The 144,179-nt window shown below is 38.0% G+C and overlaps 5 protein-coding genes and 1 pseudogene across 7 annotated transcripts; 2 read left to right on the top strand and 4 right to left on the bottom strand.

The window, feature by feature from the left end:
• The first annotated feature begins 40,891 nt into the window (after positions 1–40,891).
• LOC143551989 (uncharacterized) lies at positions 40,892–45,568 on the top strand (annotated as a pseudogene). The gene is made up of 12 exons (XR_013138575.1): positions 40,892–41,429; positions 42,380–42,576; positions 42,655–42,852; positions 42,959–43,030; positions 43,113–43,208; positions 43,288–43,367; positions 43,546–43,621; positions 43,699–43,910; positions 44,027–44,223; positions 44,313–44,412; positions 44,618–44,707; positions 44,816–45,568. The product of XR_013138575.1 is annotated as an uncharacterized LOC143551989 (transcript).
• An 11,552-nt stretch (positions 45,569–57,120) lies between these two features.
• LOC143551973 (polyadenylate-binding protein RBP47B'-like) lies at positions 57,121–61,732 on the bottom strand. The gene is made up of 8 exons (XM_077042300.1): positions 61,552–61,732; positions 60,101–60,581; positions 58,971–59,023; positions 58,767–58,897; positions 57,917–58,004; positions 57,659–57,820; positions 57,446–57,546; positions 57,121–57,342 (listed from the first exon to the last, which is right to left on the bottom strand). Exons 1-8 carry the CDS (start codon positions 61,726–61,728, stop codon positions 57,252–57,254), a joined length of 1,284 nt encoding a protein of 427 aa, XP_076898415.1. The 5' UTR covers positions 61,729–61,732; the 3' UTR covers positions 57,121–57,251.
• Positions 61,733–63,228: 1,496 nt separating this feature from the next.
• On the bottom strand, positions 63,229–64,273 carry LOC143551982 (uncharacterized). The gene has a single exon (XM_077042307.1). It carries the CDS (start codon positions 64,271–64,273, stop codon positions 63,272–63,274), a length of 1,002 nt encoding a protein of 333 aa, XP_076898422.1. The 3' UTR covers positions 63,229–63,271.
• A 3,417-nt stretch (positions 64,274–67,690) lies between these two features.
• On the bottom strand, positions 67,691–74,733 carry LOC143551987 (copper-transporting ATPase HMA4-like). Of its 2 annotated transcripts, XM_077042313.1 has the most exons (9): positions 74,697–74,733; positions 73,190–73,425; positions 72,362–73,095; positions 71,821–72,292; positions 71,560–71,727; positions 70,415–70,669; positions 70,212–70,334; positions 69,349–69,834; positions 67,691–68,371 (listed from the first exon to the last, which is right to left on the bottom strand). In XM_077042313.1, the coding sequence occupies exons 2-9, from the start codon at positions 73,421–73,423 to the stop codon at positions 67,979–67,981; spliced, it is 2,865 nt and encodes a 954-aa protein (XP_076898428.1). In that variant the 5' UTR covers positions 73,424–73,425; positions 74,697–74,733; the 3' UTR covers positions 67,691–67,978. The 2 variants fall into 2 exon arrangements, with proteins under 2 accessions (XP_076898428.1, XP_076898427.1); XM_077042312.1 differs by lacking the exon at positions 74,697–74,733 and having other exon boundaries at positions 73,190–73,918.
• Positions 74,734–77,899: 3,166 nt separating this feature from the next.
• On the top strand, positions 77,900–92,321 carry LOC143551981 (uncharacterized). Its single transcript, XM_077042306.1, has 3 exons — positions 77,900–77,957; positions 78,689–78,793; positions 91,465–92,321. Exons 1-3 carry the CDS (start codon positions 77,900–77,902, stop codon positions 92,319–92,321), a joined length of 1,020 nt encoding a protein of 339 aa, XP_076898421.1.
• Positions 92,322–136,398: 44,077 nt separating this feature from the next.
• On the bottom strand, positions 136,399–137,938 carry LOC143551972 (pentatricopeptide repeat-containing protein At2g03880, mitochondrial-like). Its single transcript, XM_077042299.1, has one exon. The coding sequence runs from the start codon at positions 137,935–137,937 to the stop codon at positions 136,450–136,452; it is 1,488 nt and encodes a 495-aa protein (XP_076898414.1). The 5' UTR covers position 137,938; the 3' UTR covers positions 136,399–136,449.
• Positions 137,939–144,179: the final 6,241 nt, after the last annotated feature.

Raw genomic sequence — 144,179 nt, 5'->3', positions numbered from 1 at the left:
CAACACACTGCTGATACACATGCTGACTGTGAGTTCTTTATTTGGATGTGTTTCTTCAACTCTAAGTTAATATGCTCATTTGTGTTAGGTCTACATTGAAATGCTCAGCTGTGTATATGCATAATTGACTTTCAAATGTCAATATGAGGGGATTTGGGTTGGGTGATGTTATGTTGAAGAAAACACGTGCGTGTGTGTGTGTGTGTTTTCCTAACTTTATAGGTTATTTCTGGTTACATCTACTGGGCGGATACAAATTTCTGCTCACGTATGAACCGACAAATTTCAGACATTTAACACCCTATTACAATGATCGTATGTGTGTTTACTTTTTTTATTTTGAGGCTCAAACCCTGCTAGGGGGATACACCTAGGTCACGAATACCACTAGGGCATTCCCCTTTGGTAGATATGTTTACTACCCATGTTTGATGCTAATAAGAATGTAGATGAATCTACTTTCGATGTTTCTTATGTTTTAATAAACATCATATGTATAAAAAAAGCATCTTAGTAAACTAATATAATGATTGATTTGTTGATTTGTATTTTTCTTCTGTTGATAAGCTTTTAATTTTAAATTAAAATTAGCATTTTTAGATTGACATTAATATACATGCAGTTATGTAATGTAGTAAATTTTTATTTAAAAGCGTGTTAAATAGTATAGTAAGCACCTTATGCATTAATATTCTTGAGCATTTGAGTGATCTTTATTGTATTTTCAATAATAATGTTTAATATTACATTTTTTTCTTACGAGTAGGCGTTTGATACAATAGACATGGTACTTAAAAGAAGGTGGAATGGATCCAACCAACTTCGAAGGGGCGGCGCACCATGATGGATTTTAGCTAGAAAAAACACTGTGGAAGCTGGAATTGCAGTTATGGGACATGTATGGTAAACCCCTCAAGCCATTAGTGTTCTTGGTGAGTCTAGACCTTAAGGAAAAGGGACTTTGAGGTCAAACTGATGGTTTCTTTGGTTTAAAAATTGACTTAGACCCGCCGTGTTGCGGCGGGTGGCGTAAAGTTGGAAAAGAATCTCTGCATTGCCCAAGTAATGCTCCGAATAGTTTCACTACTTGCCATGATCTTTGACCACTCCCTTTCGTACCCAACTCACATCCATTTCAGCGAATGTTCTCGTAAGATGGTAATTTACAAACATCGATCTATTACTTAGTAGTTTGCCCACATCTTAAAGAGTCAAATTTGAACTTGTGAAACTCAACAGATCAAACTATATTTCATTGATTATATTTGTTGCAACTGAGTTGCTATATGATGCTGTAGTTTACAAAACAAATTTGTGGCTAGAAAGATGTCACACACACATAGCATCACCATTAGAAAATCACCAAAAAATAAAGTAGCCAATCAAATGGCTTCCTTACTAATGATTCTAGTGAAAACCACCACCAAACAAACTGCACCTATGTCATCTCGTCAGAACTCGTCCTCCTAGTCCACGTAATTGCTGCCTTGTCCCCGTCCCCTCCACCACCAATCTCGAAAAAGTGAAGGGAGTTAACTTTTGATAAGTTAAATAACCAAATACAAAAGAAACTTGAAAATGTGACTTCAAGAAAACTTAACAAATACCTGCAACTTTCCCTTTCCTACCTTATTTTATTTCAAGTTCCCATCCGAAACATAAAAATTTAAAGGACTTCATCTTGATGTGTTCACTAAACAATAAAGTTTTGTATAAAAACGCAGATAATTTCAAAAGAAAATTGTTACTTGTACGCCTGTGCTTTTTGTCTTTAAAGTAGCAAAAACACCCCAGGATCTCCATAAAAGCAAGAAAGATCCATTCGAAAACCCACATACAAAACTTAAAAATTTGCCCACTGTACACAACCAAATCATCTCAAAATAGGTAGCACAACAACAATCATAGCTGATGCCATAAATACGCGACGCTACTATAACTCATGGCTATAAAACATCGATAAAAAGGATCAACAAAAGTTACTTTAAAAGAGTCAAAGAGCCAAAACCAAGATAATTGCGTTTTAAGATTGTAATAGGCATGACAATCCAACTTGGAACGCTAACTTCCACCACCTGTAACCACCCAATATTATCAAGTTATGAGATTACCTCAATATTATATTTTGTTATATCAAACATAGTTAAATATGAATTATGTTGTAAATGACAAACGCCCACAGAGTACAAACATAACCTCTACCTCTGAATGTTCGGCATTGCGGATGGCCTCCTGGACTGATCCTTTATTGACAACTGAATGCATTAAGTCTCACTCTACAACTAAGAAACACAATATAAATTTCAATGGTGAATAGCTGCATATGGTAGTAAGATCACATTATATGAATGGTAAAATTATACATAACAGTATACACATGAATAAGTAAAAGAACTGAACCAAATGAGTGTCAAAGACTTGCATCTATTCATAATACCAAAACAGTAATGATGTTTAACTGTAGCCCAAAGAAGCCCAAGTTCCTCACTCGGTTCAAATTTGGCAAATAATTTACAAATCAACAAAGCACAGTTTTAAACACTTACATTGATGATGATTAAGTACCATTACAACGACATATAAAAAACCTCCAACTTAGACACATGCTCCAGGGTTTGCCATTGCAACTTCTGACACAGCAAGAAGAAAAGTAATAGACAAACTCCCTAAACTTCAACCCACGTTTATGGCCAGAGTTGTATAAACGATTTAAGAAAAAACGTAAAATCATCTTACAGTTTGTGTCTAATGCAATTGAAATATGTAACATCCCGAAATTTCAAAGGTAATATTAATTATATTACTTATTAATAGATGGGAAGTTTACTCGGGTTATCAGGAAATAAATAAAAGAATAGGAGTTGGTATGGGTCGGGCTAGTGTCGGGTAATGGAAGTGGGTTATGGACTTGGGTTAATTGAGATAGGTTAAATGAGAATGGGATTTCAGGGATATAAATACCCCCAAAATCCCAAAATATCTCATTTCTCACCAAACTCCCTAACACACACTCCTTACACCCTCAAAACACACACATTCTAACCGATCTAGATTCGAAGCCGAGACCCGAGATTTGTTGATAGATCTGAGTTGGTAAGGTAAGAACTAATCTAACAAAGCTATTATTACTGAAAATGGTTAGGATTGGATGGGTTAACCGGACCCGAAACCCAACTGCCCAAATCGGACCCCTAAAACGTCGATTTTAGGCCGATTTGATGGTTGGGGTTTGTAGGCGCCGATCATACGGTTCCGTGGGTACCAAAATCGAGTTATTTGGCTAAGAAACGAAGGAGTTATGGGCAAACAGATCTGCAGCGCGACAACTTCGCCTGCAAGATTAAGTTCGCCTGATGAACTTCGCCTTCAAGCGTAACTTCGCCTTCAAGCGTAACTTCGCCTAAGGATAACTTCGCCTACGCCCAAGTTCGCCTAAGGATAACTTCGCCTGAAGCCAAGTTCGCCTAAGGATAACTTCGCCTGAAGCCAAGTTCGCCTAAGGTTTAACTTCGCCTGAAGCCAAGTTCGCCTAAGGTTTAACTTCGCCTGAAGCCAAGTTCGCCTAAGGTTTAACTTCGCCTGAAGCCAAGTTCGCCTAAGGATAACTTCGCCTGAAGCCAAGTTCGCCTAAGGTTTAACTTCGCCTGAAGCCAAGTTCGCCTAAGGTTTAACTTCGCCTGAAGTGAGATTCGTTTAGAAAATAAATTAAAAACCTAATGGAAAATGTGGTAAGGCAGTTATCGAAAATAAAATTTTTCCAAGCTGACCTGGCAGCTTAACCCCAGCCAGGGGCTCTGCCCCTTGGACCCCGCTAGGGGCTGCCGCCCCTAGAACCCCGCTGCCAGGGGCGCTGCCCCCGGACCCCCGTTCGTTGTGGGTCATATATAGATAGAAATACAAAACGAGTAGTAGTAGTTAATTGATACGTGTAAATAGTATACAGTTAGCCGTGCACAGCTCAAGAGGGGAATAACTATTAACGGAGAGCGTAACAGTATTCAGGTGAGTTTCTAGCCCCATTTATGTGTTATGTTTTCGGGGCTGTGTGCATACTCGATGTGTTGTTAATACATTTATCCTAAGTGATAAGTGTATGCCATATGTGATATATGTGATGGATATGAATGGTTGCTTGTCGGTACGCGAACGATCTTCGGATATTGCGCGTACTGTCAGGTCAAAAATAAAGGTACGAATATTATACATCGAAGATGTATGAACATTACAAATGAATACTTGTCGGGGCGTGAACGATCTTCGGATATTGCACGTATCGACAAGAGGTATGGTTGTTAAATGAATGATGTAAAGAACGCCTAGGGTGTTCTTATGCTATGATGTAATTATTGTATATGTGAAGTAGGTGTATACAGGTACACGAATGGTATGTGAGTTCTACGTTCGACATAGTAAGTTAGGATGGCAAATCCCTCTAGCTTTTGTCGGACATAGACTCGGCTGGTGATGGCGTAGTTAAGGACTGCGGGCCTTATACGTAAAGTAGATGATAGATGTAAACGTAGTTAAGGACTGCGGGCCTTATACGTAAAGTAGATGATAGATGTAAACGTAGATAGGGACGGTGGGCCTTATACGTGTTACAGATAATAGACGACAACGTAGTTAAGGACTGCGGACCTTATACGTATTATAGATAGGCATCAGCATAGGTAAGGACTGTGGACCTTATACGTGCTGTAGTTGTATTGTGGTAGCATAGGGGAGGACTGCGGACCTCGTACGTGCTATGGTTTAGGTTGCAACATAGGGAAGGACTGTGGACCTTGTACGTGTTGTGGATGTAGGATGGTATAGGGAAGGACTGCGGACCTTGCACGTACCACAAATGGTGAACATAGGTAAGGACTGCGGACCTTTGTACGTGTTCACGACCTTGAGTACAGGTATAGACGGTGAACTATGAACGTACTCTACGTAGACTGAGGTTAGTGATTGTAGATATGTATGTATGTATGGTAGCAAGTATGTAAGTAGAACAGAAGGGTAACTAGTGAAGTATGGATATGTATCTACGGACATGTATGTATGTGTATGTATTGTATGGCGTTCGATTAACTAGAACTCACTCAGCGTAGCTGACTTTTAGTATGCACGCAGGTGAGTAGGATGAGACAGCTGGCTTGAGTGGAGGACACATGGCAGAAGACTAAAGCCTGGCATCTGAAGATCTGATATGTTTTATAAGTTATGTTTTGATTTTGAAAGACAAGAGGAATGTTTTATGACATGGTTATGAATTGATATGTAATGTTTTATGAAAGTTTTATATTCCGCGTAAAGTTTTTAATTAACTCTGATATTTAGAACTGTGTTTATGAGTAAATCCAACACGAAAGTAGGGTTACCGGTGACGGGGCCTTACAAAATATCGGTACCGAACTGAACATTTTGGTACCAGTACCGGTACCAAAATTTTGTGATTTTTGGTACCAGTACAATACCGATCTCATCCCGATGTGCTCCAACATCTTTCAACCTATAAAGACCCACAAACCACCATTAAAATGAGTACAGTCTCTATCACTTATATAAGTTCAAACCTCAGGCAATCATCAATATTCATCATAACCTCAATCCCCACACGTTTCAAATCCGCAATTGCCACACACGACCCAAAGTCGCCGGCAACATAGCAACCACGAAGATGGCCAAACCAAACATCACCAACAATGAACAACAACCGATGGACTAAAGCCCACAGGAACATACCAACAATTGTTGCAAAAAGTAACAATTTCAAGTACAACACATGAACCACAATGTACACTTAGATGAATCCATTTCAAAAATCATGACATAACAAATTATGCCAATAGATAACAACAACGGATGACACATGCAAGGGTGAAGATGAAGTTTCAACACCATTCAAGCCATAACACCCAAAAAATTTCACTAAATGAGAATAATCTCATCATCTGAACCCATAATAATCTAAAAGGGCTCACCACCGCTACCTAGGGTATTAAAACGGAAGCAGGCAACGGCAGAGATCAGGAGAGAAAGCAGATTTTACCTCCGCCACCAAGGGTATTAAAACGGAAGCCGTGATCAGAGTTACTAAGAAGATGAAAGCTTTGAAGATGGAGAGAGAAAATTTTTTTGAAAGAGGAGTTAAAGAAGAGACAAGGAATTGAAGGCAGACAAAATCAGGTGCAAGCTACACGTGTAACTCAAACAATGCAGACAATACAATTTTGAAGAAACAGTGAAAATGTGTGTTGTCAAGAAGTTACAAATTAATATATATAATAATATTAGTAAAAACTTGGCATTTATAGCAAATGTTCTATAGATTAGTGTATAGTGTACTTGTCATTTCTTTTTGTCAAATTTCTAAGGTGATAAAGTAAGAGTCACAATTTAACTGAAAAGTCAAAATACACCATCTTTCTAGAGGTTTTTTTTCTTGCCATTTTGAGTTTAATTTACTGTTTGTAAATACAATTGTTATACATTCATAACGAAACCATAATCGTGATAGCACCTATATCATATAACATTGGCCATTGATGTCTGGTGGGGACTAAAACTCGGGTGCAATATGGGCAAATGAAGGTTATAATCATAGCCTTTCTGTTTAATTATGAATAAAATTTTTGTTGGGTTGGTTAGTTGGACGTAGGGTTGGTAAATTAGTTGGAAACTACATACTATAGTGAATGACGGTACCGTAACGAAACAACAAATCTAACTACGCAATTATTACTCATATTATACAATTTTTTAAGCTACACAAGTAATGTCGTATTAAAATTACATATTTCGTTATTTGTTGATTTTCTCATCATCTACATATATAATAAGCTTAAACACAACCAAAATGAATCTAACGTAGTTGTGATGCTCGATCCACTCACCCATTTTTAAACATCATAGAGTTATGTCTTATTCAAGTTAAATCATTAGATCAAACTCTAATCAAAATCCTTTTGTTTATTATTCAAAATGTCCGTCGTGTCCCCGCCGCAACGCCCGGGCACTTCTACTAGTTATAAGAAAAAGGTTGAGAAATAGGAGTGCCTTGAATTCTAAATGTAGTAGATAGAATTGATTTATATGGTTAGGGTAGGGTTGCATGCTTATAAGGCGACCTCCAACATGGGGATAATTCATCTAACCGAACAGTGAACCAGATGGGTAGCCGGTTCAACCAGTCGAACAACTTTCGTCTAAAAAGTGGTGGTTAGGGTTAATAATAAAGTTTAAAAAATATATTTTTTTATAATAAAGTCGGTTCAACCGGTCCTGTTTTCCGGTATGATCGGTTCAGACCTGCCGGTTTTCTGGGAATTGAGCGAACTACATAAAACCGGACCAGTCAATGGACCGAATCCCGGTCAGACTGGTTCGACCGACCGTTCCGGTCCCGTCTCAACAACATTGTGTGGAATTGTTGTGTCCAATTTAAAACTATTATCAATTAATAAATGCAATTATTGTACAGGGTCAATAAAGCAGAGGCCAAGCTATATATTTTATAAAAGAACTAGAGTTTTATTCGGCGTGTTGCACCTGGCAAGCCGGTAAAACCCGAGCAGTGGTAAAACTCAAGAGTTGATGCGGTAAGTCAACGCGAATTCGGTTGGTTTCGATTACATGTGCTATTGCACCTAAATTACAACAAAAAATAAAGCAATCTATATATATATATATTGATGTATACCAATGGGGTGGTGTCCATCACACCCCGACTTAGGGCCTAGGTGTGACACCCATAGTTGGTACCTGTTTTGAAAATATACCAGAGTTGCAGGTTATTAGCGGAAGTCTTTAATTATAATAAAATATTAATTTATTTTGAAAATTCTTTTGGATAATAAATATCTAAGTATTTGGTTACAAACCTTGTTTATACTTGTTATAATATTTTATTTATTTAAAATTGAGCCATCACCATCTGCGAGCATCTAACTCCATAAATGACTCTTATGCCTTGCTATCTGTACTATGCTTGCTTTCCTGTAATGTGGGGAAAAATACATCAGCTACATGCTGGTAAATCGTTGACTCTAAAAGCATTTTAAATAACAATTATAATACAAATATAGTTTTCTTGACATTGCTCAGCAGAAATATTTCTATTTCTGGTATTGTGACACTGCCCTACACACACACAAGTCACCGAGCCACGTAGCCCATACTGGAGAAACTATATATGACCATTAGCCCGCGGCCACGTAGACTTTGACTGTTTAGGCTTAACGGTTATGTTTGGATCCAGACACATGTGTATTCGGTCTGAGTTGTTTTATTCTCTACTTTGTATTATAAAGTTTTAGAGATCACGTAATCTCATGTAAATGTTTCACTGACTCTATAAGACAACAACCTGTCTATCTTATAGAGTATAAATCTGTTTGACTGTTTGTAAAGGTTTAACGTATTCACGTTATAAAAAGGTTGAACGTATTCACCTGAATCGATGATGTGATTGTGTGAAATCCTTTCTTGATTGCGACTGATTGTTAACCTATAAACAAATAGGTTTGAATGATCACCTTGATGGTGTTTCTTGATTATACTGCAGACTTTAAGTCTGGTTTTAACCTTGATTAGGTTTGTGAATTTATTTTGAAATCATGATTGTATGAAGCGTTTGGTATAGCATGCTTTGGCCTAATAGAGTTTATCACGTTGGCAAACTTCTCCAGGTAAGTAAACGGGTCCCGCGGTTGATTGGGATGTGTACGAATTACTTACCTTAGATAGGAAGAGTCTACTAATGATATCCTCCTTCCAGTTACTACATGCCCGTCAAAATATAGTTTTGTATAACATTATATTTATAAAAATATTGTTTGATTGAAATCTGTTTGTGAATGCTTTTGAAAATACTTTCAAGGTTAAAGGCTAAAGCCTTGACTGAGTCTAAGCTTAATATAATATAATTGACAATAACTTAGACTTACATTCTACCTTAGTGGATGCTTGAAATACTTATGCTAAGGCCGCAGAACGGTTGCTTAGTTGGCAGAACTTCGTTCCTAACTCGCTTAACTGCTCTACGGCTCGTTAACACTTCAATACTTGCACAAACTTTACGAAAACGGACCTCAGTACTTCTCGGCAAAGCTAACACGCTTCCCTAGGTCAACTATGTGAGAATGAGTGTGAAAATTGGATGAAATGGGATGAACCCGTAGCTGCCTATTTATAGCCTTGATTTATGCATCTTCGCGTATCGCGAAGATGCATGCTATGGTGGTTCGCGATACGCGAAGATGTATGACGGCGCCGCAATCTTGCATGTCAACCCCGTGTTCACATGTAACTGGATAAGCTTTGAAATGTGTGCCAGCATCTTCGCGATACGCGAAGTTGTTCAGCCTTGCATCTTCGCGTGTATCGCGAAGATGCATAAAGTTTAGAATTTTCATTTTCAGTCCCTCTACTTCCAGATTTGGCATTTTTAGCCTTTTAACTTTCAGAATTTGCATTTTTAGCCCAAAATTGATCAGGGTGATCCTGAGATGTTACAGTGTCGGTTGGTAAAACTCGAGCGTTGGTAAAACCCGGACGTCGTTGATCCCGGGCGTTGAGGTAGCGAGTCTAAGCAAATTTGGTCGGCTTCCATCACGTTCGTTACGGTACCAGAACTAAGAAAAACAAAATCAGCATTTGGTCGGTTTGCATTATGTTCATTACGGTACAGGAACTAAAACAAAACGCAGTGAGTCTATGTGAATTCGCTCGGTTTCCGTCACGTTTATTATGGTACCAGAACTAAAACAAAACAAAAAAATAATACAAAACAAAAACGAAATTGGCATTTGGTCGATTTTCGTTACGTTCGTTATAGAACAGAACTAAAACAAAACAAAACAAAAAATGCATTACACCAATAAGATGTTGCCAAGTGTCCCAATAAAGTAGTAGCTACAACAAAACACTTATTTATATTAGCATATTTAAACAAAAAACACAAATAAAATAAGTAAGAAAATTAAAAAAAAAAACCTAAATAAATCTGTTCAAAGAAAGGAGGTTTTATATTAGCGTATTTAAATAAAACACAAATAAAATTAAAAAAGAAAAAGAAAAACCAAAATAAATCTATTCAAGGAGGTCTCCACAACCAAAAGTAACAAGAAATTTACACCATTTATGTGTGTCGAACTTGCATTGCATAGTTTTCTAAATTCCTAAGTATTAACAAACCAAACAACAACTAACACACCAAGACTTAATAATTTGTTTAACATCAAAATGATTTACATAAATACAAAACAAAACTAATAATATTCAAAATAAAATTTTGTAGCACCAAACCTCTTATCTGATGTAATATTATTTATAAAAAAATGTAAATACTCTATAAAATAGTAATAAAGTTTCAATATGTAGGTTGTTTAGTGTCGATTCTGTTAATTTTATTCACTTAGACTATCCGCAATACTCCAACCTGCTCTTCTCACATACAAGCCTAATCAACAGCACGCACATTAGTTTTTTACCCGAATACATTTTTTTCGTCCAACACTGCTATACCTATTGTTCCAATATGCATCTTATTTTTTACTATTTAATTATATATGATGTTAGACAGGAAAAAAAAACAGTGAAGTAGGAATTCCACACGTAGCCAAGAACATACCCGACGCTACATGTGTGAAGAGCGGAGGGCCGCATCATCCCGGGCGGGTGAAATCTCCCCACATTGGAGGCCGCCTTATAAACATACAACCCTAACCTAACCATACAAATCGATTACAAAACAATTATAAACGAACAATTGATTTCTCAACCGTTTTTGATTATTTCGATTATCGTTCCATTATCCGGGTTTTAAAACTCTTAATATTTTTAACTTATAATCTAAGTGGTCCATTCTAAGGATGAGCATTTGGTATTTGGTATTTGGTACCGGTACCGAAATCGGTACCGATTTGGTACCATCGGTACCGAATCAGTACCAAAGTTTTGAGTTTTGGGATCGGTACGGTACCGGTATTTCCCAAATTTTTACCTTCAATACCAGTACCGTCCCGGTCCCGTACCGGTACCGGTACCGGTACCGAACCGAATATTTCGGTACCGGTACCAAGATTTGGCGATTTTCGGGATCGGTATTTTCGGTACCGGTACCAGTACGGTACCGAACTCATCCCTAGTCCTTACTCCTGTTTTCTCTAACTCTTATATATTCTGGAGTGTATATTTTTATAAAAACTTTTTGGTTTATTAAATCACTTTAACTAAACAATGATAAAGACATAATAAAAAAGTAGACATCGTTATTTTAAACTGATTAATATATTTTCTTTTGTTTTTATGAAAGGATGTTTTTGTATATTTCACTAAAAGTTAATAGTTTTCAAATTCCTTATATTTTGTTTTTATTGATACTGTTAAGAGATAGGTATAGTTTATCACGTTTATTTATAGACAATGAATGCTTCTAGTGTAACTTTGCACGTTAGATGTATTTATAAATACTTAAATCATGTTTTCATTGACTTTAATTAAAAATTACTTTGTAAGTTATACGTTCCTACTAGGGTTTGAACTTTGAATACGCAACCCTTAACACTACAAGAAAAATGAGTAATAGCGGCGACACGTAAAATGTCGCCGCTAATAGTAGGAGTCGCCGCTAAAGATGTCGCTGCTAAAGCTTGATCCGCGTGAACCCTTCATATACCACTCCTAGCCATTGATTAAACTTTGATCCAATGGCTCAATAAACCCATATCCTTCTCAATAATACCAATCTTCTTCAACACATTACACAACCCACATTCTTATCCAGCCACCACCACTTAACCACACACCCACCACACACCCACAGATCTTCTTCTTCTTCAACCCCATACTTGAAGCCATCTCCACAGGAAGCTCAAAGTAAACTGACCGTCAAGCTCCGCCACCATCAATCGAAGCCACCGTCAACCACCAACCCATCTTCTTCAACACCATACATGCCATCGTCAAAGCTCCACCACCATCAAGCTCAAGCTCCGCCATCGAGTTTTCAAGCTCCGTCTACAGTCAACTTCAGCCACCGTTTTTTCTTCATTCCGGCCACCGGCCACTGATTGTAGTTTTATGTAATATATTTTGTAGAAATCTTGTAACTTAACCATTTTTAATGAGAAATTACGCGTATTATGTTACATTTTCGAGTTCAATTTCATTAATAATCATGTTTTGTGGTGTCAAAAGTGTGCTCTGGCCACCTGCAACTTCTTCTCCGGCAAACTTTCTGGCGTAGTCTCCGGTGACGTATTAGCGGCGACGCCTTACCTTTTAGCGACAAATCTTCAGCGGCGACGCCTTACCTTTTAGCGACAAATCTTCAGCGGCGACGCCTTACCTTTTAGCGACAAATCTTCAGCGGCGACGCCTTACCTTTTAGCGACAAATCTTCAGCGGCGACATGTCGCCGCTAATAGCATTACTCACTTTTCTTGTAGTGTAATTAAGAGAAAACAAGCAAACACTCCATTTTCACTTTATCCTGCCGTAGGGTTTCACCACCGGAAAAACCCTGTCGCCACCGTAGGGCCTCACCACCGTAATTCTCACGACCCAACCCTGCCACCGCCGTAGGGTTTCACCACCGTAACACTCACGACCCAACCCCTGCCACCGCCGTAGGGTTTCACTGCTATACCACCGGGTTTCTTTATGGACCGTCAGAAGCCTATACCGGAGGCGATTCAATGGAGGACAACTAAGTTTTTTGTAACAAATCTCCCTGATCGGTGCAGTGGCAATGATTTAGCGGGGTTTGTTAGAGAATATGGTAACATTTTCGACATTTACATTGCTAAGAAAAGAGATAGACTCGGAAATAGGTTCGGGTTTGTTTCATTGTTGGACGTCAAAAATAAGGAAGAAACAGGGAGGATGTTAAGCAAGATTAAGATGGGAGACTTTGCGTTAAAGTTAAACGTTGCGAGATTTATTCTTGAAGACGGTGAGGTTAAACTAAGAAGCCGGAAGAAAGAAGGCAGCCGGAGGAGCGTGTGAATGTGGATTCTGAGGGTAATACTCAAAACCAAAGTACAGGCTGGTCGGTCGATTTCGGTAGGCGTACATTCTATGATGCTTTGTTGGGGAGGAACCATTTTGTCAATCAGAAAAGCTCGGTTTCAGTGGACGACGATGTGAATAGTTTTTCTGATTTGCATGGGAAGGCTTTGGTGGTCAAGCTGATGGATATGGATGCTTTGAAGAATGTTCGTATGATCTTGAAGAAGATTTGTCCGGGTGGAGGTAAAATTCAATATTTGGGTGGTCTATCGGTTTTACTGTCTTTTTCCGATAACAAGATGGCGACAGAGGCTCTTCAGGCGGGTAAAAATATTGTAGGGATGTTGTCTAATATTGAGATGTGGGAGGGGCAACCATTAATTTTTGATCGATTGGCGTGGGTCAAAATATTCGGTATTCCTCTACATCTTCGATCAAATGTGGTAGTTGAAGCTGTGGGGGGTATGATTGGTAAAGTAGTTCATAAACCTATCTTATCGGAGGAGAAGGAGGATCTATCCTTTGAATCCGTGACAGTGTTGGTTGAAGGCAGTAGGAGGTTGTGCGAGGAGATGGATATTCGGTGGATGGGAAGATCTTTTTGTGTATCGGTGTTGGAAGTTACAGTTGATTGGACTCAGGAGTTCATCTCCGATGGTGGGTCCGATGATGATGAGAGTCTGGCTAATAAAGACGAGGTGGATCGTATAATTGAAGAGGATGTCATTAGTAAGGATGAAAGAACGGAGCCGGTGATCACCGCCGGAAATGTTGTCAATGTTGTCGGAGAGGATTTGGTCAGTGAGGATTTTGTGCCAGGTCCCACGTTTAATTTTGACCATTTTGTTAATTTAGAAGGTGGATTTAAGGCTGGTAATAGTAATATTAACAAAAGAAAAAAATTCAAAAGTTCTCTTCTGTGGGCCAGGCCAGCGATGTGGGGTCTAGTGGATCAGGGAATTTGAAAAAAGGGAAAAGGGCCCGTACCAATGACCCTTTTGGGCTAAATGAATTTTTGGGTATAAAGGATGAATCGGTGTCCAATTTGGCTTGCACGAAGTGGAGGTGGACTTGCAGGAAGCGGATGGGGTTTCCAAGGGGACCTTATCTGGAGTGGATGGTAATATTGTTAACGTGACTGAGGAGGAAATCTTAGATCTGAACAATCATCCACGGGAGGGATCGACTAATATAGACAGTGGCGGTTTTCATGGACTGGCAAATTCTAACGAAATGGATTCAGGGGATTTAAGGTCTCCTTTGAAAGTGTACAATGGGGACACCGAGGTCTCGACGACCATTATGTTTGGGGGAAAACTTGGAGCTCGGCTGTCTAAATTTAACGAGATGGTGAAAGAATCAATTGTTCAAGAAGGGGTACAAACGGGTAACCGATGAATTTCTTATCTAATAATATTTGAGGGATTGGGGCGATTGGTAAATCGGGTTGGATAAAAAAGTTAAAGGAGGATTGTGGGGTTTCGTTTTTAGCTATGCAGGAGACTATGTGTTCGGATACACAGATGTCTTCGTTTTGTAATTTTTGGGGTGGGCAGGGTTTTGAGGTGGATTGGGTTAACTCTAATGGACGATCTGGTGGTATTGCAAGTTTGTGGGACCCAAAAGTTTTCCGAAAAGATAGCACAATTTTGAATGATAATTTTGTTGCAACCTCTGGTTTTCTGGTGGATGGGAATCAACGACTTAATGTAGTTAATGTGTACGCCCCTCAAAATAATGTAGATAAGAGAGTTGTTTGACAGGAGATTCTTAGGCTTATTCAGTGTGGGCAAGGGTGGTGGGTTGTGTTAGGTGATTTTAATGCAGTTAGATGTCATGAGGAAAGGAAGAATTCTACCTTTGATCAAGTGTGTGCCAGGGATTTTAATGAATTTATTGATGAAGCGGATCTTAAAGAATATAATATGAAAGGTAAGAAGTATACGTTTATGGCTAGTAGAGGTGATGTTGTTAAACTCAGCAAGATTGACAGGGTTTTGGTGTGCTCTAACTTATATCTAAGTGGCCGAACGCGTGCTTGAGGGCTTTCCCTAGAGAGTGATCGTATCACACCCCGTTGGTTTTGTCTTTAGTAGATACCAATTTTGGTCCAAAGCCTTTTCGTTGGTTTAATTCGTGGGGGGATAGGGCCGATTGTGAGGATGTGGTGGGGAAGATTCTTAGAAATTGTGATGTTTCAGGTCCTCCAGATGTGATTTTAATGTAAAAATTCAGGTTGTTAAGAGACGAACTAAAAAAATGGGTCAAGGATTATAAAATTAAGGAAGGTGAAAACTTAAAAATTTTTAAATCAGAAAAAGGAGATTTTGCGTTACTTATGGAGGAAAGGGATCTTGAGGAGGATGAGGTGTGGGTGTGGGAACAATGTAAAAAGGGTATAGAGGATATTGAGGCTTTAGGGGCTAAAGATTTAAAACAAAAATCCAGAGTTAATTGGGCGTCCTTCGGTGATGATAACACGGCCTTTTTTCATAGTATGGTTAACGGGAGGAAAGTTCAAAACGTATTCCAGGTTTGGAGATTGACGGGGAGTGGATATCTAAACCCACTTTGGTTAAGAAACATGTTTACAAGTTTTTTAGAGAGCACTTTCGAGAAAAATTCAAAATTCTGCCAGAGTTGGAATGTGAAGGGATTAGAACCGTCCCTGTGGACCTTAAAGATAGTTTGGTGGCTCCTTTTCCTAAAGAGGAAATCAAGTCCACGGTGTTTGATTGCGGGTCGGATAAAGCTCCTGGACCAGATGGTTTTAATTTTAAGTTTGTAAAGAAGTTTTGGGGTTTGTTGGAGAATGACTTTTACAATATTCTTGTAGCCTTTCATGAGTCCGGGGTTATTAGTTCTGGCTGTGGATCTTCTTTTATCACTTTGATTCCTTAAAGTAAAAATCCTTTGGGTCTCAAGGATTACAAACCTATCACGCTCATTGGGATTATTAGTAAAGTGATTTCTAAACTCCTTGCTAATCGTCTCAAAAAGGTTTTGGGGGTGTTGATTTCTGAGTCTCAGTCGGCGTTTCTCAAAGACAGGTTTATTTTGGATGGGCCTCTCATTGTTTCTGAGCTGGTGGATTGGTTGAAGAAAAACAATAAGAAGGCATTCCTTTTGAAGATAGATTTTGAGAAGGCGTATGACAACGTTAATTGGAATTTTTTGATTAATATTATGCTACAGATGGGTTTTTCGAACCAGTGGTGTTTGTAGGTTAAAAGGATTTTGGATTCGGCTAGGTCGGCGGTTCTAGTGAATGGGTCACCGACTTTCGAATTTAAATGTGAAAAGGGGCTCAGACAAGGAGATCCTTTGTCCCCTTTTTTTATTTCTGATCGTGATGGAGACTCTTTCTTGGATTTTGAATAAAGCTAAAGAGATAGGGGAATTGCCAGGGATTCGCATTTCGGACGTGGATATCACTCATCTTTTTTATGCTGACGAGGCTCTTATAGTTGGCGAGTGGTCTCGAGAGAATTTGGAAAAAATAGCTTGGGTCCTTCGGTGCTTTTACTTGTGTTCAGGTCTTAAAATTAATTTACATAAGTCTAACTTGTTCGGAATTAAAGTCGAAGACGACGAAGTGGATGACATGCGGGCTATGGTGGGGGTGTAGAAGGGGATTGTTTCCTTTTGATTATTTAGGGATCAAATTGGGGGCAAACATGAATCGTATTGGCAATTGGTCTTCTGTTATTAATGTGGTGGAGAAGCGGCTCGCCTCGTGGAAGTCTAAACTTCTTTCTATTAGAGGAAGATTAATGTAACATTTCGGGTTTTATCGTATTCGTTTATCATTATTGGAACGTTATTCGGATCCTAAACTCTATTGATACTTTACATTTATGAATTATTAAGTTTCATTATATTCACTTTAGGCCCTCAAAGTTTTATATAGTAGTCTATTCATTAGTTATAATAAACAAGTTCTTAAAACGATCAAATTATCAAACTTGAGGAACCGATCTTGCACAAAATGGAAGGCACCACCACCCATGGCCGGAGCGCCGCGTGGCGGTGGCCATGGGGCTGGTCGCGTGACGCATGGAGGTATCTGCACAGTCAGTTCGTCTATATTTGGTTCGTTTACTCGTTTAAGGCATGAAATCGTGTATTTTTGGCATATTAGCAAGAAGTAAGGACCAAGAAATCTCCATATAACTGAAATATATGTAATACCTTGTTTCTTAACCATCAAAACCCAATCTTTATGATATAATCAGTGATTCTTTCATTAATTACGAGATTAGTTGCTTAACGGGCCAAAAAGCCTTTAATTAGTTCGTTTAGGTTTTTCTTATATAAACAAGCCTTAAATCACCTGCCACAACTTTACCTAAACCCTAATCTTCAATTCTCTTCGGTTTTTGGTGTTTCGTTGAAGAACCGTTCATTAAAAGGTTGACTTTGCATGCTTAAACGACCTTTGACTCGTTATAACTCCTCATTCATGCACATTCCGGGTAAGTTGTAAACTGAGTTTTCGTTCATAAATATTCCCTAGTCGATAACCCTCAATCAATTTCTGGGATTGACGGTTATTGACTGGTCAGTTGCTTTAAAACCCGATAAAGGGTAAAACAGTCAACATCTTTGACTTCTCGTTTTCTCATACTTCTGGTCAGATTCAATATTCAGTCCAGAAGACTTTTCTTCTCGTAATTAAATTTTAAGGGTTTTGACCAAAACCCGATTCTCGACTCGAAGTTTGGATTCTGGTCATACTCGACTCGTTTAAACGTTAAAATTGACATAACTTGAGTTCTACTCATCCGTTTGGATTGATTCCAGCGGCGTTAGGTTCGTTTTTTACTTATACTTTCATAATACTAAGTTTCAGGTTCTGTTGGATATTCTCGTTCGGCACGTTAATCGAAAGACTTCTATTTAATTCTTAATATTTTAACTAACTCGCTTATTATTAAGGTGAGTTTTGTCATTCCCCCGTTTTCACATATTTTCAAACGTTTTGGGAGCGTATACGTACTTATAGTATTTCATATTATACATATTTCAATCATTAGCAAACGTTATATTGTGTTTGAATTGCTAGACATAAATGCTATTTGATTACTTGTTAAATTTGCGCATTCGGAGAGGTCCACCGTATTCTCATTATAGTATGATCATACGACCGTCTAGTTTTAATCGGCGCCCGATTCGCTTGGCAATGGTTCGCTTGACACTTATTTGCTCATTGGTTTGGTTATTTTACCACTTTATTTACGTTTTGCTACCTTTCATATTATATATTATTGCAAAACTTAATGACTTGCTCACTCAATATTATTGTTGACAAAACCTATTGTATTTTTTACGTATATGCAGGTTATCGTTTAAACTGAAGACTTGGAGTTTTGGAATGCTAAATGAGACTATAGACTTTATCAAGAAGGATTTTATTTAAGTTTAAATGATGGATTATTTCTTTTATTGTTATGGATTCTTGTTTGAATTGCTAAATTTGGATATTTTTGTTTTTATTTGGAATAAAATAAATTATTAGATATTGTCACTATTATTGCATGATAGTTACCTCGAGCTATGAGCAATCATGCTCACGCCCCGGCATTTCCGCCTTAGGTTGGGGTGTGACAAGTAACTCTTATAAGATCGGTTTTTAGAGAATCTTCCCATTTATTATTTCTCGGCGGTGATTGAAAAGCTAGAAGGTATTATGCGACGTTTTTATGGGGAGGATCTAGTGAAGAAAAAAAGATCAATTGGGTTGATTGGGAGAAAGTGGCGAGGCCGAGGAAAACTGGTGGGTTGGGTTTAAGTCGATTAAAAGATACTAATGAAGCTCTTCTTCTTAAATGGAGTTGGCGGTTCAAAAAGGATGGGAATTGTTTATGGAAGAGATTCATTGCGGTTTGTCATGGTGGTACTCGAAGTTGGTCCTTCTTACCGCTAAGGTCGGCGGCTAATGGATGTTGGAGAGAGATAGTGAAGATCGGGGAGCGTTCGATTGGTAATGGTAAAAAACTTAGGGTATGTTTGGTTGGAGGTAATGGAATGAAGTGGGAATGGACAAGGGAATGAAATTGATCATTCCATTCCTTTGTCTTGTTTGGTTAACCTATGGGAATGAAATAAATTATTACTTTATGTTGTTTGGTATCCTAAAAAAATGTATGATTGAAATAAAAATAATAAAAACACTCATATCTCAAAATGGTGGTGGCAGTGGCGATGGTGGAAATGTGGGTGGCGGTGGTCAACCGGTGGTAGCATTGGTAGTGATGGCGATGGTAGGGTGGCGGTGATGGTCAGGCGGCGGCGGTGACGGTCAGGCGGCGGCGGTGACAATGTTTTCGATGGTTACAGCGACGATGGTGGCGACGATGGTTGCGCTGGTGGTGGCGATGGTGTCGGTGATAGCGATGGTAGTGGTAGTTGTTGTTGTTAGGTGGTGATGGTGTTGTTGAGAAAGTAGGGTGAAGGAGGAATGGAATGAAAATAAAAAAGGGGTAGGAAGGAATGGTTTTGATGGAATGGGATTCCATGTATAATGGATGATTCCATTCAATTGATGTAAGGCCCCGTTACCGGTAGCCCTACTTTCGTGTTTGATTTACTCATAAACACAGTTCTAAATATCAGAGTTAATTATAACATTTACGCGGAATATAAAACTTTCATAAAACATTACATAATTCATAACTTGTCTCAAAACATCCTTTGTCTTTCAACATTAAAGCATTAAAATTAAAACATCATAAGTCTTCAGATGCCAAACTCTTGTTCAGTGCCACGTGTCTCCTCAAGCGAGCTGCCTCATCCTACTCACCTGCGTGCATACTAAAAGTCAGATACACTGAGTGAGTTCTAGTTAATCACATAATCATACAATACATTCTTACATTTCATACTTAACCTCTTAACTTTCCTTCATACACACCTAAGTGCTTATACTTTCATTTTTACCTTCATACTTTCTTTATATACATAATCATACGTTTTAAAGAGCCTTTCGCCCTATAACCTCACAGATATTATAAGGGTCCGGTCCCTAGTTCTCGAATATTAGAAGGGTTCGATTCCCTAACATCACAGATATTATAAGGGTCTGGTCCCTAACATCACAGATATTATAAGGGTCTGGTCCTTAGTTCTCGAATATTAGAAGGGTTCGATTCCCTAACATCACAGATATTATAAGGGTCTGGTCCCTAACATCACAGATATTATAAGGGTCTGGTCCCTAGTTCTCGAATATTAGAAGGGTTCGATTCCCTAACATCACAGATATTATAAGGGTCTGGTCCCTAACATCACATATATTATAAGGGTCTGGTCCTAGTTCTCGAATATTAGAAGGGTTCGATTCCCTCTTCGTTACCATACAACCATACATCATACCTCGAGTATTATTAGGGCTCGGTACCCTTTTCGTAACCATACAACCATACAACCGTCATTTCCTTCTTTTATTAACTTTATTACGTTCATACACATAAACATACATATCATACTTACCTTATTTTTAACGTTACAACCTGACAGTACGTGCAATATCCGAAGATCGTTCACGTACCATCAAGCAATCATTCATACATATCACATATATCACATATGGCATACACTTATCACTTAGGATAAATGTATTAACAACACATCAAGTATGCACACAGCCCCGAAAACATAACAAGGAATGGGGCTAGAACTCACCTGAACACGGTTACGTTCACCGTTAATCGTAATCCCTTTCTTCAGTTGTGCACGGCTGACTGTATAACAAGTATACGTATCAATTAACTATCACTTCTCATAATGTATTTCTATCTTTATATGACCCACAACGAACGGGGGTCCGGGGGCAGCGCCCCTGGCAGCGGGGTCTAGGGGCGGCAGCCCCTAGCAGGGTCCAAGGGGCAGAGCCCCTGGCTGGGGTCGAGCTGCCAGGTCAGCTTGGAAAAATTTTATTTCCATTAACTGTCTTAACACATTTTCCATTAGGTTTTTAATTTATTTTCTAATCGAACTTGACTTTAAGCGAAGTTAAACCTTAGGCGAACTTAGCTTTAGGCGAAGTTATCAGGCGAACTTGGCTTTAGGCGAAGTTAAACCTCAGGCGAACTTAGCTCTAGGCGAAGTTATCAGGCGAACTTGGCTTTAGGCGAAGTTACCAGTTAGGCGAACTTGGCCGTAAGCGAAGTTATCAATTAGGCGAACTTGGCTTCAGGTGAGGTTATCGCTTTGAAGGCGAAGTTATCGCTTTGAAGGCGAAGTTGCCCAGTTCGCGGCGAAGTTGCCCAGATCAGCCGCTGTTTTGGTTTCTATCAAGCATTTTGGCGATTTTAACACCCTTGTTATGGTTCGACATCACCCACTACGTTTCCCAACCATTTTCGGTCGTATCTACACTATAAAACTTGGATCTTTAAACTTCAAAGATCAAGAATCATACCTTTTTGAGCTTGTTTGGATCTCGTTTAACTTGTTTAATCACAACTAATCGCTCTCTCTCTCTCTCTCTCTCGGATCTGGTCGCCCCTCTTCTCGGCCGGCCGGCGGGGTTTGGTGTGTGGTGTGTGTGTTTTGGAGTGTTAGAAAATAAGGTGAAATGAATGATAGTTTGGGGTTTAGGGGATATTTATATCCCTTAAATCCCATGGACCTAAGGCCCATTCTCATTTAACTCATCTCAATTAATCCAAGTCCATGATCCCCTCCTTACTCGATATTAAATAATTAATAACGCGAATTCACTAAACGTAACTTTCTTTATTCAACATTAAAATTTTAGGATGTTACAATTGAGAAACCAAACACCACTTTTTTCATTCCTACGTAATGAATCATTCCATTCCCCCTATCATTCATGCATACCAAACACTACCTTAATAGTATCTTGCGTGGCGTTGCTGGGATGGTGTAAACATTAGATTTTGGTGTGACCTATGGCTCTCAGAGTTTCCTTTACGGTGTATGTATCCTAATATTTTTAGATTGGAATCTCAAAAATGGTGCAACATGGCGGATAGAGTGAGTTTCCAAAATAATGATCGGGTCATGAGATGGGCTTGGCGGCAGGATCCCAGATCATCGGTAGAGCTGAATGAGTTATTTGGGCTTCTGTCCAATATATATGAGTACGACTGGGCCGCTGGTTGTGATAAATGTATTTGGGCTGGATCTGAAGATGGCATGTGTAACACCCCGACCAAAGGCGGATTATACATCGGGGCGCCACATATTGCTTCATTACTCGCGACACTATTGGTGTCAATATTTATTAATACACATTTTATCGCGCACGCGCAGCGGGGAAAATAAAGAACATAAATCAAACATAAATCAATATATTATAAATTATAACATTCAAACAACATTAACTTGTCTTGATACATTTTAATTCTAGGTCCAAAAGTAAAAACGTCCTACGTGTCCACAAGCTCCAAAACAGCTACTGCAAACCTGAACATGTGTTAAAATAAACGTCAAACACTTGCGTGTTGGTGAGAAATCAAGTTTAATAGATAATCATAGATAATCACAGTAAATCTGCGCGCAACACGTGTATGTCTAGAGTTTAACAAGGGTGTAATCAGATTGTGATCAAGCCTAAGATAGTTCATAGATCATAGTTCAATCCATGCTCCCAATTGAGCATAAAAACGAGAAAACATCTGTGCAAGTGTAAACCAAGAAAACCGTAAACGATAGGTCTCCCGTGTTCAACTAATGGTACCAACGGAACTGCGGAATAGGCCGAACAAAGCGGTTAATGATACACACATACAAATAAACAGCCAAGTAAACGTCCTCAACACATGGGATACTGCGCGACTAAAGTTTCATAAACAGTTTAAGACTCAGTTTTGTATGAACACATGAACATCCCAAAGCATTTAAAAAATAAAAAGGGATTAGATACGAGATAACTCACTTGATAAACGATGCGGTGATAGATATGCAAGAATCAACTCTTAAACAAGCAAAGTTAACCTATAATTAAGATTATTGTTTTAATGATTTGTTTTAAGTCTTGATTATAAGTTAGCATAATTAATAAGTAAATTATTATATATAATATATATTACCGGAAAAGCAGGAAGAACAAGGAGGAAGACGGAGGCAGAGAGGAAGACGGCAGAGAGAGCAAGGAGCAAGAGAACAGGAGAGATTAAGTGTTTGTGTGTGATGTGTTAGGAAAAATAATACTATTATTTATAGAGAAACCCTAGGAGACACAATCCCTAGAAAAAGGGGAAAAGATCTCAAAAAGCAAAAGATTCCAAAAGCAAAAGATATGGCAGCTGCAGGGGGCAAGATAAAGCTGACAGGGAACAGTAACAGGCATGGGCGGTTCAGATAAAGGTACTGGTCAAGCATGGCAAAAGCAGATCTCAAAAGATAATGTCAGTCACTTTATCTACCAACCAATGGGGTTGGTACGCATGCAGCGCCGAAAGTAACTATTCAGACATAAAGCAGATTAGGTCAACAGCTCAAAAGATAAGACAACACAAAAGCAAACGGCTAGATTTAAACAGAAGATACAAGGGTTAAGCGCGGGAAGGCTGAGTGCGCGAGCGCGAAGGCTGGCACAACAATCCTTAGCGCACTGCGGGAAGAATCACAAATCCTTAGCGTGCTGCGTGAAGAACAAGAATTCTAAGCGCATCGCGGGAAGAACATACATTCTTAGCGCATTGCGGGAAGAACATGCATTCTTAGCGCGCTGCGAGAAGAGTTCTCTTCACGCATCGCAGGAACAAGATGTCTTCACGCAGGCTTCCATGTAAGGAGTCTGGCGCGTGGAGCTGCAGACATCCTTAGGCGGGAAGAACCAAAGGACAAGCAAAGAGGAGGGAAACAAGGCGTAAGGGCGGGACGGCGACAAGAGGGAAAAGAAGGCGGAAAGAGAGAAGGAAGAGGGACGGGACGGCGGAAAGAAAGAGAGAGAGAGGCGGGAAGGAAAATATATATTATTATTAAAAGTAAAATATAAGTATAAATAAATATTAAGTCATAAAGGAAAGAGATCGGGTCAGAGAAACGGGTACCTGGGTCGGGTCGGATCGGGGCAGATGTCACAGTCTCCCCTACTTTAAGAAATTTCGTCCCGAAATTTATCTCGAAGTAGGTTGCGCAGAGAACAGGTGCGGGTACTTGATCTTCATTTGATCTTCCCTTTCCCATGTAAACTCGGCTCCGCGCTTGGACTCCCAGCGAACTTTCACGATAGGGATACGACTGCGCTTGGTTTGCTTAACCTCGCGATCCATAATCTCAACAGGCTTCTCAATGAAATGCATGGATTCATCAACTTGAACTTCATCAAGTGAAATGTGAAGGTTTTCGTCAGCTAAACACTTCTTGAGATTGGAAACATGGAACGTTGGATGCACATTACCGAGCGCGAGCGGCAGGTCAAGTCTGTAGGCAACTTTTCCCACACGCGCGAGAATCTTGAATGGACCAACATAACGAGGAGCAAGCTTACCCTTCTTCCCAAAGCGGACAACACCTTTCCAAGGCGACACTTTGAGGAGAACAAGATCACCAACTTGAAATTCGAGAGGCTTTCGCCTACGATCTGCGTAACTCTTCTGTCGGCTTCTGGCAGTCAGCAAATGATCACGGATCTTGGCGATTTTATCGGTTGTCTCTTGAACAAGTTCGGGTCCTGTGATTTGAGTTTCACCCACTTCGCTCCAACAAATCGGGGAGCGGCATTTACGACCGTAAAGTGCTTCAAATGGGGCCATACCGATACTGGAATGATAGCTGTTGTTATAAGAAAACTCGATCAAAGGCAGGTGTGAATCCCAATTACCTCCAAAATCAAGAACACAAGATCGGAGCATATCCTCAAGAGTTTGAATAGTTCGCTCAGACTGACCGTCAGTCTGAGGATGATATGCCGTACTCATGTCCAAGCGAGTTCCTAGCGCAGATTGGAGAGATTTCCAAAAGCGAGATATAAAACGGCCATCGCGATCGGATATGATGCTCAAAGGAGTACCATGGCGGCAGACGATTTCCTTGACATAAAGCTGCGCGAGATGCTCAACACGGTAGTTTTCACGAATGGGCAGAAAGTGAGCAGATTTAGTCAATCGATCCACTACTACCCAAATGCTATCATGTTTGCTTGCTGTCAAAGGTAACTTGGTAATAAAGTCCATCGCTATACCTTCCCATTTCCACGTAGGAATTTCTGGTTGTTCGAGCAAACCAGATGGGCGTTGGTGTTCAGCTTTTACTTTAGAACAAGTCAGACATCTAGCTACGAACACAGCAATATCCTTTTTCATACCGGGCCACCAATAAGTTATGCGCAAATCCTTGTACATCTTATCAGCGCCAGGGTGAATAGAATATCGAGATTTGTGCGCTTCACTCAGGATATCAGCGCGAAGATTCACATCACAAGGGATCCAGATGCGATTGAGATAGCAGAGAATTCCACTCAGATTAGGGACAAAGAGTGCTTCCGCGCCACACGCTAACTCGGCGCGAAGGTTACCATTACTGATGGATACGCGCTGCGCGTCACGAATACGCGATTCAAGGTTGCTTTGAATCGGCGCGAAGTGAAGCTGGGTGCGCGGCAAGATACAGTTAAGTTGGCAGGGTTTTCGGCTGAGCGCATCGGCTACCACATTAGCCTTACCAGGATGATACCGGATCTCACAATCGTAATCGCTGATGAGTTCGTTCCATCGGCGTTGTCTCATGTTAAGTTCCTTTTGATCAAAGATATGCTGAAGGCTTTTATGGTCAGTGTAAAGGATACACTTAGTACCATAAAGGTAGTGTCTCCAGATCTTCAAGGCAAAAACAACTGCACCAAGTTCGAGGTCGTGAGTTGTATAATTCCTTTCATGAACCTTGAGTTGCCTCGATGCGTAAGCGATAACCTTGCCTCGTTGCATAAGAACACAACCGAGACCTTGGTTGGAGGCATCGCAGTACACGACAAAATCATCATTACCCTCAGGTAGCGCAAGAACAGGAGCTTCACACAACAATCGCTTGAGCGTCAGAAAGGCTTCTTCTTGCTTCGAGCCCCAAATATACGGTTTACCTTTGTGCGTCAGAGCTGTTAAAGGCAAAGCGATCTTTGAGAAGTTCGAAATGAAACGCCGGTAATAACCAGCTAAGCCCAGAAAGGAACGGATCTCAGAAGGAGAGGATGGCGTAATCCAGTTCTTGATTGCTTCAATCTTGGATGGGTCGACATGAATACCCATCTTGTTCACAACATGACCAAGAAACTGTACTTCATCAGACCAAAATTCACACTTGGAAAGCTTAGCATAGAGTTGCTCGGCTCTAAGCTTCTGCAACACCAACCGAAGATGTTGCTCATGCTCGGCCTTGGTCTTAGAATACACCAGAACATCATCGATAAACACGATCACGAATTTATCCAAGAATGGCCTACACACCCGATTCATTAGATCCATGAAAACGGCGGGTGCGTTGGTTAGACCGAAGGACATGACCAAGAATTCAAAATGGCCATAACGAGTACGAAAAGCAGTCTTCGGAACATCTTCATCGCGGATGCGCAACTGGTGATAACCAGAACGGAGATCGATCTTCGAGAAACAGGAGGCACCTTGGAGTTGATCAAAGAGGTCGTCAATACGCGGTAAGGGATACCGGTTTTTAATGGTGAGTTTGTTCAACTCGCGGTAATCAATACACATGCGAAACGATCCATCTTTCTTTTTAACGAACAACACCGGAGCACCCCAGGGCGAAGAGCTAGGGCGAATGAATCCTTTAGCAGTCAACTCTTGGAGTTGGCTGGCCAATTCTTGCATCTCAGCGGGTGCAAGACGGTAAGGAGATTTAGCAACGGGGGAAGCACCAGGGACAAGATCAACACGAAACTCGACTTCACGAGCGGGAGGGATACCAGGAAGATCATCAGGAAAAACTTCAGGAAAATCACGCACAACAGGGATATCGCGAAGCTTCTTTTCTTCAGCAGGTTTAACCACATGGGCTAGAAATGCAATACACCTTTTTCGCATGAGTCTTCGGGCTTCGGCGCAAGACATAAGTTTAAGACCACTGGAGGGTTTTTCGCCGTAGATATGAAGATCACCATTTTCTCGAGGAATGCGAATCAATTTCTTGGCGCAAATAACTTCGGCGCGATTATGCGAGAGCCAATCCATACCAATGATAACATCAAAACTTCCAAGAGGCATAGGAATGAGGTCAATTAGAAAATCGTTTTCGTTAAGGTTCAGCGTGCAATCTTTAATCACAGCGTTTATTAAAATAGTTTCACCATTAGCCAATTCAACTGAAAAATCTTCTTTTAAATCGCTGCGCGGTCGCGCAAGCTTCTGCTCGAAGGCGCGAGAAATAAAACTTCGATCGGCGCCAGTATCAAAAAGTACAGATGCATAAAATCCGTTAAGCAAAAATGTACCATTAACTACGTCGTTATTCGCTTGCGCTTGGTGCGCGGTTATGTTAAAAGCTCGGCCACGCGTCACTTGGTTCGAAATTTGGTTCACCGGATTCGCTTGAGTAATCTGAACTTGTAGCCTTGGGCACGCGTTCCGGAAATGACTTGGATCACCGCAGTTAAAGCACGATCTGGGTCGTGGGTTTTGGTAAGTTGGCTGTGGGTTCTGCGGGTAAGCTGGTGGTGTTGGCGCAATCGGATTGGAGGGAGGGGTTCTACAGTACTCAACGGAGTGACCTACGCGGCCACATCGGTTACATTGTCGACACGGGACTTGAGGTGGGTGATGAAGTCTACAGGTTGGGCAAAAGGGTTGGTTTCCTGTGTAAGGTTTCTTAGTTGGCGGGGCAGGTAGTGCGGAGTTGGTTAAGGCATAGTTGTGGACTACAGGAGGTGCTGGGTAGGTTGACAGTGGGTTAGGCGCGTAAACTGGAGGTTGATAAATGGGTTGCTGGACAATGGGCGGGTTGGTAAGCGCATAGGCTTGTCTGCGCCTACGTTTCTGGTTATGGTTTGAGGGTTCTGGTTTGGTTTCTGTTGGTTCAGGGACAGTCTTGGTGGGTTTGGTCTTCTCAGTTCCCCGCAGGAACAGGGTTCCTGCTCTGACATGGTTGTCGCTGAGCACAGCGGCCAATTCGATGGCGTCAGAGAGGGTAACTGGGTTTCTGGCCCATACGGAGTCTTGAATTTCCATGGGGAGACCCCCAAGGAACTTCTCGATGGCTCGGCGGGTAGGGGTAACAAGGTGAGGGACCAGTAAGCTTAGCTCGTGGAAGCGCGTCGCGTACTCGCGCGCTTCGCCGCTGTACTGTTTCAAGTTCCAGAATTCTTCTTCCAGGCGCTTAACTTCGTTGGGAGGGCAGAATTCTCGCGTAAGAATTTCCTTGAATTCCTCCCATGTCATGCTAGAAGCAGCCTCTGCGCCACGCGCATGAGCTACTCCATTCCACCATGTAAGCGCTCTGGATTCCAGGACACTGGAAGCATATAGGGTTCGTCTTTCTGAGGGGCATTGGGTATGGAGGAAAGTGTTTTCAATCTTCTCAAGCCATTGGAGCATCACGGTGGCTCCTTCAAGACCTGTGAACTTCGGAGGGTTACCCGCATTAAAGGACTTAATGTTATAACTTGAGGTATTAGCATTGTTTTGGCTCAAAGCTTGGGCTATTGCGGCGGCCATTTCCTGGGAACGTTGCTGTCTACGCATGCGCGAGGCTTCTCTTCTCTGAAATCGGCGAGATAGCGGAGGCATTCTATAAAAATTTTAATTTTAGTTAATATCTTGGTTTTAGCGCAAAGTTTTAATCTTATAAAGCTTGGTTTCACGGAGTTAGATACTATCAAAAGTTAAAGTAAAATAAATGATCCTAAATGCAGACTTAATAAAGGTAACAAATTCGAATCAAGAACCGACAATTCACGTATCACCATGACTTTCCGAATTCCCGATTTAAAATATACGAGCAAACGAGTATTGGAGATTGACGATTCATGTATCACCATGACTTTTCAATCCTCAATATAAAACATACAAGAAAATGAGTATTGGAGGTTGACAATTCATGTATCACCATGACTTTTCAAGTCTCCAACCTCAGAACATAATCGTAAATGGAAATTGAAAATCAACTATTCATGTATCACCATGACTTTTCGGATTTTCAATCCCAACAAACGAATATGTAAGTAAAATCAATAAAAATCGAAATTCACAAAAATCGAAATATCGCGGAATAAAATCATATACTGCGCAAGCGCGAGCATATTCACAAATAACGAGTAATTAACAATAAGCGCGCAAACATGAGATTTCTCTCATGCGCGAGAAGGGACTCTTAGGTATCCTAGGCCGTTACGTCTAACCACCTATCCTAAAGTCAACGAGCTCTGATACCAATCTGTAACACCCCGACCAAAGGCGGATTATACATCGGGGCGCCACATATTGCTTCATTACTCGCGACACTATTGGTGTCAATATTTATTAATACACATTTTATCGCGCACGCGCAGCGGGGAAAATAAAGAACATAAATCAAACATAAATCAATATATTATAAATTATAACATTCAAACAACATTAACTTGTCTTGATACATTTTAATTCTAGGTCCAAAAGTAAAAACGTCCTACGTGTCCACAAGCTCCAAAACAGCTACTGCAAACCTGAACATGTGTTAAAATAAACGTCAAACACTTGCGTGTTGGTGAGAAATCAAGTTTAATAGATAATCATAGATAATCACAGTAAATCTGCGCGCAACACGTGTATGTCTAGAGTTTAACAAGGGTGTAATCAGATTGTGATCAAGCCTAAGATAGTTCATAGATCATAGTTCAATCCATGCTCCCAATTGAGCATAAAAACGAGAAAACATCTGTGCAAGTGTAAACCAAGAAAACCGTAAACGATAGGTCTCCCGTGTTCAACTAATGGTACCAACGGAACTGCGGAATAGGCCGAACAAAGCGGTTAATGATACACACATACAAATAAACAGCCAAGTAAACGTCCTCAACACATGGGATACTGCGCGACTAAAGTTTCATAAACAGTTTAAGACTCAGTTTTGTATGAACACATGAACATCCCAAAGCATTTAAAAAATAAAAAGGGATTAGATACGAGATAACTCACTTGATAAACGATGCGGTGATAGATATGCAAGAATCAACTCTTAAACAAGCAAAGTTAACCTATAATTAAGATTATTGTTTTAATGATTTGTTTTAAGTCTTGATTATAAGTTAGCATAATTAATAAGTAAATTATTATATATAATATATATTACCGGAAAAGCAGGAAGAACAAGGAGGAAGACGGAGGCAGAGAGGAAGACGGCAGAGAGAGCAAGGAGCAAGAGAACAGGAGAGATTAAGTGTTTGTGTGTGATGTGTTAGGAAAAATAATACTATTATTTATAGAGAAACCCTAGGAGACACAATCCCTAGAAAAAGGGGAAAAGATCTCAAAAAGCAAAAGATTCCAAAAGCAAAAGATATGGCAGCTGCAGGGGGCAAGATAAAGCTGACAGGGAACAGTAACAGGCATGGGCGGTTCAGATAAAGGTACTGGTCAAGCATGGCAAAAGCAGATCTCAAAAGATAATGTCAGTCACTTTATCTACCAACCAATGGGGTTGGTACGCATGCAGCGCCGAAAGTAACTATTCAGACATAAAGCAGATTAGGTCAACAGCTCAAAAGATAAGACAACACAAAAGCAAACGGCTAGATTTAAACAGAAGATACAAGGGTTAAGCGCGGGAAGGCTGAGTGCGCGAGCGCGAAGGCTGGCACAACAATCCTTAGCGCACTGCGGGAAGAATCACAAATCCTTAGCGTGCTGCGTGAAGAACAAGAATTCTAAGCGCATCGCGGGAAGAACATACATTCTTAGCGCATTGCGGGAAGAACATGCATTCTTAGCGCGCTGCGAGAAGAGTTCTCTTCACGCATCGCAGGAACAAGATGTCTTCACGCAGGCTTCCATGTAAGGAGTCTGGCGCGTGGAGCTGCAGACATCCTTAGGCGGGAAGAACCAAAGGACAAGCAAAGAGGAGGGAAACAAGGCGTAAGGGCGGGACGGCGACAAGAGGGAAAAGAAGGCGGAAAGAGAGAAGGAAGAGGGACGGGACGGCGGAAAGAAAGAGAGAGAGAGGCGGGAAGGAAAATATATATTATTATTAAAAGTAAAATATAAGTATAAATAAATATTAAGTCATAAAGGAAAGAGATCGGGTCAGAGAAACGGGTACCTGGGTCGGGTCGGATCGGGGCAGATGTCACAGCATGTTCTTACTTTCTGCTGCAAAAAAACTTATTATTGATAGCCGACAATATGACCCCTTTTTAAGTTTAAATGGGATGGGTGGATGCCGATTAAGTGTAATGTGTTGGCATGGCGAGCGGAGCAAGATAGGATTCCTACTAAAATTGCTTTAAATAAACGAGGGATGGGTCTTAGCGAGGAAAGTTGTCCGTTTTGTGAATTGCATCAGGAATCCGCTAATCATATTTTCACAGGTTATATTTTTGCAGTTGAGATATGGGATAGGATTGCCGTGTGGTGCCGTTTGGATCCTATTTTTGTGTTTGAAGTTCGGGATATTCTTGTGTTAGCGAAAGGTTTAAAGAAGCCGAAACTCGACAAAAGGGTGGCTCATTGTATAGTGGTTACGGCCTTATGGAGTATGCGGAATGCAAGAAATGAGAAGATTTTTCAGGATAAAGAGGCCAAAGCTTGAGGTGGTGTCTAAGATTAAATCTTGTTCGTATTTTTGGATTCGAAATAGGTCTAGATTTAAATCTATAGAATGGAGCGATTGGTGTAAATATCCTTTTGGGTTGGTGTAACTTGGTTTTCCTTGCGGCCCTCATTTTGAGGACTTGCAGGTCGTTTGTGTTGAATGAAGCTTATTTTTCAAAAAAAATTATCTATATAAGATAACTTATATTTTTATTTGACTTAATAATAAAATGAAGTATTATATCAAATCAAACTTTAAAAATCTACAAGACATATTATTAGTGATTAAATTATACTAATGGTTTAGGTGGTATATTCTATTAAAAATATTGATTTCACTGCCTTGATAGTATTTTCATAGTGTTTGGGATTTTACAGTCAAACTTTTACACAGTATAAAAATCTTTTTTTTTTCAAACGATATACTTGAATCGTCATAAAATGATACTCGGTTATTGTGTACATTATAATATCCAAACGTAACAACGCATGATAATCTTGTTAGCGGTGAAGATAAGCGATGGTGTTTGGTAAGACGGTGACAATGATGAAGGGAGAGCCAATAGATCAATGCTAAAGGAACAAAGATAGGATTGGTGAGTTGGTTTTGCTTTTTATATATAAAGTAAAAAGATTAATGATCATTTCACATACACGTAACATGCATTTTTAACATCTGCTAGTGTTGCAAAACAACCATGTTTTAGTATCTTAGAATGTTAGGACTAAGTTCATGATTTTCTAATAATAACATAGGATATTTCGTATAATTAATCGGTTGGTTAATGTATGAGACAAAAGATTAACTACGACGAAGAAGCAGCACTTAATGTGGTTTAAATGCAAACTTCCCATCAAAGTATAACTAAATGTTCCCGAGTTCATTTGAGAAGAGAAAGGAAAATAAAAGAAAACTTTTCCTTTCCTTTCCATTCTTTTCTATCTCTATTTTTCAATTCCTTTCCTTTCTCTCTAATTCTTTCCGGTTTAGAAAGAAAGTATTTGTTATTATTTTCTTCTTTCTTTCTCTTCAATTTCATTTCTTTAATGAATCTAGGGAACACAACATTTTATTCAATTTCCTTCCTTTCCTTTCTAAAAAAAACTTGAAAACACAACCACCATTTTATTTCCTTTCAATTCCGTTCCTTTCCTCTCTTGAATGAAGGCTTGGTATCATAAAATGTGAAAGAGACTTTTATGGCTAAGATGCATAATAATTGGGTATGTGGGGGCTTGCGTTTATGATAAATATTGATCCAAAAAGGTGCATTTCTTGTGTTAGTATTTACTAGAAACTTGGCGACATGTTAGTTTTGGTTTGCGGAAGTAACTAACTAAATCTAACTTTACTAATAAAAGAAAATAATTAAGATGGTGTGGTAATTTTACATTCATTCTTGGTCTAATCTCTTTTCTCATTCATTCTATCTATTCATAGGTTATGAGCAAAACCATTTTGTTAAATGGGTTATAATTTCCTTTCTAATCTTTCATCTCATTCATATCTATCCATGGGTCATGGGTTAAAATAATTTTGGTAAAAGGGTTATAATTTTCTAATTCCTTATCTTATTTATCCTACATATCCATTGGTCATAGGCCAAAACAATTTTGATAAATGTGTTATAATTTCCCTTCTAATTTTTTAACCTCTCATCTTATTCATTATAGTTATCTATGGGTAATGAGTAAAAACAATTTTAACAAATGTTATATGCTGTAAACTTGTAATGGTTAATCTCATTCTAATTTCTAAATTTAAGATTATAGACTTCTTACTATTTGTAGTATATATTTTATTTTCTTCTTACCTTCAATATTTTTCATTTATTTAAAAAAAAACGTACCTTATTTATGTTTATTATTTAACAAATCCCGTGTAATACACGAGTTCAAAAGTTAGTGTCTAAATATGAGTAGGTGTTTGAAATTTTTATTATTTATTTTTAATTGCTTCTCCTTATAAGAAACTAAAAAAGTAACATGTCATTTATATTACCACTCAATACTCCCTAGCTAAAATAAAAACAAACATTTCAAAACGAATTTGGATCAAACCAAACAGAATTGACCGGAATTAAAGAATTTGTTGAGCCAAGTTATCCAATTATAAGATTTCCTATATCCAAATTGAAGCTTCAAAGATGGGTTTAGTGATTGAGATCATATCAAATTTGCTCGATCATGAATACGAATTTAGGTCTTTAGCAATGATCGACTACCTCCTAAAAATGAATATTGATTAGGCTCACCAGAGAGAGATGGTTCTTTCTCCAACCATTCTCCAGCTCAAGAATCAGTGAAGTACAAGAGAGAGCAAAAGTGAGTGCAAATGCTCGATATGACAGCTAATGATTACCTCATTATATTTGACTTATTTGGGGTGTTTATTATTGTTAAAGCCTGGCATTGTTATAGCTCACTTGAAATGGAGTGCTGACATAGTTTATTAAAGGTTAGATTCATTCAGTTATCAATTATTTCTAAACAAAGAATAACCTTTATGGTACATGTCGAAGCACGAGATGAATCTGACCTGATCCATGACGATGTTTTCACGGATTTTGAGATGAACGAACCACGTCTTGATCTTCTTCTCCGGCTGGTGGGATCTGCAATGACTTTTTGGGGGTGTGGAGGTGACCGCTAAGAAATCTCCAGGATCTCTTGTTCACAGACACAAAAATATAGTGGTGGCTCTTATTGAGAATGACCAACCCTTAATAAGGAGGTGGAGACCTCCTTATATAGGGAGCCTCATGGCCACCATCATGGTACCCTAATGGGCCTAGCCCAGTTAGGGTTACCTCCACAAAACCCCCTCAGCCCAATAACATTGTATTAGTCCATATAATAAAATAAGCCAAACATAATAAATTTAGGGTCGTAAAACCGGGTTTAGTACCATACCCCTACAAGCCCCCCCAAGTCCAGCGTTGCTCCTGGGCGCGCAAGCGTTTAGGTGGAGCGCTGGACTTTATGAGGTGTGTTAGGGCGTGAGGCGGTTTTTTCCCTTTTCTTCGGCCTTATCTTTATTGTCTTTGAGTTTTGGGAGGTTTTCTTCATGATGGTGACGTGTTGTGGTTTTTATGATAATGATGGTGCACTAGCATGAATAAGATATAGCACGCCAAATAATAAAAGCCTACTCGCGAGGCGACTTACGAGCTATGAGAATAATAAAGCTTGCGCGCGAGGCGACTTACGAGCTATGAGAATAATAAAAGCTTGCGCGCGAGGCGACTTACGAGCTATGAGAATAATAAAAGCTTGCGCGCGAGGCGACTTACGAGCTATAAGAATAATAAAGCTTGCGCGCGTGAGGCGACTTACGAGCTGTAAAAATAATGAAGCCTGCGCGCGAGGCGACTTATGGATCTATGAGAATAATGAAGCCTGCGCGCGTGGCGTCTTACGAGCTATAAGAATAATAAAAGCTTGCACGCGAGGCGTCTTATGAGCTATAAGAATAATAAAAGCTTGCGCGCGAGGCGTCTTACGAGCTATATGAATTATAAAGCTTGCGCGCGTGAGGCGACTTACGAGCTGTAAAAATAATGAAGCCTGCGCGCGAGGCGACTTACGGATCTATGAGAATAATGAAGCCTGCGTCCGTGGCGTCTTACGAGCTATAAGAATAATAAAAGCTTGCGCGCGAGGCGTCTTACGAGCTATATGAATAATAAAGCTTGCGCGCGTGAGGCGACTTACGAGCTGTAAAAATAATGAAGCCTGCGCGCGAGGCGACTTACGGATCTATGAGAATAATGAAGCCTGCGCGCGTGGCGTCTTACGGGCTATAAGAATAATAAAAGCTTGCGCGCGAGGCGTCTTACGAGCTATATGAATAATAAAGCTTGCGCGCGTGAGGCGACTTACGAGCTGTAAAAATAATGAAACCTGCGCGCGAGGCGACTTACGGATCTATGAGAATAATGAAGCCTGCGCGCGTGGCGTCTTACGAGCTGTAAGAATAATAAAAGCTTGCGCGCGAGGCGACTTACGAGCTATAAAAAGATGATAATGACTGGCCCACAAGGGCCTCCTCCGCGCAGGATGAATATCCCGGCCTGTTTTCAAAATAATAATGGAGGCACAGATGGCCAGATAATAATAATGATGTCATAGGTGTTTGTGCGGCTCGTAGCCGAACCTGCAAAAACATGTCAACTAAAAGTGGATGTATTGCATGGTTCCCATCCTCGGGCAAATTATGAGGTGTGCCCAACCTTTAAGCTTGGCGCGTGGCCTATGGGTTTATGAGGATTCCCAACCTTTAAGTTTGGCGCGTAGCCATATGGGATATTATGAGGATTCCCAACCTTTAAGTATGGCGCGTAGCCATATGGGATATTATGAGGATTCCCAACCATTAAGTATGGCGCGTAGCCATATGGGATATTATGAGGATTCCCAACCTTTAAGTATGGCGCGTAGCCATATGGGATATTATGAGGATTCCCAACTTTAAGTATGGCGCGTAGCCATATGGGATATTATGAGGATTCCCAACCTTTAAGTATAGCGCGTAGCCATATGAGTACAATCATGGTTGTTCTTATCCTGATTTGGATTAGACTGTTCATTTGTTATGTCGCTTACGCGCGGCCTGCGCAATGTCTCCTTTATTCTCACACGCAGATGTGGTGCGTGAGCGTGCATGATGCGTGAGCATCTAATATGCATGAGCGTACGTGAAGCCCAATAACATATGTGATGCGTGAGCATGTGATATGCGTGAGCATACGTGATGCGTGAGCATACGTGACGCGTGAGCATATGTGGTATGCGTGAGCATACGTGATACGCGTGAGCATGCGTGATGCGTGAGCATGTGATATGCGCCACGAGCATAGGTTTTGGCTGTCTTCATGAGCATGTGATATGCGTGAGCTGTGGCGTAGAGTAATCGCCGGGAGCGCGCATGCGATCCGCTGTGGCGTAGAGTGATCGCCGGGAGCGCGCATGCGACCCGCTGTGGCGTAGAGTGATCGCCGGGAGCGCGCATGCGACCCGCTGTGGCGTAGAGTGATCGCCGGGAGCGCGCATGCGGCCCGCTGTGGCGTGTAGTGATCGCCGGGAGCGCGCATGCGACCCGCTGTGGCGTAGAGTGATCGCCGGGAGCGCGCATGCGGCCCGCTGTGGCTTGTAGTGATCGCCGGGAGCGCGCATGTGACCCGCTGTGGCTTAGAGTGATCGCCGGGAGCGCGCATGCGACCCGCTGTGGCTTAGAGTGATCGCCGGGAGCGCGCATGCGACCCGCTGTGGCTTAGAGTGATCGCCGGGAGCGCGCATGCGACCCGCTGTGGCTTAGAGTGATCGCCGGGAGCGCGCATGCGACCCGCTGTGGCGTAGAGTGATCGCCGGGAGCGCGCATGCGACCCGCTGTGGCGTAGAGTGATCGCCGGGAGCGCGCATGCGACCCGCTGTGGCGTAGAGTGATCGCCGGGGGCGCGCATGCGGAATCCGAAGTTGATCCACAGGGAGCGATTTTGATCCGCAGTGGCGCGCACGATCTAGAGATTTTGAATATCCACATCAGGTAGGTTTTATGTAAAACCAACAGATCTAATAGGATTTATAGATCTATGAATATGAAGTGTGACTGTTGCTCAAACGAACCCAGATCTGAAAAAATCATAACTAGATTTGGTATATTTCACTTAGAAAAAACACAGATCTAAGGGTTTTCCCCAAAAGTTCGGTGGTATTTCTTCCTGTGTATTTCCAGATCTGGAAGTATTTTTTAGATCTACGGATTTTTGGATTTCCATAGAACATATCTGAAAGAAGAAACCGTAGACCCGAGATATTGATGAACAGATCGGAGGGTCGAGACGAGAAGCGAAGCGTGGTTCATTGCCATCCCACGGATGGCGCCAATGTCGAAGCACGAGATGAATCTGACCTGATCCATGACGATGTTTCCACGGATTTTGAGATGAACGAACCACGTCTTGATCTTCTTCTCCGGCTGGTGGGATCTGCAATGACTTTTTGGGGGTGTGGAGGTGACCGCTAAGAAATCTCCAGGATCTCTTGTTCACAGACACAAAAATATGGTGCTGGCTCTTATTGAGAATCACCAACCCTTAATAAGGAGGTGGAGACCTCCTTATATAGGGAGCCTCATGGCCACCATCATGGTACCCTAATGGGCCTAGCTCAGTTAGGGTTACCTCCACAAAACCCCCTCAGCCTAATAACATTGTATTAGTCCATATAATAAAATAAGCCAAACATAATAAATTTAGGGTCGTAAAACCGGGTTTAGTACCATACCCCTACAGTACATAAGTCACGTCTTGCACATAACTGATCTAGCTTGCACCAGATGCTACTTACTTCGTCGAAGGAGTTGGCTAATGTTCGAGGAGGAATTTTGTAGGTTCATTTGTCGATGACGTGGTATTTTGTACGTCTTGTTAGATTGCAACCTCTTTCACAAATAGTTAACACCACTCTAAAACCTTCGGTTTTCCACTATTTCTCCCTTTACTTTCGCTAAAATATATAATAAAATAAAAGATAAAAAAGTAAAAATAAAAATGTCTTTTTGACGTATAGTATTCGAAATGTTGGCATTCCAACACCCCTTTTTGTTTCAAAACAAACAAATATAAGTTATGAAAAAAAAACCTAATATAAAAAGATGAGGTTACCCACTTAAACTGCAAAATATTATTTATTTTAATTAATATTATGACACTTAAGTTAAAAAACTAGAACTATATTTCCTAACTTCACTCTTGATGTTTAGATTTGTTTCTCCTTATTTTTTTTTACGGCCAACAAATATAGAATGCCTAGTTATTTCGTATAAAATGACCTAATGACAAAAGACTACCGCCAGCTGGCCCAACTCAATCGTACGGAGCCCTTAATCATCTCCAAGTTATCTCCAGTTCTGGGGAAAACCCACCGTCCGAAGGCCCACTGGTGGTAAAACCCGGATGCCCTCAGGATAGAACTGAAAATCACAAAGATCTTAGTTTTCCTTCATTGAGCCACCCATATCCTTTCAAAGTGTTGTAAGTGGAAATTGAACTTGAGTCTCCATTAAAAAACCCAAACTTCCTACTACTCCCAAGCTCTCTTTAAGACTTGAAAAGTTGTATCCACCACGTAACATAAAATAGAGACGTGTAAAAATATATTATAACTAAATAAATTTCCATACTAAGACTAAAACTAGAAAATATATCAAAAGAAAAAAAAAGAGTAAAACTAGAAAAATATACAATAAATATTTAAGCAAATGATATAACTTTTACCAAAACATTATTTTGCTAAATCTATGTTCAAAAAGACTCTTGGCTCAAACCTCTCTTCAAATCAGCTCGGTTTATAAAAAAAAGCCGGACTCTCTAGCTCGCTCGATTTGTAAATTCGAACAAGTCAAGTTCAAGCTGACCTGACTCGACTCCTTTAGTCTAAGATAACCTTTATATAAAGTTAAAAAAAACACTAGTGTATATAAAGAAGATAGTGATGATCGATGTCGAAAGGTTAATCAAAAACATTTATAAAATACATTTACTAGCAAGGGCAAGTAAGGTGTCGAATTCACAGAGAATCAGTGGAAAGTGCTAATCAAGTTCAATACTTAGTAATAATTATGTTAAGCGGACAGACGATGTCAAGCAAGTTGAAAACTAGTTTGGTTATAAAACAATTTAAGAAAACAGTGACTACACTCAGGTTCAGGTAATGCAGTGAACTGATTGATGATAGTTTATACCAATTGGGAAATCACATAGACATGATTCGTTTATTAGAATAGATAAATGATTACTAGACACAATAGTTTGGTTATGATGATTCACAGAACTTAATCCGAAGAATTGACACAACTGAACATGGTCTATCTAATTACCAGTTCATTAATACAAAACTAAGCATCTATCAATGATTAATGGTAAACGGTTCAATGACGATAAGAACTTAATCCTAAATGTTGATGAACACAAACCGGATAATTGATGATAAACAAAAGTCCCAAAAACACAACTGTTTAATCAGTTCCAATAAATATATAGATTCAATCAACCAAAAGATTAATCAAACTAAATACCAATACATGTAATCTTCATAAAAATAATCAGTTCATATGCAAACCCTACACCTGAAGTAGTCACGAGTGGTTTAGCCTTGCCTCTTCATCATGATTAGCTCGTTTATGGATTGGAAGGATGAAACCATGGATGATTATGGTGATTGGTAGGTGTTAAGATGGTGGAGAATGGCCCCAAAATCATACAAGGGGGCTAGGGTATGAAGGATAGGCGGTATATGGTTGAACCGGGCTTAAATATGGAAGAAAACCTAAAAATCGCATTTTTCCGCCCAGACGGCCGTAGCCTACGGTCTCTCCACCGTAAGCTACGGTGGGACCGTAGCCTACGGTCATCACCCACTGTCCTACGGTGACTGCCCCCTCACACTGTTTTGCCCATAACTTTTTCGTTATAGCTTCGTTTTACGCACCGTTTTCGGCCACGTCTTCGTCTTCAAATTCTCTATTATTCCATGCAATAAAATCTTCATTTACACTCCATATCATATGCTCCAATTCAGCTCCTTTAAGCTTCTTTAAGCTCCGCTCACCTGTAAACGTAAAACCACTCAAAGTAATCGTGTCCAAGGCATATAAACACATAAAACACACGATATAACTTACTTAACACACATTATTTCATCCACACATCAAGTGACATTCATTTTCAGAGTGAACTGTTAAAGTCTTTACTTTCTGATCACTTCCATGTCCATGCTAGCCAACCTTAAGGACCAACAATTTCATCACCAAAACCTAAACATTTTGTCATGTTTAATTTCTGATCAAAATATTCCCATAATAATATTATTATTCATTCATTCATTTGTGATCATCTTCAGTTCTTCACTCACATGAGTCACACCTATCCAAATCCTTAGATAACGACACCCCATCCGTGAATTACCCTTGTTTTGCATTTATACTTACTTTTGTTCATGCAGTAGTCTCCAATTCGTACCCATTTTCATTATTTTCTTGACTTCAACGTCATTATGCTTATCCATTGTCACACTCCCATTTCAGTCATTACTTGTTCCGTTTCAATGACGGCAGGTAACGAATTATTTGCCGTCACGATTCGTTGTATTCACTAATATAAGTGACTTATTTCAACACAAGTGTTGTTGTGTTACTTCAAACTAATATGAAGATGCTTGTGGCTTTAATATGGGTTTTGTTATTATGTGATGTTGTTGTTGGTAAGGAATGTACCAACACTCCAACGCAGCTCTCGTCGCATACTTTTCGATACGAGTTGTTGAATTCACATAACAAAAGTTGGAAAAATGAAGTGTTGATGTCACATGATCATGCAACTCATTTGACTCCAACCGATGATTCGGCTTGGGCTAGTTTGATGCCTAGAAAGGTGTTGAAACAGGAAGATGAATTCGGGTGGATGATGATGTATAGACAGATGAAGAATCAAGGGGGTAAGTCTTATTCAAATGGGAACTTTTTGAATGAGATTGGCTTGGGTGATGTGAGGTTGGACCCGGATTCGATACATGGTCAAGCTCAACAAACTAATTTGAAGTACTTGTTAATGCTTGATGTTGATCGGTTGGTTTGGTGCTTTAGAAAGAATGCTGGGCTGCTGACGCCTGGCGACCCCTATGGCGGTTGGGAGGCACCAGATCAAGAGGTTCGCGGTAGTTTTACAGGTTTGTGTCTTGTCTTCCTATGTGTTAATTACTTGATTTAGTATATGTAACATGACTATTAAAATGCATCATGATTTATGAGTATTCATATATTTTAAACATCTACATAGGTGTACAATGTAGATTGTATATAATTCTCTTATCTATACATGTATACGACACTTGTTAGGAGGAAGACAGGGAAGAGAAAGTAGGTTGATATATCCATATGCGTAGATAGATCTATGTGTATTCATATATTATAAACACGTACGTATACACATGTAGATTGAATACAATTCTTAGATCTATACATGTGTACGTACAAGACGTGTAACGAGGAAGACACGGGAGAGAAAGTAGGAAAGTTAATTAGTTAGAGAGAAAATTTCGACTAACATTTTCAGTATGTGCATTCATGTACTATAAAGATATGCACCCTCGGACGATTGACTATAATTATACCGATAGTTATACTACAATTATCTGATCTGCATGGCCGTCTCTTGGGTAAGCTAAATAAGACCATGGGTTTAGGCCTCTACTTTTATAGGGCCTTCATTTTAAATAGGAGTTATGTATTATGAGATTTTGAAGTAGAGTTCTTTTAGAATTATTAACTCATTGATGTGTCACAAGCTAAAGATGATTGCTTCATATCCATTATCACTATATATCATCAAAATTCTATAATTCTTGTATACTCTCTAGCCTTATACGCATAAAGAAAAGAGAAAAAGGCCTCAAAATTTTAGTTAGTTTTAGGCCTTTGAGGACGTTAAGCCGGCCCTGCTGATCTGCACATGTATGAACACCTTGATACTTCTAGGCCAAAGACCATTTAATTTCTACAACCGTAACATTTTCATTAATTTTTTAATAATAAATTTATGGTCTAGATTGGTTCTGTTTGTTTTCGCACTATCTATAGTTCTGTAACACTAAAGTTGTACACTACTGAATATTATCAGGGCATTACTTGAGTGCCACAGCTCAAATGTGGGCAAGCACTGGGAACGATGCTCTAAAACAAAAGATGACCGCGGTAGTATCTGCACTCAGTGAGTGTCAAATGAGCGATGGTTACCTCTCGGCTTTCCCAACTGAGTTTTTTGATCGATTTGAAGCTATTAAACAAGTTTGGGCTCCATATTACACCATTCACAAGGTTAAAATGACATGTTTTTTAATATTAATTTTAACTATTTTACCAAATATTAATTCATTAGTTTCTTGTAAATATCAGATAATGGCAGGTTTAGTTGATCAATATGTTTTGGCTGGAAACAATCAAGCTTTAAAAATGGTGACTCAAATGGCGGATTATTTTAGCAAACGCGTACGAAATGTGATCAAACGGTACACTATTGAACGACACTGGCTATCTTTGAATGAAGAGACAGGTGGAATGAATGATGTCCTGTATCGGCTCTATACCATAACAGTATGCTGTCAATTTGAGTCTGCTAAAATTATTCGAGGCGTCAGCCTGATAATTATATGATTTATTAATATTAATCATTTGTCAACCGGCATTTTATCGTTACCAGGGAGATAACAAGCACTTGTTGTTGGCTCATCTGTTTGACAAACCGTGTTTTCTAGGGCTGCTGGCTGTAACGGTAACTTGTCTACAAATTTTGAGTATTATTGAATAATATCATACTATTAGTAACCTGTATAAAAAAATAAATTTGCTTGCAGGCCGATCATTTATCTGGCTTTCATGCCAACTCGCATATTCCAATTGTTGTTGGATCACAAATGCGGTATGAAGTTACGGGTGATCCTCTCTACAAGGTATTTTTTATAGAAATTTCGTTCGATTTAACTCCAGTATTTATATAAATGAATATATTCTTGCATTACTTCTTTACAGGAACTCAGTATGTTCTTCATGGATACCGTGAACTCTTCTCACATGTATGCTACAGGAGGGACATCAGTTAGTGAGGGCTGGTATGGATAGTAAAAAAATTTGCTCTTGATGATCTCAGACTACTAATTTTCTTTTTAAATTTGTATCATACATTATATAAATGTGTTAGCTTCAATGTGGATAAACAAGTTTAGTATCAGTTTCAAGTAATTGTATAGGTTTTTGTGTAACTAATTGGTAGTTGGTCTTCTTGATTAGGTCGGACCCAAAACGACTAGCGACCACCTTGCAGACCGAGAACGAGGAATCATGTACTACCTATAATATGTTAAAGGTGTGCCTTGTAGATTCGTAAACAAGTTATTCGTCTTGATGTCATATTTAATGATAAATCCTGCATTTGTATTTTAGGTTGCTAGGAATTTGTTTAGATGGACCAAAGATATCGCGTATGCTGATTATTATGAACGCGCGCTGACTAATGGTGTCTTAAGTATCCAAAGAGGGAGAGAACCCGGGATTATGATATACATGTTGCCACTAGGCCCGGGCATGTCGAAAGCTACAGGATTTCATAAATGGGGAACACCGTTATAATGATTTTTGGTGTTGTTATGGGACAGGTTTATATATTTAATTATGTACATTTAGACATTTAGTACATGTACTTGTATATATTAAATAATGCAAAAATTTATATATTTGACTACAACTTTATGTTTATCAAACATTTCTTTAGGGATTGAATCGTTTTCGAAATTGGGTGATTCGATTTACTTTGAAGACGCGGGAAAGGATCCTGGGCTGTACATTATCCAATACATATCAAGTTCGGTTAACTGGAAACTTGGACAGATTGTTGTTGACCAGAAAGTTACGCCCGTTGTGTCGTGGGACCCTCACCTTCGTGTAACAACTACAATCTCTCCAAAGAAGGTAAAAAATTGTGTATATCCTGAAAACAAATTTATATTATACGAGGTGTTGATTTATTGTTTGCAAAACCGATTGTGTGCTTTATTCAGGAAGGATCGTCGTCTACTTTGAATTTTAGAATACCATTTTGGACAACATCAAATGCAAAAGTAACACTTAACGGTCAAACTGTCCCTCTAACATCTACAGGTATAAATCTCATCTGTCATCTAAGTATTGAATATGTTATACTAAAACAACACATATTTCATAACAAGAAATTATGGTAGCTCAAAATCTTGCTTGAAATCAGGTGTTACTGTAACAGTTTTTTACTTGATTTATGAAAAAACTAATCTTTAAAAAAATAAAATTTTATTTTGATAATGAAGCTTTATCAAGTTTCTTGGTACAGGTAATTTCTTATCCGTCACAAAAAAATGGAGCGCATCGGACGTTATTACTCTTGAACTACCAATCACACTTAGAACTGAGGCTATTCAAGGTACCCTTTTGTAACTGAAACATAAATACTCATTGGTGACTGATACAAAAGTTTAGTTACTCTTTATGTTTACTTTTAGTGACTGAAACAAACATATTTATATTGCAGATGACCGGTCTGAATATTCATCTCTCCATGCAATCTTATTCGGACCCTATCTTCTGGTCGCCATCATCACAGGCGATTCCGACTTAAAACCGAACTCCGATTCTCTTTCAGACTGGATCACTCCGATCCCATCCGATTACAACTCCCACTTAATCTCTCTTTCCCAACAAACCGGAACCACAACACTTGCTCTTGCCCACACATCCAACTACCTCACAACCGTCGAATACCCCGACCCCGGAACCAGCTACTCCGTCTTTTCGACGTTCAGAATCATCCCAGTCGATCCCAAAACCCGAGTCTCATCACGCAACGACGTTATTAATAAACCTGTCATGCTAGAGCCATACAGTCTCCCTGGAATGGTAATTATAGAGCAAGGAAAGGAAGAGATTCTCGGAATAAGCGGTTCATTCGATACCAAGAATGCGGTGTTCCGGTTTGTGGATGGAAATGAAGGGATGGTTAGACTGGAGTCTGAAAGCCAGAAGGGTTGTTTTGTGCATAGTTTTAATGGAACAGTGAAGCTGAGCTGTGATTCGGGTGGCTCGGATTCAGCGACTAGTTTCAAGGTGAATGATGGAATAAGCAGTTACCATCCGATTAGCTTTGTGGCTAAAGGGCTGAATATGGATTATCTTCTGCAGCCTTTGTTTAGTCTGAGAGATGAACACTATACTGTTTATTTTAAACTTCAGTAAAGAATTGTGTTCGTGCAGTATATAGTTGTGCTCTGTGAAATTATTGTTGTTGTACACAGTGACTATTGAAATAAATATAATAATTTCTACTTTGGTTGTTACGGAGCAAAGTCTTATATTCTTTTTGGTCGGTTCGGTTTATACGACCTATTCCAAGCCGAAACCATGGGACGAATCATGAAAACTGGTTTTTCAAACCGTAAACAAAACTGTGGTGCTCTTGACCCGGTAAAACGGGTTATTTTGACTCGGTTTAGACTGTTCTAACCGTTTTGAACACCCCTGTTAACAAGTGACAAAAAGTATTTGGGATCTACCTTTTATGTTCACTTTGTATTTATATTGTATTTTATCATATTTTCATGTTATATGAACAAAATTCAGTAAGAAAAAAAAAGCAGTAACTCAGTGAGTAAAACTTATAAATAATCAACCGGAAGCCTTCTCTTTGTTATCAGAGCCAGGTTTCGATCCTGGGACCTGTGGGTTATGGGCCCACCACGCTTCCGCTGCGCCACTCTGATTTGATGCCAAGTCACCAAAACCAAATGTATATATCTTTAGATATATGAATACATGGGCCACAACATTAAAAGTTCTTTTTGGGTACAATATTTTGTTCGTTTTGTTTTAAGTAAATTAATTAATGATTAAGTTAGCTCACAATAAATTAGGCCAATTTTAATCATTAAATGTTATAATTAAATTATGAGAAATTTTCCAAAATAGACTTGTTTTAGAATGAGATTCTATTTTTACCCCTTAAAATTTATGATTTCAAAAATGTCTTTTTTCTAACACATCTATGACTATTTTTTAGGCCTTCAAACAAATTGTCAACGATGTAGTAGACTTACTAACATATGGTCAAAAATATGTTTAGCCTCTTGGTTGTTTCTTTTAGTATTATATTAATATAACTAATTTTACTTATATTTTGTTTTTCTTTTATAACTTTGAATATATAAAGTTTTATATAATTTCAAATATATCTTTGAAATGCGTTTTTTTATCTACACGCTGACATAAATTTTATTTAAAACCGTGTGGGGTCAAATTGTGTTAGCCATTTAGATATTAATTTGACGCGGCTCGGGTTTGAGTAAAGTTTATGTCGGTCCGCATATAAAAGTAAGCACGTTTCAACAATATATTTGAAAATATATAAAATTTTATATATTAAAAGTTATAAATTGGAAAATAAAATATAAATAAATATAGTTTACAATAATATAACTATATTGTATTATAGTTATAATGTACTATAACTATATTATAGTTAGATCCGACTCTCTTTTATAACTGAATCATTTTGTTCAATATAATATAATAATATCAAGAAATTATATATTTAAAAGATATTCTTGAGTTAAAATAAAAGAATATAAAAGAATAGAAAAGAAAATGTTAATTACATTATTGAGTTAGATGAGGAAAAAAATTGTAACTTTACAATCATGTTCTCATTATTGAATTAGATAGGAAATAAAAGATAAGGTAAATTAGTAATATTGTACACGACTATAAACTTTCCTTCAGATGCAGCCCATATTTGGCTGTAAAGTTTTGAAGAAAATAAGCCTCAACTTTTCTTTCAATCTCTTTCTTTTCTTTTAATAAAAAAACTTAAGAATGAAAAAAAAAATTCTTATCTTTTTTTTTCCAAACTCTTAAATAAAAAACTCAAGAATACAGTATTAGTATAGTTTAATTACTAATAACGTGTCTTATAGATTTTTAAAGATTGATTTGACATAATACTTCATTTTATCATTAAGTCAAATAAAAAAAAGCCATACAAATTATCTTATATAGATAATTGATGAAAATGTAGTGTTTACTTGATTTCTTTTATTTAAAAGTTACGTGTCCAAAGTTCAAACCCTTCTCTCTTTTCTTTTTACTTAGAAGTAATTTTTAATTCAAGTCAATGAAAACATGATTTGAATATTTAGATATCAAATTACAAAGTTACACTAGAAACATTCATTGTTTATAAATAAACGTGATAAACTGTACCTATCTCTTAACAATATCAATAAAAACAAAATATAAGGAATTTGAAAACTATTAACTTTTAATGAAATATACAAAAACATCCTTTCATAAAAACAAAAGAAAATATATTAATCCATTTAAACAACGATACCGATTTCTCGTCTTTTAATGTGTCTTTATAATTGTTTAGCTAAAGTAATGTAATAAACCAAAAAGAATTATAAAATATATACCAGCATATAGTCATGTGAAGAGTAAGAGAAAACTGGAGTATGGGTCACTTAGATTATAAATTACAAATGTTAAGAGTTTAGTGTAAAACCCGAATAATGGAACCATAACCGAAACAATCAAAACGATTGAGAAATCAATGATTTGGTTTAATTGGTCTATAATTAATTTATCTGGTTAGAAACACGGGGAGATTTCACCCACCCGTGATGATGTTTTTGGCTAAGTGCGACATTCCTATTTTTTTATATAGAAAAGATAAAAAAAGCTAAATATGGGAAGTATGAGTATGGTAGCGATGAAGGTAAGATGTGTTTGGGTACAAAACTGATGTGACATTCTAATTAGGCTTATATATGTGAAGAATAAGTTATAGCGTTATGAATATTCTAAATGAATTAAATTAACGAATCTGCATTAAACAAACTTTATATATTTTTCATTTTTTTTATAAATAATGATACATCATATAAATTTTGTTCTATGCTTTTATAATATAACTAGTTTGAGGCCCGTGTATTACATGGGTAACTGATGAAAATTTTAAATTTAACCATTAAGTGAAATACAGTCAATAAAATGATCATATATTGTTAATACAATTACAATTTACATTAAAATTACATAAATTACATAATTAAGATTATACAAATATTTTAAAAATAAGTAAAACCTTCCTTATTCACTACATTTGCGATTGTATTAGTCGGTATACATTATTTACCAAAAATCAAAATCTTTAGTCCATGTATGCATGTAACTCTTGATAAGGTAACATATAGGTCTGCTTATAACTCTTGATAATGTATCCATGAAAATAACAAAAAAATATTCATGCACATAAAATATCATACATTTTAATCAATTAATATGATGTCATTTGAGATCATCTGCTCATGTTTATCAAACAAAACATGATTATCCCAAAAAATAGATTACTTGAAAGTTGTTGATATAATCATCCTTATAATTTTTAGAATTTATGATAAATTTGTTGGCATTAATATTCTGTGTATGACAAATTTTTAATTGATTTTATATTTTACAATTAACAATTGTATAATCAAACAACATATAAAACCGAAATACTATCACAAAATGATTTGTTTCATTTCATATGAAATGTAATTGTCAGGAAAATGATAAAAACATACTAACCTTAAAACCGTTATCAAATAACAGTGAGTTAGTAGAATATTAGAAGATTTAAAGTTACATAAAATGAACTTAGTTATTCTTATTTACAGTAGTTGAAAGTATTAGATTAGAAATGCTTAAATTTAAATACAAATCCCGTGTTATTAGTTAATATTATGGGAAGTTGTTGGAATATTTAATTAATCGACGTATATTAAATCCAAATTTAATTTTTTAAGACACATTTTAATTAATCGCCAAATTTTAATTAATTGCCAAATTTAACCCGTGTTATTAAGAAAATACATATTTTCTTGAGTTTAAATGCATATGAGAAAATTATTAAATCCAAATTTGAAACATATCTTATATAAAAAATTATTAAGTGTTGCTTGAATCCTAGTTTAAAAACAATTTGTAGTTTACCATACAAATCCAAATTTTTCGACAATGATGCATCTTTATTTTCTTTATTTGCAATTACCGGTGACTTTAAAATTTTATTATAACAGACCTGCAACTTCAATTTTCATATTTCATTATTTTCTTATTCCAACATTAATGTTAAATAATGAATCAGTTATGATTTACATTTAATAAAAATATTGAATTCATATATTGAAATGACTTAAAAGATAAGGACCATATATTAAAATTGGTTGAAAAATATGTGTGAAAGGCTATGAGGTTAACAAGTGACAAAAGTGATACTCTTTTATTAGAGTAGATATCTACTGGTTGTGGGTTTACTCAATTTGGCTTTATATTAGTGGCGGCCCAATAATTTTGATGGTCTAAAGCAAAATAATACGTATGGGCCTTTTTTCCAAAATATAATTATTTTCCTTACCATCCTAACACATCAAAATATGATGAAATTATCTAATAAGATCTTTCATGCGATGTTATTTTAGCTCCCTCGATTCAAAATCGACGTCACTATCAGACAAATGAAAAGAACTTTAGCATAAACCAACTAATAAAGCTAGTAAAATTTACTAAGGAGAAATAATACGACAATAATTAACAAAGCAGAAATCAAGCATAATCGAACGAACATCAAGCATGACTTTAGCAACAACCGAAATAAATGAGATGAAACTTGATAATAGAAAAGGAAATCAAACTTTTGAAACATTGACTCATGAATATCCATTGATTGTGAACTGTGAGGATCGATAGGTTCTGAAACATTTAGGTGATTTCTCGTCTCCTCTCCAACAATCAAATAGGTGATGTATATCATAAAAAATAATATAATATTCTTAGAAAGGAACAATCATAACTGCCAAGTCTTTTTTTCTAATCAACAAATAATTCATTAGTGAAAACATTATCATCATCATCATCATCATCATCATCATCATCATCATCATCATGTATACAATATATATCATTTTCTTTGCTACTCTATTAGTACTAATTAAAAAAAAAGAACGCTCAGTAGGATTCGAACAGTATTAGTAATAATTAGAAAAAAAAAAGAATGCTTAGTAGGATTTGAACTTACGCCACCAAGGAAAGAAAGTAGCATGCATACCACTACGACGCACGAAACTAATAACATTAAATTGCAAAGTATTTCTTAATATGAACACTAAAAGTAATTTTTTTTAAATAAGGCCTTAAAATTTTGGGGGAGGCCAAAGCTAGGGCTTTAGTTTCCTATACTATTGGGCCGGCCCTGTTTATATATTAAAGATGAGAATTCCAGACACGGCCTGAAATATGATATGAAGAAAAGTTTTTGATCGACTAATATGACTTGTTTATTAAGTAGGCCAACAAAACACGACATGTTTAGTAAATAAGTTATCCCGATCATATAATAAATAAATAAGCCAGCCAAAATATGGTTAACCTGTTTAAAAGTTATTTAAAAAAAAAGGCATACGAAAAGTTTTAATTTTATAGTTTGGGTCCTACTATTTTTTTTTATCTTTTTCTAAAGCCAATGGGGGATATATATGTGTAACAAGAAAATAAAAGAGTCACCAACAATCACCTCAATCTATAGAATGAAACTCCCACTCTTGATCATCCAAAAATTAGTTCAAAACTTTAACTTCATTCAAAATTTGTGGGAGCCGTTGAAGATTAAATCATATTGCACCTTCCATAGACTAAAAAAAAAATGAAAAAAAAACAAACAAACCAAGCTAATAACATGATGAATTTTGCACAAACGGGATGATGCAGAAAGAGATGTAGAGCAGTTAAGGATTACACCTATAGTGACGAAGAATGTTATAGAAAACTTGCATCAATGAAGTTAAGCCCAAACCATAGAAGCTATGCATGGCCGGCCCTTAGGAGGGGGGATGTGTACAACCACCGAGTCCCTAGTTTCCCCCGGGGGGGGGGGGGGGGCTAAAATATTATATATATATATATATATATATGGTAATGTTAAAATGAAAACCAACTTGAGTTGTGAAAACCCTATGTAACATCGTTTTTTTTTTTTGTTACATGTAACATATGTTGTAACATTTAATACAAAACATCGAAACATCAAAAATAAATGTTTTGCTATTTTTAAACATTTTTTTACTAAATTTTATATATGTTTTCAGGAGGGAGAAAAATTTATATTTATATTTACATTTTTTATTCACTTTAATTGTGGACCACAAGATTTAAACATTAATTAAAAACATGTGGTTGAGAATGAGTTTCTAGAGTTTTCACAACTCAAGTGAGTTTTCATTTTATACCTAGCCTATATATATATATATACACTAGATTTTATCCCCCGTATTACGGGGGTTGTTTTACATTATTCGTTTTTAATATTTATATAATGCATATTTGGATTTTAATTTTATTTATTGTAAGAAAGTTAAAAAAAGATATTATTTATAATTAAGAAACAATTTTATAAATTAAATAGGATATTAATTTTTAGTATATTCCTATTTTATATGATTTTCATATCAAATATTTGATGAGATTCTTTTTTAATATAATGATATGTTATAACCCGTTTAAGAGCTATCTGGGTTTGGTGAGACCTTTACCCGTGAATTCGGGTCAAATGCGTAAGAAGCCTTCATTTACAAATAAAGCAATCTGATTGCTTGAGAGAATGGTTGTTTTACATTTTTCGTTTTTTAATATTTATTTTTTGTATTTTAATTTTCTTTATTGTAAGAAAGTTAATAATATACTTAGGGTTTGATGATTAAAGGGTTTCATAAATAAATGATATGTTATAACCCGTTTAAAAGTTATTTGGATTTGGTGACCCATGACCCACTTATGTTTTTTACTATAAAATTGTTTATTAATTATAAATAATATCTTTTTCTTTTTAAATTGGATATTATATTTTAGTATATTCCTATTTTGTAGGATTTTCATATCAAATAATTGGTAAGATTAATTTTTAATTTAATGAGACGTTATAACCCGTTTAAGAGCTATCTGGTTTTTGTAAGACCCATACCCATTAATTTGGGTTAAATCAATGAGATGCCTCCGTTTAAAAATCAAGAGATTTGGTGGCTTTTATTAAAAGGGGGAGCGACCACATCACGACACGTAGGATTTTTGGGTTTTCGTTTGTATATATTATAGATAGATATATAACCAAATTTTAAAAAACCAAACTACACCCATTACACTAAATCCATTTCAATCAAATCCAACCATACATATCAGATTTTATTTTAGGTCCACCTTCTTAAAACAGTGCCAGAGGCCCAGAACCCCCATTCGTTTTATTTTAAGCTTTGTTCATTAGTGACTAAGCCAGTTAAATCAAAATTTTATAATAAGATCACTACCTAATTTAGGGATCCATTTTTTTCACTCGTACCAAGCCCCCGTTTTTTTTCCCTCAAGAACGGCTTTGAAACAATGATACAGTGAACAAGGAGGAGGTCGACCGATTCATTAATTAAAACCACATGCGAGATATTGAAGAGACGGTAAGGTGATATCATGTTTGGCCTAAGTATCCCAATTCCCATGGGTCCTATTTGAGCCAACTTTTTCACTTGTTGAATCAAGTGATTTAGCATTATTAATAGTATGTACTTGTATTCTATTCTACATAACCAAATGTTATATAGAAAATGATTATGGTGCTGAAATTTATTATTTAATATTATTATCATCATTTCGATATAAATTCTATAAAAAACAGCTTCGTATCAAATATAAAATTATATATTAAACAAATCGACGTTTCGACACGAATAAGTATATAGTTCGAGTTCGGGTTCACATTAAAGTGATTTGCTGGTGAACGCAAAAAGGAGATATCCGTTCTCTAAAGTTAACATGATGAGCAATCTAAAGACGCTCGACATATATATCATAGTGTCAGTAGCCATGATGTTGAGGTATGTAATCGAGAAGATGCATGGAGTTTACCGAAAAATCCAATTTGTGGCGGTTATATGAGACAAAGTGGCCGAATGAAAACATATATGACGAAAACAAAGAAAGGGGAGAGTTTAGAAAGAAATGTTAAAGGAGACTTTTTAGTGGTTGTGCAAGATGGCTTGCGATTATTTATATAAGCGGTTGTATGAATGCATAGTACCAAACAGGTTGAGGGATGGCGGTGCTCGACAAAGCTACTTAGCTCACTGATGTGAGAACATGACCTCTAATTAACAATCCTATATCCCACCTAAGGATTCCACATTATCAATAGCAAGGGACTTCCTAATCTAGTTGGCTTTGTCAAGGGTGAGGAAAACAAAAGGCAAAAAAGCAATAAAGCTACTACACCAAATAAAATAAAATAATATAATAGAAAGCCCCATAAACAATTACACGCAATTCACCAACCATTCACATAAGAACAATTCAAAATATATATATAATGAAATAATACAGCAATTATATAACAATAAACCTTAACTTATATCATCTCCAACAATCATTAACTCTCACTGGTCAGTTCAACTAGCCAAAGCTAGAGGTGGACAACAAAACCGGTTCCTGGAACCGGTTCGACGGAACCGAACCGGAACCGAACCGGTTCCTACCCGTTTTTCGTAGGAACCGGTTCGGTTCTGTTTCAACCCGACGATCCGGAACCGGTTTGACATGTTTGGAGGTGGACCGGGTAGGAACCGGAACCGAACCGGAACCGGTTCTGGAACCGGTTCGACCGGAACCGGTTCGGAACCGGTTATAGCCGTTGGAGTGGTTCTAGCCGTTGGGAAACGGTTTTATGGCCGTTTTTTGACCGTTGGGGTCAAAAATGGCCGTTTTTTGGCTCCCCAAACACCCCACTACTAGTATAAATAGGTATTTGGTGTAATGGGTTCATCACAACACTCAAAACGCAAACCCGAACGCAAAAAAATACAAAAAAAACGCTATTACAACGTTCTGAGTTCTCTAATCTCTTGTTTTCTCTTCTTCTATATTCATATTTGTTGTTATGGCTGCCTCACAATCATCGGTTGGTCAAGGTTCCACCGCCGGACCAAGTTTCGTTCGTATTGTACCTCATAATCGTAATCAAGAGATTTGGTGCAATTGGGATTTGGTTGAATTGAGTGACCATTCATTGAAGGCTCGGTGCAAGTTTTGTGGGATTTATTTAAACCCACTTTCGAATTCAAATTTGAAGAAACACATCGAAAGACCGTATTGCAGGGCGTTGAAACAGAACGTCGAGTCGCAACAAACGCAAATGGATAGTGAAGGCGGAATATTTACATACCAAATTGATCGAGTTCAAGATCGTATGGCGAAGTTTGTGATTCAAGAAGCTTTGCCGTTTAGCCACTTCGACAACCCTCGCTTAACCGCCATGATTCGAGATACGCTTCAACCACAATACACTCACGTAAGTCGTCATACTCTTAAACGTTATTGTTTAAAATTGTGGAAGAAGGCCAAAGAGGTACTAATTGCATATTTTGAAAATATAAATACGGGAATAAACTTAACTACTGATGTTTGGTCGGCTCCACATGGTCTACCCGAATCTTATCTTTGTGTCACCGCTCATTGGGTAGACCCGTCATCGTGGGAAATGATGAAACGCACCATTGCTTTCGAACTCTTTGAGTATCCACATACGGGAGATAATTTGTTTGAAATTTTAGATTATGTTATAAAAACTTATAAACTAGAAAATAAAATATTTTCAATTGCATTTGATAACGCGTCGAATAATACATCGGCGGTTGATAAATTAAAATTAAAATATACGCCGATTTGCAATGGTGTATTTTTTCACTCAAGGTGTGTTGCACATATCATTAATTTAATCGTGCAAGACGGACTTGCTTCGGATGAGGTTACATCGGTTATAAACGATTTTAGAGTAATGTTACATGAAGTTTTTAAGAAAAGTAAAAAAAGACAAATGGATTATAGAAAATTTTGTAAAGATACGGGAAGAAAAGCTTTGGGAGCTAATTGGGATGTACCTCATCGATGGAATTCCACTTGCATAATGTTTCAAAGTGCTTTGAAACAAAGAGACACTTTACAAATGTTTCATTCTAGTCTTGCCGAGAATGATTTGGCAATCCCCTTTTCAAATGAGAAATGGGAAATTATCAATGACTTATCGACTTTTCTTGAAGTTTTTAAAACATCAACTACGAAACTATCGGGAACGTATTATCCGACAAGTCCCTTGGTTCTTTCGGAGTTATTTTTAATCGTTAACAATCTTAAAGAATTTGAAAATAAAAGTCCAATGTTTTCAAACATCATATTACCAATGAAGTTTAAATTAAAAAAATACTTTCTTGAATTGCCACCGATTTTTACTTGCGCCGCCGCTTTAAACCCAATGTTAAATGTTACGGGGGTTGAATGTGTGATAGACGAAATTTTTTCAGCCTTAGATATGCATGAAGTTGACCCAAACTTTTCAACAGAGGCACAAAATGATTTTAACTTGAATTTTAAATTTATGTATGACTTTTATATAAATAAATATGGGTCAAACATACACATGCCTACGCCGGGGGGGTCTTCATCAAGTTCAAGTGCTCCTAGAGTACGAGACCCCATGATTAGCCTTATGAACACCGTTCGCAACGTAACGGCTAAAAAACAAAGGGGTAACACCCCTTCAAGCGAACTAGGTAGGTATAGTGCATATGATTTCTCTACCGGTTTATCCGAAGAGGAATATGACACTTTTGATGTTTTGGCTTGGTGGAAGGTAAAGGAAACCGAGTTTCCGATTCTTGCCACCATGGCCCGTGATTTACTAACCGCCCAAGCTTCTACGGTAGCTTCGGAATCTGCTTTTTCTCTTAGTGGCAGGGTAATATCGGTGAGAAGAACAAGACTGAATTCGGAGTCGGTGGAGATGTGCATTTGCTTGAAGGATCACTTGGACTCAATCGATCGTGTTCAACACGTAACCACTCTGGAAGACGAAACACCACTTGATGTTCGAGTGCACGACGAACAAGAAGGCGTTTCTACAAGTAATTCTGATAAATAAGTCGCCACTCAATAATTACGACGAACAAGAAGGCTTTTATAGAAATAATATGTCACAACTTTATATTTATAAGTTTAATGTTTTGTTAGTTTGTTTTTGAATATTTTAAAACATGTAACCTTTTTTTTTTGAACTTCTTAAAGTAAATAAAATGAATTTTATGTTAATTGTTTTTTTTATTTAACATGTTATACAAATACGAGCAGCGGAAACGAAAAACGAAAAAAAAAATTATTTTTTACACTGTAACCGGTTGGAACCGGTTACAGTTAAGAACCGGTTTAGGAACCGGTCAGAACCGGTTCCACCGGTTCCGGGTCCGAGGGTTGGGGAACCGGTTCGGTTCCCTAACCGGTTCGAACATGGAATCGGTTTTAAACGGTGATGTTGACTAATGGAACCGGTTCTGAACCGGTTCCGGTTCCTTTGACCAACCCGATTTGATCACCTATAACCAAAGCTATCAAAGCACGGCTCTTACCTACTACCTTTTTTGTAAAAAAGGCGATTTACTTTTTTATTTTTGTTACATGTGGGATTTGAACCCTTACCTTAAACTCTTAAATACATCAGATAAAGGCCCTTTGGTTCTATCAATTACTTAAAACTATGTCAAGTTGAGTCCAACCTCAAAGCATTCCTATGATTTTTTTACAAGGTTTTAAATTTGTAATCACAGCATTTTTGCCTATAATATAATGAGCAGAAAAGTTATTTGATCTTCTAATATGTAAATCCCTTGTCTTTAATGAATCAAACATATCATAAGCACATTAACAAGTAAACCAAACCCCATATCTATAAAAATCCGAATTTTATAAATCAGCTTGAATCTACAATCTCCACTACATAATTGCAGCTTCTAATATTGTCAAACTCTTGTGAACTAGCAACTAGCTCAGTTTTCTTTCATTGAACAAAATCATAGTTACGATTGTAATGAGAAAGATGATGTTTTCTGCCACATAGGACGGCCCAAGATGGCGCTTCCATGTGTAGCAAGATACATAGAATTTAACCTACAAAATTACCACATGTACAAAAATTAGATTAGTTAAATAACAATAATAATAATAATAATAATAATAATAATCATAATAAATATGAGAACTTTAAACTTACTTGTCAACATCTGGTGTGGCTAAGGGATCATATATTTCCTCCCTATGTTCCATAGGTGGTGCGACACCCACCACTGCTCCCATATCCTGTTCACCTTCACCCTGAAAATCAACCACATATTAAAAACTATTAAACACAGGTTATGTTAAAGTTTTTAATTTGTTTAAAAAAAATGCATAATGGTATGCAATAACAATATGAGAATTGGCTTGCCTGTTGAGGATACTGCACATAACCACCATACGCGCCATATGCATATAATGATGGATCTTGAGTCGCTCCATAAGCATAAGCATCATAACCTTGCCCGTAACCATAATATGCACTGCTCCATTGAGTTGGATCGGGTTGTGGGGCCCACAATCCAGCTGGGTCCTACAGTATAAATCAAGAAAATATATTTTTTGGTAAAATTGCATATTAACCCCTTAGGCTTTGAAATTTTAAGTTTTGTAGACCATAATGTTTGACCTGCTTGCTTTTCCCCCAAGAGAGGTGGACAACAAGTTGACCAATCTGACTTCCATGCATTCTTTGAATTGCTTCTTCAGCAGATGTCCTGTATACCATACAATGATGCAATATCCAACATGGAATGAGACAGATATAATCTTATTAATCATGAAGAGATAGTTATAAAAAGATTGAATAATTCATGGTTAAAAAGTTTTTTATTATTATATTGATCAAAATTTTCAAACAAAACTGTTTACGAGGTTGTATGCATTTGGATTAAACATTGGCCAGCTTTAGACCTAGGCCTGTAAATGAAACGAACATTCAATGGACACTTCTACCATTTGACAAGAAGTCCGCTTATGTGCATTTATTTAATAAATGAACGAACACGAACAGCGATGTTTGTTCATTCAGTAAAACGAACGAACGAACATAAACTCATCATTAGTTCATTTACGTTTGTACATTTAAATCTATATGTTCGCTTGGTTAAGTTCGTTTATGTTCGTTAGTTCATGTTTGTTTAACTTATGCACACTTACATATTTTTCCAAATATTTTATTTCCATTACAATTTAGTCTAGTTTTATGTAATTAAAAACAGTCCAAGGGCATTTTGGTCTTTTAAGAAGAAGTTAACAAAAAATTTGGATGCAGTTAGCTGGCTGGACTTCAACTGATACAAAACAAAACTATTAGACTAAAAAAGTCAAATTAGAACTAATGGACTAAAATGGTCATTTGAGTCAAGCCACAAAGACTAAGACCTTTCTTAACTTTAATAGATAACCCGGTTCGGCCCATTCACCATAAAAAGGTTGACACATAACCGAAAAAAGTTTTTCTGACATTGACGACTGACCTATTCGTAAACTGCACAAACCCGCATCCTTTGGCTGCAGGGATCTTGACATAAACTATTTCCCCAAACTGCAAGAAAATTGGCCTCAATTCATCCTCTGTAATGGCAGGGTCAAGATTTCCAATATAAACCTGCAATAAAAACAATAATGCAAATAAAAAACACAAATAGATACAAAACCACAGTTCAATACACATAACTTACTGTTGTGTTAGTTGGATCAGTGTCCATAGGAATACTAGAAGCTGGATATAACCCTGCCAATAAATAAAACAATACATTGTGTATAATCATCATCTTCAACTCAAATCTGCAGATTTTAGCATCCATTAAGGTGTAAAAAAGTGACCAAGATGTTCTCTATACGATCAACTATCTAATACTTCTATAACTAATTTAATACAGCAAAGCTAAGCATATATAATAATATAATTTCAATGATTATCGTTTTTTTCTTGCTAGCAATACTAACAATGAATATGTGGTGAAAAGTCTTTAATATAGGGTAACAAGTAATCATAGTTCTTCCTAAGTGTGAAGCTGATGATTCTTACCAATTATTTGACCCCTAAATAACAAGATATACAAAGTCATTATACTCAAATATTTAAAATAAAATCTTAATGAATTTATAAAGTGTAAAACTTACTATATGTTTAACTGAATCAATTAGAATGAAGAGATGTGAACTAGGTGTGCGGGAAACCGAAATAACCGAACCCAACCAAAAAGGACGGTTTGGTTTTATGTTTTCATAAAGACCGAACATTAGGTTCGATTCTGTTTTGCATGCAACTAAACCCAAAAAAGTCGATCCGAACCAGGCATATGGATTTTCATACTTTATCTACTTTGTAAAAATCTTATGAATAGTATTACCCAAATACTTTAGCCAAATCAATTAATTAATAATTAAAAAAGGATTTGAAACCAAATTCAATATTTTAGAACAATTTATTTCGGCCGAAAAATTTCAAGCCAAAATGGAAAAACTGAAAAAACCAAAACCGTGCCGAACATGAATGGCTTTAGAAAACTTAAAAGCAAAATTATCGGTTTTTGGTTAAGTTTGAGCCAATAACTGACCCAAACCAACCCATGCACACCCCTAAAGGGAACCTTCAATACATACAAGAAAGGAACCAGAAACCCTAGAGAAACCTAATTTGGGCCCACAGGTCATATGCTAATAAACCCCAATAATAGCACACTAAACAGTTAACGCACACATTTACTCCAATCCTATTCTACCCACACAACTCATCCTCTCTCTTTCTCCTTTAATGTAACATATTCTAATCCACAATGAAACGCATTCAAATGACTATACATACCTTTTGGTGCAACATATTGCGGTTGAAAGGCGGTGGGCTTCTTTGGTGTTGCTGCACTGATTCTCATAGGCCGAGTCGAGCAATAAATCCCGTTCATCTCAGTCATTGCACGGTTTCTTTCCATCTCATCTGCAAATTTAACAAACCCGTACCCTTTTGAACGACCCGTGTTTGCATCAGTCACAACTTTGGCACCTCTAACAGATGGATATTGAGTCCTGAAAGTCTCTTGCAACAAATGATCAGTAACATCGGGTGCTAAATCACCTACAAATATAGAATGATCCGGAGCATCGGGCCGTCTTTCTCCAATCCCTGAAGATGCCCAATTTAACCTAAAAGTTAACTCGGTTCCAGGAACTTGTGTTCCATTGTATGTTTGAAGAACAGTTTCTGCTGTTGCATGTGAAGAAAATTCAACAAATCCATAACCTTCTGGAAGCCCTGTTGCTTTGTTACGAATTACCTTTATTGAAAGCACCTGTAGTTGCATCATAAATGCCATAATCAAGACTTAATTTTCAAACTTTGCTACATTTGATTTCAAACCCTAATTCTTTTGAAATTCAAAACTAATATGGTTTTCGATTGAATTACACAAAACAATAAGAGCAATTTATACTGCTAATTATGAGATCCTGCTAATTGACGTTTTCAGTAACATGTTTCCGTGGTTAATTTCTGCAATAACTAAGTAACGAATAGGGGTTTAAACGAGCCAAGCTGCCTGCAAGCCACTCAAGATTGGCTTGCAAAAAGCTCAAATCGAGCCGAGCTTAAAGAAGCTTGAGCCTAAAAATAAGCTTGTTCAATACAGGAGTCTGAGCTCTTGAGCTCAAGCCTATATTTATTAACTATTGTTATATATAAAATTATGATAAAAATGAATAATAATATATAGCAGTGTTGTAAAACTCGGTCAATCCGGCCAATATTACTCGTAATCGGTCAACCTCAGTCAGAATCGGATCTAGTCAGCCAACTTGATCAACTTTGACATTATGTTAGTTCCTGAAAACAATTTTTTAAAATTTTTTACTATGCCCAAATATCATATGTTATGTAATGTATAAAAGTATAATTAAGAAAAACATATGTAACATAAAATTATAAAAAAATATACATGTTAATTAATAAACTAAGAACAAGCCGAGCCAAAGCCTGAGCTTGAAAAACTACTCACGAGCCGAGCTTGAGCTTTAGAGATAGAGCTTTAAACAAGCCGAGCTAGTTTACAAACTTTAAAACCCTAATTTTCAAAATTTGGTAAATTTGATTCCAAGCCCTAATTCTTCCAATTTCCAAAAACTATACAGTTTCCGGTACAATTACACAACACAATCACCAAATTATCTTTCAGTATCATGTTATTGTTACTAATATATGTGACTACGAAACCCTAGAGGATACAATAGAAATAAACACAAGCAGTAATTTGTGCAATTAGTAACCTCATTAGTGGCGGCAAACCAGGAATGAAGGTAGGATTCGTCGGCCCAGTAGGGTAAGTCGCCGATCCAAAGCGTACGGATTTCTTCGTGAGTGGTGGGCTGGTGGTATGGTTGCGACGGCGGCGGCGGCGGCGGCGCACCGTAGGCGTACTGTGGTTGTGGCTGTGCGGTCATCATCCATGATTGTGCTTCCATTGTTATTGTTATTATTATTATTATTACTTTTTGTTTTTGCAGCGTCAGAATTTATGTATGTTGTGTGTACAAGCAAGCGTTGTTTTTAAATGTTTACGGGTATGGTTCGGATAGATTATTGTTTCATTATGTGTTTCGGATGTTTCGAGCATATGGTATTTTACTATTTTCTTCAAGTTCGTTTTTGTTTGTAAATACTTTTTTTTTAACGACCAGCTACTGTCGAAAAATTTACAACTCGTTCAGGCCCCAGAACACATAATTAGAAAAAATTGTTTTTTATCACATCTATTGATCGACTTTCTATTGGGTTAATAAAAGCGTACATAACAAACTAACTCCAAACCCACGTTAACTTCATCCTAAACACAAGCTCATTATCAAACCCATTAACTAAAGCTTGTTAAGCAAACAAACAAGCATGTGATTATATATTAAAATACTTGGCCCATTGACCCATCAGCAATTGACCCATTTCAGTTAAACCGATCCGAACCCGTTGACCTGTTCACCCAAAACCTCTTGCCCATGCTCGACCCGAAACGAACTAAAACATCAAAGATTATACCCAACAACCACCACCCACACCAAAAAAAATAAAACCAACACCACACCCACCTTTACACCTTAAACCCTCGCCAGTCCTCCCAAGACACACCCACGATTACACCTTAAACCCCCGCAAACCCTCCCGTGACAAATTATACACATTAGACCGGTTCTTAACCGACAAAAACCCAAATCCCATTTAATATACCACACTAGCCATCACAAGCAGTTTACAATAAAAACCAAATCATTTCTCGCCTTTCATATGCACCAAAACGTAATGAGACAAATGGCGTGAAACGCCTTAGCGTTTTTCTTCGAAGATAATGTATATTTATGAAGTTCTAGTAGATCCCAAACACTAAACGCATACGCCGAAGGATCTTACACCAAGTGGAAATAGCATGCCAGGTTTTGAGCAAGTCCACACGAGACAAAAAAATGATCAATGGTTTCAACACAAACCGGACACCTTAGTTTGTCTATTCTATTCTATTATTTTCTATTCTATTCTCGATGTTTGTCGTTGTAATCGTTTCCCTATTACAAGTCTTGGTCATTCAAACACATGCTTTCGCAATCCGCTATTTCTTGGACATTCAATTGATCTCTAATTTATAGGTTTCTTGGTTTTCTGATCTCTTGTTTTTACAGTCTGCAACCGCAATCTGGTGAATGGTTTCTTGGTCGATCCGATAACTGGTACTTGTTTCTTGCCGTCCTGGCGAGTTGGTCTTCGATTTCATTAAGGCAAATAGAGGTTTCTTAATTGTTATGGCTTTGTATAACTTTCTTATTTACTGTTCACCAAATGCAGGTTGTCACCACAAATACATGAACAAGATATATTATATATCATACAAAAACAGTCCCATTAAAGTATGTAAGTATTAAAGGTTCATATAAGCTATAGTGAACAACAAAAACACAACAAAAATGATACAAACTTATACGCATTTCATAATACATGTTTATATCAATCACACTCAACAACCTGATTCCTATGCTTTAGCTGCAACACCATCCGCTCGTTCTCCAGCATCGATCGTTCATTCTCCAGCCTCGCAACCTCAAGCTCCCGATCCTTGCGGTCACAAAACCTTTCCCACTTAAACCGTCGCTGCTCCATCTCAAACCCTTCACTCTCAATCCCGACTCGTTGCTCACACAACTCCAACATTCGTTTCCTAACCCACTCTTTCTTCTGCGCCTTCGAGTTATTAACATCTTCAAAAAACTCATTCATCTCATCGCAAAACCTATTCTTCACCGTCACCCGTTCACCATCATCATCGTCATCGTGTTCATTGTCATCGCTCTCAGCATCATCAGTATCCGAACTATGAACCACGACGCTCTCTTTCAACCCGCGCTGCCCAACACTAACATCCACCTCCTCGCAATTGGGGATCCGTTGACCGTTATGGTACGCACACATCTCCGGATAAAACAAATGCTTGGAACTCAAAATCTTCTTCACATCCTCCTTCATCTTAACCGATAACCTCGGCATCGAGTCCATCAATGCCGGATTCTCCACCACTCGACACGACACCCCTCGGCCCAAAATATCATTCAACCGCTTAAACCGCTTATTCAAATCATTAAACTTATCCTCGCACTGCTGCGGCGACACTTTACAACCTTTCGAAACCATGATCTTCGACACCGTTTTCCATTTCCCCTTCTTATGTAAACATTTCCGACTAGAACCCGAACCCGAACCATCACCGACACTAACATCATCGTCTCCGACACAGGCTACAACCTGAATTAACAACCGGACTCGGGTATCGGACCATTTCATTCGGGGCCAGGGTGAATTGACCTTTCTACCCTTGGATCGGGTGTTAGAGTTATCGTCGTCTTCGTCGGATTCGGTGGGTTTGCCGAAGGTTAGATAGGAATAGGATGAATTGGGGTTAGGGTTTAGGATCTTGGTTTCCATGAAGGTTAGTGATTGGTGTTCTTCATCCATTCGATTGGTTATGGTTAGATTCATTGGGTTATTAAATTACAGTGATGAAGATGTAATTAAATTGGATCTGAAATTGGTACTGGTAAAGCTAGATTGTTGTTGAAGAGATTCGGTCGGTCTGAATGTTCTGTCGTTGACGTAATCTAGTCTCAGGTTTAAGGACAACAAAAATGTCAATAAATTGACAGGATGGAAAGTGAACACTTGGGCCACAGACCGCAAGATGTTAAGTTCGAATATGATCTTAATTCGGTTTTATTATAGTAGACATTTGGATGATGGGTTTATCTGAAATGGGAGATGGTTGGCTTGAGCGACCCAGTGTCGTCTGTGATTGCAAACAAAAGGTGTGTGTATCAATGAGTATATTTTAGCTTACTAAAACTTAAAATTGTGAAAACTAAAAGTTTAATAAATTAGTAGACTATTCTATTACATAAAGGCATTACTTGGAGACAAATTAAAGAAAAGGAAAAGTGTTTATGGGTTAGGTTCGGTTAAACATGAAATTTTGTTTTGGATAAACGAGTTGTCCATACACGTCAAAGTTTTGAAATAAGTCTAATACCAAGGCTTATACCCGAATATCCTACTAAGTGTTTCGAATTCCTGGTCTACCGTTGGGTTTTTGGTTCGTTTCCATCCCTAGTTTATTCGTGTGATTATTGATTGAAAATCACCCCAATAAACAATTTTGACTCATTGATTTAATGAAATATCACTCCAATAAACACTTTTAACTTGTGAATTTGTCATATTAACACATTAAAATTCACCTTGCAATAAACGATTCCTAAGTAAATGTAACCCATAGAAAGATTGACACATGACGTAGTCACATAGACACATTCGTATAAGATTTCAGAACTTGTCAACTTTTTGCAGCTTTTGGTTGGCTACCCGGGAACCATCGTATGGTTAGTTTTGAAATTTCGTACGATAATATAGCAGCTATACAATCATTTGACTTTTTTTAGACAGCCAACAACTATGCAATCATTTTACATTTTTTATAAGTAACAAGTAATTTTTTAAACAACTTACTACCTTATTTTATGGCTAAAAATTTTTAGAGCATGTACTTTTTTATGGCCAACTTACCACTTTATTTTAGCAACTATGCGGTCTTAAAAGTTTTTTTTTCTTTTTTTTGTTAGTTCTTCCTACTTCAGTCTCGTCTCTACTTTTTCTACACAATGGTAGTTATTAAAAGTTCAAGCAAACATCCCAAAATGCATTACAAAGAATATCCCAAAAGATAATACAAGTTTTAACACCATAACATCAAAAACCTACGTCTAAAATAAAAGCACCATAACATCCCAAAAGATAATACAACTCTTACAAAAAAAATATCCCAAAAGATACTACTATTCTAAGTCTACTCGCTCAATAGGACGATTAACATCTATTGTCTCATTTCTAAACATTTGCACACGTAACTTATACAAATGTTCCAACCTATTGTGGGTCCAGTTATAATTAATCATGGGCATTGGATATATCCCTTGTAACCAAACAACCACAAAATGCCAATCATCGACATTTAGAATAGCAATGGGACCATGACGTGGGGCTTTTTCTGGACCATAAAACAAGGGGAAAGTTGTTGAATTTTGAAGTGGCTCATTTGATAATGAGTGGACGACCACCCTATACCTATTAGCGATCACAAATGTAGTAGATAGCATTTCCATCCTGTCTGTTACTATCATACGCGGCAACATGCACGTGTCTAATGCCTTCTTGAGCATGGATAACACCATGTGAAGTTATCCTCTTTCTCATGGGATATAAAGGCTAACGCTATCATGAGCGCCTTCCGGTTGAGGTTACGCAAACAATTTGTACAAGCGGCAACTTATATACATTTATATTGTATGTGGTGTCTATGATCAACACGTGCGGGGACACACGATATCATATACAACGCAGGATGAACAAAGAATAAATCCTCCAGGGCATTAGTGGCTGGATTTATGTGATCGTGGTGTATAAAATCTTTCCCGAACAACTAACTGAAAAGAACATTCATCGGGCTTTCTTCTTCGCGCTCCTTCTCATGTAGCTTCTTCCTTTTGTTGTACACGGTTCTTAGCGGTGATGCATTTTTATTATCCTTCGCCTTTAAATTAAGAGTGTCATGTGGTATCGAACTGACGATCTATTTTGATACATATCCGCCACCACAACCTTTTCATTAGGGGTAAATCTCATTGCATATGGATGGCCCTCATTCTCACGACCTGTAGTTTGCGCCCATGTCTTTAGTTCATTGAGAGACCCAAAATAACTTAAACAAAATAAATATTTAGTGATGCTCGTGTTTAGATAATACAAACATAATTTTTTAAAAATAGACCTGGTCGGTTGTAAACACTGATATGTTGTTGTTACAAAATTCGTTATCGTCATCGCCAAAAATCAACATCGCTCACGTTGTTTTGGTAGTGAACGAATGAGAAAAAAACGTGTCTCGTTTGTGTTTATATATTAAAAGTGGTAGAACATTATATCACGTCCGGATTATTGTATCGTGTCAAATAATACACAGAATATTATATTACGTATGGAATATTGTACCACATCCAGAATATTGTATCGCGTCGTTGCGTAAAACAAGGGTAAGCGTGTAAGGAATATTATATCATATTTCCTTTGGCAACCAGATCCGTATGTCCCTAAACTATCACAAAGCTAAACACATCCGGCTCAATCAATTCTTTTTTTTTTTCATACGCTCGTATGGGTGTCATACTATCGTATGAATTCTGGTTACGCTCAGTGTACTTTGTCACATGGTGTACGAGGATTCTATACAATCGTATAACCCCTACATGATTAAATACCTCTGGATGAGTCGCATGAAGCCGTTGGAGTCAACTATGTGATGTGAATCCAAATCCAAACCCAATAATAAAACAACTCTAGAGATTTAAAATGAAAGTATTACACAACGAGACAATAGATTAATGTCTAGTTTGTTTGTACATTAGAAACTTAATACATCGTGGATTTATGTAAATGCTTATCCCGATATAGCTCGCTGACGTGAGCATTAGAGGGTGTTCTCAAGGCTTACCCCTTCGGTCACCTTCTAACAGGTTTTACTTATGTGCCAGGGCGCAAATCCAAACTCGGGAACAGCTCAGAAACACTAGGCACATGTCAGCACAACAAATCCCGACTCAGATTTCACAGTAAGCATCAAGTGGCCTCCATAATCTTGTACAGGATACGAGTTTCTCTGTCTTTCTCGTGTTGGGTGCAAATTTGTAAGCATTGCGAAATGACTAGAAAATAAGAAGAAATAGATAATCCATAATTTTAATCTTAAGAAACACAAATGGGAATGCAAACATATTGTAATGAATTAGATGCATCTCCACGAAGTCTTAATCGAGAAAACAAAAAACAAAACCATGAACTCACAATCAGCAATGCGAACAATATTGGTTCGTACAAGAGACCAAGTGTTACATGTATAGCAAGTCAAACTCAACATAAAAAGGAAAAAGACTATTTAAATTTTTGTTACAAGCTAAAATGTCAAATAGGAAGTCAAAATCAAAATGAAACATCAAGTCAACAGCATTATAACTTTCAAGCATGTAAAACTTTTTTACTATATGGCTAGCATAGCTACTTTTCTAGCCCGTTATTAGGAGCTCAACGCAAATAATTTCCACACAAGCTAAAATACCTTTACTTTTTTAAGTATGTAAATGGCTTCTTGTATGTCTGCAAGAGCAGTGATGAACATACCACACTAATAGATGAAGCAGCCATGAGAGCTCCAGCCAACCAAGGAGGTAACCGGATTCCAGTGAACGGGAATAGAACTCCGGCTGCAATAGGCATGCCGAGTATGTTGTAACCAAGGGCCCACACATAGTTGAGATGGATACGGGAAATTGTCTTTCTTGAGAGATCAATGGCTGTGATCACATCTTCCAAGTTGCTTTTGATGAGCACTATGTCAGCGGCTTCAATTGCTACATCAGTTCCTGCACCAATTGCCATTCCTACGTTGGCGGCAACAAGTGCTGGTGAGTCGTTTATTCCATCTCCCACCATTGCAACTATCTTTCCTCTTGCCTGCGGGTTGTACTTTATATTATCAGATAAAATCTAAGTTTGACCATCTATTGACCAGATAATAGTATTGGTTGAACACTTGAACGGTCATAAGTTCAAGGTCAAGGTAGGCCCGTTTAGAACTCAATTTCTAAAGTTCAGGCTCGCCTTGCTTACTATTGATTAATTATTTAACTATTAAAGTTATATATATTTATGCCTATAATTTATACACACACACACCATAATAGAAATATTATTGAGAAATCTTTATCATAAGTTTATATATGATAATAACTATTATGCAACTCTATATTTAATATATTCAATAAAAATTATATAAATAAGAGGCTTGCTTAGGCTCATGAGCATAATCCGGCTCGGTAAGAGAAGCTTGGCCAGGGCTCGTTTATCATAAAGCTCGAGCCCGAGCTTCACTTGACAAGCTTGAGCTATCTCGTGAGCCTTAGCAAGCCTATTATTTATATAACTTGTATTTAATTATTAAATATATATTTATATAATAATAGTTATCATGTATGAAAATATGATAAAAAAATATCTAAATAATTTATATTATCTTATAAATAAAAATTAAATTAAAGAATCTATAAAATAATTAGAAATGTACATATATTATTTAATAAATAACAAACAAGCCAAGCCCAAGCTCAAGCTTAAAAGGCGACTCACGATTTGAGCTCGAGCTTTGGAAACATGGCCAGGCTCAGGCTCCGCTAGTTTAGACTCCTAGGTAAGGTAGTCAAACAGGTAAAATAACAATCATTCAAGTAATATAACTTTTCTAATCATATCTGGCACACAAATATGTAGGAAAAAAACAATTCTTTGCATAAAAAAGCATTCCCGGTCAAATACCTTGACCCCCAACCCGTCAGTTTGCCACCGTTAGTGACCCAAATATGATTTTTTGTATTCATAAATTTACTGTATTCATAAATTTATATAAAAAATTGACATGAGTAAAACAAGTTTACCTGCAAATCTTTTATCCTATCGGCTTTACCCAAAGGATCAATCTCAGCATACGCACTTTCAATCCCAACCTCTTTTGCTATGGCGGTTGCAGTTGACCAGTTATCCCCGGTTACCATAATACTGTTAACGTTCATTGACTTGAGAAAAGATATCACGTATGCAGCCTCTGGTTTGACTGGGTCAGTGACTGCAAAAGCACCAGCAACCTTCCCATCAACCGCCACTATAACACACGTGCGTGCCAGTTTTTCATTGTCTGAAAAGTAATTATCGACCTCGGGGTAAACTGGAACATTAGATAACCTCATAAGTTTCTTGTTCCCAACAAAAACCGTTTTGTCTCCAACTTTGCACCCCACTCCGGCTCCAGGGTGCTCCTCAAAGTTCTTCACCACTGAACCGTTTCCAACTTGTGATTTATGATCAGGTAGTTTGTTCTTTGAATGCTCCACAATGGCTTTTGCTATTGGGTGTTCACTGTTTGCCTAATATATGAAATATCTGTTCAGTAGTGGAAACTTGTTTTGTACTCATTGTTAACAAATTAATTATTTATTAAAATGGGTTTAAACTCGCCCAAAGTCCACTTATAGCATACAGCCTCTTAAATTGCTTTTATACAAACATTTAGACGATTACTATATATTATTGTTTTGGTAGTAAACTTTACACATTAATTATTTGTTAAAAACTTTAAAACTAAAGTGAGTTTGTGGGTCAACCAAACCTAACCTGGTCATTTTGGGGAATGCTAAAATGACCCACTTTGACCAAAAAGTCAAATCAAGTAGCACAAAAAATTAACAAATTGTCATCAACCATATAATTAGTGAAGTAAAAGTTGAGAAAAATATAGACCCACCTCAACAGCAATTGCAATATTACAAAACTCCTCCATTGATACTTCAGAAAAAAGCACCGAACTAACAACTTCCGGTTTTCCAACAGTCAATGTTCCCGTTTTATCAAAAACAATCGTGTTAACCTACAGAATCCAAACATTATTCAATAAACCATCACAAAATCCATAACATAACACCAATACAAATAACCGTCACAAAGTACCTTGTGTGCTTTTTCAAGTGCGTTTCCACCCTTAATAAGGACACCCTGTGTAGCACCCTTACCAGTTGCAACCATAACTGCAGTAGGTGTGGCTAGACCCAAAGCACAAGGGCATGCAACAACTAACACCGAAATTCCAAACTGTAGCGCAAGCTCAAATTCATCCATTGCATTTGGAATCCAGCTTTTTGGATAAAGTCCACATGCACCGGGAATAAACCATGCCAACCATGTCACAAAAGCAGCTGCAACAACCTGAAAATTCAATATGTTGACCAGTCAAAATTATTTACAAATGACCAAGTATAAAAAGGTCCACATATCATGACTTGGGATAAGAGTGGGAATTTCTAACACGATATGTACCCAACACAAAACTCGCGGGTTTGAGTTTGGTATAAACGGGTTTGATTCAACCCTGTTTACTTGTTTAGCTAAACAAGGCGTGTGCGGGTCATCCCGGCAGGTTCGCAGGTTGACCATTTAACCCATTTATTTTTTTAATGTATTTTATGTATTGAATTAAATCGGTTGAGTATCTTATGCCAAAGCTTAAAACTAAAAAAGGAAACTGACATAAGATGATAAGATTTTATAATTAGAATGAAGATGTTTTATATAAAATCGTACTTTTTTGTAATAATGTAACTTAAAGATATTAATATTTGAAAAGGATAGAAATATATAATATCTTTGGTCAACCCGCGAATATTTGTGTCGTGTTCGGATTCACGTGTGTCTTGACTCTTGACAAAACTTTCGGGTCTGGGTCATGTTCAGGGCTGTCAAATTTTCAACTTTGTGTACGTTACTAATCCGAGAACGCGACCGGATTAGCACCCCCAACTTAGGAGATGTTCAGTAAGCATATACTGCACGGTGAGCAAGCCACATAAGTTGACTAGTCAAATGGAAGTGGCAAACTGGATTTTTTTCGTAACGGGTCAAAATGGATTCAGGTAAAAAAAAAGAACAGGCAATTAATTTGCACGAGTGGTTTGAGACTAACGCCTATTGTCTAAAGGTTTTTCTCTTACAACATACAAATAACTTGTGTTTGAAAATTGATTACAAAACTGCCAATACTTTAATAGTAATCGTGCTTTTTAATAAAACTATGCTAACATAAAATAAAAATAACTCACTGCAGGTACAAAAAACCTCGATATCCGATCAGCAAGCTTCTGTACAGGAGCTCTTGCAAGTTGAGCAGCCTCAACTATTTGAACAATTTGTGAAAGTGCAGTTTCTGACCCTATATGAGTCACCTTGATCAACAAGCATCCATTTTCATTGACAGTCCCACCAATAACCTAAATTATTTCACAACAATACCCCGCTAGTCATTAACCAACTAAAATTCATCACAAAAGAATAAGAAAAAAGAAAATTAAAAAAAAACATACCCTGTCACCGGGACCTTTAGCAATCGGAATAGCTTCTCCTGTGATCATACTTTCATTCACATAACCATGGCCATCAACAATAATTCCATCAACCGGAAATTTTGACCCGGGAAATATCTTTAAAATGTCGTTTTTCTGTATTAGTTGAGAACTAATTTCGGTTTCTGAAACTACATTTCCATTATTATCCATGGTCAAAAGACAAGCTGTATCGGGCGCAAGGTCAGTCAACTTTGCTAAAGCATCAGATGTCTTTCCTTTAGCTATAGACTCCAAATATTTACCCAAAAGAATAAACGATATCAACATTGTACTTGTTTCAAAGAAATCTTGTCCCTCAAATGCATCTGAAAACATTGCTTTTATTACTGTGTATACAGAATAAAAGTAAGCAGCATTAGTGCCGAGCGCAACCAGCACATCCATGTTAGCAGATTTTCGCCTTAACGCATGATACGACCCCAAATAAAACCTAAAATGAAAGTTAAAATAAGTATTTCTGAAATAAAATAACAAAATGGAATTAAGAAAATAACCTTACCTTTTACCTATAATGAACTGTACTGGTGTGCAGAGGATCCATCTCAAAACCATTCCAACAGTAAGCATGTTAAGAAATTTATAGTTTAACCAGTTTCCATAAGGTGGAATCATTGGAAGCACCATAGAGAACAACAAAAGTGGAACCGAAAACAAACAGCTCCACAAAAATTGGTTTCTATACATTTTAATCTCATGGTTTTTCTCAGTTTCGTGTCGTCTTTCTGGAACGTATAAGCTTGCCTGATAATGACAAGATTCTTGAATAAACTGTATAAGTGATCTTGAACCCGTCAAATCTGGATCATATCCAACAGTCACCTTACACTCTTCCATGTCAATCTCAACATGATTGACCCCGTTTAATGACTCTAAAGAACCCTTGATTACATTCATATCTTCTGAAGAAACAATAACTTCAAGTTTTATACGCACTTTGTTCCCGTCATTACCAGAACCTATAAGTTCTGCCCCGAATCCCGCATCTTCAACTGCTTCGATTATGCAATCGGTGTTTATAACATTGGGATCATAGTTTACCTTCGCTTCTTCAAGAGCTAAACCAACAACCGCCTTTTTCACACCTTCAACCATTGAAAGAGCACATTCAACCGACTCGGAGCAACTTGTACACATCATCCCCTTAAGTCTAAGTCGGCAAACTGCAATATCTTGCTCCGAAATTTCAATAACTTCAAAGCCTGCATCTTCAACAGTTTCTTTGATTTCTTTAATCTGATAATTTGATACAAATGACTCAAATTAATCATTCATGACATATCTTAATCTTTGCCAATGTTTTGATGTAAACATAACAAGTAATACTTACACCAACAAGTTCGGGCACGTATTTAACAACAGCTTGGCCTTGAAGTGGTGACACAATGGCACTCTCAACACCATTCAGTTCCTGAAGTAGAGATTCAATGGATGTTGAACATGAAGCACATTCAATACCTCCTATTTTGAATGTAACTGTACGAACTGATTTAATATCTAGTACAACAGCATCAGAGGGTTCCAGAAGTGGTATCTTCAGAGCGTCCTTCCCATTGGCATCCATTTCTGCAACCGAATCCCCAACACAAACAATGTCAAACTTTATTCAACAAATGCAAGCCAGTCACTAAAATAGTTACAATCTTTTAAGTTTAAGTTTCACCAATATATCCTATATGAGGTTGCTATCAAGTTTAAGGTAGCTTTGATTATTTTCTCAAAATCCAATTCACAATCAGAACTGTTTCGATTAAGTCTCAACTAACAAAAACCATGTAAGTCAATACAAATCTAGCATTGATATATAGAACATAAGCTACATAAACATAATCCTGAACCCTAACAAACCTGGAATTAACACATCATTGATGCCTACAAATAAACTAACAACAAACAAATCAAAAGTAACAAAATCTACAAATTTCTTAACCAAAATATGATCGCAGCTTCTAAATCAATCAAATAACAAAATCACAAAACACAGCATCTTTATGAAATGTATATGAGCTGTCTATCAGTTTAAGCTAGCTTTGAGCTATGCCGTTAATATCGGCAATATATCCGTGGGATATCGGTTATCGGTCAAGCAAAATATCGGTACCAATATTATCATCAACAATGACCAATACTTAACCGATATTTTGGATGCCTTAGTTGATATGGACTCGGAGGAAGATTTCAAGGCTTAGGACTAGAACATGTTTCAAATATTGACACTTTTGAGTTTTGACTTTCGATATTACTATTAATATTATTATATGTTTGCATTTTCATACGTGTATAAATTCTGCATGATATTAAAATTATCAATATCTCACCGTGATAACGAATATCTCAAATACCGGTTGACATATATATGATTTTTTACCGCATAGGCTTTGAGCTCCAGTTATTCTCTCAAATCATTCAAAATCCAAGTCAAACTGAAAACTATTTCAACTTTGTAGACCATATATCTTCGATCATGTCTAAATTAACAAACTATCAAATATGTATTACAGATAAACTGCACAAATAAACTAACGAAAATCATTTCAAAACTAACAAATCTATAAACAGCTTAATGAAAACATAATCACAGCTTCTAAAACCAATCAATCAAATCACAAAATAATTATATCACGTATATGAGCTTCCTATCAGTCTAAGCTAAGCTAGCTTTAAGTAATCCAAGTCAAACACAAAACTATTTCAAATCTGTAGATCATATGTCTTCAATAAACTAACTCTAAAGTAAGAAAAAAATCGTATATGTATTATGAAACCAAGTCAATCAAATTAACCTAACGAAATCCATACACAGCTCAATCAATCGTATATGATGGACGCAAACTGACCTGTTCCAGCGGTAGCGGTTACTAATTAGGGTTCCGATGATTGATTGAGGAAATAAATGATTATAATAATATTATTAATAATAATAATAATAATAAGAGTAGCAGCAGGAGGAGGCGGTTTAGGGATTGGTGGTAACGGAGGCGTCTTCCTTTTTATCTCCTTTTTCAAATATTCGAATATTTAAGAAGCGTTTCTTAGTTCCCACCAACGAAGGATAATAACGTCCATTGCATATCTTGATGCCGGCTGGCAGGCCCACTATAATATGAACTTATTATGGCATTTTTGTTGCTTTCTTAATTCTATTATTATAAAAATATATTGGTTGACTTTTATTTAGAAAAGAAGGACAAAGAAATGAAATGGTGATTACCGTTCACGTGTTTGTTTGGTTAACCTATAAAGTGTAATGAATTATTAATGTATGTTTTTGGTAGTAAAAAAAATTACAGGAATAAAATAGAAATTATAAAAATACACATGCCCTAAAAATATTACCAAAATAAAAAATTACATTGGCGATGGGGACAACGGTGGTGGTGGTCAGACAGTGACAGCGGTGGCCAGGTGATGGTAGCGCTAGTGGTCAAGTGGTGGTAACGGCGGTGACGAAGGTAGGGATTAGGTAGCGACAATGATTGTGTCGTTGTTGGTCAAGTGAGGCGACGATGGTTGTGGTCAAGTGCTCGTGGTGGTTGTGGTCAAGCAGCAAGGTGGTGGTGGTAGCATCGATGGTGGTGATGGTAGTGTTAGCGGCAACGGTGCTGGCGTTTAGGTGGTGATAGCTGGTGTTTTAGAGAGAGTAAGATGAAAGATAAATTGAATGAAAAAAAATCTAACTACACTATTAAAGCAACACAACTTGTCCACATGGCATTTAACTAGGCACTCTACATAGGATGCCAAGCAGATGTATTGTCACTATTTTCTATTATAGTATGACCCATGACCCATTGTTCTATTATAACCCATGACCTGTAAGGCTTTATGAAATTTTGAAAAATATATTATTAACAACTGAATTTACGTATTACATATAATAATTTTTATTTTTATTATATTTTTCATCCGTGTGAAACACAGGTTCCAACCTAGTGTATATAAACAGTCATAAATATATGTATTAAATACTACGTTAATATTTGATTTTATATTTATTACATGTGGTTTGTCCAATTACGCAACTTAAATTTATTGCAAATGGATACCTCCTTGTTCTAAAACTTACAATTTTAGTATTTTTTTATAACCCCGCCTATTTTTATCTATTAGGTCAGGGGTAATTTGGTAACTTCGTTATTTTTTTAATTTTTTTGCTTTTATTGGAAGATAATGGCATAATTGAAAATGGAAACATTTTCAGAATACCCAGTTAAAAAACATGGTTTCAATAATCAATACAACTTTGTCGTTCGTCGAAACCACAACAATCTACAACCTCCGAACGGTTTTCCAGCGAAGGTCTACGGCGGAGAACCAGCACCAAATCGAACACACCAGTCACGGATTTACACCACACTACTCAAATCAACAAAAACCACACACACGCACATCAATTTAGATAATCGATTGTTCAAATAATTGGCTGCGGCGGTGGCAGGAGCTTCCTTATACGTCACGCATATGCAAATACGTGACATACAAACAACAACATATCTATGACTATCAAATAACTGGTCATCTCGTACCTATATGCAGTGCATAGCCCTACGTATATGCAAAAAAAAAGACAAAACTCCAGTATACGTCGCGTATAGAGCTATACAGGACGGGCGTATTGATGGGTACACCCTATTTTTTGGTCGGTGTCCCTAGCACAACCCTTAATAATAATAGTAATTATTGTTATTATTATTTAAACAAAAATGATACCCAAATATGATCGATGTTTAAGGCAAGTCAAATTAGAGATAAGATTAGATTTAACTCATGAAATTGCCGCGAAACATATGCCACCCACTAGTTTTGTTTATATGTTACTATGCACACAAAGTTTCAGGTTCATACACAAAGAATGGAAGTTGGATGGGTCAGATTGTAATTGCTAAAAGTGATTATTTATGATTATCACTTAAAAGACTAATTGCGCTAAGGTCTTGAAACGTTAGGGACTTTAGTGAAAACTTTCAGTTTATCCTAGCCCTATATAAAGAAGGACGCTTTGTGTAGACTGGCATACTACAATCGTCAACAATTCTTTAATATGGAAAATTCCTAAAATAGTCCAATTATAATAGAAGATTTTATTTTTGTCCTCTTTAATAAAAGATTTCAGAAATGTCCCTTACAAACACGTCTTTGATGATGCGTTAGGCCTTAACGTGTCTTTCACTACCTGTTAGCCTCAACGCGCCTCTTTCACAGCATGTTACCCTATAACGTGTCTTTCACGACAAGTTAGCCCTATTAATGTTTTTTTAAGGGAAAATCCCTAAAATAGCCCATCTACAAAATGAGATTTCAACTTTGTCCCCTAAACTCAATATTTCCAAAAATGGCCCTCTCTAACTCATCTTTGACCATGTATTAGGAAATCTAACGCGTCTTTGACGACATGTTAGCACATGGTTAAAGACGCGTTAGATTTCCTAACACATGGTTAAAGATGAGTTAGGCCTCCAAACACGTAGTCAAAGATATGTTAGCATCAAACGCGTAGTCGAAAATATGTTAGCTTTTTTGTTTGTTTTTTAATATTATATTTTTATAACTAGTTTAACTTATATTTGTTTTTCTTTTAAAACTTTTAATATATAAAAGTTTTATATTATTTCGAATATACCGACGAGACATGCTTACTTTTACCTACCGATTGACATAAACTAACTCAAACTCGAGCCATGCCAAATCAATATCGAAATATTCAATAAAATTTGACCCCGCTCGGTTTTAAATAAAAGTAAACATTTATCGTCGGTATATTCGAAATAATGTAAAGTTTTATATATTAAAAGTTATAAAAGAAAAAAAAATATAAGTAAAACTAGTTATAAAAATATAATATTAAAAAAACAAACAAAAAAGCTAACATATCTTTGACTACGTGTTTGGATGCCTAATTCATCTTTAACCATGTGTTAGGAAATCTAACGCGTCTTTGACGACGTGTTGACGTCTTTAACCATGTGTTAGAAAATCCAACGCGTCTTTGACGACGTGTTATGCTAACATGTCGCTAAAGACGCGTTAGATTTCCTAATACATGGTCAAAGATGAGTTAGAGAGGGCCATTTTTGGAAATATTAAGTTTAGAGGACAAGGTTGGAATCTCATTTTGTAGATGGGCTATTTTGAGGATTTTCCCTTTTTTAATATTACATTATTACAATTAATTTAATACATATTTGCCATTTCTTTTATAACTTGTATTTATACTTGTAATGCATGAAGTTTTATAAATTTCCAAATATAGCATTAAGAGTTACTTATTTTTATCTACGTATTTGCATAAATTTTACTTAAAACGAGACTGGTCAAATTTTATTAAACATTTATTGAACATTTTAATATCAATTTGACACTCGGTTTTGAGTAAAATTTATGACAACATGTAGAAAAATAAACACGTCTCAACGACATATTATAAATTTATATATTACAAGTTTTAAAAGAAATGGAAAATATGTGTTAAATTAATTATAATAATGTAATAATAAAAAAAACAATTAATAGGGCTAACATGTCGTGAAAAAGACGCGTTGGAGGCTAACAGGTTGTGAAAGACACGTTAAGGCCTAATACGTCGTCAAAGGTTTGTAAGGGCCATTTCTGAAATCTTTTATTTAAGGGGACAAAAATGAATTCTACTGTTATAATTGGGTCATTTTGGAAATTTTTTCTTTCTTTAGTACTTGTTTTGACGCGGTCAGAATTATCTCGGTAAGCACTAGTTTGTATATATATATATGTTCATATTGGATTGGTTTAATAAATCGTTTCTTGAAGGTAAACATATATATTCAATTGAACGTCTTTGCTGATTGTTATATAGGCAAGCCGATTGAGATGATGGAAATATTTAGAAAGGTGATAGGAGGGATGGAATCAGTCGCACACAAGACATCTGAAGTGGTGGAAACAGTCGCCAGCGAGATAGGTAAAGCGGGGGTCATGCCTATTAACACAATCCATCGCTGAGCAAAAAAGAAGGTTATGGGAACTAGAAGAGAGGTCCGGCAGCTGCTTTCCCGGCTATGATCACTGAAGAGGTATGTACCCGCCTCAAGACCGAGCAAGGCGGGTCAACCCACAAGATAAAGACATTATGAAGGCACAAAGCCAAAACCTATGCGCATGGCGCATACAAAACATGCTCAGGCATCATATGCCCAGGCACACATATGCTCGCGCATCACATACGCGCGCGGCGCATCAGCGCGCGGCGCATATCACATCTGCCCAGGCACACATATGCTCGCGCATCACATATGCGCGCGGCGCATCAACGCGCGGCGCATATCACATGCTCGTGCATATCACATCTGCGCATGAAATATCTGCGCGTGAGAATAAAGAGAAGACCTCGCGCATCCTCAGGATTGGCGCATATCACACATGCACATAATCGACCTCGTCCTTATCCAAATCAGGATTAGGGCAACCACGATTGTGCACATCAGACAACCTTCCAGAAGGCATCTTTTTAAGGAGTAAGAATATGCTGATGTTGACAGCTGCCAAATGAAAGGTCGACAACTCAGCATGACACATGTGCTACCACGTGATTACAACCAACGAGAAAGCGCCAGGTGTCCCAGAGGACACGTGGCGCAGTGCGATTGGAAGAGGCCAACGAGGTTGAGCCCAATCAGTGGAAACCCTTGCACTATAAATACAGCATCAACTCCACTTTGATGGACACATTGATACTCAATCATTGACAGTTACAGGCAGTGATATCACATTCAATCATATTGAATTACATTCACTCACAGTCAGTTACATACAAACACACAGTCACACAATCATACAGTATTCAGCTATTAAGCAATACTCTTGAGATTCCCTTACTCTCACATTATTATCTTCTCCACCATATACTTATTCTCACGCCGGAGGGTTACCCCAAAGAGGACCCCTCTGTCCCTTTCTGAGGGGTAAGTTAACGGCGTTGTTCATTTTGTAGGTGGAAGAACATAGATCCAGAAGAACCATCGGTGAAATAGTACAATCAAAAACCCGAGGAAAGTAGATCTGCTACCAGCGAGTAGATCCACGTTTCTTCATTGGCGCCATCCACTGTTACAAACGGCAATCAGATCCACTCATCAGATCTACATAAAAAAAATCAATCACCATGGTTTCTGGCGTTCGTAACGCTGATCAAGCTCTGGAGGATATTGAACGTGAGGGTGTCAATGAGGGACAGCAGTTTCTGAGGGTGCCGCGTGATTCTACGAGCGCCACCAGTAACCGTCCCTTCATCACAACCCCTCACGGCCAGACTGAAACTCCTCCAGACGATCTCACGTTACAAAATCTTGCCGGCGCGAAACTGAAAGGACCAATGGGTCCAGAAGAAGAAACAAATGATCCGAATGAATGGCTCATAAACGAGCAGCGGCGTCTAATGGAAAGGTATAATGAAATGGTCAAACAGAAAAAGCTAGCTGACCAAACACAAAGGCAAGCGTTTGATAAGCAGACTACAAAAAGGCCGCGCGCAGCCGGAAGACGGACATTCTGTTCACACTGCACACACTGAGTTCAGTGATGAAGAAGTGCATAGCATGAGGAAGACGCGAGATACTCATGCAGGAGGCTCACAACTCCGCGCGCCTGTGAACATGGCGCCTGGAGCCAGAGCAGATCTGGATCTGCGCATAGCCGTACAGCCCGCCAGTGAGGGGGCAAGTGGACGTAACCACGCCGTACAGGCCGGCCATCTTAGTGAAGCACTCAAAATTTACTGAGCGCATCGCTAAGGCCCCCATCCAGCACAAGACCAAGATGCCAAGTGGTCTGGGCAAATATGATGGCACAACAGATCCAGATGACTTTTTGCAAGGTTTCTATAACACGAGAAACCTAGAGAGCTGGACGATGCCAACATGGTGTCACATGTTTGCCCGCTGCCTTACGGGCGCGGCGCGTGTCTGGTTCGAGAGCTTGCCGACTGGGCAAATTGATGGGTTCGAGGAACTATTGGAAAAGTTCCAAGCCCACTTCGTACAGCAGCGCAGACACACGCGCGATCCTGATGATATCATGCACTGCGTGCGCAGGAATGATGAAACGATTGAGGACTACATCACTCGTTTCAATCAGGAGTCTCTGGCAATCGGGGGTATAACTGAGCAACTCCTGCGCGTGGCTTTTATGCAAGGCGCGCGCAGTGATCAACTCCGCCGAACTCTCGTAAGCAGAGATGGTATGCCCACCACTTGGGCAAAACTAATGGAAGCATCGCGAGTCTTCGCGAGAAATGAAAAGCAGATTGCCCAAGATAGGGCAAGAGAAAGAGCGCATCAGGCTGAATCACCGCGCAGCAAAGAGAAGAGGGCCAAACAGAACTCTGTATGGTCCAGGTTGCAACCAACAAGTTTTTCTTTCACAGAAAAGCAAACGCAACCAAGCTCACCCCAGCCCCAAAAAGATGTTCGTAATCACGGGGAGGGTGACAAGAGGGAGGGCGGTAGAGATCCTAGCAGACCTCTGCCAAGAATATGGACTCCCCTCACTAAAACACCTTCACAGGTGTTAAGTACTGAGAATGTCCAATTCAAGCCCCCCAAGCAACTACACTACAAGGGACCGCAAAACAGTGGCAAATATTGTGAATTTCACAGGTCCCCGGGCCACAACACCGACGCATGCCATCATTTAAAGGATGCGATCGAGAAGGATGTAAAATCAGGCAGGCTGGCTCACTTGGTGAAAAACCCAAGAATAGAGGATGAGCAACCGGAAGGAGCCTCTGCCAGCAAGAAATACAAAAGAATCTGTGTGGCTGAGGGGGGACGACAAGGGCAGACGTCAAAAAAGAGAAGCGCGCAAATCCACGGAGATTGGCGCGAGCAGCAAGTTATCTTCCCAAGAATCAGGGGAGGCCCTTCAATCAGCAGCCCTCTCGTCATCACCACACACATTGCTCATTACGAAGTGTCAAAGGTCCTGGTGGACACTGGAAGCGAATCTGACATTATGTATGAGCAATGTTTCAGAAAGTTAGACCCGGCAGACCAAGCGCGGCTCGAGATGGTGAACGCACCAATTTGTGGTGTTTCAAATGAAATCATCCATCCCCTAGGTCAAATTCAGTTTGAACTAACTATGGGGGATGATGAGCACAAGCGAGCCGAAGTTGTCAACTTCTTGGTCTTGCCCACCACGTCATGCCACAATATGATCCTGGGTAGGGGAACGATTGCCCAATTTAATGCTGTACCGTCGCCAGCGCACGGCGCATTGGGGTTCCCTACACCAACAGGCGTAACATTTGTTTACCGCGATCATTTGTGCGCAGTGACAAGTACGCCGCGGGAAGGGAGAATGAAACTTCCAATGGCGGACAATGCGCCAGAGAAGTGGATTTTAAACCCAAAATTCCCAGAGCAAACGGTCACAATTGGCGCATCCATTTCAGACGAAACAAGATTGAGAATGAAAAGGTTGCTCACAAAATACACGTCGGTCTTCGCGTGGCAACACTCCGATATGACTGGGGTCCCGCGAGACTTGGCGCAACATTCTCTTAACACGTTCAAGTCGGTGGAGCCAATTGCTCAGAAAAAGAGAATCATGGGGGATGAAAAGGCGAGGGCCATGAATGAGCAAGTTGAGGACCTGTTGCGCGCAAACATCATCCGCCCGATCCGATACCAGACGTGGGTAGCCAACCCTGTGATGGTAAAGAAAAGCAACGGGTCATGGAGGATGTGTATTGACTTCAAGGACCTCAACAAAGCATATCCGAAAGACTGTTACCCCCTCCCAAACATCGACGCAAAGGTGGACTCCGTGGCGCCATTCAAGCTCAAATGTTTCCTGGATGCCTACAAAGGCTGTCACCAGATTCAAATGGCACCACAAGACGAAGACAAGACTGCCTTCAGAACCGACAAGGGTGTTTTTTGTTACACAAAAATGCCCTTTGGTTTAAAGAATGCGGGCGCCACATATCAGAGACTTATGGATTCGGTTTTCAGTGAACAAATCGGAAGAAATCTAGAAGTCTACGTTGATGATTTGGTTATCAAGAGCAGGGAGGAGAGACAAATGCTCAAAGACATCGAGGAAACTCTTCAGCGCTTAACGGAAGTCAACATGAAGCTCAACCCGAGCAAATGTACTTTCGGCGCGGAAGAGGGGAAATTTCTTGGGGTAATGGTCACTAAGGATGGTTTCAAGGTGAACCCTGAAAAGGTGGAAGCCATCCTTGACATGCCTTCACCATCCACCATGAAAGAGGTTCAGAAGCTGAATGGTAGGTTGGTGTCAATCAACAGGTTCCTAGCGAACCACGCCAGCAAATCTACTCCATTCGTTAACACTTTGAGGAACTACTTGAAGAAGAGCCAATTCAAGTGGACGCCTGAGGCTGAGCAAGCTTTCAGTGAGATAAAAGAATGTCTCATAAAGCTGCCCGCGCTCACAGCTCCACTTCCTGGCGAAACCCTTACATTGTACTTGTCAGCTGGAGACCGCGCCATCGGCGCAGTATTATTGGTGGATCGCAAGGGGATCCAAACGCCAATATACTATGTGAGTCGGGTGCTGACAGACCCTGAGACGCGCTATTCCATCATGGAAAAGTTAGTTTTGTCACTAACACACGCGTCGCGAAAGCTTCATAGATACTTCAATGGTCATCCTATTGAAGTTCTGACAGGTTACAACATCCAGCAAGTCTTGCGACGCCCCGCGCTCTCCGGAAGGCTGACAAAGTGGGCGCTGGAATTAGGTGAACACACGATCACCTATAAGCCCCGTCCAGCAATAAAGGGTCAAGTTTTAGCGGATTTCATCACGGAAATCCCAGAGGGAAAGATTGAAGAAGCTCAGCGCGAGGTAGATCCTCCGCGAGCAAATGATGAAGAAGATGTTTGGAGGCTATTCACTGATGGAGCCTCCAACAGCGAAGGGTCCGGCGCAGGCCTCAAACTGGTAGACCCTGATAATCATGAATATACTTATGCTATTAGGTTGGACTTCAAGAGTACCAACAATGAGGCTGAGTATGAAGCCCTGCTGGCTGGTCTGCGCATTGCGCGCAAGTTTGGAGTTAAAAGGCTAGAGGCCCATGTTGATTCTTACTTGGTAGCTGCACAGGTCAATGGCCTTTATGATGCCAAGGAGAACACCATGCCTCTATATCTAGAGCAGGCAAAAAAGCTCGTTGAGCAGTTTGACTTCTTCAAAATCATACACATCTCGCGCAGCGAAAACAAGTCCGCTGACGCGTTGAGTAAGATGGCATCAACTAATTTTGATCACTTTGGCAAAGATGTCAGGGTGGAAGTGATGAGCAACCCGTCAGTGCAAACGCAATCTGTCCTTGTAATTCATACAACCCCTTCATCCTGGATAACTCCAATAATGGAATTCCTGAAGGAGAGGAAGTTACCATACGATCGCGCACAGGCGAGAAAGATAAGACACAAGGCGCAGAACTATGAACTACTTGATGGTATATTATATCGACGCTCTTATCTTGGACCGCTCATGAAATGCCTGGATGCTGAAGAAGCAAGCTATGTAATTAGGGAGATTCACGAAGGAATCTGCGGAATACACGCTGGACCGCGTATGGTGGTTGCCAAGGCAATGAGCTCAGGCTACTATTGGCCAGGCATGTACTTGGATGCGCTAAAAGAAATACAAAAATGCAAGGCATGTCAGAGCTACGCGCCAAACACCATGCGGCCAAAGAACAACTTGATTCCAGTGACCTCCGCATGGCATTTCCACAAATGGGCCATTGATATTGTGGGGCCCCTGCCGCAAGCGCAAGGGCGAGTGAAATTTTTGGTAGTGGCGGTAGACTATTTCACAAAATGGGTTGAGGCCAAGCCACTAGCAAAAATCACAGCTGAGGCGATGAAGCAATTTATCTGGAGCCACATCATTTGCCGTTTTGGCCTTCCTATGGAAATTGTGAGCGACAATGGCAAACAATTCACTGACAGGAAGATATCCAGCTGGCTCAAAGAATTGCACATCAACCAAATCTTCACTTCGGTCTACCACCCTCAGGGGAATGGCCAAGTGGAGCGCGCGAATCAAAGTTTGTTAAATGGGCTGAAGAAAAGGTTGGAGGGAGAATCCCATTCTTGGGTCGAAGAGTTACCTAATGTCCTGTGGGCGCACAGGACATTAAGCAAAACTAGCAATGGCGAATCCCCGTTCAGCCTAACCTATGGGACAGAGGCTATGATCCCAGCAGAAATTGGATGCCCATCCCATAGGGTACTCATGATGAGCAAGACTGATACGAGCGCGAAAGAAGATTGGACCTCAACTTGCTTGAAGGGCGCAGAGAAGCGGCTATCATCAATGAAGCCAAATATAAGAAAAAGCTGGAAAAATATTATAATCAGCGCGTTAAAGAATGCCACTTCAAGAAAAATGATTTTGTCCTTCGAAACAATGAAGCTAGCCGCGCAATACCCCCAGGAAAAATGTCCCCCAATTGGGAAGGACCTTATCAAATCTCAGAAGAATTGGGGAAAGGCGCGTACACTTTAAAAGATTTGAATGGAAAAAAGATACCGCGCGCGTGGAACGCAGCACAGCTTAGAAAATGCTACATGTAAAAATTCAAATATGTAATCAAGGCTTTAAGCCATCATGAATGATGATTCGCGCTATCGTTCAATATTTGTTCTATTACCTTTGCATACATGTTTCACACTTCCTTTATTAATTTGGAGCAATATGACAACACTATATTGACTTCAAAACAAAATAAAACGAAGTAAAACATACATGCGCGAGCCTTAGCTCAAACGCGTTAACGAGTCTTAACTCTAAAACGTCAGGGCCTTAGCCCAAACCTACGAGCCTTAGCTCAAACACGTTAACGAGTCTTAACTCTAAAAACGTCAGGGCCTTAGCCCAAAACAAAGAGCCTTAGCTCAAAACACTCACAAACATCCATCTTACATCCCGCGCAGCCTGATCATAAAAATCTCTAAACACAACTAAGGCAAAGTACATGCCAAATCATAGTTGTTAAGGTCTCAGGTCGAGGTCGCGCGCGAAATAAAAGTGGATATCTGAGTAACACATGCTGACATGTAATGGCTAAAACTCATAATTCCATATAAAAAACGCGCGACAACGACGCGCAAAAAAGGAATAGTGAAAAGTCATCGCGCATGTCAGCATAAACAAGATACTGCGAAACCACTTACAAAATAGGACTATGGTTAAGTAAATAATTACCTTACAACCTTGTTCTTATTTTAACGTGCAAGCATATCTTATATCTATACAAGCAAACATGAAGAGATGAATGGAAATGCGCAAGATGTGAAAAAGGGAAAACAAATTTCATTCCATATCATTGAAATTTACAAGTGTGATGAGTTACAAATTACAAGTATAACATAAAACAAAAAAAAAAAAAAATCAGAAAGATGAAGGGCTTCTCAAGTCTCCACGTCGACGTCAGCCACTTCATCACCCTCATCATCTCCCGCAGCATCTGGCGCGGCCCGCTCCTCATCTCCGAACTGACCATAGTCAAGTTCTTCCTCCTCAATGGAGTCTTCTATCACGACGGTGTCAGGAGCAGATTCTTTCACCGCGCCAGAGCCACTGGCAGGGGCAACATCCCCCGCGCCACCATCATCGCCACCAGCCCCCTCGCATTCATCGAGCAACTTCTTTAGCGCGCCGAGGTCGGGCTGGTCAGCAAGCGCAGCTATCTGCAAATCATTAGAAAAGTATTGAGTACAAAAAACTTGGAAAATTAATCAAGAAAAATTCATTAAGGTCAAGGTACCTGCACAAGGATGGGGATGGGAGTATTCATATACTTCTCCCCCACCGCGGCCATGTCCGCGCAGGCCGCGTCGCTCTTGTAAGGGTACTCGGATGGGTTCTTCTTCAACATCCCATATTCATACCCATCCGTAAACCCTTCAGCTCGACCCACCAAGCGCGCGGCAACATTGCAGTCCATCACAAGGGCCTGAAACTCGGCAGAATATTTCATCGCCAAAGCGCAACGAGTCATGCCCTGTGACACCAGCCATTGGCGATCCTGCGCGAGGCCAGCAACAGACGTCTCGAGGGCAGGAACCTGGGAGTTTAATAACTCAACAGTTTCCTTGGTCTTTTTTAGCTCCTCTTTATCAGACGCTGCTGCAGCCAAAATTTTTCTTTTCTCCGCCTGCGCAGCATCAAGTGCTTCCTGGCTAGACGCTGCCGTCGCCAAGGCCTCATCTCTATCGGCCTGTACAGCCGCCAACTCCTTCTTCAGGCGCGCAACCTCACTCTCCAGTGATGATTTCTCAGTGATACTCTGGACGATAGCTTGGTCACGCGCCTCCGCCTGCTGTTCCAAGACACGCACTCTCCGCGCGTACTTGGCAACTTCGGCCTCCGCCACCTGCTGCTTCTCCCGCGCAGCTTGGAGCTCATGCCCGCGCTTAATAAAGGCGGTGTTGGCACTTGCTCGGTTTTCGCTGAGCTCCGCCTGGAGTTTCTCAGCTCGTGCGCGAGCATCAGAAAGGTTCCAGGCAGCCACCTTAGCCTCTTGCTGGGCTGCCACAAGAGCATCGCGTACTTTAATATAATCACGATGAAGCTCTTGGGAGGCAGCAAAGAAGGCGATCCAGCGAAAATGTGATCGTTGAGCAAGTCAGCGCTGGTGCGCTCCTCCTGATACCTCCTTTCAGTAGGAGGCACGGCATGAGCCCAGAAGTCCTCGCATACACCCATGGATTGGAAGGAACTGTCTTCGTTAATATTCCATCTCGGGCGGTAAACGTGGTCACCTTCCTGCAAAACACAAGAAATGTTCTAAGTCATAAAAACATACTTATATGGAAGTACACGCAGCGGAGCAACAAATTAAAACATACCTGCGGGGATGAAGCAGAAAAGTCAGCGCCAGCCCCACCAGAAGTCTGCGCTGCGAAGTCTTGTGGCATCGCAGGGCTGGCAATGACTCCGAAGGAGTCTTCAGCTTGAGCTCCCTCATCCTCCTCATCTTCTTCAATCGGCCTCTTCTCCTGCGACCTGGAGGGCTCCAAACCAGTCTCGCGGAGAGGGCTGCGCGTAGGAGGAGGCGAGGGAGGTCTCGACGCCGCCAGTTCGGCGCGCAATACGGCTTCCTGCTCCTTTGTAATCCCAATAAGGGGAGATTCAGCACTAGCAGGAGCAGGAGCAGAACCAGCGGCGCCGGCAACGGCGCCAGGAGTGTCACCAGCAGCTTCTACGCCAGCTACAACTCCTATGAACAAATCAACAACAAAAAAGGGTTTATGATTTGATCAAAACAAAAAATTCAGAAGACAATGGCGCAAAACATACCTTCGCGCAATTCTGTTCGCGCAGCGAACATCGCCATAAAGTTCATTCTACCCTTTTCTGAGGGTAGAACAGGGGACTTCGAAGCAGCCCCCGGCGCAGCCTCAGCACCTTGTTGCGCCTGCGGCTGATCTGCTACCGTCGTCGGTCCTGCAAACATTCAAAGGCGAAAAGATTTAATAATAATTCAATCAGAATCGCCCTCATTGAACCATTATGGGTAACCAAAGTATACCTTTCGCAGGCGCGACACTGCTTCTCTCTTCAGCCGCGCGAAGGGAGGAGGTCACGCCACCATACCTCAAGTGGACAGGAGGCCTGCCCACTTTCACAGGCAGGGAAGCTAAAGAAACCTTGGTGGTAAACACCTGGGTTTCCTCAGGTCCCTTCGTTTGAGCATGGGGATGAGCGACAGGGGTGTCATCTTTCTTCTGTCTCTTACTGCCCCCTGCGCCAGATTTCCCCTTAGCTTTGCGCTTTAGTAGGGGCGCCTCCTCTTCCTCCTCCTCCTCTTCCGCGAGCTCCAGCTCGTAGTTTTCGAGCGCATCTGCAAATACAAGCAACACAACTGTTAATAAACTTTGGTATTCTAAAGGAATAAGCATAAGTGCGAAGGCTTACCAGGCGCGTCGCTATCAAAATCAAATTCCAGATCCACAGGGATGAACATGTCATCGAAGCGATCTGGGAAACCAACCTCCCCAGCGCCAAGCGCGACGGAGCCACCCTCCACTTGATCATCATAAGCGGCGTGGATATAATCCTTGGTGACTGCGCAAAAACAAGTCAAGTGATATCAGCAAAAAAAATTATGTTCGCGCAGAAAAAAGAAATAAAGCAATGAAATAAACTTACACAACCCGTCGACTTGGATAACGGGCTCAAGCGCGCTGTCGGCCCACAGCTTACTCATGCCGACCCCCACCAGCGCCTCCTCGCGAATTTTCTTGGCGGGGATGGTTCGGCGGTCAGTTTCTTAACCCAAGCGCCGGTTGGGTTCTTAATAACATCCGCATCCGCGGGCGCACAATCGATCGCGCGCATCGTCATGCGGATGGGGATTACACCAGCCCTGATGTAGAAGAACCTCTCAGACCAGTCATGAAGGCTCTTGAATGACACGGTGCTGCACTTAACCTTCTGACTGCGAGGAATAAAGGAGATCCAAGAATCTTGGATCTTGGGCTTGTAAAAAAATTGAAAGCGCCGAGGGGTGGGCTCCTCGCGCTGTGATTTGCACATGAACTCGAAATGAGTCATGCGCACAAGTCCAAACGGATGGACTTGGGATATATGAATCCCGAAAAACCGTAACACCGCGCCTACAAACCTTGTCATCGGAAGACGAAGGTTGCAGTGGGTGAAAAAATGGGTGTACAGTGAAATATAGCCGGGAGGCGGGTCCGCCGCCGTTTGCCCGGCCACAGGCAACATGCAGCCAAACACAGGGAGAAAACCCTGTGACGAGATGAGGCTGTCGAGATCGGCCTGCCTCAATTTGCAGGGGATTTCATTCCACCTTTTCGTGGCCTTGGTCCTCCCTACTTCCTCCGATGTGGTCTCAACAACCCTCTTCCCCTTGCCCTTTTGCTTCAATGTCGACATAACCACAGATTTCACACGGCGTCTTCGAGAGGCAATAGAGGTGATTGAGGGGTTAGAGGAGTCTGAACTATCAGACATGCAACTGCAGCAGCAGATAATCGAAGATTCGAAACGATGAATACACTCAAATCAAAATATGAAAGGCAGAAATTCGAAAAATAGCAACAATGAAGATGAAGATAAAAAATTTCCTAAGGGACTGCTTTTATAGGCCCAGGAGAGAGAAATATGGCAACTGATCGGATTTCACGCGCCCCCACTCGCAGCTGTAAGCCAACGTGGCCGCGGCACGTGTCCTTGACACTGTTTGAGGGGACATGAAAACGTAACGGAACTGCCACGGAGCAGAGACGCGCCCCCACTCGCAGGTGCAAACCAATGCGAGCGCGACACGTGTTCCAAACAGCTGTGCGAGGGGACATGAAAGGCAACTGTAGCACCTCGAGCACACGAAACGTCTGACACGTTTACGGCGCACGTCACCACCAACTAACCACGTGTTTGGACCCTTCGTTTCAACCAAATGGATAGAACTTCGCGCAACGATGGAAACAACCAAGAAAACGACAAAACCCCATTAAAAAGACCAAATCAGTAAGTCTAATATCTATCTTACCGCGCTAGCGCGAGATAAGACACACATTAGACTGGGGGGGCTTGAAGAGGTATGTACCCGCCTCAACACCGAGCAAGGCGGGTCAACCCACAAGATAAAGACATTATGAAGGCACAAAGCCAAAATCTATGCGCATGGCGCATACAAAACATGCTCAGGCATCATATGCCCAGGCACACATATGCTCGCGCATCACATACGCGCGCGGCGCATCAGCGCGCGGCGCATATCGCATGCTCGTGCATATCACATCTGCCCAGGCACACATATGCTCGCGCATCACATATGCGCGCGGCGCATCAACGCGCGGCGCATATCACATGCTCGTGCACATCACATCTGCGCATGAAATATCTGCGCGTGAGAATAATGAGAAGACCTCGCGCATCCTCAGGATTGGCGCATATCACACATGCACATAATCGACCTCGTCCTTATCCAAATCAGGATTAGGGCAACCACGATTGTGCACGTCAGACAACCTTCCAGAAGGCATCTTTTTAAGGAGTAAGAAAATGCTGATGTTGACAGCTGCCAAATGAAAGGTCGACAACTCAGCATGACACATGTGCTACCACGTGATTACAACCAACGAGAAAGCGCCAGGTGTCCCAGAGGACACGTGGCGCAGTGCGATTGGAAGAGGCCAACGAGGTTGAGCCCAATCAGTGGAAACCCTTGCACTATAAATACAGCATCAACTCCACTTTGATGGACACATTGATACTCAATCATTGACAGTTACAGGCAGTGATATCACATTCAATCATATTGAATTACATTCACTCACAGTCAGTTACATACAAACACACAGTCACACAATCATACAGTATTCAGCTATTAAGCAATACTCTTGAGATTCCCTTACTCTCACATTATTATCTTCTCCACCATATACTTATTCTCACGCCGGAGGGTTACCCCAAAGAGGACCCCTCTGTCCCTTTCTGAGGGGTAAGTTAACGGCGTTATTCATTTTGTATGTGGAAGAACACAGATCCAGAAGAACCATCGGTGAAATAGTACAATCAAAACCCGAGGAAAGTAGATCTGCTACCAGCGAGTAGATCCACGTTTCTTCAATCACCACCCCGCCGACCGGAGAAACTGGATTTCCGGCCTTAACCCGCAGCTGAACCAGATTGTTTGGCCAGGAACCCATAATTCCGCCACCAATCAGATCGGAGTTGAATTCATTACTCGAGGACCCGCTGAATGTCAACACAAGTCCATTTACGATCAGCTCGTAATGGGTACCCGTCTTCTCGATGTTCGGGTCAACGGAGACAGAAACATCTGTCACGGGAAAGTCGTCTCCAACCGTACAATTGACGAGGCGATCAGCCATGTCAAAAGGTTTATTTCCGAAACAAACTCGGAAATTATAATTCTTGAGATCCGAACCGAGCACGGCCACACCGACCCGCCCGAATTCGAAAACTATTTGGAGCAACAACTTGGAGAATACTTGATCCGTCAAGATGATCAAGTATTTCACAAGACAGTGGCGGAGATTCTACCCAAACGAATTATATGCATCTGGAAGCCTCGAAAATCCGACCCGCCAAGGCCAGGTAGCCTGATTTGGAGTTCGGGCTACTTACAAGATGACTGGACCAACACCGACTTGCCGGAGAGAAAATTCGTGAACAATTTGAAACACCTAAGTAAACAGCCGCCGGTGAGTTCCCGATATTACTTTTATAGGGTGGAGCATACGTTGACAGCACAAATGGATAACTTGATTTGGGATGTGAAAATGCTATCAGAACGGATCGAACCGTTTAGGAGGTTGTTCATTGCGCAGTGTTTTTCTAGAAATATTGCCGACCGGCTGCAAGTGTTCTCCACGGATTTCATCAATGAGGATTTTGTTGATATTTGTGTTGGTCTTACGTTTGCAAGGATGCAAGGGCGGGCTTAACCTTTTTTATGTTATTGTGGAGCGTAATGCAACACTTAAAATTCTTTCAAGACTCGTTCATGAGGTGGCTATTGTTATATATTGTACAACTATGATGTATTTGCTTCTTTCAACACTCGAATGGATCGGGTGGTATTTGTATATGTTAATTTATGTTTCAGGGACCCTCGAGTACCTATATTTAATAAATGCAAATGTAAAAAATTGAAAACAATTGATTTTTATCATTAATTATTACCTAAACTTTAAAAAACTTATTATAAATTATCACATAAAATTTTAAGAAAAGGAAAAAATTCTTTGGTTTTTTTCTTATATTATTATCATAGAAGAGTATCTTAATTAGATTCCACCTTATATTAACATGGAGGTTAGCCAATTACGGAACCCCCCCCCCCCCCCCCGTGTGTTCAACGGCATCCAACTATGCCTGTTAGTTTAAGTATGTTTAATGGTACGCTAATAAAATTATAGTTACTAAAAGAAACATACTTCTTTATATTTTTTAAGTATGTTTGAATTTATCTTCATTAACATTTCAATGTAAGTGGATTGTGTTCTATATGACTCTTTTTTAATCCAACTCATTTGCTCTCTCGCTTGGTTGGGTTTCTTGACGTGGCTGCCAAGCAACTGGTTGAACCTCTAGACTTCTTTTTTCATATATTTAATTTATAGTTATAATATTAGATAGAAATACAAATTTACACATTTTGGAGAGCACACCCAGTTTAAAAGTGATCATCTTTATTACACAAATGATGCATGCTAAATTGGGAAGTAGAGGTGTACAAAAAAACCGGTTTAGGACCGGTTTTAGGCAAACTGAATCGAACCGGTTTAGGTTTAAAACCGGTTTCACCCAAACCGGTTCTCAAACCGCCAGTTCCATGACCGGTTTCCTTTAAGATCGACCAAACCGGTTTTAAAACCGAACCGGTTTGAGAAAAACCGGTTTAAAACCGGCTAAAACTGGTTTAAAACCGGTTAAACCGGTTTATAAACCGAACCGACCGACGTGACCAGGGCGACCTATCTTGTGTCTAAACCGGTTTATAAACCGAACCGGTTTGAGTCAAACCGGTTTTGACCAGCTGTTGACCAAACCGGTTCGGTTTATAAACCGGTTTGCTTTGGGTTTAAAACTGGTTTTGTACACCTCTATTGGGAAGTATGGAAAGTTTGTTTGCTTGACAGAAGATGGACTATTTTGACCATAATAGATCTGTTGACTTTTCAACAGACATAATTATACAAAAATCTGGACTCAAGAAATGCTGGATCATTGTTGTGTGTTGGAAAAGGGAGCCCATTGTCTGTTGGGCTTTCGGGTGGACTGATAACAATTGGGCTCAGCAACAAAAATAATGTAAAACACAAGATTAGGCTGATAATTGTTATCCACTTAATTTCAGTTGTTACGAGTTATGGATTAGTTCATCTAATTTGGGTCGATATAGGAATCAGACTTGGAAGTAGAGATGTTCAACGAAACCGGTTCCTGGAACCGAACCGGTGGACCCGAACCGGTTCCTACCCGACTTTTGTAGGAACCGGACCCTATCTGATTCAACCCGATGATCCGTGACCGGTTCTTGCATTTCTGAGTGTGGGCGGGTAGGAACCGGAACCGAACCGGAACCGGTTCTGGAACCGAACCATCCGGAACCGGTTCCTAACCGGTTCTAGCCGTTGGATCGAATACAGCCGTTGGAAATCGTTTTTTTTGGCCGTTTTTTGACCGTTGGGGTCAAAAATAGCCGTTTTTTTGGCTCCCCCAAGCACCCCACTACTAGTATAAATAGGTATTTGGTGTCATGGGTTCATCACAACACTCAAAACGCAAACCCGAACGCAAAAAAATAAATAAAAACGCTATTACAACGTTTTGAGTTCTCTAATCTCTTGTTTTCTCTTCTTCTATATTCATATTTGTTGTTATGGCTACCTCACAATCATCGGTTGGTCAAGGTTCCAACGCCGAACCAAGTTTCGTTCGTATTGTACCTCATAATCGTAATCAAGAGATTTGGTGCAATTGGGATTTGGTTGAATTGAGTGACCATTCATTCAAGGCTCGGTGCAAGTTTTGTGGGATTTATTTAAACCCACTTTCGAATTCAAATTTGAAGAAACACATCGAAAAACCGTATTGCAAGGCGTTGAAAAAGAACGTCGATTCGCAACAAACGCCAATGGATAGTGAAGGCGGAATATTTACATACCAAATTGATCGAGTTCAATATCGTATGGCGAAGTTTGTGATTCAAGAAGCTTTCCCGTTTAGCCACTTCGACAACCCTCGCTTAACCGCCATGATTCGAGATACACTTCAACCACAATACACTCACGTAAGTCGTCCTACTCTTAAACGTTATTGTTTAAAATTGTGGAAGAAGGCCAAAGAGGTACTAATTGCATATTTTGAAAATATAAATATGGGAATAAACTTAACTAGTGATGTTTGGTCGGCTCCACATGGTCTACCCGAATCTTATGTAACACCCCGACCAAAGGCGGATTTTACATCGGGGCGCCACATATTGTTTCATTACTCGTGACACTATTGGGTGTCATTATTTAATAAATATATTCATTCACGCATGCGCAACGTATACATAAGATATAAATAAACCAACATAAATCAATATATTATAAATCATAATATTCGAACAGCAAAAACTTGTCTTGATATATTTTAATCTAGGTCCAAAATAAAGAACTTCCTACGTGTCCTTAAGCTCCCAAAACGGCTACTGCAACCCTGAACATGTGTTAAAATAAACGTCAAACACTTTCGTGTTGGTGAGAAATCAAGTTTAATACAATACATAGATAATAATAAATCTGCGCGCAACATGTGTGTCTGGTTTTCAACAAGGGTGTAAACTGATCGGGACCAACTCTAAGAGACAAGACTGCCAGTGCTCACAATTGAGCTCACAAACAAGACTAACTGTGCATGTGTATACAAAAGAGAAAATCATAAACGATAGTTCTCCCGTGTTCATCTAATGGTACCATGAAAACTGCGGAATAGACCGTCCATACGGTTAATGATCCACACATACAAATAAACAGCCAAGTCTACGTCCTCAACACATGGGATACTGCGCGACTAAAGTTCATAAACAGTTTAAGACTCAAGTTTTGTATGAACACATGAACATCCCAAAGCATTTAAAATAAAAAGGGATTAGATACGAGATAACTCACTTGATAAACGATGCGGTGAAAGATATGCAAGAATCAACTCTTAAACAAGCAAAGTTACCCTATAATTAAGATTATTGTTTTAACGATCTGTTTTAAGTTAGCATAATTAATAAGTAAAATATAATATATTACCGGAAAAGCAGGAAGAACAAGGAGGAAGACGGAGGCAAGAGAGGAGACGGCAGGAGGACAACGGCAGAGAGCAAAAAGGGAGGAAGAGATAATAAGAGAGATTAAGTGTTTTGTGTGTGAAGTGTTAGGAAAATATTATTATTATTTATAGGAAAACTCTAGGAGACATAAATCCAGAAAAGGTTCCAAGACAAACAGAACAAGACAAAACAAAAGATAGCAAAAGATATCAAAAGATATGGCAGCTGCAGGGGGCAAGATAAAGCTGTCAGCGAACAGTAAAAAGGCATGGGCAGGTCAGATAAAGGTACTGGTCAAGCATGGCAAAAGCAGATCTCAAAAGATAATGTCGGTCACTTTAACTACCAACCAATGGGGTTGGTACGCATGCAGCGCCGAAAGTAACTATTCAGACATTAGATAGGTTAGGTCAACAGCACAGAAGATAAGACAACACAAAGCATACAGGCTGGAATAAACAGAAGATACAAGGGTTAAGCGCGGGAAGGCTGAGTGCGCGAGCGCGAAGGCTGGCACAACAATCCTTAGCGCACTGCGGGAAGAATCACAAATCCTTCGCGTGCTGCGTGAAGAACAAGAATTCTAAGCGCATCGCGGGAAGAACATACATTCTTAGCGCATTGCGGGAAGAACATACATTCTTAGCGCGCTGCGAGAAGAGTTCTCTTCACGCATCGCAGGAACAAGATGTCTTCACGCAGGCTTCCATGTAAGGAGTCTGGCGCGTGGAGCTGCAGACAACCTTAGGCGGGAAGAACCAAAGGACAAGCAAAGAGGGAGACAAGGCTTAAGGGCGGGACGGCGACAAGAGGGAAAAGAAGGCGGAAGGAGAGAAGGAAGAGGGAGGGGACGGCGGAAAGAAAGAGAGAGAAAGAGGCGGGAAGGAAAATATATATTATTATTAAAAGTAAAATATAAGTATAAATATTAAATAATAAAAGAGAGATCGGGTCAGAGAAACGGGTACCTGGGTCGGGTCGGATCGGGGCAGATGTCACAGTCTCCCCTACTTTAAGAAATTTCGTCCCGAAATTTATCTCGAAGTAGGTTGCGCAGAGAACAGGTGCGGGTACTTGATCTTCATTTGATCTTCCCTTTCCCATGTAAACTCGGCTCCGCGCTTGGACTCCCAACGAACCTTCACGATAGGGATACGACTGCGCTTGGTTTGCTTAACCTCGCGATCCATAATCTCAACAGGCTTCTCAACGAAATGCATAGATTCATCAATTTGAACTTCATCAAGTGGAATGTGAAGGTTCTCGTCAGCTAAACACTTCTTGAGATTGGATACATGGAACGTTGGATGCACATTACTGAGCGCGGGCGGCAGGTCAAGTCTGTAGGCAACTTTTCCCACACGCGCGAGAATCTTGAATGGACCAACATAACGAGGAGCAAGCTTACCCTTCTTCCCAAAGCGGACAACACCTTTCCAAGGCGACACTTTGAGGAGAACAAGATCACCAACTTGAAACTCGAGAGGCTTCCGCCTACGATCTGCGTAACTCTTCTGTCGGCTTCTGGCAGTCAGCAGATGATCACGGATCTTGGCGATTTTATCGGTTGTCTCTTGAACAAGTTCGGGTCCTGTGATTTGAGTTTCACCCACATCGCTCCAACAGATCGGGGAGCGGCACTTACGACCGTAAAGTGCTTCAAATGGGGCCATACCGATACTGGAATGATAGCTGTTATTATAAGAGAACTCGATCAAAGGTAGGTGTGAATCCCAATTACCTCCAAAATCAAGAACACAAGATCGGAGCATATCCTCAAGAGTTTGAATAGTTCGCTCAGACTGACCGTCAGTCTGAGGATGATATGCCGTACTCATGTCCAAGCGAGTTCCTAGTGCAGATTGGAGAGATTTCCAAAAGCGAGATATAAAACGGCCATCGCGATCGGATATGATGCTCAAAGGAGTACCATGGCGGCAGACAATTTCCTTGACATAAAGCTGCGCGAGTTGCTCAACACGGTAGTTTTCACGAATGGGCAGAAAGTGAGCAGACTTAGTCAATCGATCCACTACTACCCAAATACTATCATGTTTGCTTGCAGTCAAAGGTAACTTGGTAATAAAGTCCATCGCTACACATTCCCATTTCCACGTAGGAATTTCTGGTTGTTCGAGCAAACCAGACGGGCGTTGGTGTTCAGTTTTTACTTTAGAACAAGTCAGACATTTAGCTACGAACACAGCAATATCCTTTTTCATACCGGGCCACCAATAAGTAATGCGCAAATCCTTGTACATCTTATCAGCGCCAGGATGAATAGAATACCGAGATTTGTGCGCTTCACTCAGGATATCAGCGCGAAGATTCTCATCAAAGGGGATCCAGATGCGATTAAGATAGCAGAGAATTCCACTCAGATTAGGGACAAAGAGTGCTTCCGCGCCGCACGCTAACTCGGCGCGAAGATTACCATTACTGATGGATGCGCGCTGCGCGTCACGAATACGCGATTCAAGGTTGCTTTGAATCGGCGCGAAGTGAAGCTGGGTGCGCGGCAAGATACAGTTAAGCTGGCAGGGTTTTCGGCTGAGCGCATCGGCTACCACATTAGCCTTACCAGGATGATACCGGATTTCACAATCGTAATCGCTGATGAGTTCGTTCCATCGGCGTTGCCTCATGTTAAGTTCCTTTTGATCAAAGATATGCTGAAGGCTTTTATGGTCAGTGTAAAGGATACACTTAGTACCATAAAGGTAGTGTCTCCAGATCTTCAAGGCAAAAACAACTGCACCAAGCTCGAGGTCGTGAGTTGTATAATTCTTTTCATGAACCTTGAGTTGCCTTGATGCGTAAGCGATAACCTTGCCTCGTTGCATAAGAACACAACCGAGACCTTGGTTGGATGCATCGCAATACACGACAAAATCATCATTACCCTCAGGTAGTGCAAGAACAGGAGCTTCACACAACAAACGCTTGAGCGTTAGAAAGGCTTCTTCTTGCTTCGAGCCCCAAATATACGGTTTACCTTTGTGCGTCAGAGCTGTTAAAGGCAAAGCGATCTTCGAGAAGTTCGAAATGAAGCGCCGGTAATAACCAGCTAAGCCTAGAAAAGAACGGATCTCGGAAGGAGAGGATGGCGTAATCCAGTTCTTGATTGCTTCAATCTTGGATGGGTCGACATGAATACCCATCTTGTTTACAACATGACCAAGAAACTGTACTTCATCGGACCAAAATTCACACTTGGAAAACTTAGCATAGAGTTGCTCGGCTCTAAGCTTTTGCAATACCAATCGGAGATGTTGCTCATGCTCGGTCTTGGTCTTAGAATACACCAGAACATCATCGATAAACACGATCACGAATTTATCCAAGAAAGGCCTACACACCCGATTCATTAGATCCATGAAAACGGCGGGTGCGTTGGTTAAACCGAAGGACATGACCAAGAATTCAAAATGGCCATAACGAGTTCGAAAAGCAGTCTTCGGAACATCTTCATCGCGGATGCGCAACTGGTGATAACCAGAGCGGAGATCAATCTTCGAGAAACAAGAGGCACCTTGGAGTTGATCAAAGAGGTCGTCAATACGCGGTAAGGGATACCGGTTTTTAATGGTGAGTTTGTTCAACTCGCGGTAATCAACACACATGCGAAACGATCCATCTTTCTTTTTAACGAACAACACCGGAGCACCCCAGGGCGAAGAGCTAGGGCGAATGAATCCTTTAGCAGTCAACTCTTGAAGTTGGCTGGCCAATTCTTGCATCTCAGCGGGTGCAAGACGATAAGGAGATTTAGCTACGGGGGAAGCACCAGGGACAAGATCAATACGGAACTCGACTTCACGAGCGGGAGGGATACCAGGAAGATCATCAGGAAAAACTTCAGGGAAATCACGCACAACAGGGATATCGCGAAGCTTCTTCTCTTCAACAGGTTTAACCACATGGGCTAGAAATGCAATACACTTCTTCCGCATGAGTCTTTGGGCTTCGGCGCAAGACATAAGTTTAAGACCACTGGAGGGTTTTTCGCCGTAAATGTAAAGATCGCCATTTTCTCGAGGTATGCGAATCAATTTCTTGGCGCAAATAACTTCGGCGCGATTCTTCAAAAGCCAGTCCATACCAATAATAACATCAAAGCTTCCAAGAGGCATGGGGATGAGGTCGATCAGAAAATCGTTTTCGTTAAGATTAAGCGTGCAATCTGTAATTACCGAGTTTATTAAAACAGTTTCGCCATTAGCCAATTCAACTGAAAAATCTTCTTTTAAATCGCTGCGCGGTCGCGCAAGCTTCTGCTCGAAGGCGCGAGAGATAAAGCTTCGATCGGCGCCAGTATCAAAAAGTACAGAAGCATAAAATCCGTTAAGTAAAAATGTACCATTAACTACGTCATTATTCGCTTGCGCTTGGTGCGCGGTTATGTTAAAAGCTCGTCCACGCGTCACTTGGTTCGAAATCTGGTTCACCGGATTCGCTTGTGTGATCTGAACTTGTAGTCTTGGGCACGCGTTCCGGAAATGACTGGGATCACCACAGTTATAGCACGACCTGGGTCGTGGGTTTTGGTAGGTTGGTTGTGGGTTCTGCGGGTAGACTGGTGGTGTTGGCGAAATTGGATTGGCGAGAGGGACTCTACAGTTTTCTACAATGTGACCAGTACGGCCACATCGGGTACAAAGTCGACACGGGGTCTGGGTTGGGTGGTGAAATCTACAGGTTGGGCAAAAGGGATGGTTTCCTGTGTAAGGTTTCTTAGGAGGCGGGGCAGGGAGTGCGGGAGTGGTTATGGCATAGTTGTGGCCTATAGGAGGTGTTGGGTAGGCTGACAGAGGTTGAGGGGCGTATGCTAGAGGCTGGTAAGCGGGTTGCTGGACTATGGGCGGGTTGGTAAGCGCGTAAGCTTGTCTGCGCCTACGTTTCTGGTTATGGTTTGAGGGTTCTGGTTTGGTTTCTGCGGGTTCAGGGACAGTTTTGGTGGTTTTGGTCTTCTCAGTTCCCCGCAGGAACAGAGTTCCTGTTCTGACATGGTTGTCGCTGAGCACAGCGGCCAACTCGATGGCGTCAGAGAGGGTAACTGGGTTTCTGGCCCATACAGAATCTTGAATTTCCATGGGGAGACCCCCAAGGAATTTCTCGATGGCTCGGCGTGAAGGGGTAACGAGGTGAGGGACAAGCAAACTTAGTTCGTGGAAGCGCGTCGCGTACTCGCGCGCTTCACCGCTGTACTGCTTCAAGTTCCAGAATTCTTCCTCCAGGCGCTTAACTTCGTTGGGAGGGCAGAATTCTCGCGTAAGAATTTCCTTGAATTCCTCCCATGTCATGCTAGAAGCAGCCTCTGCGCCACGCGCATGAGCTACTCCATTCCACCATGTAAGCGCTCTGGATTCCAGGACACTGGAAGCATATAGGGTTCGTCTTTCTGAGGGGCATTGGGTGTGAAGGAAAGTGTTTTCTATCTTCTCGAGCCACTGGAGCATCACGGTGGCTCCTTCAAGACCTGTGAACTTTGGAGGGTTACCCGCGTTAAAGGACTTAATGTTATAACTCGAGGTGTTGGTATTGTTTTGGCTCAAAGCTTGGGCTATTGCGGCGGCCATTTCCTGGGAACGTTGCTGTCTACGCATGCGCGAGGCTTCTCTTCTCTGAAATCGGCGAGATAGCGGAGGCATTCTATAAAAGTTTTAATTTTAGTTAATATCTTGGTTTTATCGCAAAGTATAACTTTATAAAGCTTGGTTTCACGGAGTTAGATGCTATCAAAAGTTAAAGTAAAATAAATGACCCAATATGCAGACTTAATAAAGGTAACAAATTCGAATCAGAAATCGACAATTCATGCATCACCATGACTTTCCGAATTCCCAATTTAAAATATACGAGTAAACGAGTATTGGAGATTGACGATTCATGTATCACCATGACTTTCCAATCTTCAATATAAAATATACAAGAAAATGAGTATTGGAGGTTGACAATTCATGTATCACCATGACTTTTCAAGTCTCCAACCTCAGAACATAATCGTAAATGGAAATTGAAAATCAACTATTCATGTATCACCATGACTTTTCGGATTTTCAATCCCAACAAACGAATATGTAAGAAAAATCAATAAAAATCGAAATTTCAACAAAAATCGAAATATCGCGAAATAGAACATAAAATCATATACTGCGCAAGTGCGAGCATATTCATAAATAACGAGTAATTAACAATAAGCGCGCAAACATGAGATTTCTCTCATGCGCGAGAAGGGACTCTTAGGTATTCTAGGCCGTTACGTCTAACCACCTATCCTAAAGTCAACGGGCTCTGATACCAATCTGTAACACCCCGACCAAAGGCGGATTTTACATCGGGGCGCCACATATTGTTTCATTACTCGTGACACTATTGGGTGTCATTATTTAATAAATATATTCATTCACGCATGCGCAACGTATACATAAGATATAAATAAACCAACATAAATCAATATATTATAAATCATAATATTCGAACAGCAAAAACTTGTCTTGATATATTTTAATCTAGGTCCAAAATAAAGAACTTCCTACGTGTCCTTAAGCTCCCAAAACGGCTACTGCAACCCTGAACATGTGTTAAAATAAACGTCAAACACTTTCGTGTTGGTGAGAAATCAAGTTTAATACAATACATAGATAATAATAAATCTGCGCGCAACATGTGTGTCTGGTTTTCAACAAGGGTGTAAACTGATCGGGACCAACTCTAAGAGACAAGACTGCCAGTGCTCACAATTGAGCTCACAAACAAGACTAACTGTGCATGTGTATACAAAAGAGAAAATCATAAACGATAGTTCTCCCGTGTTCATCTAATGGTACCATGAAAACTGCGGAATAGACCGTCCATACGGTTAATGATCCACACATACAAATAAACAGCCAAGTCTACGTCCTCAACACATGGGATACTGCGCGACTAAAGTTCATAAACAGTTTAAGACTCAAGTTTTGTATGAACACATGAACATCCCAAAGCATTTAAAATAAAAAGGGATTAGATACGAGATAACTCACTTGATAAACGATGCGGTGAAAGATATGCAAGAATCAACTCTTAAACAAGCAAAGTTACCCTATAATTAAGATTATTGTTTTAACGATCTGTTTTAAGTTAGCATAATTAATAAGTAAAATATAATATATTACCGGAAAAGCAGGAAGAACAAGGAGGAAGACGGAGGCAAGAGAGGAGACGGCAGGAGGACAACGGCAGAGAGCAAAAAGGGAGGAAGAGATAATAAGAGAGATTAAGTGTTTTGTGTGTGAAGTGTTAGGAAAATATTATTATTATTTATAGGAAAACTCTAGGAGACATAAATCCAGAAAAGGTTCCAAGACAAACAGAACAAGACAAAACAAAAGATAGCAAAAGATATCAAAAGATATGGCAGCTGCAGGGGGCAAGATAAAGCTGTCAGCGAACAGTAAAAAGGCATGGGCAGGTCAGATAAAGGTACTGGTCAAGCATGGCAAAAGCAGATCTCAAAAGATAATGTCGGTCACTTTAACTACCAACCAATGGGGTTGGTACGCATGCAGCGCCGAAAGTAACTATTCAGACATTAGATAGGTTAGGTCAACAGCACAGAAGATAAGACAACACAAAGCATACAGGCTGGAATAAACAGAAGATACAAGGGTTAAGCGCGGGAAGGCTGAGTGCGCGAGCGCGAAGGCTGGCACAACAATCCTTAGCGCACTGCGGGAAGAATCACATATCCTTCGCGTGCTGCGTGAAGAACAAGAATTCTAAGCGCATCGCGGGAAGAACATACATTCTTAGCGCATTGCGGGAAGAACATACATTCTTAGCGCGCTGCGAGAAGAGTTCTCTTCACGCATCGCAGGAACAAGATGTCTTCACGCAGGCTTCCATGTAAGGAGTCTGGCGCGTGGAGCTGCAGACAACCTTAGGCGGGAAGAACCAAAGGACAAGCAAAGAGGGAGACAAGGCTTAAGGGCGGGACGGCGACAAGAGGGAAAAGAAGGCGGAAGGAGAGAAGGAAGAGGGAGGGGACGGCGGAAAGAAAGAGAGAGAAAGAGGCGGGAAGGAAAATATATATTATTATTAAAAGTAAAATATAAGTATAAATATTAAATAATAAAAGAGAGATCGGGTCAGAGAAACGGGTACCTGGGTCGGGTCGGATCGGGGCAGATGTCACATCTTATCTTTGTGTCACCGCTCATTGGGTAGACCCGTCATCGTGGGAAATGATGAAACGCACCATTGCTTTCGAACTCTTTGAGTATCCACATACGGGAGATAATTTGTTTGAAATTTTAGATTATGTTATAAAAACTTATAAACTAGAAAATAAAATATTTTCAATGGCATTTTATAACGCGTCGAATAATACATCGGTGGTTGATAAATTAAAATTAAAATATACGCCGATTTGCAATGGTGTATTTTTTCACTCAAGGTGTGTTGCACATATCATTAATTTAATTGTGCAAGACGAACTTGCTTCGGATGAGGTTACATCGGTTATAAACGATTTTAGACTAATGATACATGAAGTTTTTAAGAAAAGTAAAAAAAGACAAATGGAATATAGAAAATTTTGTAAATATACGGGAATAAAAGCTTTGGGAGCTAATTGGGATGTACCTCATCGATGGAATTCCACTTGCATAATGTTTCAAAGTGCTTTGAAACAAAGAGAAACTTTACAAATGTTTCATTCTAGTCTTGCCGAGAATGATTTGGCAATCCCCTTTTCAAATGAGAAATGGGAAATTATCAATGACTTATCGACTTTTCTCGAAGTTTTTAAAACATCAACTACGAAACTATCGGGAACGTATTATCCGACAAGTCCCTTGGTTCTTTCGGAGTTATTTTTAATCGTTAACAATCTTAAAGAATTTGAAAATAAAAGTCCAATATTTTCAAACATCATATTACCAATGAAGTTTAAATTAAAAAAATACTTTCTTGAATTGCCACCGGTTTTTACTTGCGCCGCCGCTTTAAACCCAATGTTAAATGTTACGCGGGTTGAATGTGTGATAGACGAAATTTTTTCAGCCTTAGATATGCATGAAGTTGACCCAAACTTTTCAATAGAGGCAAAAAATGATTTTAACTTGAATTTTAAATTTATGTATGACTTTTATTTAAATAAATATGGGTCAAACATACACATGCCTATGCCGGGGGGGGCTTCATCATGTTCAAGTGCTACTAGAGTACGAGATCCCATGATTAGCCTTATGAACACCGTTCGCAACGTAACGGCTAAAAAACAAAGGGGTAACACCCCTTCAAGCGAACTAGGAAGGTATAGTGCAAATGATTACTCTACCGGTTTATCCGAAGATGAATATGGCACTTTTGATGTTTTGGCTTGGTGGAAGGTAAAGGAAACCGAGTTTCCGATTCTTGCCACCATGGCCCGTGATTTACTAACCGTCCAAGCTTCTACGGTAGCTTCGGAATCCGCTTTTTCTCTTAGTGGCAGGGTAACATCGGTGAGAAGAACAAGACTAAATTCGGAGTCGGTGGAGATGTTCATTTGCTTAAAGGATCACTTGGACTCAATCGATCGTATTCAACACGTAACCACTCTCGAAGATGAAACACCACTTGATGTTAGAGTGCACGACGAACAATAAGGCATTTCTACAAGTAATTCAAAGGAAGAAGTCGCCGCTCAATAATTACGACGAACAAGAAGGCTTTTCTAGAAATAATATGTCACAACTTTATATTTATAAGTTTAATGTTTTGTTAGTTTGTTTTTGAAGATTTTAAAACATGTCACAACTTTATATTTATTTTTATGTTAATTGTTTTTTTTATTTTTCATGTTATACAAATACGAATCGTAGTTTAGAATCCAAATCGCAAACGAAAAACGAAAAAAAAATAATTTTTACACTGTAACCGGTTGGAACCGGTTACGGTACAGGAACCGGTTTAGGAACCGGTAAGAACCGGTTAGATAGGTTAGGGGTCCGAGGGTGGGAGAACCGGTTCGGTTCCCTAACCGGTTCGAGCCTGGAACCGGTTTAATTGAGGGTTTTGAATATAGGAACCGGTTAGGAACCGGTTCCGGTTCCTAGTCCCAAACCGTTTTGAACATGTCTACTTGGAAGTATGAGAGGCACTATGGATGGGCTATATGTCTTTAGTAGCTTTTTGAAATGGCCGACAATGGCTCTTAAGGAGCTGTTTGGTAGCCACTTAATGGTTAAGAGATAACTTTAAGTCTGAATGGCTAGCATGCTAACTCATAATGATTACCTCTTAACCATTCAGACTTAAGGCTACCTCTTAACAATTAAGAGGTTATGAACCATTAAGAGATAGCCTCTTAATGACCATTAGGAGGCTATCAAACAACCCCTAGTAGCTTTATGAAATGGGCGGATTTGTTTTTATGAACCCATTCGCATTTTGTCGTGTTAGGACTTGTTGCATTTTATCATTTTTGGGTATGCTTGTTTGTAATTATATATTATTCTTACAAATGTAAATAATAATGTTTGCAGCTATTAATTTATTTTGTTGCTTTTGTTATATTATCACCCATTTCTATCTTTTTTGGGCATGTTTATAAATGTTTGTTGTTTTTATTATCACCCCATATTTATCTAGCCTATATACTGTTTAGAATAAAATATATTCGTCTCCTATTTTCTTATTAATCCATGCATTCAAATTATTTACCACTAAAGATGAAATTTACATTTCCATAACTCACCTAATTAAACCATCTTCCAATTTTAATCAGTTTTATAGTTATGCATTTTCTGGTTTTAACATAAAATAAAATTTGCACTTTCAGTATACTTTGTAATGACAATTAATAAAGGACTAATGTATTTGAATATCTAAACATTTGTTTATATATGTATTTCTATATTTTTCACCCGTGTGGTATACGTGTCTTAAACCTAGTTGGTAAGAAGTTAAATACTTCGTTTCTATTTAAATTCAAACAAAACTCACATGTCATTTTATTTCGTCTCCATTATTATTTTTTAATGCATTTAATTGAAAAACGTAGGTCATAAGGTATACGGGTATACTTTAGCACCCAACACAAATAAAGATGATATTACCATTTAAAGATAGATTAAACCACTTTTCATTTGTGTTAAATTTGTTAAAAATGACCATGGATTATGCTTTTCATGGGTTAGAAGACAAAAAACAATATATTAAAATTAACAATTAATATGAGTGAGATTAAGTTAAATGGATTAAACCATTTTCTTTGGACGAAATGGAGTGAAAGAGAGACAAATGAGTGATGTGCTGCATATGTAAAGTTATGAGGGGTTCGAGTATACCGTATGGCCTAAACGGATTTAATTATCAACCAAAATTCATTTAATTTAATAGATGTCCATTTTTTCATTAAATAAAACATTTATAAAGAAACTGTAATTTTAAAATGTATTTTTTTATAACTCAAGTTTACACAAACATATAACTATTTTGATGTAAAAACAATGTTTATCTGGATTAATCTTAAAGTTTATAAAAATTCGTGTTGCCAAAATATAATGAACCTAATCAACAAGAATAAAGTTAAAAACAAAAATGGCAAACACATTTAGAAACTAAGGATAGAAGTAAATTAGAAAGAAACTTTATAGCTTTATTGAAACCTCTTTTAATAATCTATACATCTACGCAATATTCAAAGCCAAGAGCTTTCATAACTCTAATTTGGATCATCTATCGGCAAGTCTTTCAGAGCTACATAAAATCCGTCCAGTTTGACTAACCAATAACAATGCTCTGTACCCCCTAGAAATTTATGTCCACAATATCTGTTGATGTGGCTACTATACAATGCTATTGTTTTTTGTTTTGAACCCCAAGTAAAGTCGCCAAAAAACCTTCTACTATTGGGACAAAAGTACCAATCAAAAGAATTTTCGGGAGCCATTTTGCAATGGTCACATAATGCACTAGACCAAGGAGACTCATCTCGAATATTGGCTATGATGTCGCCTTTTGGGAGGCCATTTTTCACGAATATATGCCAGTTAGGAGTCAAAAAGCAACTTTGTGTACAAGAAAATGTTGAGATGAAAAAAAGAACGGAGATGAAGAAGAGATTAGGCATTGTGATGCTTGTTATAATAATAATAAAAGAAAGAACTCCTATTCTCAACTTATATAGATTACACTCATTTCATCACCTTAAATTAAAGAGTTATCTTCGTAACATATCACCTTTGATATTCCTGAAAATAAAGGACATTGATGAGCTTAAGGTCAAATAGTAATTAAAAAATATTAATGTGCATTCATTACAAACATCTATTATATTCTTTTATTTGTAACTATATTTGTAACTAGATAAGGTAGTCGTGTAGAACACGGGTTAAAATAAATAAATTTATTTAAATAATAAGACAATGTGAAATATAAAAAGAGTGTTTAACATATAAAAACTATAATATATGGTAGAATAAATTACACAATACACAATATGAAAATAAAAAATTAAAAATTCATAAATGTCTAAATATTTCTTTATATACAATATTTGTAACTATATCCTTTATATTAAAATTATTAGTTTCACTTTGTTTTTGGTTTCAACTATAGATAATGGAACACATAATTGACCATGTGTTAAACAGGTTGTTTCAAAATCAAACAAACCATCTAAAGCGACTGGCCTTAGCTTTTGTTAATCTTCATTGCAAAACAAACACAAAGTGAAAATTTATTTCTATAAAATTTGAAATTAATTATTTTATCTGAATCAATGTGAAAATTCGTTACTTATAAAAGCTTAATATTAATAACTAATACAATTATTTATATAAACCTAAATAAAATATTTATTTTGGTATTACATTTTTTAAAGCAAAAAATAATTATTAAAAAGAAAAAATAACATATTAAAAAGAAAAAAGTTAAATATAAACAATTAATAAGAAAGATAAATGTATTTAATAAGAGAGAGATGTTTAAAAATTTTGTAAGAAACTACCTTGTGTGATGTCATTTGGTATTAAGAAACCTTTATTTATTATATAGTATTGATTGGTATAAGTTATGGCCATGGTGTCTTCTCAGTTCCATCATTTTGTTTTTTATTTTATTTTTCTCTTAGATTTGTTTGGTAGACTCTTAATCTACATATATACTATTAAAACGACAAAATAGCAAAATTAATCGTTTATGTTTTTACTTTTTTTTCAATGATTGTCATTTCACAAACTTAATGACAAAAATCATTCTTTATGCTTTAAAACTCTATTACGTTATGTTCTTTGATCCTAACCCAGTTAACTTTCTCGTTAAATCCGGTCATGTGCAAGGCACATGAGTGTAACTTAGTCTTTTTACTTAAAATATAAAATTAAATGATATTAAAAAATAAATCACTCACTCACACACTCTCTCTCTCTCTCTACTCTTTCTCTTGATTCTTTCTCTTCTACATCTCATCTGCGGCACCATCATCATGTCTAGTTCAAGTCCACCACCATCACTAACACCATCATTCAAATCCACCACCACAGGCCACCGTCGTTCGAAAAACCCTCGCCCCAAAACTCCCTCACTCGCCACAGTCTTTTTCCTCAAAAAAACCCCCACACACAACCACAATCACCTCAGTTTTAGTTGGACTCAATTCCGACCCGTTAGGGGTGGATTGACCTCATTTTATAAAAGCAAAACTCAATCGTCCGAATTTGAAACTCAACCTAACTCTGAAACTCCGTTAAGCCAATCACCTTCAATTCTTCATCAGTCGGGTTATTGCCTGTGCGTTTTAGGGTCGTGGTCATCTAACAAAAACCCTCTATCAATTTAAATTGACAGTGGCGAATCGTTGAGCAATTGAGGAAATCAACATTATTGTTGGATTAGGGGGTTTTCCTAAGTATTGTATAATTTTGTTTGGAATCAAAGCATAAACAGGTCAAATGCTTGTAAATCCTTCGTCCTCATTTCTAGGTGTTTTGCATCTAAAAGTATGTGATTCCCACCATGTCTAGCGTTCCGACAAGGTGAAACAAAGGGGTATAGTGGATTGGTGGTGGTGGTTTATGGCTTTTAGGGTATGGTGGATTAGTGGTGATGGAGGTTTCTGGTGGTGTTACGGTCTGGTGGTGGCGGTGTAGAGAAAAAGACCGAGAGACTAGAAAGAGAGAGTGAGAGCGCGCGCGTGTATTAGATTTTATAATTTATTTAATATTTTATTAATCTTTATGCGTAAAAAGACTAAAATATCATCATGTGCAGTGCATATGAGATGACTTAACTGATAAATTTAACGTTTGTTAGTGGAAAGAACGAACCGTGCAACGATTTTTATGGATAAAGGATTTTTTTATCATTAAGTTTGCGAAAGGACAACTATTGAAAAAACGTGCAAACATAAAGGACTAGTTTTGCTATTTCGTCTAAAACAAAACTATTTTTTCATGTGTCATTCAACTAGAGTAACCAACTAAGATGCCAACTAATACTATTACCATTTATAAAATTACTAATACAGTTACAAATGTAACTTTAAATGCTGCATTAAATGAGACTTTTAAATATTTATGAATTATAAAATTTTATTTATCATTATTTATATCTTATGAGTCAAATCCATAAGGTATGCTATTACGTATATTAATAAATTTAACTTTGTTGTATTTTTTAACCACTCGTGTATTACATGGGCTATATCCTAGTGATTATATTAAAAGACTGTGTCTGATTTGACATCCCATGTAAACATGCTAAAATAATGTCATATACCCACATACGTTTGCATTAATAGTGTAGGTAGAGGGTAGATTTTATTATACTTAGTAAATCACGTGTCATATTCCTATGACCCAAATAATAATATTCTATTGTTTATACTTTTACAACTTTGGTTAGTTATTGTTACAATACAGGGTTAGAACTACAAATGTCAAATGTGATAAGAATTTTACGAAAAATTTATTCGGTTCTAACAAGTGTGTGTCATTTTTGGGGTAAACACTATATTTCTGGAATTCGAACTCGGATAAGAGAATCTATGTCTCCATACAACCAGTTGCCCTAAATTATTATAAGGTAAAGATATAGTTATTTTCACCGTACTCCATAACATCCTACCGTATAAATCATGAATCATTAAGAATTAAATAGCGTATTAATTATCTCATACGAATTGAAAAAAATGAATTTTCTCTAGTAGGTTAACAAATTAACTCACGCCTCAATCTTGAGGAGGGTTACCATAAACACACCAAGATATTGTCAGTCAAATGCTATTTGGTTTTTATTCTCTAGCCAATATGTAACATTCATTAATTTTTTTTAATGACAAGTGTTGTTTTCCATCAATAAATCTAATTTAATCGTCTACTGTCCCTGGAGCCCATTTAACCTACTCTATCTTAAAAATTATCCTCCTTCTTGACGTCTTCTATGAATGCACCAATCGTGAATGATTAGGAACCGTCTTCCCTCCGGAACCAGATTTATTTTTGACATGAGAGATCGCAACTCTTGGTCAAGGCTAATATTGATCAAGGCTAATATATGTTGAAGTCAAGTCGAATCTGATAAATGGATCATATTAATCAAAATGGTATAACCAATTATATGAAAACTAGACTGTTAGCCGAACTATTAATTCACCAGTCCTGATGAGTTCATAATTTATCTAAACGATGAGTGGGTAAAAGAATGCGTTTTTAATGTCTAATATCGTGTGTTTTAGCTATTTATATATATCGAACACGATTACTTTGAGATCTTTTATGATTGCAGGTGTGTTGGTGCTTAATGGAAACTATTGGGATGATACTTGAAAGTTAGAACGAAGATGAATGAGGCCGATAGTCAAGATATGGAGAAAAAAATGAAGAAGACCATACAGGCCGCAAATTGTGCTGTCAGGGCCGCAATTTTTGGTCCTGTCTGGTAAGAGAGGTCGCATGCAGGGGCGCAGATCAGGGAATTTTGGTAAAGGAGGCCACAAGTTGCGGTCCTCTGAGCACAAATTGCGGCCTAGCTCTTAAAAAGACGCGAATTTTAGGTTTTTACCTCCATGTATAAATATAACCTTAGGGTTACGAAAAGGGAACCTCTCCCAGCCGTTTTTGGGTATTAGGAAGCCATTTTCCACCATCCCAACACCTACTAATCACCACAATCATCTATGCTTTCATCCTTCCACACCATAATCAAGCTATTTAAGATGAAGATGCAAGGCTAAAGCTTCTGTGACCATCTCCGGGAGTAGGGTTGTGTTTGTAAGCAAGACCTTTTGTATTTTGAATCTTTGCATTGGAACTATAGTTGATTAGTCATTCGGTTGATTAATCTTTTGCGTTTGTTTGTGCATTCAACAGTTTTTCGTAATTGAATGTTTTGTGATTTTATCAGTAAATTGATTTGTGGTCATCAACTTTTAGGATTAGGTTCTTAGAGTCATTGACCCGTTTATCTCTAGCCATTAAATCACTTACATTTATCAAATCCTAAAATTGGTAATCAATTAGATTATTATTCAACCAACCAATTGTTCAGATCAAGTTCTGTCAATCAGTAAGGTCAAATATCTAGTATTTTGATTATAGGTGTAAGTAAACGAGTTTTTCAAATAAGTTTAATCAATTGGTCTAGTTGCTTCACAACCTAAAACCTGGAGTTTGGTTATTTTTCTTTTAATTGTTTTACAACTAAATTAATATTTAATCTGCTTGACATCGTCTGTCCGCCTAGCATAATTATTTATTAAACATTAAGCTCGATTAGCACTTTCCACTGATTCCCTGTGGATTCGACACCTTACATGCCCTTGCTAGTAAAGGTATTTTATAAATGTTTTTGATTGACCTTTCGACATCGATCAATAAACTAGTATTCTTACCCACACTTCAAACTTTAAAGTGCGGGCTTAAGTTGGTAACTCATAAAACAATCTCAACACAACAATATCTTTAACCTAATGGTAATAGCGCATGTGACACAAAATGCTTTTATGAATTCTCCATGCCTTATTTGCAATATTCTTTTCTATGTTGTGAAACAAGCCTAATAGCCAAACATGTGAGAGAGAGATGTAGGGAGAAAGATGGAGATTTCATTCATTAGGTGTGTTACAATAAGGTACAATGAGAAGTATATATAGGATAGGAAAACTTGGGGATGAAGCTAATCTATATTAGGTGTTGTTAACCATAATATTAATATATTTATAACACTCCCCCTTAGTTATCAACTTAATACGCTTGGAGATGCTGCCTCATTAAAAACCTTGCTAGGAAAACCCAATGGGACAAAACCATAGCTAAGGGAAAAGAGTGTAGCGCGTATTATCTCCCCCTGATTTATATACCGTTAAAATGGTAAATATCGATCTTCTGTGAAAACTTTAAAACTTTTGTACTCAATCATTTGTGTCTTCATCCCTTGACATACAAAGTGTTAAGTTGAACAATGTTGCATGATCTTCGTCCCTTCACGTGAAAATTTCTTTTGTGTCATCTCGTAACCATATACTATTGTATTGATACCCTGTTGTGTTTCTCTGCATGACAAGACTAACAAAACTTGTTTTGATGGGTTAGTAAAATATAAACACATATCTTTCATACCTGAAATATATGTTTTAACCCATTCCGATGTCTTTTAGCTAAACACATGCCAATAAATATAAATAAAGAAAATATTAATCATATATAGCTAGCAATACGATATAATGCACTTATGCATTTAATTGTGATATTTCCAAACTAATAATATTTCATATTAAGGTAGGAAATGATATTAGAGTGCATTGTTGGACATCCTTTAACGTACTCAAAGAATGAATCTTGTCTTTGGTAAAATGTCTCAACATCTTTTAGATGTACTTTGATGGATTGATAAACATAAAATTACACATATACTCGAACTGCAGGTCGAGTAATAATCACATCATGCCAAGGTATTTCAAAAATTCTCCTTCTAAAAGTTCTGCTGTTTCTCTCGATGATGTGTACATCATCACTGTAAACTGTGATTATATGAACTTTTAAGAGTAAAATTTTGATAAAAGTATGGCTAATTATATCCAACTTATCTCCCTCTTTATCAAAATATTTCCTGATTGTACGTGCCACGCTGAATCCGACTATTTAGTCCATATGCAATGTCAAAACCTTGTAGAACATTTATTGATGCTTTCATGCCGATGCTTAGGTGTTGTCAATCCATCACAAAATTCTTTCCATCTTAAACAATTATTGATGTGCATTCACTCCTCATGAGTTTTGCTACATGAACTTGCTCATTTGACACATCAATTCATATATCAAAACCCATATTGTACCATTCTTTGTTTATTAAGAAACGATAATCATTAGGTACAATTTCTTCTATGTATGCTTATTAGTGCACAAGAATTACATCCTTAAGATGTATCAATTAACCTTTCAAGTATTCAACTACTTTAGGAAACTCTTCAAGACTTTCGTTTATGTTAAGCATATTCAATAATTGTAACATATTCAAATATGACTATATACACAACAGTCATTGTGTTCTCGAGAACTTACTTTACATGATTTGATAATTCAAATCCTTCATAAACTTTCTTATAAAATTTCAGTATCAACTGAATCACAATATTTATTAGACGCTGATCAATTCTCTCTTTGTATTACCAGACAATTTAGGTATCGGAAAGTCGTTGCTTCCACCATTGGAGAATGTGTCTACTCATAATCAATCATGGATCTTTGCAAAATCCTTGTGCCCACAATTTTGCCTTACATCACTTAATTCATAATTCACATAAAAGATCCGTTTGTATCTAACACATTTTACAACTTTAGTTGTACGGACTGTTGGTCCAAAAATCTTTCCGTTATTTATAGAATACAGCTCTGCCATGTTCGCGTCTTTCCAATTTGGCCAATCATTTTTCATAGGCAGATCTTAAATCATGATCCTCATCATTTTCAAGCAATATGTTATATACAAAATTATAACGACGTCGATTTTATTTCGATTCCATATATCTTGTAGACATGATAAAATACAATTTACCGAGAGCTCTTTGTTTTCAGGTACCTGGGGTTTTTTCAATAACCATCATGTCTAACGTCTCTCAAGAGACCTTTTTACTATACCTCGACTAGACCATCTTTATTACTTGCTCCAATTTTCGAGGAATCATTATTCTTGGAATCGACTATTCTACCACGCTTCAGGCGTGCCTTAGACTCACTAGTCATTACCAATGTATGGTTGTCCTTCTAGGACGTTTATGTTAATTGGAGCATAAGCAGTTGTATAGGTATCTTAGCTACACACTTTGTTTTAGTCAATGAATCGTCTGGTAATTGATTCGTTAATCTTTATACATGATTTATTCTTTGAACTTTTTGTTCATATAATTTAATTTGATGATCAATGGTAATTCAAACTAATTTCTTTTTTCAACTGCTTTATATCTCCCTCTAATGTTGGGAATGTTGCTTCACTAAAGTGAAAACCAATGAGTCAAAAACACATATCTCATTAATGGCTCTAAGGATTTAACCATAGGTAATATTTAATACCGACATAAATTCCCAACTTCCTTTATGGTCTCATCTTTGTGTCTTGTGGTGAATTACTTTCAATATATAACACACACTAAATATTAGATGAGAAATACTTGGTTACTGACCGAAACCAATTGCGATAGGGAGGGTATCACAACTTGTTGGCTTGATGTGAGTGCATATCAAATATAATTACCCAAATAACACATGAACTTTTGCTCTCATGATCATTGACGTTGCAACCAATTGTAGACGTTTGATGATCGTCTCAACAAAATCAATTCGTCTATCAATAGTGATTTACCAAAATAAATATGAAAATCTAGAATATTATGCTTGCTATCTCATTAGCTAAGCCACAAATCACACAAATTTCATGCTGTGAAATTGATAACCATTTAGACGATGCATCAATTTAAAACACTAAATGGTATCATGTTAGGATATGTGTATCCTTTTCTTATTCCATAACATTAGGGATTCACACCCCCATTCAGTTGGTAAATAAATAATTCCCCTTGAGAGCAATATTATATGTATAATTATTAGGTAGAATCTTTTAGTTCTTCAATAAATTTCACATCATTGACTCGGTGTGGTCTAACCGGTCATGCCAATTAATTAAGCAATCATGATTCATAAACCTCAGGTTTATGATCATATGTGTATTATGCTTCTATAATACAAGATTATATGAGAGAACATTGTACTATCGTTTCAAGCGATCATATGATTTCACTTTTATATTTTCATATTTTGTTCTCATATATAATCAATCTCTTTGCCACTTCTGGTGGTCAATCTCATTATTAATATAATCAACATTACAAATTTCTCAATTATATAAATGATTGCAATGATCAATACATTGCCACATTCACTTCAGGGAATGGTATAAAACCAAACCAACCATTTCCATGGTTTATTCATAATTTTCTTTAACACAGATACTAAATCACTTTAAACGTTTCATACGTTTTAATGATGTGCTACTTCAAGAGCATATTTGAGGTTTGACAAATGAAAAATGGTCTTATCCATTTTTTCCTCATAATTAATCTTCTCTTTATATAACAAGTATTGAGAAGTAATTACATGAATGAGTTATGTAAGATTTATCATGCTAAAATTTTATAACTTTTAATAATGAGACTTAGAGAGAATGGTACTTCAGGTGTCATATTATTCTACATAAATAAGTGGATTTACTATAATCCAAACATTATTATAATACTTCATGATAATAGTAATAAACCACAACTTTAGTATATTTGTTGCTCCATTCAATAAACTATAACATCTTAAAAACAAAGTATATAATGACAAATTTTACAACACAAAGACATTATAGTATACCATCAATATTATAGTGCTTCATCATATATGACAAGTAATTATAAAACTCTATGATGTAAGATACATGGTTCAACAAGCAATACTCATCTTACACTAGTAGTATAACACAAAAGAGTCATGATGTATGATATATTATAAACATCCGTTTTATAAAACCAGAATAAATTTTGTGATATGCAAACACAAAATGGAAACTATAAATCAATCGCCTTTTGTCATAATTTATAACTATTGATCATAATTTTCATAAAAAAAATGTTTGAATATGCATGATAAAAGTATAAAAGGCAGTAATAATTTTGCATTTATATACCAATAGATTTACTCGATCAAATTAATTTACTTGTTTCAGTTAATTTATCAAAGAATTTCTTTGTTACTTAAGGTTCAAACACTAATATAAACAACGATAATCAATTTTCTAATAGAACCTATAAGAAATTAAAATGATCATCAATCAAAATAGCAAAATATAACTTAATGGCTATCATTATGGAGCTATAATTTTAGAACATATATGAAACAATATAGCATAAGATATAAAACATTATACATATTATTGGCTCCCACACATATATATGTAGTAATTATTTACTTATGAATATTTTAAATCTTTAAACATTTTAAAATTAAAATAAACATATTCGGAGTAATTATTTACATATTCGGAGTATGCATGTCAAGTATATATTTGCATTTTATCCTCTCCTAATAAAAAACAATTATTTGTAATAAATATAATACCTAATGAGTATATAAAATATATATCAATCAATGTAAATAGTAAATTTTTAAAATGTTTAGTGACAGAGGTATATATGAAAATTTCTTATGTGTAAACGCCATCACCAGATTAAACAGATTTATAATAGAGAAAGATTTTGATCATGTTGTGCAAACGAAATACTAATATTTTTCACATTTATCAGTAAGTAAATAAACATTTTCTCTAATAGTGACTTATCACAATCGATCATGTGACAGATCTTGTTCAACACATAAATGCTTTATAATATTGTGAAGGAAACTAAAATCTTTTTAATCAAAGATCTAATAACAGTAAAAGAAAATATATTTTTAGACTTTCTTCTCTATTAATATATTATATGGGGAAATACAATATAATCTCAGTATACATCAATTTATTATCAAACTAATTGGTATTCAGAATGACCATGTCATAATATGATTTTTATTTGATTATATTTAGAGGTAACTCGGAAAACGTTTTCAACATACTACATCGTAATTTATCATATAATTGTATTGGAATAATAAATATAAATCTCAGTTTTAATTCAAAATTATAAATTATTTTTGGAGATTTAAAAGAACAAAATAAATCTCTAACACAACTAAAAATTGTATGAATTACAATATGATTTCCTTTCGAGTAAATAAAGAACAATGAATAGTTAATATCGACATACCTTATGATGTGCGATCCATCTCCAAAGCAATTCGTGCTGATAACGTGTTGTGAAACAAGCCTAATAGCCAAACATGTGAGAGAGAGATGTAGGGAGAAAGATGGAGATTTCATTCATTAGGTGTGTGTTACAATAAGGTACAATGAGAAGTATATATAAGATAGAAAAACTTGAGGAGGAAGCTAATCTATATTAGGTGTTGATAACCATAATATTAATATATTTATAACATTCTAATATTTGTTAGCAAAATTCCTTTGTCAAAAAACTATTTTTCAATCTTTCGTTTAGAAAATTTTATTTAACCTTTTAACTTAAATCTGTCAATAATTTCATTACTATATACTCCATCGTTAATCTATTGGTGAAATCAATCATTATTATGTCGGAAACTCAATTACCCACGACAAGACGGTGTATCACCGATGAACCACCATCGATAACTGGTTTAACCAACAAATTTTCATTGAAATCGCCAGCCGTGATACTAATTTGTTTTGCAGTGCTTTAAAATTAAACGTTGAAATAAATATTAATTTCAGGTTGCATGTTATATAAATGTATATATTAATTGTAGGTTAGTTAAATGGTGAAAACATACGATAATAAATAATTTAATCAACAATCATCAAAGTAAAAAAAACAAAATGGCATAACTCGTTAAAAACAGAGGATGGAAGTAATTAAAACGAAATTTATATATTTATTTGAAACCTCGTTCTTTAATTAACCATAATAGTTATGATGTACTTAAATCCAAGGGCTTTCATAACTCCAATTTGAATCGTCTATCGGCAAGTCCTTCTTAGCTACATAAAATCCGTCCGGTTTAACTAACCGATAACAATGCTCTGTACCCCACAAAAACTTATGTCCGCAAAATCTTATAATGTAGCTACTATACAATGACACTGTTTTTTGTTTTAAACCCCAAGTGAAGTCGCCATAATACCTAGGACTACCATGACAAAAGTACCAATTGAAAGTAATCCCTGGAGATAGTTTAAAATGGTCACATACCGGTTCATGCCAAGGAGCATCATCCCGATTCCCGAATATGAGCTAAGATGTCCTCATTTGGGAGGCCATTCTTCACAAACATATGCCAGTCAGGAGTCAAAAGACAATTCAATGATGAAGAATTAGTTGAACCTGCACAAGAAAATGTTGAAATGATGAAGAGAACGAATACAATAAAGAGATTAAGCATTGTATGATTCTTTTAGAATAAAGACATCTTATTCTCAATTTGTCCATTTGTATAGGATAATCACACTCATTTCATCATGTGGAATTAAACTGCTATCTTTGTAACAAATTGTCGTTCCAAAAATAAATCTTCGTAACAAATCTTTTTTAGTTATTCATAACTAGCCTATATACCCGTGTGACACACGGGTTGAAATAAATAAAAGATGATTAACTATTTAAAAATAAATTTATTACAAATTTCTAAATACTTCTTGCATATAACATTTGTTGTATTTTTGCTCTACATAATAAACCAAATATAGACATTGCTTTGTTCCCAAATTTCACAAACATAGTAGCCTGTTAAATTTAATTTCCTACTTAATCAAGCTAATCTCTAAGACCACAATTCCGAGAAAAAAAAAGGTTGATTCAAACTCCCGTCAAATACAAAAATTATTGAAATAGACAAAAGTGCAAAAACAAAGTACATTAGTCGGTGTAGTCGAAAACCCTACGATAATTCGATTTACAGTTCAACATCCATTAATGAGAAATCATTCTTCAATCATAATACATTTTAAGTTTAAAAATTACCCACGCGTTGCGGCGAGCACGTTGACTTCACATTAAATTGGCCGCAAACTAACTCTTTAAATAACAAAAGTAAGGTTAAAATTACAAATATATGAAGGTGTTTTGACATTATCCCAATAAAGTAGAAAAAAAAAATCATTGAACCCATGTAGAAATAGTTTCACATCATGTAGGAGATCGTACACCTTATGGTGAGGAAAGTGTTGTCTCAGGTGATACCAAAATCTTTATTGCTAATTTCAGTTTGTTCAAGTTCAAGTTACAGGTGGAGATAGTAAGCTCCTATTTGCAAATTAAATTTTAGGTCCCTTCTCAAATGGCGACGAGGCAGATTCAGGTAACCCGTCTCCACTACAGCCTACATGTCATCACAACTACAATATGTTGGTACCCGTGCTTAAATTATTATGAAATATATGATAAAATTTGAAAACATTATGTCAATATTCAGTCTACCAAAACGAATAGTTTTAAAAACCACCATTAGTCAATATGATTACGAAAACAACATTGTTCTAACAATACCTTAATCTACGAATACTGATCTAACATCTCCAATTGCTTGCACTGACTCGGCCGCTAACTTGTGGTTCTTTTAATTTGCTACTGAGCTCCTCTTCAATATTTGCATAGTCCACTACATTCATACTTTGTTTTAAGTAAAAGTATTGTCCGTTTCAGCTTGAAAAAACCCAAATCAAATAATATGCATTCATGTTATCTTCAAAGGAAATAATATCCAATTAAAAAACCAATTTAAGTAAAAGAAAGTTAGTCTATGGTAATGATGGCATTTTGTGTAATTTCAAGTCACATATTTTCAAGTCACACAAATCAAGTGTATTAGCTATTAAATAGCAAAACTACAACAGGCGATACAGTTTGGCTATAGTAAATGATAGCATTTTTTGCACACCAACAAACATGACAAACTAATCATTGATCCACAGTTCTATCAAAATAAGACACCAAAAAAAAAATGAATCCACGAATACAGGCATTTCATCGAGCAACTGGTGGGGACAACTAAGAGGCTGTTTGGCAAATGTTTAACCATTAAGTGCTGAATCAGTAAAAGGTCTGAATGATTAAGAGACTTTGATTCAGTAAGTGTTGAACCAGCAAATGTTATTTAGTTGAACATCTGAATGACTGTGCAAAATAACTATTTTGCCCTCTAATTATTTCATTCTGAATGAACTACTAGAATACTTTGTTTTTTTTCATTGAAATCAAAATATACACAAATATATATACGTAAAAATGAAAACAATGTACAAAAAAGTTTCAAAGATACAAAAATTCAAAGTGCCACAAATATAAATGTTTAAAAATGAAAATAATATAGAATAACTAAACCGGCGTCTTCATTCATGCAGCCCGAACAATTTCTTCATACTTGCAACCTGAACCGACATCTTCACCCGAACCGTAGAAATTGCCTACCAAAACATAGTTACATTAATAAAATGAGGCTTAAAACACATATGCAAATGTAACTACGTAAGAGTGTGCATGAAACGGGTATCCGCTAAATCATCCCGCAAAACCCATGAACCCTGCCCATGTATTTTAACTTAAACGGGTCAGTGCTCCTATTGTTCTTACTAAACAGTTCCGATCCGGTTCCGGGTATACTCGACGGAATCCTTCAAAAACCTGCGAACTCGTGATATAATGTTCCAAACCCGTGTAGAACCCGGAACTGGCCCTTTATTAATGGTCAGTTTACAGGTATGAGTTTCGACCTTTTAAGATATATATATATATATATATATATGCATTTACACTTACACATAATTATATATATTTTATACTACATACTCATATATAAGCGAGTTTTTAGTTGGCCCGTTAGATAAATAATAAACATTAAATGGTAGAATTTGGGCTAACCTCCGGAACTGGCCCTTTATTAATGGTCCAGTTTACAGGTATGAGTTTCGACCTTTTAAGATATATATATATATATATATATATATGCATTTACACTTACACATAATTATATATATTTTATACTACATACTCGTATATAAGCGAGTTTTTAGTTGGCCCGTTAGATAAATAATAAACATTAAATGGTAGAATTTGGGCTAACCTTGAGACACTTTTACAGCGGTTCATGTCCGGCCCTCAAACACCAATGTACATAGCGGGCCAACAGAGATCTAGCAAGGAAAAATTAACACTTTTGATGAAGAAAAATGCTTCATATAGCCCACACACATGATCCTACCCATGCAGCATTTCCAGCATCTTGTTGCCAAAGTTCTGACCAGAAATATCAAAACAATAAGAAGCATAAATTAAAATGGAATGGATCAAACTCTAATAATCATATAACATAAAACAGTCTCACAATTAAAACTTAAGCTTATAAAGGAATAAGACTTTTCTTCAAAATGGGATACATATGGTTCATATTTCCTAATAAATTTAAAGGCAAAATAATTGAAAGTTAGATTAAACAAATACTCAGCAGTGGAACCAAGAAGACAATTGGTATGCAAATAATAATAATAATAATAAAGGTTTTGATGGAATATGATCTATAATATTCATAGATGTTGACCGCAAGAATTGGTCAAAAATATTAAGCTTCATAAAACACAATGGCAAATTGCACCAACATTGGGTATTACAAGCTCCAACAGCCAACATAAGGTAATATGGAATTAACTTAAAACCTACTTCTACAAACCCGTAATTAGAACATAACTTTGAAGAAAACCCTTAAGAAAAATTTGGTGGCCCCAAGCAGTGGCTTGTGTTGGTATAACTTTAGGTCTGGCCCTGCTTCAAAGTTCAAACACTTCAAACCAATCGAATCTTGTAACCAAACTAAACTAAACCCTAACTTCTCTATTAGTTTAGGGAAGCATACAATCAAACAAATGTTTTCGATCTAATTCCTAAACCTAATTCAAATCAACAATGCTTACACCTAACTTTAACATACATGCACACAAATTAAGACCTAAGACATTTATCATAATAAACGATGATCCATGGCCTGCGCTGCAACCAACTAAAACTTTATTTGAAAAGAAAGAAAATTCCTTAACATTTGAAATTAAAACTTTGACAAGGATGAAACTTAGGTCAAAGGTCATACCTGATGCTTTTATTGGCCGGAATCAAGGCTTGGAGAAGGAAAGAAGATGGTGGATTGTTTGTCATATTGTGAGATCGTCTGTGTAAATTCGATTGAAGAATAAAAGGAGGCAATAGACTGAAGAAAATTACCTGTAGAAATCGATAATCGTGTAGGGTTTTCAAGAGAGAGAGTCAGGAGAGTATACATCTGAGTTTCAAATTTTGAAATTGGCTTTCAATTTGAAAGAGAAGAAGCTTTGTAAACATGGACAATCTCTTTGATGAACACAATAGCAAATGGAATGCCAATATATTATATAGGGAGATTCATAACCAAAACCAAATTTATGAGCTAAAGGTCAAATCATAATTACAAAATTAATCTAACCACATGCCATATATTTATTACCAAATACAATAATTTTTTCCCTTTTTTTCCGACTTCATTACTAATTTTTTGCTAGAAAAGTAATCTATCTACCTATTATAAAATAAAAGGTAAAATAAATATAAACATTTATCATCATTTAATTAATTCTCATAATTTTTTCTTTTTAAAACTAAGATCTTAATTAACCCTAATATATATAATAGATCAATAATTATTCACTTTTCTTTTACATTTTATTTATATTATATCTATACATTTTTATAAAAATAAATATTAAGATTTAATTTTACTATGTATTCCAAAATACTTGGTAAAATTCAAAAATCAATAACAAACCATATTTGTCAAAGACTGAAAAGAATATAATTTCAAATGTTATCATTAACATATTGTGCTATATATATTGTAGAAGATTGTAAAGAATAACAAAACTCGAATATGCTTTCATTTTAAATATAATTTTTTTAATCGTTAAATTATGAATATATGCTTAAAAGTCTATCTATTTTTTTTTAAAAACAATCCATTTATCTATCTATCTATCTATCTATCTATCTATCTATTATTATTATTATTATTATTATTATTGTAAATTGTCATATAAATTTATAAACTATAAATATATGTTTTAATTTTATCCATTTATTTTTTCAATTAATTTAGTAAACTATCCATGTGTTAATATTTAAAGATTGTATATATCAATCACTTTCAGACATAACAAATTTTATCATATTTAATTTTTTAGTTTTTTTTATCAAGGATTGTTTCATGTTTTTTGTGGAACCTAAATTTGATTTTTATGGGTCAAAAGTTGGTAAATAGATTGTTTGGTACAAGTTAACTATATTTAAACCAAAATTTATTACGGGTCAAAAATGGGACATCTGAGTATTTTTAAAAGTTTGAGAATGCAAATAGATTTATCATCAAATTTGTTATAGGTTCAAAGTGTTGACTTGAACATGTCAGATGGATCAAACTTAGAATTTCAAACATGATTCGGGTTTCAAATTTATTTTCAAGTGCATTTTTGAAAATAATTATAAGCTTTGGGATTTGGCAAATTGACTATTTTTCTCTCGACTGTTACAATTTAAGAAAAGATTGCGAACACTTTACATGCCACCCTCAGGCCTATCAATGTTTATAACTTTTATCAAATTTGAAATATCTGTATCAGTATTAACTTTCCTTCAATGGTGATCAGAACATTGTATGGAAGCATGTCATGCAAAACTATACTCAAATGAAGCAAAATATTCACAAAACTGAATGGATTAACATGTTATTTTTTATGTTATAATTATGACAAAGTTGATAAGCCTCCTGAAACTTATCAAAATCCTTTTCATGATGTAGATCGGAAAAATATAGTTCTTGAAAAGCATCTATCGTTACAATTTAATGTTCTCGTTTCTTTCAATGGGTGGTAAATTGATAAATATATCAATAAAGGTAACACTCCTTCTGTATTTAGGCTGAGTGGTTAGAACTACTATCGTATGAGAAGTCTTATTTCGGAAATTGGTTCATAGCCAAAATTCTTTCAACTATACATATATGACACTGAGAATGAAATTTTCAATAGAAAAGGTGTTATCGGGTTTGTTTTTGCATGTCATTTTTTTATTAAGTTCATTTAAAAAAATCATTTATGATATTAATAAAATCAACTTATGTACACATAGATACAACCATAGATATAATACATTTTTTCATATAAATTATGTAATTATTTGCTTTGCTTATAATTTTATAATTTGGATTATTTCGTGTGTGACACAGGCTCTAAAGCTAGTTATATAATAAATGCAAATGTAAAAAATATAAAATAATTTAGTTTTATCATTAATTGCCACCTTAACTTTAAATAACTTATTAATTATCACATAAAAATTAAAAACGATATGCTTTCTTCATTTTTTTTCTTATATCATGATCAAGGTTGTAAAAGTCGTTAGGCGGTCCTAGGCGGTCGACTGGGGAGTCGCGACTACTCGGGAATAGTCGGGGATTACTCGGAAAATACCTACGAAGTACTCGGCCGAGGCGGGGAGTACTCGATCTAGACGGGGAGTAATCGGAGAGTACTCGGTCGGCTACTCGGGAGTTTTACAACATTGATTATGATTAAAAAAGGGTATCTTAGATTCCACCTTACACCATAAGGAATATATTCACGTTCCTTAACTCTAGATAGGTATTACATCACGTCCTTTATCTCATTTCAGTCCACCTCACCCTAAGGAAATTGTTTAGTCCGCATTTATCTCATTTTATTTAATGTAAAATTGATTCTCAAATTACTGTGTGTGTTTGTAGAGGATTTTAACGTCCGTTAACATTTTACCACACCTTGCAATTAGCGTCCCTTAATGTCTTGGGTGTTAAGATATACCCCTGAGCCTTATGCCATGGAGAATGCATTCACACTCCTTAACTCCATGTAGGCATCACATCTAGAGGTTCACAAAAAACCCAAACCAGGAACCGGACCCGAAAAAAAACCCAAAATGGGTTTTTTATACCTGGGTTTTTAATACGCGTAAGGTACGAATAGGGTATGCATTTCAGCACTAAAACTTGTACCTGAACCGAACCCGATTTGTACCCGGTAATACCAGAAAACCGGAACCGGTTTCATACCCGGGACCGGGTTTTTCCAATACCCAAAACCAGGTTTTTCCCATGCCCGAAACCGGGTTTTTCAAATACCTGATCTATACCCGAAATTATCCAAAAAATACCCCTAAATATTGCAACCCATAAAAAATCCATCTGAAAAATACCCGTAAAAAAGCCCCCAAAAACCCAAAAATATGGTTTTTTAATACCCGAAAATAGGATATTCAAATACCCGGTTCTATACCCGACCCGAACTTGATGCATAGGGTATGGTATTTAGAGACAATACCTGGACCCGAACCCGACCCGGGTAGGGATGAGCTCGATACCATACCGGTACCGAAAATACCGATCCCGAAAATCCCAAATTCTTGGTACCGGTACTGAAATGTTCGGTTCGGTACCCGGATTGAAGGTAAAAACTCGGGAAATACCGGTACCATACTGATCCCGAAACTCAAAATTTCGGTACCAATTAAGTACCAAATCGGTACCGATTTCAGTACCGGTACCGGTACCGAATTTGCTCATCCCTAGATAGGGCTGTAAACGAACCGAACGAACACGAACAAGGCCTTGTTCGTGTTGATTCGTTAAGTAAATAATGTGTTCACGAACGGTTCATAAACACTTACCGAATGAGATTTTATGTTCGTGTTCGTTCATTAAAGAAATTGATGTGTTCACGAACGGTTCACGAACACAAACGAACATAAATAAAATCGGCAGAGCCTAGAGATTGAGACCGATGTATTCATCAATGTGAATAATGAAAGCCTTTAAACGAATCGAATGAACATGAACAAGGGCATGTTCGTGTTCGTTCATTGAACTTTAAAAGAACACGAACACTTAATGGAACAAATATTTATGTTCATGTTCGTTTATTTAAAAATGAACACTTGTGTTTGTTTGTTTAAAATCTAAACTAACATAACTGAACAAAGATAAACGAACATGCATGAACAAACGTAAATGAATACAAATATAAACGAACTTAAATGAAAACACTTAAATGAACACAAATTAACAAATATAAAACCTTTAAGTAGATGACCTATCCGTATAATATTTAAGTGTTTTCTATTAATATATACATAAATGAACATAAACGAACAGACATAAACGAACGTTCATGAACATAAATGAACGAACGGAACATAAATGAACGAACGGAACATTTCAATTAATGCATTCATGTTCGTTCGTTTAATTAAACGAACAAAAATTTTTTGTTCATGTTCGTTCGTTTATTAAATAAACGAACATAAACGAACTTTTCGCTGAACGGTCACACGATAGTTCGCCGAACGTTTAGTTCGTTTACAGGCCTATCCCTAGACCCTGGTATTGCCAATACCCTATTTTCCAATACCCGGTCATACCCGAACCTGATTCAAATGTTCAATACCCATAACCTGGTATTTGGAAAACCCGATTTGTGCACCTTTAACCACATCACCTACTTTGCCCAATTTCACTCCACCTCATCCTAAGGAAATTATTTAACGACCCTTTGCCTCTCTTTATTTAATGTAAAATTGATTCTTAATTTATTGTGTGTGGGTGTGTTGATTTTAAAGTCCGTTAATATTTTAACCCACCTTGCATTTAACGCTTATTAACCCATAAAGAGAGTGGTTTGCTGTTAACCCTTACCAACTCAGCTTTGACGCTCTGGGTGTGAAAAGTGTACCGAGGACCTTATAATATATAACGTGGAGGTTAAATACATTAATTGAATGCTTCTTTCAGTTTTACAGGCTTTATTTAGTTGCTGTCATGGTAAGTATCAAACACTTTTTTTTTTAATTAGCTTTTATCATTTTTTTACAACAAAATAATTTCACTTTTAGTTTGTATCCGACATTCTCACTTTAAAGGAATGATAAAGGTGGTTGAAGCGTAAAATAGAATGTCAAGGTTAAACTTTTATAATTATGTATGATACAACATTTAATTGTTAAAAAAAATTTACATTTGTGAGGACTTGAACCCAAACCTGACATATATAATAGGGTATAACATACCGCTAGACGAATGAATGGATGAATGGATCAAAGGTAATAGAAAGAAAGAAATAATACTATTTTACAAAGAAAAAGTAAAAATTGCTATCGACCCATTATGCACCGTATCGTTTCTAGCCTTCCCATAAGCAGCACGACGTGACAAAACAAACCACGTTGAACGACTTGATATATTTATAAAGCTCGACAATGTCGTGAACACAAAACGAAAACAGCTGCGAGACGTTACACAATTACACCAAGTAGAGATGGCAAGCCAAACTGATTAGGCTAACCCGCACAAAACGAAAATATGTTAGGTATTCTCCATAGACCACACGCCAAGCAAAGCAAGCAATCCACTGACTCCAACCCACTGTTTTTGGTTGAACTACTTTAATTTCCTATAATAATTTTTTATAACAAAACCAAACCAACTTTTTTTCCCCGATCAGTAACATAAATAAACTGTTTTCAGTTTTCAGTTTTTTTTTTTACATTTTTCTATAGAACACAAAAGCAAAACCAAATCAAACCGTAAAACTGCAGCTTTAAGAAATTACAAAACCCAACCGTCGGTTTTTCTAATACAGTTTCGTCTTTTCAGTTCGATTAATTAGTTGTTCAATTGTACACTCACCAATGACAAACAATCAATAATAAATAAATAAATAAATAAATATATTTGATTCATAATAATTTTAAATAGTAGCACAAAAAAAACCCTGATTAGATATTAGGGCCAAAAGTAAAAAAATAAATAAATAAATAAACGATTAAAAAAAACCAACTCATCATTCTCAACTCTCATAATCTCATCAGTTCACCGTCTCTAATGCAACATAATACCGGCAACGGAAACCAATATCGAAGCTGCAACAAACACCATTGAAAGAGTGACCGAAACAGCCGAACCGGCCTCCATCGGGGCAGGAGCGGGTGCCGGTGAGAACTCGATGTATTCACGAGCAAAGGCGGAGGTGGAGGAGATGGCTACAACAACAAGAGCAAGGACTGCAACTCTTAGAGCACTGTTGGAGGCCATTTTTTGTATAGAGAAAGTGAGTATGTGAATGGTAATAATAATAATAATAATAATAAGAGAGATTGAGAAGAATTGGTGTGATGTTGATGTAAGTGGAGATGAGTTGGGGTGTTTATATAGACTAGGTGGTGTAACGGTCGAAAATGTTAACGTTGGAAGATGATGATGATGATGATGGTTTGGTCTTTGGTGTTGGCTATATTACAGTGTGGGCCCGAAAGATTTTTTTAAAACCTTTTTTTTATTTAAAGGATTGGGTAAATTATAATGATAATAATATAGAATATTTGTAAAGAAAGACTGAGATTACTCTTATCTCTAAGTTGACTTTAAGAGTGTCCGGGTTTTATCATCAATGGCTTCGGATGGGTGCATTTTTCTCGGAACAGAAGATAATTTGAAGGCGCTTAAGGCTTTGTATGGCTGGGTTGGGTTAGCTGGCGGTGTTATTTTGTCATTGAGTCACCCTGTACGAAATACCTAAGAATTATATTTTTTTAGTCACTAAAAAAAATAATAAAAATATAGAATCTTTGATATAAGGCCATGGGCGTTGGTTTCCACATTTCAAACTTACGGATACAAGTATGTTTTGATGAATTTTACGAGATAAAACAAATAATTTATTTTGAAACCAACTCGGTTTTTTAAATTAAGCTTTATATCGGGATTTAAAAAAAAATAAACTACATTGTGTATTTAGATTTTTTAAACAAGTTAATGAGTACGAGTTATTAAAGGAAAACAAATAATTAGCAAATGAAAATATTATTAAAACTTAAAAGAAAAAAAATTGTTTGAAACTAATTAAGCTAGATGTCACGCACCTTCAAAATTTCAGCTTGGTATACTGCGTATCCGGAACTTTCTGGGCCGTATAACAAGTCTTTTTTTTTTTATGAAAACTAGGTTTAGGAACCTGCGCTACACGCGGGGACCATTAAACCGAACAAACAAAAAATACATAAAAACAAAATCACCAATGCATTATAAGTCGACGTGAAATTAGTCTGCATCGGGTTACGACGTCGAAACTAAACAAAAGAAAGAGATAATCATATGTAGAACCAAATAAACCGGCATGTTACAACTGCGAACCGATGAAGTTAGCATCGGTGGTGCCAGCACAAATTTGTAAACATGAATTAGTAAGCCAATAAAACATATTTTAAAGGCGTGGTATCAAACGTCGAAACATGAATATAAAAACATGTGACGATGGGATAATTTTAAATCATGAAAAAAGTTTCGATCATTATAAAGAAGAACTATAACATATATGAAAGCAAAGTTTAAGAAAATCGTTTAACTGAAAAATAAAACATGTAAAGCGACAATTGCCCAAGTTTAATGTTAAAAATATATTTTGTTAAATAAATGGAATAAAAACCAATCGGATAATTTACCAATCCCTACTGTGTTTTTAAAACATATATAAATCTACTTATACTAATAAAAGAAAATAATTTGGACAAATGACATTCTGAGGTTAATCCGCACTATCAAATTCTCACCTAAATCACTTCTCTTCTATTGATGGAAAACAAAAAAAATATCTTTGTTCTAAATATAGTATTGATTATAAATTCAACATACCGTATTAATTGGTCAATCTCTATTAATTGAATTATTAATGTTATAAATTATATTGTAAACATACTTAATATAAAAAAAATATTAATTTAATATATATAATAATTACGTGTCATAAAGATATTTTCTTTAAAAAAATGTATATAAAAAATTTGTATTTAAAGAATACACTAACATTTAATATTTAAGACATCTTCATATTGAAGAAAACTATAATAATTTTGTTTACCTTTTACAAATATCCAATGCTTAATAAGTTTTAAAAATCATAGACAAACTTTCCATTTATTATATTTAGTATAAGACTATTGTGACAGTTGAACAACAATGTGTTTATAAGAACAATATCATGAAAGCTGTTTAAAAAGGAAAATTTGGTGTATTTTTTTGTTTATGATTTAGGGTTTTTAGGATATGGAGTAAAAAACATTTTTATGAAAGGCTTTAACTACATTATTCAGATCTAAATGCCTCATTGTTTTAAATGCTACTTCCAGCGGTATTGGTTTTTACATTAATTATCTTTTATTTTATTTCTATTAAATTATTTATTGTAATTTATATATTAACTTATATCGTGTAATACACGGGGTTCTAAAGCTAGTAACAAATATAATAAAGTAAAGGCATAAGTAATAAGAAACTAAAATTCAATATATGTAAAAGATTCAATATATATAAAACATAGTTGAGTTGATGTCCCTCTTTGAGGAAAGAGAGGAGCCAAGAGAGAAAAGGTGTTTTATATATTTATTTGTAGTCTACTGTTTTGATTAATAAAATATATGAACACTAAATTGAATAGTAGAATTGTGAGGTGAAAGAATTCTCCTTTTTAATATATACTAACCTCTATATCATGAAGATTCTAGATCAAGCTTAACTCATTTTGTAATCTCCAAACTTGTAAGACTACGTGTAGTAGTTGTTTAGTTAAAATGTCACCAAGATATCATATAGACGAAATTAAATTAACTAAAGCCTCTTTTAAATCAAGTGTAGTGGTTTTAACAAATTACAATTATTACTCAATCATTTTTTTTTGTAACTTACTATTTTATTATTCAATAAATATAATAGTTTAAATAATAAAACAACAAAAAAAAATAATAATAATAACAAAAAATACAATAACAATTAAATCAAATAAAAGTTTCACTCGTTTCCGTTACAGTTGGTGGTCTTCGTCTAAGTGGTTCGGATCGTGATGTCTGGTCATCCTTGACTAAAGGTTTAACTCGCACTCGAACAATTTTGATTATCACCGCCTCATCACCTCCCAAGAAGATAAATCGTTGGATAGTTGATTCAGTTTTTTTAAAACTACTCGACGTAGAAAATATAGATTTGGTGTGATGAAAATATTAAAATTCTTAGTTTATTAGTGTAAAAAATTTAAGTTTAATATTATTATTTGCAAGTCCCTAAATTATTTTAATTAATTACTCCGTTAAAGAATTTATTGCATTAAATGCTCAATTCCTAACATTTGAAATTTTGGAGCCCGTTAAGGCCTTAACGGGCAAAAATAATGACCCAATATTCGCATGCCATGTAATGGTTTTAACAAAGAGATATGTAGCCACATCATCACTCTAGGAGCCCCACATAACTCCACTACGTGGAGTCTAAGGGAAGTGGGGGTGGTCCGTTATAGCGTGGTCATCACGCGTGATGGTCATGGGAACACCGCCGCCGGTCCTCCCATCACGCGTGATGGGGGGCCGGCCGTGATGACCATCACGCACTCAAATCCAATTCGACCGTTAATGTGACCGTTGAGGAGATAAAAAAAACTTAATTAACCTATATAAATATAATCAAATCCATATTCAAATCCAACTCAAATCCTCTACTACAAACAACATTCTAACATCACACAAATGGAGGGTTCAAAAAAACGTGGCCCGAGTTCAAAGAAAACCCAATCCCGACCAAAGGTTCGACAAAATCTTGGCGAGCTGGCGAGATTCCGATTACAAGATGAACCCGACACAACCCAACCATTCCAACAACAACCTTTTCAACCACAACTTTTTCAACCACAACCGTTCCAAAACCAACCATTTCAATCTCAAACATTTAATTCACCGTTTTCATCGACACCGTATTAAACCAACCGTTTATTCCACCTTTTTCTAGCCAAATATTTCAAAATAATCCTTTTGAAACGTTTCAATCTCAACCGTCACAAACGTCTGTCAATCCTTTAGAGGATAACAATGTTATACATCAATTTGCACGTGCTTTTCGTGATGAAGACGACGATGTGGATGAAGATGAACCCGCGGAGGAGGATGCCATCGTCCGTAGACCTTGGTCGTCCGCGGAGGAGGTCGCCTTGACCAAGGCTTATTTACACGCCTCCGAAACAAAAAAACACGAAAACCAACAAAAACGAGAGTTGTTATGGAGACGTGTTATTGCACATTTCGAAAAACTTCCCGGTGCAACCGATCGAAACATGGATAAAATGACTTCCAAGTGGGGAGATTTGAATAGAAAAATGTCAAAATTTAATGCTTGCTACATCCAATTGGTAATTATTTTTTAAAATTTATTAGTTAATTTTTTTTATAATTTATTACTTTATTTTTACAATTTTGATATATATATATTTTTCGAAATGTTTTGTAGAGCCGAGATCCACAAAGCGGAGCGAGCGAGACGACTATAATAAAGAACGCCTTGAGCAATTATATCAAGATTTTCCGATATAAATCTTTTCCCCACTTGGATGCGTGGGAGATTGCGAGACACCACCCGAAGTGGGAACCGGTTCTCGTGGTCGACATGGACGGATCGACGGCTCCAAGGAAAAAAGGATATTCTTCAAAAAGATCAAAAACTTTCGATTCAGGGAACTACACGACGTCTATCGACAAGCAACACGTCGAACATGAACTTGAACGATCAACCCGGAGACGATCCCGACGAAGACACACCCACACCCACACCCACACGGCCGCATCGCAAGAAAAGTGGGGAATCGTCAAGATTAGGAAAGGAAACGGTGGCCGAGGACTTCAACGAATACAAGTCGGCTAAGTTAGCGGAAATGGTCGAGACGAAGGAGCGAAAGCAACTAGCTCTTACTTCAAAATTAAAACGTGACGAGGCGTATATCAACCATTTGAATGAAAACAAAAAAAAACGCCGATTTAACATTCATCGTACAACCGCACGAACATCTTAATGAACCCTTTAGATCGATCCTACTTCAACGCAAACGCGAGCCATACGAGAAGTGGGATTGGGAAGCGCCGTAGGTTTTTTTTTGTCGGTTTTTTTAATTTATTTATCTTTGTAATATTTATTTAATCTTGTTTTATTTTTTATTTAATTTAACCTTGTTTTAGCATTTATTGTAAAAAAAATAAAAAAAAAAATTCCATCACACCACCACCCCCACCAAAATTCCATCACTAGTGATGGAAAGTGGTGGGGTGAGATGGCACACCGTGATTGGTTGTTGCAAGTTATGGTTTTTAAACCACCCCCACCCCCTAACCATCTAATGCTTTGTACTCTCATATTTCCAGCAACACAAGGGGGGTGGGGGTGGTTTAAAAACCATCACTTGCTCCCACCAATACAAGTGTGCCACTTCACCCCACCACTTTCCATCACTAGTGATGGAATTTTGGTGAGGGTGGTGGTGTGGTGTGATGGAAATTTTCTTTTTCTTTTTTATATTTTTTTACAACTTAAAAATTAAAAACAATAGTAAATTAAAAAAAATAAAAGTTACATTAAACAATTTACTCCTCGTCCGAATTCGGAAATTCCAAACCTAAAGAACCTACAAGTTCAACTAGATCATATCTCAACCGATGGTGAATATCTTCGTTCGCAAGTCTAATTGCACGTTCTTAGGAACGGGAACTTGAGTAGGAGGATCCGGCACCCAATATGGAGAAATTGCACGTCCGTCTTCTTTTATTAGCATATTGTGCAATATGATGCATGCATATAATATGCTAGAGATCATGGGTTTTTTCATTGCGCGAACCGGTCGACTAAGTATGCACCATCTACCCTTTAAGACACCGAAAGCTCTCTCGACATCTTTTCTTGCCGATTCTTGCAACTTCTTGAACGCCTTTTCCTTGACCTCGACAAGAAACGAAAAGGCTTTCACAAAAACAGACCATGCCGGGTAGATACCATCGACAAGAAAGTAGTCACGTCTGTAATATCTCCCGTTGACAAAATACGAACAAAAGGGTGCGGTACCATCTGTCACGCTTTGAAACAACGGTGATGTGTATAGAACTTTGATGTCGTTGTTTGAGCCAGGAACACCAAAATAAGCATGCCAAATCCATAAATCATTTGACGCAACCGCTTCAAGTACGATAGTCGGTCGTTTGATATCACCCCTAACATACGCCCCTTGAAACTCCCGTGGACAATTCCTCCATTCGATATGTGTACAGTCGATGCTACCGAGCATCCCTGGAAAATGCCATCTAGCCTCATGCGCGGCGTAAAGACGTGTAATGTCGTGTCTTGTTGGTTTTCGTAGAAACTCTTTGCCATACAATTTAATAATCGCGTTACAAAAGAATTGCAGACATTCACGTGAAGTTCTCTGAGACATTTGTAAGTATTCATCGAATTGATCGGGTGGGTTACCTGTCGCTAATTGACGAATAGCGGATGTGCATTTTTGAAGCGCCGTAAAACTTCGTTTGCCCCTCGCGTCGTAAGATTCTTGAAACCATTCTTCGCTTGCTTCGACGTCCGCTACAATCTTTAAAAATAAAGATTTTGGCAAACGAAACCGATCCCTGAACGTCTCGTTATTGTATTTCGGCTCCTTCACAAAATAGTCGTTCATTAGCACTTCGTGGGCATGTATACGATCACGATCCACCATTTTTTTCTTTGGACGGCTCGGGCCTTTAAGTTCGTTATATAACAACGGGAACCATTCAACAATGTCATCGTCCGAAGATGAAGAGCTATCGGTGTCTAGCGGAAACGGGTTGCTCGGAAAATCCATATTTTTTTGTTTTGAATTGAAGTGGTGAAGAAATAGGTTTTTGTAGCAGAAGATTGAGAGTGTTTTGAGTTGGATTTGATTTTGAGTTTGATTGAAATGGTTGTTAATTTATATTGTTTAATTTTTTTTTTAATTACCCAACCCCAACGGTCACCCCCCTCCCCAACGTTCAAATTTATTGGTATTCACCACGTGATGGCCATCACGGCCGGACCCCCATCACGCGTGATGGGGGGACCGGCGGCGGTGTTCGTGATGCCATCACGCGTGATGACCGTGTATAACGGACCACCCCCACTCCCCTAAGCATCTTTCTTGTATACTTGTCATCATGTAATACAAGCACCTCATTCTTGTAGAAATACAAGCACCACTTGCGCCCTCGCAAACCAACACTATCTTCCGAAGACTTCCGCCGCCAAACACTACAACACCAACTACTGAAGCTAGCTTAGACCAAGTTCTAAGGTCACACAAGAGTTAAACAAATATAGACCCGTGACACAAAGCTCCACTTCCTTGAGTTTGCACACCAACTGACCATGCTCGTGGTCCATGCACACGCGATGCGACGTTCAATGGCATAGGTTTATGTCACGTTGGACCAGTTTTCACTCTCCCACACATCATAACCTAGGAGTTTTTGTCGTAGTCATTTATGTGACAATTCGTATAATTTTTATAACTTTAAAGTTTGTATAATGTTTTGTACAAAATATTATTTATGAATAACTTTTTGTGCAAAATATTATTTATGAAACTATATATGTTATTAAATAACCATTAGCCAAATTTCATATGACAAGGTTTCAAATTTTAAACATCATGGACTACAATAAAAACAAGTATTTTACTAACTTATATTAGAAATGTGACATATAACAAGCATTGATCTATACATCAAGCTCAATCCAGCTACTACCAGCAATCTTTTTCAATCCCAAACAACTCATCCTATTTCTAAACTCAACTGATTCATCCCATCTACTTGAACTTGCATAACTATGTGACACCAAACTCAAAGTCCCACCACTCGCACCCTTGTCAACAAGGCTCTCACCTACGGTTCTAACCATCGCCTCGTTCCCATGAACCCTGCAACCACTAACCAACGCACCCCAAACCGGCCCATCTGGTTCAACACCCATACCCTTAACAAACTCCTCTGCTTCTTTTAACCGCCCGGCTCGTGCATACAGGTCCACAACACACGCACAATGCTTCTCGTTAATACTAACGCCATAACTTTTAACCATGCCTTTAAACAACATCAACCCTTCATCAACTAGCCCACTATGGCTGCACGCAGTTAACAAACTTATAAAAGTAACATCATCTGGTGTAACACCGTGAACCAACATAAGCCCAAATAATGGTAACACGCGATGACCAAGCCCGTTCAATGCAAGCCCGTTAATCATCGTACTCCAAGCTATCGTATCCTTAAATCTAAGGCTTTTGAACACACGAACCGCTTTCTTTATGCTACCACATTTCACATACATGTTAACAAACGCATTTCCCACGTTTCCTTCAATTGGGATATCACTACTCTCTCGGACATACAAATCCACCGACTCGCACAAACTCAACGACCCAATCGACGCACACGCCGCCGCCACATTAACCACCGTCGCCTCATTCGGCCTAACTCCTCCTCTCACCATCTCATCAAACACCTCAACCGCCTTCTCACAATCCCCCATTCGCACAAACCCACCGATCATCGCAGTCCACGAAACCACATCTCGTTTAGGCATTTCATCAAACAGGTGGCGCGCACTCTCCACCGACCCGACTCTCAAATAAAAACACAACAAAGCATTATCAACAATAACATTCTCTTCACATAACCTCCTCAACCAATACCCATGAACAGCTTTCCCACCATTCAATCCATTCACACCACCACAAGCAGCCAAAACACTCACAAACGTATTCCCATTCGGGCTCACATTCGCATTCATGGACCGAAACATATCGATCGCCTTACGATGAAACCCGCATTTCGAAAACCCGGAAATAATCGAGGTCCATGAGACCACATTAGGGTAATTAATATTATCAAAAACGTTATAAGCGGAAACGGTGTCGTTTTGGGTGATGTAAAAGTGGATTAATGTGTTTAGGATGTAAGTGTGGGAAAAGTGGCCGGATTTGATTAAGTGAGTGTGGATGAGTTGGGGTTGGGTGAGTGAGTGTGTGAGGGCGAGGTAGAAGGTGAAGTGGTTGTGGGTGTGTGGGTGTTGGAGCATGTGGGTGTAGAGAGTGAAGGCGTGGTGTGGGTGTGAGTTTGTGAGTAGGGTGTTGAGGGTGTGTTGGTTTGCGGATGTGAGGATCAGGGCTTTGATTTGGGGAAGAAGAGGGTGGTTTATTCGCATTCTTTTGAGCGTTTTTGGAGGGAAACAAAGTGGATTGTGGCTAACTGTTTCTACATGTTAGATTCGAATTCAGCTTTTTGTCATGTGTTATTCGAAGATCAGCCAATATATTAAATATATCGGGATCATTTGAAATTCTCGTGTCGCGTCGGGGCAATTGACAAAACCCCAGCGTTGAGATCCGGCCGTTGGTTAAACCCAACCATTACAACGATGAGCCGACACGAATTCGGTCAGTACCGGCTGCGTTCATCATGATATAGACACCGTTGGTAAAATTTGAGAGTTAAAATCCAAAAAATTAATTCGTCAAATTAACATATAAAAACATTAACATATAAGAAAACAGAATATTTAAGACACTGTTTATTTGGTTGGCAAACCCGGGCGGTGGTAAAATCCAAGCGTTGTCGGTCCCGAGCATTGAGGCGATAACTTGACACGAATTCGGTCGGTTTTGATTACTAACCTTACGGTGCCGGAACTAAAAAAACGAAAAAAATGTTAAACTTGAGGTGGATCAACGACCAATTTGGGGGGGGGGGGGTCGGTCGATAGCATTGCTTTAAATAAGGTCGCGAGTCTGTACGAACTCAGTCGGTCCATTTTAGATTTGTTATGGTCCCAGAACTAAAACAAAAAAAATTAACGCCTGGTCGGTTTGCATTACGTTTATTATGGTAACTGAACTAAACAAAAATTGCCGACCAATACTATATCGCCAAGTGACCCATAGGCCACTTGCGGCATCAAGCTTGTTAATCATATATAGTAATAATCTTTAAAATTACCAAAAAACCAATTATTATTAGGAATATTGGCCTCGTATAATCCCAACTATGGTCCATTGGTAAATATAAGGACCAACTATCGAATTGGCAAAATATAAATCCAATTACGCATGTGAGTGGAAAATTAACGGGAAGTTAGCATTCCGTTTTTTTTGTGACGTGGCGGCTTAGGTGTCTCGTAACCTGCTGATAGGGCTGCTGACTGGGATATTAATTAAAAAATATATATATATAAAGTCAACAACACCTATCTCCGGCCATCACTCTCTCGTCACTCTCTCTCCGGCCACCACTTACCATCTCCGACCACCATCATCATCCGCTCTGACAACCGTCATAAGCCCCGTCCACCCATCACCACTATCTTCGTACACCCTCACCACCTCCTCCTCAACCACCGTTGGCCGCCAACGCTACAAATACATGTCCCACTGAGAATATTCCGGCGAATCTAGTAAACAATTTCGTTTATCTCCAAGTATTAGACCTGAGCTACAATAATCTCACCGAAACCCTCCCGCCGGAGCTTTTTATCCCTTTGATGTCGGTTGTTGCAGGTGGCCAACGATATGTAGGTTGTTAGGCGGCGATGGTGGCAGATTCGAGTTTGGTAGGGGTGGACGGGTTTGGCGGTGGTGGCAGATTAGAGGACGCGTAGTGGTGGAGGTTGCCAGCGGCGGAATGTATCAGTGGTGGTCGACGGTGGGCATCTCATACATGGTTTGCTCTTAGGAAAGAAAGGGTTTGGGTGGGGTTAAGTCTAATTATATTATTGTAATTGTATTATTATTATTACATATAAAAGATCTTTTTAATGCTAATTTATATCTTATGTAAAATGATCAAAATGCTTTTTCATATTTCGTCTTTAAAGGGGTAAAATACGCATTTCATACATATCGCCCCGTCATCGTCCTCGTAAGCGGGTTAAGCGACAACTTAGTGCCCACGTGTTATAATAAATGACAACTCAGCGGCCACATCACCAAAAACTAATGGAAGGTTAACTTCCCGTTAATTTTTCACCCACATGCGAGTTGGGATTATATTTTAACATTTCGATAATTGGTCCTTATATTTGCCAATGGGTCATAGTTGGGATTATACGAGGCCAACATTTCTTATTATTATAAAAAAATCTTTTACTTTTAGAGGTTGATTTAATTTAATTTATATTCGTGCACCTTTCAATAATAATAATAATAATGAAGAAATGAAACAGAAGAATGATGATTTGCGAGAAAGAGAGAGAAGTTTTAACGTGTGTAATCAATATTTATTTGTAACAACTTAAGCAATATTTATTTGTACCTTGTGCATTAAAAATAGTAGGAGTAAAACAATAATAAAGAAATGAAACAGATGAATGATGATTTGCGAGAAAGAGAGAGAAGTTTTAACGTGTGTGATCAATATTTATTTGTAACTACCTAAGCAATATTTATTTGTACCTTATGCATTAAAAATAGTAGGAGTAAAACAATATAGAAATGTGAGACAACAGAAATCTCACATTTAATATATATAATGTGAAAAAGAATTATGTTAGGCGAGTCTGACACAAGAATAGATATGCCCCTCCCCTTCCAAAAAGAAAAAAAAAACGATTTTGAGAGTTACCCAAAAATAAAAAATAAAAAAATAACTGTTTGGATTTAGATTTTGACTGTAAGCTCTTATAAGTTGTGTACATGAAAACATGTTAAATATGTGAACGGCTTTTTTACTTGTAGGCACAAGATCACGAGTAACATCACAAGATTGACCAAATGAACGTAACTCGTGGGATCGTGAGGAAATTCAGTCTTTTACTTGGAAACTAAATTAAAATGAATTAAACATTAAAAAGAGTAACTTTGTATGTGAATAGCCTATCTCTGAATTGGGCTTCGGAAGAAGACTCATATCATCAAGAATAAAGGAAAGCAAAAGCCCAATAAGAGAGACCCAACATGAGGAGAATTCTAGAAGAAAAGATTCGTGTTCACCTAACCCAGTAGGTGGCCCAAGGCATGCTGTCTCAAGACAGGAAGCATAACCCAGTGGATATAAAGATAGAGCATCGTTAGATCAAAGAAAAACTATAGGAATTGTGTAATAAAATTATACCCAAAAGGTATTCATTGTAATTCTCTTCCTCTATATAAAGGAAGGGAAAATCATATGAAAGATATATTTTATCCTAACTCAATAAATCTGATCTCCATTCTTATAGAAGTACCGTTAGGAACTCTTCACCACCAAAATCGGTAGGGGTTCCAACAGTTTGATAAAAAAATAAAACAGTTTAGGGGCAAAGTATCTACAAAAGGAACTCGTGTAAGTGTTCCTTTTAGGTTGGTGTGTTAAAAGTCTAAATCTCAAGAACATAATTTATGAATGGATAAATAGAAATTAAATGGCTTCAAGTTTTGAAATGTCGTTATCGTATTTGAACTTTAAATATTTCATAAAGTATGACACAATTACTTTTTTTTATATAATAACACAATGCTAGTCTTCATAAATTGGCCCAATCCCGCATCAATGAAATGATCATGACTCACGAGTATGACCTTGATGCTTACAGATACAACATTGATACAAAATATAAAGTCTACAAGACTGCAACAAAGGTCAAATCATATATAACTTGAAATATAGTTTGTATCATATGCATTGTACTTTAAAACTTTACTTTGATGTAACAAATACTCAAATTTTAAGACAATTTTTTAAGTTTTAAATACTTTCAATTACTTTAATCGTATGTCATTATACTTGTGTTTCATATTTTTGTCTTTTACTGAATGACAAACCGTCAATTGGTTCACACTAGCCGACCGCCACTGTATGATACCCTCGTCACTTCATATGCCTTGAGAATCACACATTCGCACCAACATGCAATCACTTAACAATGCTACAAGAATGGGCATGCCGCGTTCCTATTCACTTGTAACGAAAATTTACAACGTAAAAGATAGCATACTTGAAGAGGTATGTACCCGCCTCAACATCGAGCGGGGCGGGTCAACCCACAAGATATATACAAGGCATTAGAAATCAAAGATATTATCAAGGCACAAAGCCAAAACTTATGCGCACAGCGCATATCGCATATGCTCAAGCATCACATGCTTGCACATATCACATATGCTCAAGCATCACATATGCTCACGCATCACATATGCTCATGCATCACATATGCTCGCGCGTATCACATGCTCACGCATCATATATGCTTATGCATATCACATCGTGCGTGGCGCATCCGCGTGCGGCGCATATCACATACTCGCGCATCATACATGCCCACCCATATCACAGTTGCGCATGGCGCAGCTGCGCGTGGGGCATCCGCGCGTGACGTGTATTACATGCTTGTGCGTATCACATCTGCGCATGAAATATCTGCGCGTGAGAATAAAGAGAAGACCTCGCGCATCCTCAGGATGGGCGCATATCACACATGCACATAATCAACCTCGTCCTTATCCAAATCAGGATTAGGGCAACCTTGATTGTGCACGTCAGACAACCTTCCAGAAGGCATCTTTTTAAGGAATAAGGATATGCTGTTGTTGACAGCTGCTAAATGAGAGGTGGACAGCTCAGCATGACTCATGGGTTACCACGTGATTATAACCAATGAAAAAGCACCAGGTGTCTCCAAGGACACGTGGCGCAAATCGATTGGAGGAGGCCAACAAAACCCTAATTTGGTCCCAGCTCAATCAGTGGAAACCCTGGCACTATAAATACAGCATCAACTCCACAAGGAAAGATACACAAAAACACAGTCACACAATCATACAGTATTCAGCTATTAAGCAATACTCTACAGATTCCCTTACTCACATTATTATCTTCTCCTACATATACTTATTCTCACGCCGGAGGGTTACCCCAAAGAGGACCCCTCTGTCCCTTTCTGAGGGGTAAGTTAACGGCGTTGTTCATTTTGTAGGTGGAAGAACACAGATCCAGAAGAACCATCGGTGAAATAGTACAATCATATCCCGAGGAAAGTAGATCTGCTACCAGTGAGTAGATCCACGTTTCTTCATTGGCGCCATCCACTGTTACAAACGGCAATCAGATCTCATCAGATCTACATAAAAAAAAATCAATCACCATGGTTTCTGGCGTTCGTAACGCTGATCAAGCTCTGGAGGATATTGAACGTGAGGGTGTCAATGAGGGACAGCAGTTTCTGAGGGTGCCGCGTGATTCTACGCGCACCACCAGTAACCGTCCCTTCATCACAACCCCTCACGGCCAGACTGAAACTCCTCCAGACGATCTCACGTTACAAAATCTTGCCGGCGCGAAACTGAAAGGACCAATGGGTCCAGAAGAAGAAACAAATGATTCGAATGAATGGCTCATAAACGAGCAGCGGCGTCTAATGGAAAAGTACAATGAAATGGTCAAACAGAAAAAGCTAGCCGACCAAACACAAAGGCAAGCGTTTGATAAGCAGACTACAAAAAGGCCGCGCGCGCCGGAAGACGGACATTCTGTTCACACTGCACACACTGAGTTCAGTGATGAAGAAGTGCATAGCATGAGGAAGACGCGAGATACTCATGCAGGAGGCTCACAACTCCGCGCGCCTGTGAACATGGCGCCTGGAGCCAGAGCAGATCTGGATCTGCACATGCCGTACAGTCCGCCAGTGAGGGGGCAAGTGGACGTAACCACGCCGTACAGGCCGGCCATCTTAGTGAAGCACTCAAAATTTACTGAGCGCATCGCTAAGGCCCCCATCCAGCACAAGACCAAGATGCCAAGTGGTCTGGGCAAATATGATGGCACAACAGATCCAGATGACTTTTTGCAAGGTTTCTATAACACGAGAAACCTAGAGAGCTGGACGATGCCAACATGGTGTCACATGTTTGCCCGCTGCCTTACGGGCGCGGCGCGTGTCTGGTTCGAGAGCTTGCCGACTGGGCAAATTGATGGGTTCGAGGAACTATTGGAAAAGTTCCAAGCCCACTTCGTACAGCAGCGCAGACACACGCGCGATCCTGATGATATCATGCACTGCGTGCGCAGGAATGATGAAACGATTGAGGACTACATCACTCGTTTCAATCAGGAGTCTCTGGCAATCGGGGGTATAACTGAGCAACTCCTGCGCGTGGCTTTTATACAAGGCGCGCGCAGTGATCAACTCCTCCGAGCTCTCGTAAGCAGAGATGGTATGCCCACCACTTGGGCAAAACTAATGGAAGCATCGCGAGTCTTCGCGAGAAATGAAAAACAGATTGCCCAAGATAGGGCAAGAGAAAGAGCGCATCAGGCTGAATCACCGCGCAGCAAAGAGAAGAGGGCCAAACAGAACTCTGTATGGTCCAGGTTGCAACCAACAAGTTTTTCTTCCGCAGAAAAGCAAACGCAACCAAGCTTACCCCAGCCCCAAAAAGATGTTCGTAATCGCGGGGAGGGTGACAAGAGGGAGGG

The sequence above is a fragment of the Bidens hawaiensis genome, unplaced genomic scaffold (genome assembly GCF_021521415.1).
Source record: "Bidens hawaiensis isolate Kalapana, Puna unplaced genomic scaffold, B.hawaiensis_p1.1 tig00016746_1, whole genome shotgun sequence".
In the NCBI taxonomy this organism is placed as follows: Eukaryota; Viridiplantae; Streptophyta; class Magnoliopsida; order Asterales; family Asteraceae; genus Bidens; species Bidens hawaiensis.
The sequence above is the reverse complement of the archived record's forward strand: the minus strand, read 5'-3'. Positions and strand labels throughout refer to the sequence as shown.

What these genes read in the sequence shown, in the direction of transcription:
- LOC143551987 (XM_077042313.1), bottom strand. Translation starts at nt 73,423, where the DNA reads ATGGATGCCAATGGGAAGGACGCTCTGAAGATACCACTTCTGGAACCC. An exon ending in CTAAAGGTCCCGGTGACAGG is followed by an intron (nt 71,728 to 71,820) that starts GTATGTTTTTTT and finishes GAAATAATTTAG; the next exon opens with GTTATTGGTGGGACTGTCAA. An exon ending in ATATTGCAATTGCTGTTGAG is followed by an intron (nt 69,835 to 70,211) that starts GTGGGTCTATAT and finishes TTCATATATTAG; the next exon opens with GCAAACAGTGAACACCCAAT.
- LOC143551973 (XM_077042300.1), bottom strand. Translation starts at nt 61,728, where the DNA reads ATGATGACCGCACAGCCACAACCACAGTACGCCTACGGTGCGCCGCCG. An exon ending in GGTTTGCCGCCACTAATGAG is followed by an intron (nt 60,582 to 61,551) that starts GTTACTAATTGC and finishes ATGCAACTACAG; the next exon opens with GTGCTTTCAATAAAGGTAAT. An exon ending in GCAATATGTTGCACCAAAAG is followed by an intron (nt 59,024 to 60,100) that starts GTATGTATAGTC and finishes ATTTATTGGCAG; the next exon opens with GGTTATATCCAGCTTCTAGT.
- LOC143551982 (XM_077042307.1), bottom strand. Translation starts at nt 64,273, where the DNA reads ATGGATGAAGAACACCAATCACTAACCTTCATGGAAACCAAGATCCTA.
- LOC143551972 (XM_077042299.1), bottom strand. Translation starts at nt 137,937, where the DNA reads ATGCGAATAAACCACCCTCTTCTTCCCCAAATCAAAGCCCTGATCCTC.
- LOC143551981 (XM_077042306.1), top strand. Translation starts at nt 77,900, where the DNA reads ATGGTCAAAGATGAGTTAGAGAGGGCCATTTTTGGAAATATTAAGTTT. An exon ending in TATTAAGTTTAGAGGACAAG is followed by an intron (nt 77,958 to 78,688) that starts GTTGGAATCTCA and finishes ATTGTTATATAG; the next exon opens with GCAAGCCGATTGAGATGATG. An exon ending in AACAGTCGCCAGCGAGATAG is followed by an intron (nt 78,794 to 91,464) that starts GTAAAGCGGGGG and finishes ACCAGCGAGTAG; the next exon opens with ATCCACGTTTCTTCAATCAC.